This window comes from Lampetra planeri, chromosome 9 (assembly GCF_965212315.1).
Source record: "Lampetra planeri chromosome 9, kcLamPlan1.2.h2, whole genome shotgun sequence".
NCBI lineage: Eukaryota > Metazoa > Chordata > Hyperoartia > Petromyzontiformes > Petromyzontidae > Lampetra > Lampetra planeri.
In genome coordinates, this window is record NC_136115.1 from 9,321,985 (window position 1) to 9,466,163 (window position 144,179).

Consider the following 144,179-nt stretch of genomic DNA (forward strand, 5'->3'; position numbering starts at 1 on the left):
GCCACTATGTTTCTGCCTTCCTCACATATAATGTGGTAATTTGGATTTTCGTAGCTTTGGCAGAGCTGCTAGATTGTTGCCTCTGCCAGTCATTGTTTTTAAATAATTGCAATGAAATATGTTTTGTTATTTCGATATATTTAAGGCCTACCGAGGAAACCTATTACCTTTAAAATGTCACGTAAATAAATCTATTCACATGTATTTACAATATCCTTTGGGTCTTTCGGTAAAGCCACGTAGATAGAAAAAAATATAATACAATATCACAATGAAAATTATTGTGTATTGTTGCCGTATATATGTGTATATATTTTAAACCTACTCTGTGTAATGCTTGATAACATTTATAACTATTTTAATACCGTTCATTCTTGTAGGTCGAACATATGCATTGGTTTGCTATGCAAACACCTCAAACAAAATTACGATCCGTTGATTACCACAAACCACACTGTGCTGCATGTTAAATTGCACACACCTGCTAATGCTGTGGCGTGTGGAGCCTTAAGATGTGACCTCTCCCACACGCTGCTGCAATTATACCACCCAGCTACTCCAGTGCATCTTAAGCCACAAACCAGTTTCCAGTAATTGTCCTTCGGGTGATGGGAATACGTAAGTCCCCTCCAGCACATCTAAAATCCAATATTCTAGGGTTCAGGGGAGCGGGAATGGAGAGGAATCTTAACTCAAATGGTGTAGTGGCGCGTGGTTGCAGAAAGCCGACATTCACATGGTCACCAAAGATGTGTGGTAGCATGGAGGGAGGCATGGGGTAAGAATAGGAAGCAAGGACTTCGAAAGCAATTTCTACAGCTGTTCATTGGAGAGGACTTGGTAAGTCTTTCCATTACAGGTTTAGTAAAAGGTATATAGAAGTGGGGGGTTGAGGAGTGGTAGTGCAGTGGTGGTGCAGTGGCACAATGGTTTGTATAGTACGCTCTGAAGATGGAAACTGGAGTTCTATTTCTGCCCACGGCTAACATCAGCAGTGTTACCGTAAGTGATATCTAATTTCTGAACCAGTCTTGCCAAATGGCGTAAAATATAATAATTATTATTTATTTAAAGGGGATGCAATCAATAATTAGTCATATGGAACAAACGTATCACAATCATGGAAATCTGTCATTTCTACCACTCTGTCAAAACTGCCTTCAGAGATGTGATCTGCCTCATTGCTTGTGCAAAATGTTTGATCATAAAGTGACAACATTCCTATACGTTTTCCCATGAAACATTTCTATTCTCTCGTGTATTGCACGTACTTGTACCACAAGTGCCGATAGAGCAGATGTGTTAAATATATTAAATATATGCCTTTGATGATAAAAGCATGCAATTTGGCACACAGGGCAGTTCCTAAGAAAACATTTTTGGGTAAAGGGCCATTGCAGATTTGTTTGATAATGGACATGGTGGCCATTTTACAATGTAGCTGCTATCGGTTAGCAATATATGATGTTTGTATTGCAAACTTCCAATATTGGTTGTCTATCAACTTTTATTCATGTGTACATTCCAATAATAAATATTTTGTTAATAATCAACTTCAGCTGGCAGAGAACAAGAAAAGGCCCCAAGAAAAAAAGAACTCGTGCCATAAAATAAAGTACAGCTGTCCGAGTTCGGTACGCACTCCCCCTGTGACTGCAACATGTTTTTCCTGTGACACACCTGCAGCTGGAGAGTATCTGCATGCAACTTCAAAAGTTGAGCTTGATAACCGTGTCAGGCAATGTGTCCTCCAATTCTCGGACAAGCCTCTGCGAGCTCAAATGAGCGCAGTAGACCTGACAACAGAAGAGGCTACATTCCCTGTTTAGTCCTTAGTCTATGTTAAAGAGCAACGGGTGTCAGTACTATTAATCATGGCAGGACATTTGATGAATTGGCCTTTATTGAGGAAGGCCACATGGACAGCCAGGTTGTACCAGTTTTCAAACTCAGTGGCTTGGTAAATATATGCTGCACCAAACTGGAACTGCTTGGGATTTATTATGATTGGATTGTGTTCACTCCACCAAACATAAAAATGGAATCCTCAGTTACTTTCATAACTTGGTAGCTTAGAAGTTGGCTGTGATGTGCTACTTGATTTTAATTAAAATATTGGACAATTACTGATAAAAGCATGTGCATATAATTGTGATAACATTTTACTCAAAGAGACACATTTGACAGAAAAATGGCTTTTCTTGGTTAATGAGATACCTAGTACTAGGAAGAGTCCATATCAACTTCACTCTTGGCCTAAGTAGCTATGATTTGTAATGGACAGACATTAAAACATAGTCAAGCTACCCATCAGTATATGCAGCATCTCTTACTCTATCACAGCTCTTCATGTACACCAGTTATATATACCAGCATGAGGATACTTCAGGTACCACTAAGCACAATCTAGAACTAAAAACACCCCTGCCTGCTGAAATTCCACGTGAATTGGATTTTTGCTGTTTAGTAGTGGCACTGGACAAGGACATTGTTTGTTACAATAAATGTTGCTCAAGTGATTCCTCCACCCATGTTGAGGTCTCAGTCTACCAGACTGACAGTTTCATCTCGTCCATAGTGTGTTCAACAGCCACACTGCAGGTCAAACACATCACCGGTAAGTGTGCCATCCATGGACACCCTGGGGGAATCGCTGCAATCCATGCAGCATCTACTGCCGCTGTGGATTGCTTGAAGGACTTTAACATTCAACTATGACATCTATACAAACTGACCCTTACATGTCATACAAAAGAAGAAGACTACAGGTCAAACACTTCTATTTATGCTTTTTCACTCACACTGCTTGACTTTAGAATTCCCTCCCATCATCTCTTTTGCCAAGTTCTTAAAAGCTTGCTAAATTTAATAAACATTAACTCCTATCTATGATACCTTCAGGAGTGCTGTTTTATTGCTGGCTGCTTGGCATTTGGAGCATTTGGGCCTGTACTCGGCAAACATGATTCGAAACAAATGTAGGGCATAGAGGGTATTGTTAAAATTGGGTGTTAATGAAAAGGCACGCTACTTTGAAAAGGGCACGGTTCTATATACCACTACATTCCCTTGGCAAGAACTCTCCGCTAACCCTTAATATATTTGTGAACTCGAAACTGGTCAACCTAGCCATATTTCTAAAACAATACGTCTTGTTTGGCATCCTATTATATTTCATACTCAAGGGAATATTTTGTTTATAGAAGTAAATAAATAACAAAGTTTAAAGTGGGCCAACAAGATGTATTCTCTAACCTCCCACAATTGATTTGTCAGTTGCAATAGGCAATTAAAGTTGAACACATTTGAATTTCCGTGAGCCTAATATTTAGAACAGTAGCATGGAATTTTATTTTACTATTACCTCCTCAGCATTACAATTCAAAGACATGTAACCAGATTCACATCTTGACAATACACCCATAATTATTTGCCTTGGCAATTTCCCTTATTGTGATTGGGACATTTTCTAAATTTTGCCTAATGCAAGATGAAAAGATGCATTCATCGACACATGCATCTGGCAATTGATCTGGTGATGTAATTGTAAATTAATGTATTCATTTCCTAATTAAGTAATTTTTGAATATTTCATCTAGGCTTTTCAACAACAGCAGAGGACTAGAGTGCACAATCGATGGGTGACCGACACGCACACATTCCCCTGATGCAGGAGGCCGAGAGCAAAGCAAAGAAGTGTATGAAAGAAAAGTGACGCATTTTTACATCTATATTGAAACTCATTTTTTTAGAACTGCATTTTGTGCAAAAGATGTTCAACATACATAAGGGCAAAAATACGAGAAAATAAAAGAAGAATATAAGGAAACGAGAAAGGAGAGTGATAGGCTGAAATCACAATGGTGAAAAAGATTAAATTAACAGTGAATCAATGCAAATGTGACTGAACTATGAAGCTTTCTAAAATACTTTAGCAAAACCAGCCTCCTTGTCCGTTATATGGAAAGAAAGTAATGAAAATTACCCTAAATTATTTACTGAAAGAGCGCGGTCTGCAGTGGCATGAGCAAGCAATTGCAGTACTGAACTTTCCCTTTTCCTTTACATTCCTGGGTTCTGTTGCATAACCAGTTTTGCTTATACATTGCGATCTTCAAAAAACGCCTTTGCAAGGTACATTTTTTTTTTCAGTAGGTAAGTCTTGTCAACAACCCACCTGAATGCTCGACAACCTCCTAACTGGATGTGCTTGCAATTGAAGCCGCACTACCTGCAATCAGAACTGACTGTGAACCACATCTGCATTGACTCCTTACTTGGGATGACCTTTACACCTCCTCCCAGTTCTGGCAAACCAGATCTCTTGTGCTGTCATTCTCTGGGGTATAGTTGGAATTGCCAATATACTTGTCCTGGGTATTTCTGACAGCTCTTGTTTCGCTCTGGCCAAAAACTTAAACTGATGACACTCTAATAGAGTTGGAAGCTCAAGATCGCGCTTTGTTGGACGATCTTCTGCATATCAGGGAGATGATTCGCAGGCTACATAATCATAGGCTTGTAGGGGCGGAGCAGGTTTTAAAGTCAAAATACAGATGGAATTCACAGAGACAACTAGACATCAAATACCCCACCTCTCTGTGTAAACACTTATATCGTCTAGATTATCCGCAAAATATTAGAAATATATGAAAATTTGAGTCATCATCCCAGACAACTTCAATGATTTAAAACACACAATAGTATGCAACAAGTTACATTTGAGCCGAATTGTTCAGTTTGCCACTCATGCCAATAGCTCATTCAATGTAAACGCTATGGACGTGAATACATTTTACGAGGCTCTAACATCGTTGCATCCCATGGATAAGGATAAGGATAACCTGATGGTATGATGAGTACCATTGGAAGAGTTACCCACAATATGCTATGTTACTCGTAAGAATCTCAGATTCGGCCCTGCACATATCCTGGAGTGCGTTTTTGGAGACAGTCATTCACCAGCAGTAGAAAGCAATTCTACGCAACCTATTTTTGTTGAATGACAAAGTTACGTTTTTACAAGTAACCTTGTTAAATGCAAAGCGGCAATATTTTCCACCCACAGAAAGATATAAAAAGCCAAAGATACACACTGACCTTGGATTACAAAAACAACAAGCCATATCCATGAATGGCAGGTATCATGCAAATTGAATTCGTAGCATTCAAGAGATGATTCATGCTATAAGCCAGGTGTAAATGGAAATAAAATTGGTCCTACAATAATTGCACACAAATAAGGTAAATGCACTGCTCTTGGACAACTCCCATGATTGGTATCAAAGGAGAGGCATTCTTCGTGGTTTAGCTGGAAGGCCGCTATTTGACACACCTAACAATCAAACTCAGCTTGCAGCTTGCAATATTTCAGCACTTTTCAAATACAGTACATCATCAGATATCTGCCCGACCAATTAACTGCCCCAGACCCTGATCAGAATCTGTGAATGTTATAACTATCATCCATAGATGTTCACACATCTGACATTTTATACATACCTCAAACCTCAGGAAGTCGGATATTCGTCGTACTGTGATTGCAAATCCCTGCCCCCTTTAGATACCGCTGTTCTTCCGACCGACTTTCCAGCTTGTTATTCTCCATCAAATCCTACCAGGCATGAGGTAATGCGTAATACTTGCCAACTGCATGCCTTTATTAGTACTGGGCTGAGTGAGTTGCCCATTCATTTTATCAAGGGATTTACAGAGAAGATGGCCTAGCCTCGAGTTTATATTTTTTCATGCATTCTGGCAAAAGAAAAAAATTACTGGCATCCGAGACAATAGAATATTTGGAAGCAGTCTCTCTAGCACCTCTAAATAGAAAACTGCTTGAAGACTTTGTGACCCACAGGATCATAGAGGATGTAGAGGCCAAAGTTGATCTCCATAAATGTAGTCTTATGAAAGGCTTATCGACAGTTATTTATCTCTCCAGCCCACTAGACATGATCCTTAGATTAGACGAACTTGGCCACTATGCAATCATCACAACTTATAGATTTTTCAAAAGCCTTTGATTATATTGATCACTGCACACATATTAATAAGCCGTTATGAATGACTCATGCGTATGTAGTATCCTCTCAGAGTGGAAATCGTGTGATTGATTTACATACCAAACAGATCCATCAATCCACCGCTGTTCGGCAGAATTATGGCAATTGTCAGGGATAATGGGAACTACTCCTCTGCATGTTGTAATTCACGCGGGGCTCAATCTGCACAAAAAATGTTCATCAACAGGTCTCGATTGGTGCTCAAACTTCTGCCACAACATCTGCCAAATTGGAAAAGTAGGCCACATACCCTCTAGAGGTGCTCTCTCGAGCTCGTTCTAGTGGAGGCTCTTCTGACAGCAGTGGTGTGAGCAAGCAATTGCTAGGGCTGCACGTTTAGCTTCATATTGCCTTTATTATATTTGCCGTAACTTATTTCCGCTGTACCTTAGTTGCATTAGGTTGATGCAACTTTTTGTTATCTAAGTTTACAATTATTTTACCACTGCCAATTTACAGTCTATGTCCACGTATAATTGTGAAAATTAATCCTCAATTCACTCTGTAGTTCCATAGCCTGCATTCCATCACAGATAGATGGAAGACGGTCATGATAAAAGTAAGAAAAAAGTTTTGGTTTGATCGCAATCATCTGTGCAATGCATCATTACAAGCAAGGCATGCCGTGCATATAACCGATTTTACAGTCATGTGAACTATTCATTCTTAATTTAACTTTTATATAACCCAATAATGAGAGTATATGTGCCAAGTATAATGAAACAAAACTTACAATATACATTTTAATGGCTAAAGTACTCAATGTGGTTATATGCTATTCTATATAAATGTCAGGAGCAATTATTCAACAATATGCACGCAGTCCTTGACTTACGAACGGGCACGGTCCTGAAACACGGTCGTAAATCGAGGACAGTGTGTAATGTTATCGATACAAATGTATAGCTGTAATCCATTAGTCAATAATGTTGCACAAGTAAATAATGGTGAGTCTCTTGAACTTATTTCCCATTTACAATAATACAATTTCAGCTCTTTCGTTCTCAAATGCATTTGGTACTCATCCGTGAATGCATTAGGAAGCAATGGATCAGCTCTGAAAATAAAATATAAAAGTTGTTAAAATGCTATCACAGACTGTGGTTTCAATAACTATCTAACCTATATAATTCATTTTTTGTCTGTCTGTCTATCTGTCTATCTATCTGTCTGTCTATCTGTCTGTCCGTCCGTCTGCGTACGCTCCCTTGCGGGGGATGTAGCTCTCGGACCGTGGGGTTCGCCGAGATAAAATTTTGCAGGTGGGCACGCCCCCGGCCCGCGGTAAACTTAGGCATTTCCGATTTTTCGTCTCTAAACTTGAAATCGGCCCGATTATCGATTTAGTGCGATTTCTCTTTATTTAGTTATTGAAAGCTTTATTTATTTATTTAATATCGCCGACCGGCGCGGACCACGGCGGTTGCCCCTGGCAACGGGTAGCAACAACTTCGCTGCGGGGTGGACGCTATTTTTAATTCCCGTTAAAAATATGCGCACGCATTAACACGCGACTCTGAGGTAAATTCATCAAAGTTTCACGTCCTCTTCACTCCCCTTGTGTGCAATTACTATTATAGGGTCGGTAGATAATACAATTATAGCGATTAGACAGTATTATTGTAGCGCGGGGGAGGGGGGGGATTAACGGCCCCAGCACCCAGCCTCAGCCGGGTGGGCAATCTAGGCGAGGCCGGAGGCTCTGCACGGTACTAGGCCTCGACACGCAACTCTGTCAGGCGACGACTTTGTGATATAAACTCGATATACCCAGCGTTGCCCGGGGGAAAAATACATTTAAAATCTTCTGAAAACTTTAAAACATAACATACCAATGAAAATACAACTGTGTAATTAAAATTCTAAACCCGACCGCGCCAAGAATCGATTCTCTGAATCGCCAAAATAAATCGACGGTTGTAGATTCATTTAGAATCGCCTTATTTCCGTTTAATATAAGTTGGTTATAGAGTTGATATAAACTGCTACGAATGGGAAATATCCGGCGTTGACTGGGGCTAAAATATAATTAAAAACTCCTGAAAACTTTAAAACATAACATACGAATGAAAATAAAACTCTGTAATTAAAAATGGAATCCTCCTATGCGCCAGGAATCGATTCTTTGAATCGCGCAAAGGAATCATCGAAGGTTGCAGATTCCTTTAGGATCGCCCTTAACATGTGGTGAGGGGGAGAGTGGTGAGGGGGAGAGTGGTGAGGGGGAGAGTGGTGAGGGGGAGAGTGGTGAGGGGGAGAGTGGTGAGGGGGAGAGTGGTGAGGGGGAGAGTGGTGAGGGGGAGAGTGGTGGTGGTGTGGGTGAGTGGTGGTGGTGTGGTTGAGTGGTGAGGGTGAGGTTGAGTGCTGAGGGTGAGGTTGAGTGGTGAGGGTGAGTGGTGATTGGTGAGGGTGAGGGTGAGTGGGGAGGGTGAGTGGCGGTTGTTAGTGGTGATTAGTGAGGGGTGAGTGGTGAGGATTAGTGGTGAGGGTGAGTAGTGAGGGTGAGTGGTTGTTGTGAGGGTGAGTGGTTGTTGTGAGGGTGCGTGGTGAGGGTGAGTGGTAAGAGTGAGTGGTGAGGGTGAGTGACGGTTGTGAGAGGTGATTAGTGAGTGGTGAGGGTGAGTGGTGAGGGTTAGTGGTGAGGGTGAGTGGCGGTTGTGAGTGGTGATTAGTGAGGGGTGAGTGGTGAGGGTGAGCGTGAGTGGTGAGGGTGAGCGGTGAGGGTGAGCAGTGAGGGTGAGTGGTGATTGGTGAGGATGTGATTGGTGAGGATGAGTGGTGAGTGGTCAGGGTGAGTGGTGAGCGGTGAGGGTGAGTGTTGAGGGTGAGTGCTGAGCAATGAGGGTGAGTGTTGAGGGTGAGTGGTGAGTAGTGAGGGTGAGTGGTGAGCGTGACTGGTGAGTGGTGAGGGTGAGTGGTGAGGGAGAGTGGTGAGGGAGAGTGGTGAGGGAAAGTGGTGAGGGTGAATGGTGAGGGTGAGTGGTGAGGGTGAATGGTGAGGGTGAGTGGTGAGGATGAGTGGTGATTGGTGAGGGTGAGTGGTGAGGGTGAGTGGGGAGGGTGAGTGGCAGTTGTGAGTGGTGATTAGTGAGAGGTGAGTGGTGAGGGTGAGCGTGAGTGGTGAGGGTGAGGTTGAGTGGTGAGCGGTGAGGGTGAGCAGTGAGGGTGAGTGGTGATTGGTGAGGGTGTGATTGGTGAGGATGAGTAGTGAGGGTGAGTGGTTGTTGTGAGGGTGAGTGGTGAGGGTGTGTGATGAGGGTGAGTGGTAAGAGTGAGTGGTGAGGGTGAGTGACGGTTGTGAGAGGTGATTAGTGAGTGGTGAGGGTGAGTGGTGAGGGTTAGTGGTGAGCATGAGTGGTGAGGGTGAGTGTTGAGCGTGAGTGGTGAGGGTGAGTGGTGATTGTTGAGGGTGTGATTGGTGAGGATGAGTGGTGAGTGGTCAGGGTGAGTGGTGAGGGTGAGTGGTGAGGGTGAGAGGTGAGGGTGAGTGTTGAGGGTGAGTGGTGAGTAGTGAGGGTGAGTGGTGAGCGTGACTGGTGAGTGGTGAGGGAGAGTGGTGAGGGTGAATGGTGAGGGTGAGTGGTGAGTGGTGAGGGTGAGTGGCAAGTGGTCAGGGTGAGTGGTGATTGGTGAGGGTGTGATTGGTGAGGATTAGTGGTGAGTGGTGAGGGTGAGTAGTGAGGGTGAGTGCTGAGCGGTGAGGGTGAGTGGTTGTTGTGAGGGTGAGTGGTGACTGGTGAGAGTGAGTGGTGAGGGTGAGTGGTGAGGGTGAGTGGTGAGGGTGAGTGGTGATTGTTGAGGGTGTGATTGGTGAGGATGAGTGGTGAGTAGTGAGGGTGAGTGGTGACGGTGAGTGGTGAGGGTGAGTGTTGAGGGTGAGTGGTGAGTGGTGAGGGTGAGTGGCGGTTATGAGTGGTGATTAGTGAGGGGTGAGTGGTGAGGGTGAGCGTGAGTGGTGAGGGTGAGCAGTGCGGGTGAGTGGTGATTGGTGAGGGTGTGATTGGTGAGGGTGAGTGGTAAGAGTGAGTGGTGAGGGTGAGTGACGGTTGTGAGAGGTGATTAGTGAGTGGTGAGGGTGAGTGGTGAGGGTTAGTGGTGAGCATGAGTGGTGAGGGTGAGTGTTGAGCGTGAGTGGTGAGGGTGAGTGGTGATTGTTGAGGGTGTGATTGGTGAGGATGAGTGGTGAGTGGTCAGGGTGAGTGGTGAGGGTGAGTGGTGAGGGTGATTAGTGAGGGTGAGTGTTGGGGGTGAGTGGTGAGTAGTGAGGGTGAGTGGTGAGCGTGACTGGTGAGTGGTGAGGGAGAGTGGTGAGGGAGAGTGGTGAGGGTGAATGGTGAGGGTGAGTGGTGAGGGTGAGTGGCAAGTGGTTAGGGTGAGTGGTGATTGGTGAGGGTGTGATTGGTGAGGATTAGTGGTGAGTGGTGAGGGTGAGTAGTGAGGGTGAGTGCTGAGCGGTGAGGGTGAGTGGTTGTTGTGAGGGTGAGTGGTGACTGGTGAGGGTGAGTGGTGAGGGTGAGTGGTGATTGTTGAGGGTGTGATTGGTGAGGATGAGTGGTGAGTAGTGAGGGTGAGTGGTGACGGTGAGTGGTGAGGGTGAGTGTTGAGGGTGAGTGGTGAGTGGTGAGGGTGAGTGGCGGTTATGAGTGGTGATTAGTGAGGGGTGAGTGGTGAGGGTGAGCGTGAGTGGTGAGGGTGAGCAGTGCGGGTGAGTGGTGATTGGTGAGGGTGTGATTGGTAAGGATGAGTGGTGAGTGGTCAGGGTGAGTGGTGAGGGTGACTGGTTGTTGTGAGGGTGAGTGGTGAGGATGAGTGGTGAGGGTGAGTGGCGGTTGTGAGTGGTGATGGGTGAGTGGTGAGCGGTGAGGGGTGAGTGGTGAGGGTGAGTGGTGAGGGTGAGTGGTGAGGGTGAGTGGTTTGGGTGAGTGCTGAGTTGTGAGGGTGAGTGGTGAGAGAGTGGTTAGTTTTGAGGGTGAGTGGTGAGGTTGAGTGGTGAGGGTTAGTGGAGAGTGGTGAGTGGTGATTGGTCAGTGGTAATTGGTGAGGATGAATGGTGAGTAGTGAGGGTGAAGTTGAGTGGTGAGGGTGAGTGGTGGTTGTTACGGTGAGTGGTGAGGGTGAGTGGTGAGGGTGAGTGGTGAGGCTGAATGGTGAGGGTGAATGGTGAGAGTGAGTGGTGAGTGGTGAGGGAGAGTGGTGAGTGAGAGTGGTGAAGGTTAGTGGTGAGAGTGAGTGGTGAGGGTGAGTGGTGATCGGTGAGTGGTGAGGGTAAGTGGTGAGGGTGAGTGGTGAGGGAGATTGGTGAGGGAGGTTGGTGAGTGGTGAGTTGTGATGGTGAATGGTGAATAGTGAGTGGGAGTGGTGAGTGGTGAGGATGAGTGGTAAGGTTGAGTTGTGAGTGGTGAGGGTGAATGATGAGTACAGTCAATATGCACTGCTGTTATCATACCAGGTACCACCACCACAATATGTACTCCTCTCATCATAGCAGATACCACCACAGCAGTATGCACTGCTGTAATCATAGCAGGTACCAACACAGCAGTATGCACTGCTGTAATCATAGCAGGTACCAACACAGCAGTATGCACTGCTGTAGTGATAGCAGGTACAACCTCAGTCGGTATACACTGCTGTAGTGATAGTAGATACTGCTATCGAGTTGGTAGATACCGCTATAGTAAATACTAAAACAGTCAGTATATACCACTACAGTCAGTCAATACTGCTACAGTCAGTATATACTACTATACAGTCAGTACATACTACCACGGTGAGTAGCTACTAGAGTCAGTAGATACTATTATAGAGTGAGTAGATACTGCTATAGATTTTGTAGTTACTACTATAGTCAGTGGATACTACTATAGAGTCAGCAGATACTATACAGTTAGTCGTTACGAGTATATAGTCGGTAGATACTACTGTAGGCCCAGTAAATACTACTATGGTCAGTAGTTATTACAGTCACTAAATACTACTACACAGTCAGTAGCTACTACTGGCTCAGTAGATACTACGGTACAGTCAGTAGATACTACTACAGAGTCAATAGATACCACTTCCTCTGTTGTATGTAAGGTGTTGTTAGTATATATACCTACGAGGGGTAAAGATATTTTTTGAGGGGGGGGGGAGACCACAATTTTCGGAAACATTTTGACATCAACTATTTACCCTACACTTTCTACAACTTTTTGGACTTGTGAAAGCCTCTTATATATTTGTTGGTGGAGAAATGTACAAACAGCCCACCGGGCTTTGACAATACCTTAGTATCTGTGTATATATATGTAAGGTTTTTAAGAAATATATTTTTCACCCGGGCAAAGCCGGGTACTTCCGCTAGTATATTATAAATGGTTTGGCTTTACTTGCATAGTAATTTAAATGCTAAATCGGTCTAAAACATTTTTGGCCATAAGTGTACTCGTTGCCTCCATATCAGAGGAAATTAAATATGTTCATAAAAGTTTTTTTTTTATTAAAACAAGTTTAATTTAATTCTGCTTATTCACACATGTGCTTACGTTATAAAAGTCGTATACACTTTTCTATTCAGAAAAGGAAACCTCTGAAGGCATTCAAAACGCCTTTCTATGTGATTAAAAAAATTGTGTTGAAAAACATTTTCTTGGTTCTTTCGGTAAAGTCACGAAGAATGGAAATTTGTTAACAAAATGTATTCACATGTTATGTTAATACTGTAGAGATAGCATTGTTTGCGTTTAAGCACATAATGCACTTAAACTGGAAGTGAAAATGGTTGGTATTCTTTTTTATATAAAAATTTAGAAGCTAAACAAAATATTTAACAAGCATAACTTGTTTCATACTGTATACCAGAATGAAGAAACTTAAAAATAAAATCGCACGAATTGCATCAACAGAAAATATTTGGCAGCAATAAGTATAATTGTCCATATTCTTTGGGTCTTTCGGTAAAGCCACGTAGATACAAAAAAAATATCACGACGTTTCGATCGCAACACAAGCAATCGTCATCAGGTGAAACAAATATAGCGGGAGAGCTGCTGAAGCAGGATGTTACATAGGTTTGAGATGGGTTTAGCCCAAGGGTAAGTGGGCGGGGCTAGAGATGGAATTTGCATGTAAATGTAAGATTGGAGAGCTGAGCTACCTCCACGACGACGCAGCTGTGGAGGTGGCCATTGTATTGTGAGAGATGAGCATGTCAATGTAAGTGAACCACCGCAACGGTGGATGTGCTAGTGAGCCATCCAGCTCGTTAAAAAACGAGCATCACCGCCAACTCGAGGACAAGGAGCAACGGTGGCTGTGTTAGTGAGACATTTAGCGTGTATGTAACTCAGAGAGTCGGAAATAACTGCTAACATCGGCAGGTAGGATGGAAACATCACAGCCAGTTATGACTTAAACTGGTTAATAACGTCCTTCCAATGATTGCTCAGTTTGTCCACTTATTGAGAATATATTGTGGATATTACTCATTCGGGTTTTACATCAGTTGGATTGTTTATGTATTACTTAATGTTAAAATTACATTGAACCAATGGAGATGAGTGTCTGTAAATGTCTCACACATGTGTAAGGCATCCACTTTCAGGTGTAGCGAGATCTTTAAATGAGGAAGTAAGGAAAGGAGGTTGCTAGTCAATGTTGTAGCATTTTTTGTTTGATCCTTTCATACGTGTAGCTTTTCTCCAATAACTTATGTTTTCTCCCACAAAGCAACAAGACACTAGAATAAGGAATGAGTCAACATATCTCAAGAATGACTCTTGAAAAAGTCACTCAATACAGTCAGGCATTCACGGAATAGACAAATAAATTATGAATATATTATCCGTATGAAATAAAATATGAAAGCAACTGGTAAATTCTTACAAGCCAGCACTGCAAAGCCAGACCAAGCCCCACGTGTGTGTTTGTGGTCTCAGAGTCATTACCGAAGTACAGCTGGCTCTGTATCTTTCATGTCCAAAGTGTGGCTGCCTGGACTTGTCAAAAGATAATCCAAGGTGCACAGAGCCTTCCCGTTTTGGGCACATTACTCCCATAATTTGAATGTTTTTAAACAGGATATATTCATACTGCTACATAAGCATAAGAAGACCACTGTTTTGTCTCAAATGTTGCTTAGTTGAATTCGTCATGACACAAGCACATGGTGGCCATTTTCTGTAAGATTTTGTGTTGGAATGTTCCACTTTCACACGTGGACAAACAGAACGCCGAGTTTAACATTCCACAGTGAAGACTATACCTTAAAATTAATTGCCCTGAAGTAGCAGAAATGTATGCGCTCATGTTGAGGTAGCACAAAAGGTAGAAAAGGTAGCACAAAGTAATTTTTTTTCCTGTCGATTAAATAAATAAGTGACTCCATAAATGCAATAATGGTCCTGTTCTTCAGCCGGTGAATCATGAAGCAACATTGTATCATGATAACGGTGTGCCATACTTTAATTATTAATTGCCCACTAAATTCCCTACTGCCGGTTATAATGATGTTGTGGTGAAATTGTGAGATTGTGATTCCCAAATAAATAATATTTCCCATCTAAAACTCTCTATAATATGCTCACCAATGTGAACCTTTGCAACATAATTTTAATACACAATGTGTTTTACCTTAAGCTCAGCACGAAGCTGAAAAGTGTAAAAATATAAAGAATGGAGAATTCTCAAAGCCTTTTTATTATAAAAAACAAATGTAATACAAATTCCATGCCCAAAGTAACGAGAAAATGTACATAATAGGTGTAATGGAGTGCTTAGACTAACAGCCATTATTCATTACCCCATTACTGCCGGAAAAACTGTGTTCATCACTGGTTATGTCATTACAACATTTTTCGAGTACACAATTGTACCGAGAAGATGTTTTCTGCCTACATGCACAGTTAGAGCTAAAATAATGGTGGTTTTCAAATATAGATTTAAAAAAAATATTGCATTCATGGGCAGGCAATGCAACTGTTTCAGCTAAATATCTGTAACCATCATTGGTATGTTATTTTAGGCTAAAGCATTCAATAAGATATGCAATGGCATATTCAGTGTACTTTAGCTGGGGGTTGCGCATGCCAAACATTTCATGTTTAAAGCTGTTCAGATTGCAAAAGGGTGGTATTACCAGATTGATGTGGACTTCAACTGCTGAAAATAAATAAATACAAACATTATTTTAAGCCAACGTGAGTTATTGCAATATAAAAACACAGCTTTTGTGTGATTGCAGCATTTGTTTTTGCATGATGTGTTTTTTTCTCCACACGCTAAGGATATAAAGATCAATTCTGTGTTTTTGTTATGTTTGTCCTTTGGAAAAGCCACATTAGCAAAATATAGCATATGCATTTTCTGAGATCCTTTGAAAAGCTCGAATAATCCATATGATTAATTGGGAATTATATATATAGTGGTACTTTAAACAACATTAAATCTATATTATTATTATTATTATATATATAAAAGTAAAAAATTGTGGGTTTGTGTGTGGGTTTGTGTGTGGTCGCTCGCTTGGCTCTCCAACGGTGGGGTATACGAGGAAAAAAATTAGCCAGGTATCACGTCGTAAGCAACGCGGTCAGCAAGCGCTATTTCTTTTTCACATCCGTCAACTGTAATTTTTTTTATTAGCGATTTTGTGCGATTTGTGTGCGCTTCACAATTATTTATTTACTTATGACGCGTGCATGGCCATGCCAAGTCGCACGCCTTACTAATATATACAGTCGCTAGATGCTGGCACTATAGGCAGTAGACATTTTTCATTTGGGAGCTTTCGTGACTGCAGGAATTTTTCTTTGGTTCTTTCGGTTAAGTCACGTCTAAACAAAAAATAATAAATTCAATAGTAGCAAATTACGACGTTTCGATTGCAACACAAGCAATCATCATCGGGCATAAAAGAAATAGCAACAAAAATCTAACTAGAAAACTATAGATAGACATACAAGCAGACAGACATCACAAGGACACACAGATGTGTCCTCTCTCTGTGTGTCCTTGTGATGTCTGTCTGCTTGTATGTATATCTATAGTTTTCTAGTTAGATTTTTGTTGCTATTTCTTTAATGCCTGGTGATGATTGCTTGTGTTGCAATCGAAACGTCGTAATATGCTATTATTTATTTTATTATTTTATCTTTAGACGTGACTTAACCGAATGAAGCAAAAAATAAGTAGACATTTTATTTATTTTTTTGTCACGCACATCCGACCATACCAACCCATGCGCCTTTGGTGCAGGGGGGGGGGGACATTTTCTTTCGCGTTAAAATGCTATAAAAATCTTCAGTCTCATGTATCCCCTACTCCGATACGTGCAGTTATTACTACTATACAGTCGCTAGGTGTAGCAGGTACCACCACAGTCAGTATGCACTGCTGCAATCATAGCAGGTATCACCACAGTCGGTATGCACTGCTGGTATCATAGCAGGTACCACCACAGTCAGTATGCACTGCTTTAATCATAGCATGTTCCACCACAGTCGGTGTGCACTGCTGTAGTGAAAGCAGGTACCACCACAGTATGCACTGCTGTAGTGAAAGCAGGTACCACCACAGTATGCACTGCTGTAGTGAAAGCAGGTACCACCGCAGTATGCACTGCTGTTATCATAGCAGGTACCACCACAATCAGTATGCACTGCTGTAATCATAGCAGGTACCACCACAGTCAGTATGCACTGCTGTAATCATAGCAGGTACCACCACAGTCGGTGTGCACTGCTGTAATCATAGCAGGTAACACCACAGTCAGTACACACTGCTGTTGGCTTTTTAAGAGTAGTTTTGAATTATTTTTAAGACCCGGGCAACGCCGGGTACTTCCCGCTAGTATTTAATAAAGCAAGTCTGGATGCTCACGTATTTTTCCAATGCATGTCTTATTTTAATGACAGATACCTTTTACAAAACATAGGAAATTGCCATACTTTTTTCACCTAAGGTCTGGTGGTGATTGAATAGCTTTTTATATGTATAACAAGTGTAGCTTGATTTGTTCCACAAACTAGGCCTTTATTTGCAAAAAAAACTGCAATAGCAGTGTCTTTCTGCAGTGGAAAGGAAAATAAACTATGCTGCCTTGCCGCCATTGTGTTTAAGGGAAAGATCTGTTTAAATTGCTACGTACGGTGTGAAAGAAGTTTAACATGCATGCATATATATACCTGTGCATGTCAGTTATTAGATCAGTGAATTGTAATGTAGTAATATGCCTATTTGTTCATACACATTGGAACAATACATTGAAAATAATGGCTTGGATTGACCTTTGGGGATGAAATCTCTCTTACACTATTTATTTTTTAAAGGCAAATTTCTTGAAGGCTGTTTCACATGAGTACATACATTAAATGTAGAAAATGTGCCTGGTTAGTAAAGTATTAACGTATTAATTAATTATTTACCTTTTTTCTTACATTATTGCCAAGTTATATGAAATGCAAACCAATTGCAATCGTTTTTGTTGGCCGCCTTTAATTATCTCCGTGGCAGGTTCTACCCAATTCAGCTCGAACAGCGTGGCCATCAACTACCGGTTGTATGGCTGAGCCTGCAGGGCACACACTCGGCTGGTATTGCCACTAAGAGTGACTCACGAGCTCATAAAAACAACTATTAAATATTTATTTGAAATTCTAAAGTTATAAATGCATCGACGTCACCCCAAATTGATTTGCTGTTTTGCTGGGCACCTGATGTTCAAATGTGAACATAAACACAATGTTACATCGTGTGTTGAATGAAATATATTTTTGTTCGAGTGCAGACTTTTTGTTTATAAAAGCAAAGGCTTATGAACAATAGTGAGTGATAAATGGCAACTTTTTATTGAAGTCAATACGTATGTACAGTTTTTGTTCACGGAACAATTAGTATCGCAGTCTCATCAGTGAACTCTGTTTTTGAGTTTAAAATGTGCTATACTGTATCTGACGTATGTCTATGTATGTGTAGTGCTGATACGCGCTGGTAGTAAGGATCGTGGGGTAGCGCGTGGTGATTGGCTGTGTGTTGGTGACGCGCGCTGACGGTGAGGGATCATAGGTCAGCGCGGGGTCATGGGTTATGTGATGATGATTGGCTGTGTGTTGGTGACGCGCGCTGACAGTGATGGATCGTGTGGCAGCGCGTGCGGATTGGTTATGTGCGCTGGCACAAGAAGGGATCGTGTGGCAGCGCGTGATGATTGGTCGGTTAGGGTGGGTGCTCGCATCGCGGTCCGCATAGGCTCCGTCTCCTTGGAGCGGAGGGTTATATAAGGCGGTGCGCGCGGGCGCTCGGGGAGAAGTTGGTGACTAGTGAAGACGGAAGACGGAGGAGGAAGAGATAGGGCCCTGAGACACCTAGTCCCGCTGTCCTTGTAGGGACCGGGGCCCTGTGTGGCTCAGAGGCAGGACCTTGGGACCCGGGGGCCGGATGTCCGTGTGAGGACCGGGCCACGGGACCCAGTGGTCGTGATCCGTACCCAAGCTGGGGTGGGTCTAGAGGTTTCCCCGGATGCTACGGGGCTGGAATGCCCGTGTGTGTGTAGCCGGGTGGAACGTGTAGCGTGAGCAGTAGTTACCACCCGTGTCAGGTGGAACGTGTAGCGTGAGCTGTAGTGACAACACGTGTTATTGTGACAACCCAAGTGTGAATAAAGTGTGCTACCCGTCAAGTGGTTTCCCGCCGTAGTTTACTATACTTCAACTGGCGTCAGGAGTGAAAGTCTTCCAGGCATGGATACCAGGAAGACTCATCGGACTCACGAGATTGACCGCGAGGATAACCACGACGACGCGGGCCAGCAGGCATCGGGGGGAGAAGAGGAGGAGATGCCTGTGCCACAGGACCCCTCATGGCCACCAGACGAGCGGCTGGGGGCTGATGCCGGACTCCGCGAGGCGCACTCCCACCTGGCGGAGCTGCTACTCGCCGCGGCGTCCATCCTGGCGGAGATCACCACGTCGGGAGGAGCGGGGACGTCGGCGGACATTGAAAAGACTCGCCTCGCTGATTCCCGCCAAAATGACTTTGCAGTTCCCGCCATTTCTACCGAGCGGACATCTTTTGGCGGGAATGGCGAGCACCACGTGGCGGGGGTCCTCCAAGCGCGGCCGCTTACGTCATCGGCGCGCGCTGTAGGCCGCCATCTTCCACCTACCATAGGGGCCGCCATTTTGCAGACCGACGGTGCGGCGGGGGAGAGCCACGTGGCGGAGGACGACTTCATCTTCCAGCAGCGCCTTCCCACGTTGACAGCCTTCAAGGCGGACGGCGGGGACTGGGGCGCATTCCAACGGAGGTTCCTGGCGCATCAAGAGATGTCGGCCTGGTCCGACGCTACGGCGCTGCGGGCACTGCCGGCCATGTTGGACGACGACACGCTCGCGGCCTTCGGGTCCGCATCGAGATCGGCGCGCTCCACGCTCAAGGCTGCGCTGGGCCTCATGGCCAAAGTTTACGGACCACCTTCGGCCTGCCGCCACCTATTTTACGGCCGACGGAAGGCGGACACGGAGACCGCGCTCGCCTACCGCACGGCGTTGCTGGCCCTCGCCGATGCCGCGTTCCCTCGTATGGACAAGGAGGGGCAGGACGCTATGGTTTTGGAACAACTGCTCAAGTTGGCACAGGACCTGGGGGTCCCCATCAACACAGCCGACGAAGTGGATATATGTTCGTTGCGTGTTGCAACGAGTATTCAAGCGCACGAGGTCCTGCAGCGGAAACAAATGGTCGTCTGCACTGCTGCCGGGGTCTCAGCTCCGGGCCCGGTGGTCACCGAGCCCCAGGTCGTTCGCCCACGGGAGGAGGCGTTCACGGCTGCACGACTGGGGGATTGGAGGTCGGGGGGTCGCTCGCCTCTGCGATCGACCCGTAAGCTGGAGCAACCGAGACCTCCGACGTCCCTCATCACGTGCTACAACTGCGGCCTTCGGGGCCACGTGGCGTCCGGGTGCCGCGCTCCACGTCAGCGCGCCACGGGACCTCGGCTGGACGACGACCACGGCCCCAAGTCGTCCCACCTACCCCCGGCAAGTCGCGGCACTTCACATGCTCGGCCTACATACACGACACACATGGGCCGTCGCTTTGCGGCGGAGGATGGGCGATTGGGGGTCGGGGAATCGGTTCGGAGAGGGGGGTTCGTACGGGGCGACGGGGACATTAAATGGTCCGAGTTGGGCCACAGAATTGTGGCCGCGGCGGCGGGTTCGTCGGTCGTTACGGGTTTCATAGACGGGGTCGAGGTCAGGGTGTTGGTGGACACGGGAGCGTCGGCCACTATAATTTCAGACCTCATTTATAACATTCTCCCCGTCCAATGTCGCCCTCTGCTTCCGGTGGACGTGCCATTTTACGCGGCAAATGGGGGCTCATTGGGTATTATTGGTCAGATTCGGGCGTCCATTTCCATAGGTGATATTAAATTGGCGGGACCTATTTTCGTCTCCTCTTCCCTAGCGGTTCCTTGTCTGTTGGGCACAGATTTTTTGGCTAAGATGCCCATTAAAATTCTCGTGGATCAACGTATTGAGCTGCCATCGGGTTGCCGTATTTCTTTTTTGTCTAACCCTACTGAAATACGGACGGCGTGTGCGACGATCCAAGCGCTAGCGACACAGACGGTGCACGTGCCCCCGGGTTCGCAGATGTTGATACCCCTCCGGTTGCGGAAGCCATTGGGTGGGGAGACTGCGGGACAAGGCGTGCTTTTGGGTCCATCGAATAGAGCTGTCGGGGATCTGGATTTGGCGGTGGCTCAAACGTTGGTTCGGGCTGACGGGGACCCGTTCGTTATGGTGTTAAACGCGGGTTCTAGGCCGGCCATTATTCCGCAGGGCACCGTGCTTGCTCACGCGGCACGGGTCCCTGCGGAAGAGCGCCTTGTTGCACATGTTGATCCCATCCCGGCGCAGAAAATTGCATCGGGTGATGACCTTGAATGGGTCGATTCGCTGTGTGCAGACTCGAGTGATTTGTCAAGGGTGCAATTGGGTGCGCTGCGCGCTCTGCTGATCGAATTTTCCAATGTGTTCAGCACGCACAAATATGATATTGGGTGCACCGACCTGTTACGCCACCACATTGAAACAGGCGATGCAGCACCAGTCCGGCAGAATCCCTTCCGGCTGAGTCCTGCCGAGAAGGAACACGTTCAATCGGCCGTCAATGACATGCTGACGGCCGACATTATTTCGCCCTCATCCAGTCCGTGGGGAGCACCTATCGTTCTGGTTAAAAAGCAAGACGGCTCCTTGCGATTTTGTGTGGATTTCCGTCGCCTGAATAAAATCTCCGTGGCCGACGCGTATCCGCTCCCCAGGATGGACGAGTCCCTGGACGCATTGTCCGGGGCGCAGTATTTTTCTACGCTTGACTTACTGTCGGGATTCTGGCAGCTGCCACTCGACGATGAGTCTAAACCTAAGACAGCATTCCGGACCCCAGGGGGCCTGTTCCAGTTTAATCGGTTGCCCATGGGACTCCACTCCGCTCCCGCGACGTTTCAGCGCCTTATGGAATTGGTTTTGTCGGGTTTACAATGGGATACTTGCTTAATTTATCTTGACGATGTCATTGTTTTCAGTAAAACCTTTGAGGAACACCTCCAGCGATTAAGAGGGGTGTTCTTGCGGATGCGTTCGGCTAAGTTAAAGTTCAAACCGGCGAAATGCCACCTTCTGCGAAAATCCGTAAGGTACTTGGGCCACATTGTCGATTCTTCAGGGATCTCCACCGATCCCGCGAAGACAAACTGTGTCAGTTCATGGCCAACGCCCACGTCGGTTTCTGAGGTCCGCAGCTTCATTGGTTTTGCGTCATGCTACCGCCGATTCGTGGAGCATTTCGCCACCATTGCCAAACCCTTGCACGCTCTAACAGCCAAAGGAGTCAGGCTTCGATGGGGGCCAGAGGAGCAGGCCGCGTTCTGCTCCCTTCGGGACGCCTTGGTGGGTGCCCCGCCCTTACGTTACCCTGACTTTACGAGTCCCTTCTTGCTGGATACTGATGCTAGTAACACGGGCATTGGGGGGGTGCTCTCACAGGTCGTTGGGGGAGTTGAACGGGTGGTCGCCTATGGTAGCAGGGTTTTGTCGCCTGCGGAACAGCGCTACTGCGTCACCCATCGCGAGTTGCTGGCTATTGTTTTTTTTTGTGCAGCAATTTCGGCCTTATCTCTATGGCCGTCATTTTATGGTCCGGACGGACCACGCGGCGCTTCAGTATTCATTGAGGGTCGCCCAGCCCTCGGGCCAATTGTCACGGTGGTTGGAAGTCCTCCAGGACTATCAATTTACGACCACTTACCGTAAGGGGTTGCGCCACACCAACGCGGATGCCCTGTCGCGGTTGTCGCCTAGTCCTGAATGTGCGTGCTTGATGGGGTCGGCGCGCTGTAAACCGCCAGGTGCTGTGCCCGAGAGTGAGTTGGTCGCGGCCACAAATGCGCCGATGGTTGACGTTCCCGCTAACCCTACGGGCAGGGACTCGCTACTCTCACTGTCTCTCGTTGAGTGGGGCCGACTCCAGATGGCTGACAGCTCCCTGCTCGCGTTGCGTCGTAGGGCGGGGGGTCCCGAGGAGGGTCGAACACGGGCTGGCTCCTGGCTGCTCAAGCAGGGCCTGCTAATGAGGTGGGACAATATGTCCCGGCGGCACGCACTCGTCGTGCCTTACGCTATGCGGGGCAAAGTTGTTTTGGCTGCACACGAACGCCTCTTACATCTGGGGGTAAACAAAACGCTTGCCCTGATCCAGCGGGACTATTATTGGCCGGGGATGGGGAGCGATGTGGTCAATATACTGAAGGGGTGTGTGGATTGCGCCAAACGGAAACCACCGCCCGTTGCGCCGAATCCACCCCTGCAGTCTATTCAGGTCTCGCGCACCAACGAGCTCATTGCGCTGGATATTTTGGGGCCTTTTCCTGTCACGCCTAGGGGTAACAAGTACATGTTGGTTGGTGTGGAATACTTTACCCGATGGCCTATGGCGTGGCCACTCGCCAACCAGTCAGCGGCGGCCGTGGCGGATGCTTTTGTCCAAGGCTACGTCTTGGACAAGGGGGCTCCCGAACGCTTGCTGACTGACCAGGGAAAGAATTTTTCGAGTAAATTGCTGCAGGAGGTGTGCGACCTTTTGGGTACTAAAATGGTGCGTACCTCCCCGTACCACCCACAGACTGACGGGATGGTGGAGTGACTCCACAGGACTTTAACCTCCATGTTGTGCCAGCAGGTGTGCGAGGCACAGGTTGACTGGGACTTGCAGGTCCCGGGGGTCCTCGCCGCGTATAGAATGGCCCCCCACGCAGCTACGGGGTTTTCCCCATTTTATCTAATGTATGGTCGGGAGGCCGATCCGCCCATGGAGACTCAGCTGGAACTTTCCGCGCCACGGCCCAATTCCAAATTGGCCGACCATATTAAATTTAACATTGCAAAACTCGCCGAGGCACGGGAGGCCGCACGGCTTAATTCAAGATCTCGGCAAGTCGCCACCGAGCGCTTGCGTGCACGGAAGGTGTCCGTGCACGATTGGAAACCGGGCGATAAGGCCTGGCTGCACTGCCCTCATGCACCTTTGGCTACGTCACCTAAATTGTTGAGGCCATGGCGGGGACCCGTGGAGGTCGTGCGGGTTGCACGCCCCCTGTGTGTGCAGATAAAATGGGGAAAGCGCAGGTGGTACGTTCACCCCTCCCGGCTAAAACCGTTCTCGACACCATATGGCCTTCCTTTGTGTCGTGATGACCGAGCAGGTGATGTGACCGACGACCCGGGAAGGGGGATTTCTTCGCCTGATCCTCACATCTTTTCGCCTGATCCGCTCCCAGGTGTCCAGGAACTGACGGCTGCCGACCTCCGGCGACCGGATCCCCGGGGCACGGCCGGTTCTTCCAGGCCCGAACCGTGCCTTCCTGGGCTGCCGGTGCCACCGGACGGTCGACAGCGTCTCGTCCCGTACGACGGACCGGCCAGGCGGACTCGCGCTAGGTCGCACAACTTTTCCTGACCGAATAAATGGGGTGGGCATGCGGGCCGATGCGGCCGGAGCGTCTCGTCACTACGTTCCCCGTCCGCTCGACCACTTTATCACCCTTTCAAGGAGCGTGCGGAAGGGGGATCGGTAGTCAAGGAGACACTGGACACGTTTTTTTTCAGAATAACTTTATTGTGTTGCTCGTCGGTTTGTACATAGGTTGTTGTTGTGTTGTGTTGTTGTGTTGTCTTGTTGTGTTGTGTTGTTGTGTTGTCTTGTTGTGTTGTGTTGTTGTTTTGCGTTGTTGTTGTGTTACGGGGCACACTTCGGGAGTGGGGTGTTTTTTTTTGTTGGTTTGTTGTTGTTTGGCAGCCGAGCCGGCTGCGAGCTATGTGGGGGGGGGTGATGTAGTGGTGATACGCGCTGGTAGTAAGGATCGTGGGGTAGCGCGTGGTGATTGGCTGTGTGTTGGTGATGCGCGCTGACGGTGAGGGATCGTAGGTCAGCGCGGGGTCATGGGTTATGTGATGGTGATTGGCTGTGTGTTGGTGACGCGCGCTGACAGTGATGGATCGTGTGGCAGTGCGTGGGGATTGGTTATGTGCGCTGGCACAAGAAGGGATCGTGTGGCAGCGCGTGATGATTGGTCGGTTAGGGTGGGTGCTCGCATCGCCGTCCACATAGGCTCCGTCTCCTTGGAGTGGAGGGTTATATAAGGCGGTGCGCGCGGGCGCTCGGGGAGAAGTTGGTGACCAGTGAAGACGGAAGACGGAGGAGGAAGAGATAGGGCCCTGAGACACCTAGTCCCGCTGTCCTTGTAGGGACCGGGGCCCTGCGTGGCTCAGAGGCGGGACCTTGGGACCCGGGGGCCGGACGTCCGTGTGAGGACCGGGCCACGGGACCCAGTGGTCGTGATCCGTACCCAAGCTGGGGTGGGTCTAGAGGTTTCCCCGGATGCTACGGGGCTGGAATGCCCGTGTGTGTGTAGCCGGGTGGAACGTGTAGCGTGAGCAGTAGTTACCACCCGTGTCAGGTGGAACGTGTAGCGTGAGCTGTAGTGACAACACGTGTTATTGTGACAACCCAAGTGTGAATAAAGTGTGCTACCCGTCAAGTGGTTTCCCGCCGTAGTTTACTATACTTCATATGCATGTACTGTGCATATGGATGATTAACATGTGAAATGCTGACACATGCAATTGTAAATATAAAATTTACCTTTAAATATTTACATAACAATCTATGTGAATGGGTCGTTCAGCCCTCTGTGTTTAGTGCAACATGCACGTTATGCTGGACCCTAAACCAGTTCCATATTAGGGTCTCTTCCCAAGCCGCGAGCTCTGCTATTACACATCCACTTTTAAAGTCCCTGGGCACTTGGCTAACGGATTATAAACCCATCTGATCTACGTCTGGTCTTGTGCTCAGGAGGGCATGTAACTGTGCTCCTCTGAGTCCTCTATATAAATTGAACCTATGCCATCAATTGTCTGGAATAATGGATCGTTTTTGTTCAGTTATTTTACCAATCCTGCACTATCTAGCTAAGCATTGCAAATGCTTGCCATCACTTGTATATCCCAACTGCGTATGTTTACGTGCAAATATTCCAAAGTGCAGCACTTTGCTGATGAAAGGGAAATGGTAACAAAGAGTAGTTGCTGATATAAATGTAACATTTTTAAGATAGATAAGTCAAGCTGTGGGTAGCAAATTGTGTGTGTCTACGTATGGGGAAGCATACATAGAGAAGAGGCAGCCGTTTACCAGCAAGGGTGGACGAGTGACATTTGCGACTATGAGCGGAGCACCGGGCTAAAATGCAGCAAGTTGCCACAGTGTGAAGCACAGGTGGTGCACTAGTCAGCTGTCCCAGTCAGCAACTCATGGAACTTGGGTCTGTCCTGTCACCAGCCAGCAATCCTTCAATACTTCACGTGGCCTCAAGGTGCACTTAACCTGGCACAAGCGCCGTGTTGACATCACCGTTATTGAGTGACGAACGTAGGTTGTTATGGGGGGAAGCAGTACACGAAGCTACAAATCTGGAAACCTAAGTTCAATACTGGCACCAGTGGTCAGTCGTATCTGACCCGGTTTTGGGTCTCTAAGGGTTCATCTCAGGCATAAATGAGTACCTGGTGCAATAGATAAATATGGCACTGGGAAGGCAAAGGAGTCTGCTCCCTCATCCCCTTCCCATCATGCGATGTGCCGTCCTTAGGAATTCACTAACAGCACTTTACCCAACAGTCTATAAGGCTATATGGGATATGTTTGTATTTGTGTTAGTGGGTGACTATGCCAAGTTATAGTATTTCAAAGGATGTCAAGCCTAACTCCAGTGCTGTGGCGAAGTCACCGCTATTTAGCGGTGGATATCGCTGATGGCGGCGTCTACTCAATGTGCATATGTATGTTGGGGTGTATGTTACTCCTCGTGCTCAGCTAGTATGTTGTAAAGTCAACAAACAGAAAAAAATGTGGACGTAAAGCGAAATAAGTTAATCCATTGTGTTAACATTTATCACAGTGAACATTTTTCACATAAATAGCATATGCTCTACACTTTATGTATTCAACATATATTTTTCTTTTGCTCAGTAAATATACATGTGCGAAATGTCTACGATGTAATTGCTGCTTAACCTTTGACTTTCATACTATACATTATATGTGTTTTGCCAGCAGATTTATTTGTATTTTAAATACCTGCAATGGCACAGCCACAGTTCCTCTGATTACGATCCCCAAAGAATAAGCATTTTTTCATGTACATAAATTTATAAATGCTGCCGCATTTTGGCAGAGAAATTTTCCACCTGCTGGGATTTGAGTATAACGTCAGTAGAGTATAAGAACTCCACGCTTTGCTGCAGCAGGATTGTGAAACTATGCAAGCACTCGACATTGGTTGGCAGGAATTTTATTTACATTACGTTTTTTATCTTCTTTTCCAGTGAGCAACACAAGTAGGCAGCAAGATAAGAAATCAAGTCAAACGTGTGGTCAAACATTCATTCAACAGATGCACGTCAGAATCACACGGGCTCTGAATGCACAGATTACAGCCTTGCATTTTGTAAATGTTGTTCGCAAATGTAGCATACAAAGTAGGAAATACATTTTAGGAGCAATAATGGATCGACCATAACAAAGGCTGGAGTTAGACTGAAGACAGTAGCAGTGAGCTCCAGGTGGATGAAGGTGAAAGATTTGGTGGTTGTTATTCTGAGGTTATAAGGTATATGAGGTTCATTTTGGAACATACGTTGGTCGGTTTAAGCAGTGATTCTTAAAAAAGTAATCATTTAATAATTTTCGAACTAAAAGCCCTCTTGTAATCTGGAATTGGATTCAAACCCAATATATGCATTCATTCACTGTTTTTGTGTTCATCAGAATGTCACACTTTACTCCATCATTCATTGGACGCGCATGTTAATAAACCGCCGTATTATAGGCAACGAGTTATTTCCTGCATACGTTACGTTTATATATGTTGTCTTAGTGGCACACAAATACCACTGAGACAATAGTTCTTATCTCATAACCGAGTCTGTGCACCATCGAAAAACAACATCTATAAAATGATTTTGTTTAGCAAATTATTATGGTACATGATAACTCTAAACCATCTGCTAAAGAAATTCCCAGTAGCTTTGTCATAGCAGTGCAAACGAGAGCATCGTTTTGGTTTATCTCCAAAACAACGGGCAATGTTTTGAGGCTTTCTTTTTTAAGGTAATTGATAGGCTACTCATTGTTCTAAGGCTCGGGAAAAACATCGTGTCCATTCGTTTGTTTGTCCAACTGTCCATTCACCCGACGACCAATAATATAATCACTTAAAGGCCTCTCAAAGGAAAATTAAAAGACTTTCATCCAGTGTTCTCAGGTGCCCCATTACTCCGTTGAGTTAAATTGTCATCTTCCTCAAAACCCTCCATTAAGTTAGGGACCTCGTACAATTCCCTAAGAAGCTCCCACAACTTGGAGAGAGACGTTGCACATCATGCTGACCAACACGTGGCACAAGCACACTCCAGTCTTTGTATTCACGTTATATGAATGTCGCATCAATATTTTTCGTCTTCAATTATTCAAGCTTAAGCATTCCTCAATTGTTGCTTTGGAACAATGCACCAGTATGGTATAATAACCCGTATTTGACATTTGTTGTAAAAATATGTATACTAACCATACACAGTTATTTAAAAGGCTCATTATTTCATCATTCTCTTCATGTTGCATATTGCCGCAATGAGATGTGTCTCGTATAATTGGCTATTTTCATGTTTATGCCATTTGCCTGCCACTCTGCGTGTTAGGGTTAAAATAAAAAATGTAATAAAAATCCTTAAAACACGACGTTAAAAGAATGCATGCATGATAAAACATTGTTAATGATTACATCCTTTCTTTTATATATCCAAAGTTTATTTGTTGAAAAAAATACACAAATGCGGATCGTGTTTGGACGATAAAGTTAATGACCTGGAATTTTATATTTTAGGTGTCTAATAAATTACAGTACTACTGTTTTATGCAAACTGAAAATAAGTAATAAGATGTGAAACATTTATATGTGTCTGTTTTAAAAATGCTTTCTCCCCAAATATATATTTCCTTTTGTGCATTTGTATGTTTGGTGTAATTAAAGAATATCCAAGTGTCTCACTTCTCAATAATTTACATATCTTTTGCACTTACCACATTAACATCATACAATAATAGCATACCACTGGAATAGAACAAATGTGGTATATTTACAACCGCTGTGTTCAGCAAGTGCCTCTTTGAATGTACAAATAACAAAAACACACCAGCGCATTACCTGTGCTGCTGTTATTCTTAATGATCCCAGCACAGTGGGTGTGAAATAGTCTGAATAACGATGCCATCAGTACTCTGTAAGTGTTATGTGTGCCGGCATGATGGTGGATGTGAGCAGGCTGCATTCGCAACACATTCTAGTAAAATATCCACAGGGGATGGAGTGGGGACCGAAATTACCTCGAATTGCACTGCAGACCCCATTATTCCATCCCAGTTGTTATTTACATCGCCACACATTAAGCAGGGTGAAAACTGGTGATAAGTGTCCTTGATTCTGTGATGTATTCCTTAGAGTAGCTGTGTGCATTTGATTTAGAAGGTTAAGAAAAATCAAGTTTCACTCATTTGGACTCATGCTGCATGAAAACATTACTATCAATTTCACTTAGAGCAAACAAGCAAGGGACTCCACTTGATATGATACATGTGTATGTGATAATATAATGGTTTATCAAGAAAAGCCGTTGGGATATTGTATTCATTATTTCGCGAATTTTTTGCATGTAGGAGGAAACTAGTGAATGGTTACTATCCATCCTGTTTCAAGGAAAACCACAATGTCATCCCTGAGACAACCTCCAGTTTGGAGTAGCAACAATAAAATAACTAAAGAATAAAACCAATCGATAACCGCACAATGTATCAACCATGTTATTCACTAACTAAACGACTCAACCCAACTCTCACCAATCACAACAATTAGTATTCACGGTCTATGACATTTTGAATACTTGTGTCTAAGTGTTTTAGCAGTGATCGCGCGAAGACATTTTCAAGATGTATGTATGTTGACCATCTTTTGCACTGTACGTAGCCAACCGTGCTAATCAGAGGTGTGGGGGAAGGAAAACAAACTAAACACAAAAGAGTAGTTCTAAAGAAATTAGTTTTCAACCTAGATTTAAAAGCGCATAGCTACAATGGCTTTCTAATATCGGAAGGAAGAGTGTTCTAAACGGCCAGAGAAATGCATCTGAAAGCGCGTGATGCAGTGACCATCTTTGTTCAATGGCCAATCAAAAGCCGCTGCTGCGAGGATGACCAGAGTTTCCGTGATGGTTTATGCTCCTTGACAAGATCAGAAAGGTATTGTGGTTAAATTGTGGCAAGCACTTTGTGTGTAATGAGTTCGACCTTATAATGCAACCATTTGGCAACCGGAAGCCAATGCAGCTCGATGACCACTGAACAGATACGGTTGGATCTTGCAGTACATGTCACGACACGTGCCAGAAAATGTTCTACGCGTCGCAAATTGGTAATGATTTTGGCAGACATCCCTTAGAGCAGTGAGTTTCAATAATCTAGCATTTCCCATACTATGCTGCATGCCACCCATATTGGCTATGTCACTGCTCACTAGTGGTCGAATGTGTTGTAGTGCCCTCATATGAAAATTGCAGAACCTGATTATATTTTCCATGTGGTGATCAAACGACATTCCCGTCGAGTATGGTGCTGAGGCTCTTTAGATGAGTAGAAAACTGAATCCTGGAGTCCGCAACCGCCACACCTGATACTCTCACATTTTTTCCGCCTGAGTGCCAACCAGCAGAACCTTCGGTTTTTCTGGATTTAGCAGAATTTCATTTAGTGCAAACCACACGTGCACCACTCACGTGCAATCTTCGAGGTTACTGAGGCTTTATATATATATGTGATCGAACATTGATCGAGCCATGACGTTTTGAATACGTGTGTTTATGTGGCAGAGCAGTGATTGAGTTATGACATTTTGTGATTGAGCAATGATGGAGATATGACATTGTTAAAAAGTGTCTATGGAATTGAGCAGTGATTGAGCAATGACATCAAGCAATGATCAAGTAGAGGCGATTATTGTTTGTGGGTACAGTGATGCCAGTTACACGATTTGTGGATCTAAAAAGCCCATTAATTGCATTTTTGGCTGTTAGCCCACCCATTGATGACGATTGGCTTCCCTGAGCACTGACATAATTTATGATTAATTTTGTCGCGGATTAATTATATCCTGGTATAGCGCACCATCAGGCTAATGTATATATTACGTTACAAGTAAATATACTTTAATCAAATCAACCTTCGAAGGATATTTACAAAGTGCCAGCTGTATAGGAGTTAACGACGAAAATAAAGTCCGTGTCATTAAGAGCAGAACATAATTAAAGTTTACTTTTAGCCATAAGTTAATTATTTAGTCCAGGATAATATCACAATCTTTCAATTACGTTAAATGTGCAGCTTTAAGCGCACATTATTTCTAAATGGATGTTATCATTCGTCTTATGGGAATTTGAACAGTTGGACTCCTATCCTGCTGTGCTTAAAACTTGGTTTCATTCTGCCTGCGGCAGTGTTATTTCGAGAATCACGGGTGGTGATGCGGGTGTGCTGGAGTGAAAAGGGGGTCACTTCTTGGCCACAGTTACGCTTGCGAAACGTGCACTCTTCGAATGGCTCATCTTCGTCGGTTCGAAACATTCAGGCTGACCTGCCTGTTATCTATCCATTCTGGATTTAATTGGGCATTTTTCATGTCTGTCTCTGTGTGTGCGTGCCCTTTGTGGACTCAACCTCAAATGAGTACCTGAGACAAAGGTGGCCGGGCGTGGTGTTGGCCACCCCCCCCCCTCGTGTGCCGTGCCGGCCTTCATAGGTGCTCGCTAACAACAGCATTTTGTCCAACAGTCTGTCAAAGGCTATACGAGGTTCCTTTGTGCATATTTGGCGACAAATATTGTATCTCAAACGATCCTGGGCCGTCCTAAATTGACTAAATCTAAAACAGAGTATCCCGTGGTGTGTATACACATCAGCATATTATGCGCAAACCTTGCCCAACGCATGTTCTGCCTGGACTGGAGGCGGTTTAAGGAAGGAGTTTGACGCGCTTAGACGCTGCTAAGGATGTTACGAAGATAGTTGTTGAGATGAAAATGCCGCATCAGTCGGAAAGTATCAAGTGTGTGAACAATTTATTAAGCGAGCATTTTTTTGTTAACGTGATAATGTAACACACACACATTCCTGTCAACCCCTTATCAGTGCCCTACCTTATTACAGAGCAATTCAGACCTTATTGGTCACCCCGTGCCCGAATAAATCTCACCGTTCATCCGACAAAGTCCCATCACAAGGGAGAAACACAAACAAATAGACAACATAGTTTGTTGTGGCCCTATTGAAACGGCTGTACGCAGAATGTACTTGAAAACTCATTTTCCCTGTACGAGAATACAAAGTAAAGCGTATGGGTTGACAGGTATGCGACTCCGCATCCCTTATTACAATAATGAGGGGTTGATAATTTCGGACCCAGAACCCCAACCCATATTTTTCCCACGAGGGTCTATTATTTGTCGAGCACGGCATTTTCCAGGAATGTAACCCCCCCCCCCGCCCCCCTTGTTTGGCGATGTTTTTTTTCTGTAACGGAGAAACAAAGGCGACCGGGCATGAGGTTGGCCACCTACCCCCTCGTATGCTGTTGGTCTTCATGGGTTGCTGGCGAACAGGACTTGCCCCAACAGCCTGTTGAAGGCTAAGGGGGAGGGAGGGGATGTTAGTTTTTTTTGTCTTTTTTGCAAGTCTTTGTTGTCTTGAGTATTAACCCACAAAAGCATGGGTAATGGGGGGCGGTAGTGCAGTGGTTAGCGTGCTGTATTACGAACCCGGCGATCCGAGTTCAATTCCCGCTGACAGCCAACACCAGTGGATTATCTGAACCTGTCCTGGGCCTCCCCTAGGTCGACTCGGCCTCAAATGAGTACCCAGCTGCTGTATCGCCACTGGGGAGACAAAGGCGGTCAGGCGTGGTGCTGGCCACCCACCCCCTTGTGTGCCATGCCAGCCTTCGTAGGTGCTCGCTAACAGCACTTGCCCCAACAGTCCGTGAAGGCTATACGGATAGTCTTTGTTTTTGCATGGCTTTGTTGTCGGAGTATGAACCCACAAAAGCATGCGTTCAACCAATGAACGTAACCAATGGTGGAGGTTAATGGTCTTGGGTATGCTGTAAAATATGGAGGTATTCGCAGTGCATAAGCTCAGAAGAATAAAAAAAACGGATTCAAATAAAATCGGATAAGGGAGCAACCTCTCTTTCATTAAGGATGACATGGACAAGAGAGAGGGAGTCGTTATTAAAAAAACATTATCAAAAGGGGAGGGTATGTAGGTGCCAGATAGTGCCAATTTTGGTGGCCATAAAGGTCATCAGGGTTGAGGGCCTCGGAGGTTCGTCTGGCCAGAAGAGCAGACTTTCAGGTGGGTCGGGAGAATTCTGACTCCTTACATACAAACCACACCTACGTATCTGGTTGTCAAATAAGGGACTTACATTACAATATAATGTATGAGGTTTTTTTGTCTTTAGGCTATTTCCCAACATTATATTTTTCAAAGATTACTCTTTGATACAAGGAATAGTCATTTTTAAGATGTAAGCTTTAATATGTGTACTCAAATTCCACATTCAAGAAACAGAATGCTTTCAAATCTTTAAATATATTTTAAAACATAATTTAAGTACATCAACGCAACAGGTGTTTAATGGAAATATAATTTATTCCGTAAAAACGCTTTCATATTACAATTAGAGTGCCAGATTATACAGTAAAATTACACCTACTCAAACATATAATAGGCAAGAGTACATTTAATTGGAACCAATTAATGCAGTATTGACAGCGGTTGCATAGTTTACTAGATTACGCATTTGATCTCACATCAGCTAAGAAAATTAAGGCTTTACAGTGGACACACACTCAAAAGATGCACACTTGCTTTCCAAGCAGAGCAAAGACCTTATAAAATATGAAATACAAATTTTTTTTTTGGTAAAGATACAGTATACTATAGAAATAAATATCCAATACAATTTCTAAATATAAAAAAATCCAAGGAATGAGCAACACATACATGTAACAATTGTACATCAACTAAATAACAGTAAATACAAATACCAATAAGTAACCCCTAACCAAATATAGAGAATGCGTAATTTATTAAAGTCTTGCTTTGTACATTGTATTCAAAGTGTACCTACTTAAATTAAATACAGTGAGTGTTATGACAGGTGTGAGTTTGTGTCTCTTGCCAACATATGTAAACATGTACTCGTGTACTAAAGGAAAAGGCTAAAAAGCAGTAACAATACATATGTTGGAATCTTTTGTTTGTGTTATAAAATGGACAATGTAGCAATGGCGATGTTCGCTTTCGGTCCGTTGGATTTTCTTTGTTACACTTGGGCTTTAACCCGACATTTTTGTTTATATAGTACAATTGGAGACACTGTCATCTTGCACTGCTCACAGTCATCTTGAATTTCTTGGCAACTTCTTTCTCTCGGCTGCGCTGCATAGCGGCATGGAGCTTAAGAGCCATCCCACTGGGATTGGGTGTTGGTCTGTCCATTAGTGTCCTTATGGATGCTATCACGCCCATTCTTGAGCTCAGGCATGGGCCAGGGCAGGGTGTGGGGCCTCCTTGCGGCCCATCTCCTCCAGCACGCTGGCCAGTGAGTCCAGATCTCCATCCTCCTCGTGCTGGGCCTCCCACAGGTCCAGCACCACCCCCGTGGGGCTCCCTCTCGTCTCGAAATAGTCCATGCTAGCACTGCAAGGGGCACAGGTCAGATATGAGGGCATCTCAACATCCCACCGTTTGGAGTGACAGATAAAAAATGAAACAACAGGTTACCTGATAAGTCGGATTCAGTTACATCCATCGTAATTATCATAGAATATGGAATATTTTGAGAGGATCCAATATAGCTTAACACGTAGGCGTTCACGACCAACATCCATAAGAGTTTTTTTGGGTTAGATCGCGTAAATATAAAGGTGTCGTTAAACCTGACACCACCCGACAGCCAATTAGTTAGATCCAATATGCAATAAAATATACAACAGGCAATGTTTCCGGCAATGGCTCTTCACAGCAAAATGGCCATTGACCAAAATGTATCCTGTAATTTATTTCCTCTTTAGAGCAGTGCTATTGACACAAGTATTTGGTTTTGGTTATTGGTCCTTATACACAACTGGCAATGCAGTATCACACACATCTTGTTCAATATAGTAAAAGCAACAAAAGTATAATACCATTTTTTTTACCTTAGTGGTAGAAATTAGCCCTGGTTTTTTTACACAATGTGAATTAGTTTAATTCAACATTAAATGTTTGAAGATTAATTCCATGGCTTCCATTTAATATGTTGCTGAATTATGTTAAATGTGTTTGGGGCCTTAAACATAAATTAAAGAGACATGGAATTTTTGAGTTTTGTTTTCACTTCAGGTGTACGATGCACATCACCTGCATTTTTCAGAAATTAAATATTTAACAAAAAAATAAATAAATCAGTATGCCAACTTGAATTTCACAACATACTACGTTGCAAAGATTATTTTTACGTCAAGAAAATAACATGGCATTAAAGAAAAAAAGAAACTGTACAACTTATCATAGTTTTTGTGTTCACATTTCGTATTTACAGTATTTTAGTGACAATTCATGCAGGATTTAGTCTGAAACTTACATTTTATATGATTTTCTAACAATGTACGCATGCAGTACTGAGTTTTAATTACAGTAGTGTCTTCAATATATACCAAATATAATTGGTCAGTGTGTTCCTGTTAAGCAGTCGTATTGATAACGTGTGTGGATACATCCATAAAGTAAAATTAAAATGCGTTTGTCTACGCACATAGGGGAGTTAACAGACTGCGGTCCACTTACTCCTTTACAAATGTCTTTTTAAAAGCTCCGATTTAAAAACACGTCAGACGTATGCCATTAGCAGCACATATTGCTGGGACCTTAAACAAACACCATTAGGCACCACACAGAGTGAGCTCTGATTTCACAGTCCATATGGCCGATTGTAATAATTAAAGGACCTCTACAATCACCAGACAGATACAATCATGTGAGTTTGTGCGTTTCTTCATCAATGGACCGCAGAGCCTAATTGAATTGAAGTGCTGATGGCCCAGAAACATTTAAACATCGACATGGGGTCATTAACATTATGTATTGTAATGATTACTCAAAGCTCTATAAAATGTTCCCCATTAAACCTAAGCCCAGAAAAGCCCAGATATGCGACAGGAACAGTGACAAACACGGTGCATGCATTACTGCCAGTTGGATACGAGTTAAAAGACGCCATTTGCTTTACCATTGGTTTAGTCAAATGCATAGTATGTCAACAATCAGTTGCTAACACTATTAGGTTGCAGTCATGGCCTGATGTTTATTTTTCTAAATGCAAGAAATATTGGGGTTGGATGAAATGAAACAAAAAGCACATGTTTTATGATGAAGGGTTGTACATATAACATTGTATTATATACATTCTTGGATTGTTCTCAATGTTTAAACAAATATTCGTTTTAAATAACATAAATTGACATAATTTAAACAGCCTAAGTCAGCCAGTTGGTTGGATTATGGATATCCTAACAATACTTTTGTCAAGGAATGCAAAATAAACAGTAACATATCATTGTATTAATGTAGGCAAATGGTCTGTCTGTTTAAGCGGGGGCTACGAGCCAATTTGGTCATTAGTGGGTCACCCACAATTTACCCCACTGAAAGTGTTAGCAAGCACCACCTCCACCATGTGGAGGCGGTGGTGGTGCCAACACTGTGCCCAGTATCTCCCTAGTGCTGGCATTGCCACACTTTAGCAAGGCTGATTTCATGCTGAGTGAATCTGTAAGAGGTCCAGGCCAGAGTACAAATGCTAATTGGCACTTACGCTTGGCCAGGAATTGAACCTGGGTTACTAGGATCATAGGGCACGGTGCTAACACCACCACCACACGGACATACAAGCTGTGCATATATGTTATGCTTTCATACTCATTATTAAGCATTAGTCATTATCAGCATTTTGTTTCCCAGAAAGCTTTCTAAATAATTGTGTTGCATGCTAATGCTGGATGTCATATTAAGGCTAAGTGCCTCACCAGATAAGTATGTTTACCCAGGAAATTCATTCGGGTATTTGCATTTTAGCAAACCCGTCGAGGCTGACTAATGTAAGCCAAAATGAGCATTCACTGGTTTGACAGTGGCTGTTTCCACTGCAGGTGTTTAACCAAACATTTATCCAGATAAAGAAAAGAGTGACTTTTGTAGACTTAAAAATTAGCCTAACAGGTAATTTACTTACATACTTAATCGAAAACGAATGTCCCCACGATGGGATACAGTAAAAAGGGTTCTGCTTTTATTTATAATTCACAGAATTCCAGAATTCTCAAGACAACTAAAGTAACACCACGTCAACTGGTGCAGATAAAATGGCAACAGTGTTAATACGTACCACATCTATTTTTTGTTTACCTTTAAGTTAAAATGTTAAATTCGAGCAAGCCTGCCTCCAGTCAAAAGGAAAATGTTCACTTGCTTGCCAGTAGTTGTTTCCATTGCAAGTGGAAACAGCCACTGCAGATGTCACACCTGAAGAAATTCACAGGAGTAACTCCTGGACCGGATGGAATAACTGTAGACATCATGACAAAAGCAGGGCCACCTATTGGATCAAATTTAGAAAACCTATTTACGAAACAGATAAAGGAATAAATCACCTTCATTGTGGAATGGCGCAATCATTCTATTAAAACATTGAGACCTGAAGAATTACAGACCCGTTAGCCTTATATCACAGGTATGTAAATTGTTCTAAAATATCAAAGGGAACAGAAGAATGGACCATTTAGAGGCCTTCCAGACACGTGAGAAAATCTTTTGATAGGATGACATGTTCTTTGCACAAACAGTTGGCCATGGTTCGTAAAGTGTAACAATAATATCCTTCTAAACCAACATTATGTATATTTAACTTTTTTGTGCACATACGTAGCCAACCGTGCTATATAGCTCTCAATGTCCACTCATAGGAGTGTATGCCTAGTCTATTATTATTAACCCCACAGAGAAGTCTCTGTTCACCCCTACCTGTTGATGCCCAGTCTATTCTTAATAACCTCATATAAGATTCCCTGTCTGTCCACCCGTACCTGTTGATGCCCAACCTGTGTGCCAGGAGCCTCCAGTCGTTGCCACGGGGGTTGGGGGAGTCCAGGCTGCTGCACAGCTTCTGGCGGATGGAGTAGGGCAGCTTGAAAGCCTGGGGACCCACGAGGGCCGAGCCAGCAGAGGCAGCCTCCGTGGGGGAATCATCAGTGGCACTCGGAGCCTGCAAGACAAAATCAGCAACCACTGACTAAATGTACTGCGTGTGGTGGTACTTGTCAACAATCCAGCTCTCAGCAGACCTGGTTGATGGATTTTGCTGAAGTCAATGTGCCTAATCCTAACAATCTTCTCTTTAGTCCACTGCCAAACGGCAGTTATGTGACTCAAACTGCCTGCATTCTGTAAGATATTGACCTCTTTAATTTCACCGTATGGATCCATTCCTTCAAGTCATTAAATCGCGTTTAACATTTTCTGCCTCTTGGTTTCTTTCCCAACATCTCTACACAACTTCATCCATCAAACATTCACCTCTAAGAATGTGCCCTTCCATATATGTTGTTTTCCCTGGATTCTTCTGAGACTCCTCTCTCCTGAATTTGCTCGAGAACTTCCGCATTCTTCCTTTCCATCCAACAGATTTCCTCCAAATGACTCCACAACCAACCAATTCAGAGGGAAATGAGGTGGTGTCTAAAAGACAGTATAGAGTACAGGTCACCAACCGGTCTGTGAAAATTGTACGCGTTATCCTGTCGCATGCATGGGTGTTTTTATAGACTCTGTTTTCCTCACGCTTGTAAAAAATACTCACAAATAAAATGACCAAACATCCCGAGCATAACCTTTTTTAAATATAATTTTGCCACTATGGTGTGACTTTGCTGAAAATATGGAGATTATTTTAATTAACATAAAATTATCATGATGGAACAGTTTTTGCCTAAATCCTCAATGGCATTCTGATAATAGCTGCCAGTAGTAACTTGTATCATTTGGATTTATTGCACAGACATGCATCTCACAGTTTACTAGACAGAGCAGATTCCAAATCCTGGAGAAAAAAAACACCATTAGTGTGCGTTTTCCCACCACAGGCATTCAATATCTTGTTTCATCACTGGCAAAGATCAGCTTTTAACAGATACATACTAACCATTTGCCAAAATACAGCTTATCTAAGGTAAATATTCTCGCCTCCCTTCAACAGCAACAAGATATTATAACAACATGGTTTTGGCCGCTAGAGGTTGATGTGGTTACAACCCACTGTGTCTAATATTAAACCCCTCATATCAAATGTTGTGTTTCTAGGTGGAAGTCTTCTAAGACATGAGACACAAGAGAAGTGGAGAATACAATCCTGAGAAATGTACGGGTTTCTGGATAAGGTTAGACTGGGTAGCCTGGTAGTACGTACACTCATTCGAAACAATTTGGTTTAACAGAATATGTATTTAGACTGGAGGAATCCGATAAGATATGAAGCTATTTTTCACATATGTCCAGTACGGGCAGGTCCGCAAGTTACAACAGCAACCAATACAAAAATCATAGGAGTCTAAAAATTATAAAATAGTAAGCAAATCACGAAAAAACAAAACATTAATTATATAAGTCCGATTTATCAAGATTGGGCAAGGCAGCAAAAACAACAACATAGTCCCAGACTACACCAAGATAACAGTCCCTCAAAGAAATTGCACATTAACATTGATTTAAATCATACTCTTTGGTTCTTTCGGTAAAGTCACGTAGGTATAAAATAAAATAAATTAAATCACCACGTTTCCGGCGCAACACAAGCGTCCGTCATCAGGTGGGACAACCACAGTAAGAAAACAATTGCTGAAGTGGGCAAAAGGGCTGCTGTAACAAGAGGCTAAATAGGTAAGAGAAGGGGGGAGGATCCAGGGAGGAGAGATAGAGAGGGTGGGGGTGTGGGCTAGGGGGAGTGGAGTGCTGAAGCTAAGACACATAAACACATGGCAAAATGCCGGGGTGGGGAGGGGAAGTGAGCGGGTCTGGGAGTGGGAGGCTGAAGAAACTGGAGATGCGGATATGAAGGCAAACCGTAAAGCGGTTAAGGTTTTACCTGGTTAATAACATCCTTCCAATGATTGCCCAATTTGTATCCATCTTCTCGGTTGAAGTTATGTCTATGTTTATATATCTGGATGGCTTCATGAACACACCTTTGATAGTAGTCAGAAGGTTTGCAGAGCACCTTGGTCTCGGAAAAAATAATATCATGAGAGCCCACAGTGTTATAGCAATGGTCAGCCACGGCGGAGGTATTAGTCCTGCCGTGTTTCAGATCTGCCTTGTGCTCGCGAACACGGTCCGACACATGCCGTTTCGTTTCCCCAATGTAACAATCACCACAGGAGCAACTTAGTTTGTAGACTCCTGGATATTGCATGTCAGGAATGACATCCTTTACAGATGGGATTAGATCACAGATTTTGTGTACTGTACTGAATCGGACCTGGATCTTGTGTTTGTTTAAGATTTTGGCAATCTTTTTGGTAACGCCTGCTATGTTTGGTAACGTGATGGTTTTGATTGGTGTCTCAGGGGGTTGTTTCTCCATGGTTGGAGAAACAGTTTTGCGGATGATGCGGTCCGAATAGCCATTCATCTTAAGGGCCTGGTGTACGAGTTCTAGATTGATTTAAATCCTCCAATTGCCTGCATTTACCAAATAATTCTGACCACGTTAAAGCAGAATAGAGAATGTTGCTCTTCTTCCACAACTATTTGGAATTAGGTTGAGCCAATCCATTTGTTTTTTCCAAGATCAGCTGCATTACCTGGAAGCACATATATCAGAGACTCTGTGAGCCAGAAATAATCCCCATGACATGCATGGTGTTTAGAGGTTTTCAGCCTGCAGTGGGTTAATAAAAGGGCCGTAGATGTACATGTGTATATATTTTTTTACATATGTATTTACTCGAAATGACTCAAGTTATCAGTGGAAGTAAAACATTATAATGACAAACTGACACATCTTTTTAAGTTGGAGAAAAGAGTTGCACAAGAGGGCATGCCGCGGGGGACTCACGTTGAGCAGGGTAGTGCGCAGCTGCAGCACCTGGCCCTCGCCCTCCAGCTGCTGCACACAGAGCTTGCAGGAGAACTCGGTGCTGCTCAGGCCGGCCCTCTCCAGGGTGAAGGTGCAGTGCAGCAGCCGCTGGCAGCCCGGCCACACGTGCCAGAAGGGGATCTCCTGCACGGCGGCGGTGCAACAAACAAAGGGTCAAAGCGCCGTGAGCCAGCGTTCAAAATTCCCCTGTCTCATGACCGTGGCCAGTCTCTTCTAGATGGAGCATTCTCGACTTCTCAAGAAGCAAAATGTAAAAGTGCAGCCCTGCAATTCCTTGCTCATGTAATTAGGCGGAGTATGCTAAATGTTACATAAAGTGGGAAGTTTCACGTTTTTTTCACACAAAAAATCGACATACTAACCCACGTCGTTTTTGGAAAAAAACAATGATGGGTTAGTTAACATTGGCCACATTTTCATAAGATTTGTCTTTAAATAAAAAGTGCATTCCTCCAATGTGTTCAGGCTTAGAATGATAAATATTAAATAAAAAGTTGGAAATGTACTCATGCAGGTACAGAATGTTGTGCATCATTGAATACCCCCTTTGGATTTTGACTTAAAACTTTCGTGACTGCAGGAATTCATATTCTTTGGTTATTTCGGTAAAGTCACATATATAGCCTTCAAAGCCATATTCAAAAGAACAATGTGAGCTACTTCATTGAACCTGGAACGTGTTGAGCAGCTTGTTAGTCCAGAGGACGTCTGGGATGGTGTGGATCGAGAGTCGCAGGTTGCCTGAGTTGGCTTTGAAGTTCAGGGTCGTGGGTTCCTCCAGCAGACGGCCTCCCAGCTGCTTCTCCAGCTCCACGACCTCCTGCATGTCCCCCACCACACACAGCAAAAAGGACAAAGATAAAAGATTATTTTCAGCCTGGATAGGCTATACTATTGGGACAGGCTCTTCTAATAAGAGCACACTAAGGGCAACGTGACATATGGAGGGGGTGATGGGGTTAGCACCACACCCAGTCTCCTTTGTGTCTGGAGTGCTGACGAAGCACAACTGCAAGATATGCCAAATTTTACGCCAAGTCTACCCAAGTGCAAACGAGCACACATTGAGATAACCATTGTCATTTGTTATTTGCATGTCTAATTCAAGTCGGGTCAGTGGGATTATACAATAGCAGGCTTATTGCCATGCCATCTCTTCTGAAAACATGTCCACATATTTATGTTCATTTTACCAGGTAAGGCTTACTGAGCTATATAGCTCTTTTTCAGAAGTGATCTGGACACAAATGATAGTGAAACAAAGTGGCTTATCACGTGGAAATTTACAGCAGCCAAATACTCTTAACGCGTGGTGATGTTGATTCTAAATGTTGAGCAAAAAACCGGAGGACCCGGAGAAAAATCCACGCGACCATGGGGAGAGAGAAATGCAAACTCCAAATATACACACGTCAGGGTTGGGATTTAATCCACAACCTGTATACCAGGCGAGGTAGATACCATCTCGTCACCATACATATCCCATACACACTGTGGTTTTTTATTCCCTTTCGAATTTAGTAATGCTTGCATAACTGTTAGGAGCCAGCACAAATGTGTGCACACCCGCATGCATGTGAGCGCAAGGGCACACGTAAACATACACATTCACCCACTCACATACATAACATTGCCAAGCTTGGCACTGATAACTATTGCCTCCCTATTCATAATATTATCTCAGCCCCAGGGAATAGCTTTTGATTCACATAAAAGCAGGACAAGCTGTGCCGAGCCTGGGAAGCAAATTAAACACTGAATCTCAAGTAACTAGTGGGCTTGTCGGCAAATTTAATATGTGCAGAATTTGCGATCCAAGTCAAAGCTTTTACACAAAACTAGATATCAGGACATTGTAATAAAAGATATCCGTTACAATGTGTGCAGAACTTTGACATTTATTATGCACATTTATATTTGTGGCCAACGACAAATGATGTGACTGAAACAACTGGGCTTTAACATCATTAAAAATACATTAAATGACCAATTTGGAGTGGTATGAAATATAATCTGAACAGAAATAAGAAAATTAAATTATAAAGAAATGCACGCTTCGAAAGACTGCAATGTCCCCACATATAAATACTCGGCTTTCTCAACCATAGTTGAGCTGTAATTGTACCATAAAGCCAAACTGAATAATCTACTAATGCATGTATGAATTAAGTCACTCAGTAGAGATATCACCATGCAAAAAGAGAATTGAATCAGCCATGTCAAGGCATCTCAGTGTGTAAGTACCATGATGAAAAATAATGATGCTTTGCTAATGACCAGCTGGGCAGAATTACATTTTGATATTCCGATAAACTGTGACTATCGCAAAAACAGTTTCACGTGGGTGGCTGAGCGACATACATTCACAAGACACAAACTTTGCAGTTAACACTGCGAAGACAAATTGAGGTGTTAAAAATGTTCAGACATGAGCTGATCCATGATTGATAACTTCAATGAACATAACAATGACTGTCAATTATTTTGTATATTTTTATGAGTAATAAAAAATAATCAATGTATACGAAATTATTCAAATTTTACACAAACAAAATTTTAAAGCAGCTTTGCACTTTCAAATATATAGAAATCTTCCAATATAAGCAAAACAACTACACAAATGCCCTCAATATATTCATGGGCTTTCCTGTGCCTACTTTATGATCACATCTCACTTAACTATCCACCACTGCTCTATGCTCAGGAAAAACCAACTTCCACTCGTCTAAACCTCTCAACCTCTGTTCAATGGACAAGTACTATTCTTCTCAGCTCATTACATATACATAAAATGTATTATTTACAAATCATGAAAATTATATAGCCCCTCTGGAGGGTATTTGTTTCGCTAATGTAGCAAATAAAATTGTGTAAATGAGACGAAAAAAATAATACAAACTGGATGGTAAGCATGAGTGAAAGAAATAAGTGATTATTGAATAGAACGACAATTGTTCGAAATGGCAAATCATCAAATCACTGTAGAGGGTCAATAATTACATCCCTATAGAACACACACACAGACAGACAAGATGAGCAGTAGTGCTGGTGGCTGGCGTAATCCCCGGGAGGGAGCGGCTCTCACCGCGAGGGACTCGGTGTCGTCGTTGAGGCAGTAGAGGCGCAGGCTGTACTCCAGGGAGGGGCACACGCTGGGCGCGAACGCCGCCAGCCTCAGCCGCTTGACGGCCGCCGGGCCGAGCGCCTCCCCCAGCACGGCGTACGTGCCCGGTGTCTCTGTGAGCACGTGGCACACCCGCTCCTCCAGCTGCCAGTGGCAGCACGGCGGCCGTGCAGGCTCCTCGCCCAGCCTCAGCACCTCCTGCAATGCAGGGAGGGAGGGAAGAAGTTAGTCAGACGAGTAAATGAGCGAGTCAGTGAAGAGCCAGTGGAGTGAGCAAGTAGGCAGTCGAACTCCAGTGCACTACAAGGCTGTTCAACATTGAGGCTCAATAACACGGTGTTAATTAAACAATTAATTGACCTTCTTTAGCTAAGTGACAGTACCCTGAAATACAAAATCTATTTTGCAGTGAATCTGAGTTACTAGAACATAGATTTTGTTTTCTAAGTCAAACTGTCTATAGTCTAAAAAAATACCTGGCACAAAACCAAATCATAACATATATATAAAAATGCCTTTTGGCAAAACTAGCAAATAATATGTAATACATAATATTTTCTCAGTTCACTGCAATGTAATTTTTACAATGACAGTGATTATGATTTTTTTCAAATACATTATTACACTTGTTTATCCAGGTAAGCCTCACTGAGCCTTAAGGCTAGCTTTTTTTCTGTAGGAGGGATGTCGCTGTGTGTAATCCCAAATGAGCAATTTGCAGGTAAAATGTCAGCATTGGGATGTATGGCCGGCACAGCAACCTTTTATGCGAGTTTTGCAGCTATGGGAGGAGTATTTGGAGGAAATCCATGCGGAAATGGGGGAAGAGAGTACAAACTCAACACAGAATTGCGCCCAAGTCGGGAATGAAAACCCAGGCCTTCTTGCTGTGAGGCGCGAGTGCTACGACTGTGCTACCCTGCTGCCCAATGCATATACATGTTTGACGCTGTTGGGCTGTAAAGCACATGGAGCATTTGTTTCCAAGAAGCAGATTGCAAAGGTTTGGTGGATTGAAACCCACCTTGAACTGGTAATCGTGCAGGGAATTTTTAGAGCACACCATCTGCTATACAAATGATGCCAAAGGCCTTGTGCAATAATTTGCAAAGGTAGGCGGCTATGGCACGCCAGTGGCAAGGCACACATTTGAACATTTCCCCTCTGCAGGAGAGCCTCATTATAGTGAGGCCAGACAATGACAGGTTGTAAGGTGTGAACAGGTTAACAACAGTGCACTTTTTGAACAGTCATTTCTGCCGCTGCCTAATACTGTCAAAGGCACTAACGATGACTCCAGCATGGTTCACTTTGATTATTCGGCAGCAGTACAAGTCCTCACGGCACTACCCTCACTTTCTTTTCTCCGTGATGTCTCTTATTTTGCAAGCGGAGTTTGGAAGCAATGTACAGTACACCACAGCAGCAGCACACTATCAACCATCTGTTCTCTATCCTATTTCCCATAGTTGCTCTCATGTTATCTGGTGTCTGTGTGTGCATGCTCTTTATCAGCTCTTCCTTTATCTGCACTCACTTGGCTTTTGTTTTATCTGCACTCTCTCTAAAGTGCCATTAAGTGCCCTTGTTTGAAGGGCTTTATCATTATAACTGGCGATGTAGTTTCAGATACAATACACTGCCATTTGGATAAAGCCACAATCTGATCCACTATTAAGGACTTTATAATGATACATATCAGGCTTTGATACAGAACCCCACTTACATTTGGAATGACGGAATGTCAATCAGCTTAACATCTCGGGTCAATAAAGTAAGTACCATTCTGTGCTAAGTCACCAGTGAGTATCCTATGGGTAAACTCACACATATCAGAGACATGTGGAACTTCCACCACTAGCTCAGGACAGCTAATTCAGATGAGAATTACTCAACACTCAATCAAGCAGGCAGGATAAACTTTGACTTAATGCTAAAATACTCAAGAGGCTCACCTCCCAGTGCCCGGAGTCGAGCTGCCGTTTGAGGCCGAGGGCCCAGTCTTCAGAGTTTAGTTCGGCGCAGTGGCGGAGGGAGAGGATGACGGGGGAGAGGAGCGGGACGCTGGGGGGCCCGCATGACACCACAGGGCTCAGCAGGGTCTGGCTGCCCTCAAGCACTGGCCTGTGAACACAAAAACACAAAGCCAAATCATATAACCTACACAGTCTGTTGATGCAAGTGCTATTCGCGAGCACCTATGAAGAGTGGCACGGCACACGTAGGGGTGAGTGTGGCCAGCACCACACATGGGTCACCTTTGTCTCCCCAATGCTGATGTTTACACACCACAGCAGGTATTAATTTTAATGGTGCAAGTCTGTTAAATCCCTCCACTTATGTCAACCCAGCAGTATAAATTGGTACACTAGTAAGGTGTCTGGCATTTCACGTTGTGGTGGGATAAAGTCTTCCCACCACAGCCTATCCTTTAATGTGCCCTCTAGTGGAGGCCCTTCTGCCAACCAGTGGCGTGAGCAAGCAATTTCAGGGATGTACCTTTAAACTGCAATGTAAAATGGTTATGGAATACATACATGGCCTTAAAATACGGCAATAATAAATGAAGCAATAAACATGCCTTGTTAATCCATACAATATGTAACTATAATGTTCATTGATATATGAGTAACACTTGGGGAACAAGGATAAGTTAAACTGCCGAAACAGAACATTCTGTAACACCAATTGCTGAACTGTCACATTTAAAGATTTTACAGTTGAAAACAATAAGCACAAACAAGCAGTGCTTGCTAAATTTAAGATACGGTTTATCAGTACAACTGGGTATAATAAAACGTGACGTAAGATAAGCACCAACATTATCTATTGTTTGCTTCATACCTTTTATCTTCGTCCCTGTGAACAGTGAGATACATCTGGTAGAACTGGCCAGAAGGGATTGCACCAGGCGGCACAAGCAAGCTCAGCCCTTTTAAAAGAGATGAGACAGAGGAGATTACAGCAAGAGATTTTAGAAACAGCAGATGTTGCAGGCAAAGGCACGCACGTGAAGACTCACGGCGCCAACCTACACACCGCAATCCATTCTTGCGTCTCCTGAACGCGTACTTAATATTTTAACACAGTACATTGTTTATGGGTCGCGTTATTTTGCAGCTCAACAATAAAACAAACAAGCTATTACTATTTGGCTTGAAACTTTTGTGACTGCAGGAATTCATATTCTTGGTTCTTTCGGTAAAGTCACGTAGATAGAAAAATAATAATAAAAAGTGAAAACAAATAATAAAAATTAAATAATTTTTTTTAAAAATACTAATGTAGATTGTAGCTTGGTTCTTATCGGAGTGAGTTTACTGGCAGTCGATAATGTAGACTGTAGCAATGGTTAATAAAAATAAAAACAAAAACCACGACGTTTCAATCGCAACACAAGCGGTCGTCATCAGTAAAAGGGGGGTTTGCCTCTAAAGGAAAAATGCTTATAAAGGTTTGAAGATGGGCGTAGCCCAAGTGTCAGCAGCATGGGCGGGGCAGCTAATGCTAATGTAGGAGGAAGCAACAGCTCCGGTGGCGGGTCTTCACCAATCAAAGGGCTGCCAGGCAATCATTGTGCCTTGCTCCATACACCCACACAGCTGATGGTAGAGGTTGACAAGAAAACACAAATCAAGTCATGACCAAAAGTGGTTGATGACATCTTTCCAATGATTGCTGAGTTTATAACCATCCTCTCGGTTTAAATTGTGTCTGTGTCTGTATATATGGATGGCTTCATGAACAAATCTTTGTTGATAGCCAGTAGGCTTGCAAAGTACCATCGTCTTAGAGAAAACCGTGTTTCAAATCTGCCGTATGCTCACGAACACGGTCCGAGCCATGTCGCTTAGTTTCCCCAATGTAACTGCTGCCGCAGATACAGCTTAGTTTGTAGACACCAGGATATTGCATGTCAGGAATCTTGTCCTTCACAGATGGGATCAGATCATAAATTTTATGTACTGTGTTAAATTGGATCTGGATCTTATGTTTGTTCTTGATTTTAGAAATCTCTTTGGTTACCCTGCTATGTATGGCAAGGTAATAGTTTTGATTGGATCCTCAGATGGCTCCTTCCTCACGGTTGGGGTCATGACTTTGCGGATTGTGTAGTCATAATATCCATTTGCCTTGAGAGCTTGAAACAAGTTATTGTTGTGGATTAAAAATTCGGTCAATAGCTTGGGGAAGAGCCTTGTGCAAGCAGTGAATAATTAAATTACCGGATGATGTGGGCTTACGTATGTATTTAGATAACCAGAAATGGCTTATTCACATCTTATTACATTTTAAATAAAGCTTGAAATGAAACACAAGCATCTTACAGCAATTGCTTTTTTGGGGGGGGGGGGGGGGTCCTGATCAACGTTTTAGTAGGGCGAGGGCAAGATTGGCTAAATGCAATCTTCAGTGGACAGTGTGGCTTCTCCAAACTCATCATAATCCAGCACCAGATTTATCAAGCCAAGTGCTATGATGTCGACCCATAAGCACCTATCACCCCACCCCATGGAGAATATGCTCGTGATTTGTATGTTTGTTCAACTATGTGTGACCCTATTCTTATCATGCATTCAAAAACAAGCCCACATTATGCAACTGGACAGTACATTTCATTACTATATGATGTTCACTTATCCCTACATTACTAAGTTAATTAACTGAAGGTTATTTTTGCACACATTGAGTCATCGTTATGTAGTCAGTTTTAATGCTCATTCAAGATTTCTCCACATAGTCTCTCTCTTGCCAGTAAAAATACGACGGTTATGTGATTGGCTTATCACTCGTGATGGGTTAAAAAGTAGGTGCTGAAAAGTAATAAAAATCTTGATCGACCTCATGCTGAAATAAGCATCAAATGTCATGTTCCACTGTTAGCCTTGAGGTAGTAGTGAAAATTACACATTCTTAAGGTGTGGGCTAGTCCCACCAAAGAAAAACTATCTTCGTAGAGGTGAAAACATTACGAGGACATATGCTGTAATTCTATATTCCATAAAAACACTCTCCATCACAGATGCATGCACTGTGAAACAACTGAATTCAGTTCGTGAAGACGCTCCCAGCACGTGGAGCGGAAAATCGGCCAGTGTGTCAGACAACATGGGGTAGGACCCTGCAACACATTAGAGGGTCTCCACAGCAGAACCGCGAAAACCTCACATCGTAAAATGTCTCAATTACCGGAGTTTGGTATCACAAGACGGCCCCCCATGCAGCCAAATGTCCCATAGACACTGGCACCACCAGCATCCCCAGATGCTGCGCCGCCGCCACCGTGCTGCAGCGTCCCCACGCCCTGCTCGCTCCTCAGGCTGGCCTGGTCGGCATCCAGCCGGGGCCTCTGCGGGCCACGTCTCGGAGAGGGCCCCGGCGCTCCGTAGCCGACGTTGCCGTCCGGGGCGGGGCGCCTGGGTGACGCGGCGACAGAGCGGCCGCTGCCCCCCTGCGCGTCGGCAGGCGGCAGGCCGGAGGAGCCACACACGTTGATTTTGAAGCTCGGCAGCGCATCAAGCAGCGGCGACTGGGTCATGGGGATCTTCTGTGCCGTGTCGTGTGCGGGGAAGGCGGGCTGCTGGAACGAGCCGGCGGTGACCGTGAGGTCGGGCTGGATGGCCGTGCGCAGAAGATACGAGTTGTCGGCTGCCGGGAGAAGCGTAAAAGAAGAGCGCGTGAGTGAGCACAGCGCAGAAGGTGGCGGCGGCGACGTTATTTCACGCACGTCATGTTGTTAAATTTGTTTAGATTGGGGCAGAGGAACGAGCCTTACTTGTTTTCAAACCTAACACAATTGTAAGTAATATGTGCCATGTTGTTTTTACTGGTGGCTCATTGCTTTAACGTTGTGCAATTAAACATTCTGCATCTAGCTTGTTGTGCTGGTATGCAGACCACATTTATGCCGGTATGCTGCTGTGTCAGGGCAGTGTTTATTTCCTTTGCTCGTGCTTTCATATGATCTTTTTAATGTCATATTTGACTGTTAATCTTTCTCTGTATACATGGGCTGTAGTCAGAAATATTCAAACTATCCATTCTGAACATTTAACATTTCATTTTAAATGAAATAATTAATTACAACCGTATGTCAGTCCACTGCTGAATGAAGGATTCCCCATGATGTGTTGGTCTTGGGGGTTATTGATCACACTTTACGACATTGGTCAGTGTAGGCTGTGAAGTGGTGGGCAAAGACCGGTTCAGATACCACTCTCCACTCATGTAAGCCATGACCGGGAATCAAAATCAAGTCACCAGGTTTATTGCAGTCCCCTAACCACTGTGCCGCTGCTCCCATACTTTTCAATACTACACTACAATCTGGTCCATCATTGGACTGGCAGCTTTTAAACAAAAGTGCATACAAATTAGATTTTTTTTTAAACGTTAGAAACCTATAGATCTCACAAATTTAACAGAATGGAAAATATGTGAACGTGATGTGTTAATGGCCTACCCACTTTGATACGCATGTATTACTTGCATTTATACAATGTGAGGGTGCATGTAAACATAATTGTCAAACAGTGTAATATGAATCACAAAGGCCATATGTAGTATTTGTATGTAGTAACATTTCCATATCAATTATTCACTCAAATGGTCGCTAGAGTCGGTGGCTTCATAAATTTTAACTGGTGGCTGCATGGTACATACACACATACATATGAACTTTACTGCATTTATGATTTCCCCACCACCGCCACCACCTTTGAATTCCCTGTGTGGGGATTTATCCTCTGTGGATTGAGGAATCTGGTATTTGAGGCTTACAGGGTCAGGATTAGGAAGCGTGGAGAGTGACAGTTATAATGCAGGTGAGGCACATGGGTGGTTTTAGGGTCAGTGCACCACACATGCACTCAGCCATAAGGTTTCCCAAGCACAAAATGTAGTCCAATGGAATAATACCACAGCATGTTCTGTGTTCTAAATTAATAATTTCTGTATCTTGGACAGTTATTGGTTGTATGTATATATACGCAATCACTGGCCGAGTTGGAAGCTAGTCCTGGAAAATATTAAAAGCTATAATAGTAAACCGTTCACTCCGTTTGTATGAAAATCACACAAACTATGATGCTCTAACGGTTCAGCCACAAAAATAACCTTAACTGCATCCATACATTTCTCAATTTCAATGAAACTAAAGTCCCCTGCACTATTGATGGCATGCTTCAGTGATGTCTCACAATATTACAAGGTAGGGGCATAATTGGAATTGTTGACTGTGGGTAATCAGCAAGCATTGTCAAGCTTAAAAAAAGGGATGCTAATCATTTAATTTATGGCTAAACAGATTTTCCAATTTCCACATGTAATGAACCAGACTAGCGATTATGGATGGGTGGACAAAACTGGTTTATGACAAAGGATTGCGCGAGGGGTTTCTCTGCTCTCCCCGTTCTCGGGTAGCGAATTTAAATAAATAATTGATCGTGGTCAATGGCCAATGGCAGAGCCATTGGCCATGAATAATTATAGGAGTTGTTAGTAAGTAAGGACTGGTCCCTTGCCTTTCATTCGATGCGTGTGCGGCGATGGCGCAGCCATCGATCGAGGGACGAATTCGAACCGTTTGTGATCGGCATCGCGCTCGTTGAAGGTATGCCTTCAAGGAAGTCGTGTACTGTATACGCAACTGTGCACCATTCTGTGAGTCACTTATAACTGCTTTGCCGTTACTTACTGCCAATTATGGACTCAGACTATTGTCCTATCATCTCATAGAGTCTCTGGCATGTAATAATATGCTACACAGTGGCAGTGGGGGTCGCAAAATGCCGATTTATTACTAATAAACCCGAATGATCCGATTGAAATTAGGGATTTCGATCGGATCATTGGGGGGGCACGTGACACCCCCCCCCCCACTGGCTCCGCTAGTGATAGTGGGGGGTGACCCCCTCATGTAGAATGTTTATGTGGTAACCGTGCACATTTCTTCTTGTCATTTGCTGATCCCATCAAGGAGCATTAACTATCATGCAAAGTCCAGTCATCCTCGCAGCGGCTTTTGGCTAGCCATTGAAAAAAGATGGTCACTACATCGCGGCGCTTTTAGATGCGCTTCTGCTGCCGTCTGGAATGCTCTTCCTTCCGATATTAGGAAGCCACTGAAGCTTTGCACTCTTTTATATAGATGGAAAATGCATTTCTTTAGAACTGCTTTTTGTGTTTAGTTTGTTATCCTTCCCCCCACATCTCCGATTAGCATGGTTGTCTATGTACGGTGCAAGAGAAGTTCAACATACATATATACATTTGCACTGTTCTGATCACTGTAATTTTGGGGAATTTATTGCAGGCTATTTATTTTGAATAACCACCTCACAATAACAAGTGTAAGCATAAATGTATATAAGGAGGAAATGGACACTAACCGTGCCTACCAGCCTTCTGGTTGACAGGACGAAATCCACCAGTCAGGGCTGAGGCTGATTCAATGATGTCAGAGCCGTACTCTTGCTGGCGTCGTTTGTACAAGAGAATGGCCGCGGCCAAGACGATGCCGACTGTGATAACGACCACAGCTGCCACGCCAGCGTACAATGCCACCTCATCCCCTCTAGCCTCCGACGCTGTGGCAGAAGGGAAAGGAACACCATTGCTCTGGGCTGCGACATCTCACAAACTTCCATTATGGCGACAATTGCATTTGTTACATTTACGAAAGTGTCTCTTCGCTGCTCAAACAGGCCTTGGGTGTAGCTAATCTGCCAAGGCAGCCTGGATCCGTTCTTGGGAATTACACATCCTGTGATGGGGCATGGTCTCCCCGGAGGGCAACTTCTGTTGAATTGTCACAGTGGTACTCATTTTATTGACCCCTATTTGGGTAAAGAGCCGAGTCAAACCCTGAGAAGGATTTGAGATTGCGCCTTTCAAACTGTCAGTCAGGTTTTCTGCCACAGTGCTACCGAGTTGGCCATTTACTAAACTGGCACAGTTAAATTTTACTATAGGGCTTATAATAACAGGCCCATGGCATTACCAAATTAAAATGTAATCAAGAAAGGGAACTGATTACAAATATAATGTGATTCTGTTTTAAGAAGTCATACCATCAAAAATGGATGCCAATTAATCAAGGTAAACAGCTATATTATTACTTCACAAGGTTTGTAAAAAATGTCTTCCTTTTCATATATTAAAATTATTGGCTTTGCCAGGTACGTGTAATTTAATGTAGGTAAAAAGTGGAAGTTTACATTCAGTATTCATTAACCTCAATTATTTATGCAAGGTTAAAATAGAATTAATGTTTATTGGCACTGCTTTATAGCATGAACTAAGAGGGTCTGATCAAACCCCACACTATATATCACATTGCATGCACGTTTTGTGACGAATGGTATAAGTGGGATCTGATTGCACAGCATAGCATTTCAATGTCCATTCTTCCTTCACATGTAATATGATTTATAACGGTGGACCCTTCACAAAATAGATGAATATTATATTACTACAATTGGTAACACAACATAAACAGCATTTATATAAATAATTATACGTGTTCACACAACGTTTCGTAGAGACATTATGTTATATGCATCCCATTATGCTTAATTTATACTTATTAGTTATGTTTTTAATTTACATTTTTTGTGATCAGGACCTGGGAAACAAGGTTTCAAAAAATAAAAATCACAATAAAATAAAGCAAAATGTAACAAAATGAAAGAAAACTTACAATAAAACAACTCATCACGGTATTTTGCATCTGCAGGAGACAGACAATCAAACGTTTCAAGAAAAATAAACAAAAAAGTAAACTCATTTTGCACACAAATCACAATCATTCAATGCATATACTTTTTTTACAATTCGATATACACACACACATGCATTTACAATGCATCCTGATTCAAATTATTGCTCATTAGAATAATAATGTTAGAAATCAACTACATTATTTAAAACATGTAATGTCAACAGCAATGGCATTTACGAGTGAAATACTCCTTTTAAACACGATCTTCGCTGTAAAAATTGGATTGCAATCAAATGCAGCACTCATCCCTGACAGATCCAGAACGTTCGGCAAACACACATTAGCCTATGAATGAAGTTCAGCCTCATTCCACAACACTGATCTATCTATGGCAATAAATTGGGACCAGTTGCCAACTGCCATGGACCACTCCGCGATAAAGTGGCATAGCTGCATTAGCGTGAAGCAGCTCATTAATCTTAACAACGCAGCCTTTAGCGGGTAACATGCACACCGTGCAAAAATCAGAATAATTATGTCTGCGGGGACTAGGCTTGCTTCATGCACTGTGCAAGGCAGTGTTAATTAATGTCATAGTGGGACTTGACTCGAAAGCGAATCAAATGTACCAATAGAATAAAAAAGAAATCACATATACAGTGGACTGCACGCTCACACAACCGTGTGGCTGTAAAACGCTGGCGATAGTACCAAACGGACATGCGCTCGAGTCGATGGATGCTTTATTACTGGGTTTGCACAGAATCGTGGGTGGCAAAGCTGTACTCACTCTGTAGGCAGAGAGCGTCGGAGCAGTTCTGGGACTGCAGTGGAGAGCCGTGGCAATCCTTGCCTCCGTTGACCGGGGCCGGGTTGGAGCACTCCCGGCTCCTCCAGTGGGTGCAGTCGGGACCACAGGTCGACCACTTGCTCCACTCCACCCAGCCGCCATCCACTGCCATGGCACGCAGCACAGCATATAGGACGATGTCACGGCATGCGGAAAAATTCAGCTGCTGCACATAAATAGGCAGGCAGGAGAGTCAAAATGCCACCATGCTCAAGCGAGTGTGGGGGGCAGTGCACATCTCTATTTACAGCACAGAACCAATCGTAAAAATTCAATATTCCTTTACTACAAATCCAGCAGAGGGTAATCCAGCACATGGCTGGTCCATCATTGTACTGAAATGCACAAAGTAGAATGAATAGGGAAAAGCCCACCATAGGCATAACTCGGGATATGTGCACAAATAGCAGTGCCATAGCTCAGGATCACTGCATCAACATCCAGAACAAGAAATGGAGCACATTTATTTACTTTTCCAGTAATGCATCAGGTTACATAAATTAACATCCTGTTTGCATTTGCTGTACTGGGAAACGAACCAACAATGTCACAATCAAGAATGTAAAACTAAGCAGTTCAAGCAAACTCAATAAACGATGGTACAAAGATAATTTTAAGTTCACTTATTATTAGTGCTGTCACACTCACGTGTATATGCGCTCAAGCAACTTTACACCCATTTTATTTCAACATGTGAAATTACGACCACACCACTGTGATCTGACCAAAGAAATGAAGAGGCATTGCACCTGGGCACAGGGAGCTGCATGGCATCTTCTCCACACCCTGACCATCGCACACAGCCCCTCCGTTGAGAGGCGTCGGGTTACTGCAGCTCCTGGTTCTCTTCTGGGTGCCACGGCCACACTTGCTGTTACAGGGCGACCACTCCGTCCACTGGGACCACCCCCCATTCACTGCCAGGAGGGCATTTCAGCCACAGAAATACAATCACACACAACGACCACCGTTATGAACATTATTTAACGAACCGATGTAATGAAATCTATTTAAGCCAGCGGGGGAAACGAAGAGGTTGGTATGGCCAGTACCACGCATGCCAGATGCATACCTAGCCAATCAGCCTAGCGCAGGTGGCTTGGACACCACACACATTTTAATCTGTAAGCGGATGTTTACTGATGCATGCATAAACAATTACAATAAATGAATGTTAATCAGTTTGTGTAGGTCAGACCAACTTAAGTGTTTATAATATGCTAAAGCACAGTCCATTAATTGTTCTCTCGGGTCGTCATTTGCGGTTTTGTGAAGATAACAATAAAAGCAATCGGATACACTCCCAGATGGAAATCTGCAGTGATCATTACTGTAAAATTCCAATGTTTTTATTTAGAAAATTTTACTTTAAGCAATGATTAAGCTCATTAAATAGCTAATTGCATGCATTATTAAGTCATAGAAAGTGCAAAGATTATCTTTCCCTCTTCAGAGGACAGCAGAGATTCTCTTGGTCCCGTTCAACAAAAAACAAATGACTCCATTATTGGGCAAAATGTAATTCCTTAATATTAACATAAATTAGGGCAATCAAAACACACCACTGACACAACACGGGGGCATCTGACACCCGTATCTGAAATTCACAGGAACATTAAAATGCAATATAAAGCAATGCACCAAATAGGCTCAATTACCACAATTTGCCTCACAAGAGCCAACCAACATCAGCCATTAAATTACCAGTTACCAGAGACAGAAAGAGACCTTATGATCAGCTATTAGAAGTTTGTGTGCTGATGGGTTTTAATCGCCTGGTAAGAGTGGTTTTGAGCATCATAAAACATCAAATGGAAATATAAAAGAGAAACTACAAAATGTAAGCGGCATTTATGGGCTAGGCCACTGCACTATGAACCTGGCAAGTGAAAGCTGATGTTGCCCTGTCCACCCCTTCACCAGCGCACACTAACCATCGTGTTAAAGTACAGGTATCGTCAATCTGCTCAATGATGTAAATGGCATGGGGAGGCCTTCATCGAGTGGCAGGGGTGGAAATGGGCCGCAACGACCCAGAACGCCGAGGTGGGAGTGAAAATGTTAACCGGACTACGTGCGTCGAACTGATCCAAATCAGCAGGGATAAGTGTAGTAGCAGCGGGGGGGGGGGGTCTCAATGTATCTAAATGTGTAATCCGCAAGTGTCCATCCATCACGCTCTGGATCTCCCAAACGGTACGTTTGGAGAAACACGCGCATAAAATTGCGTAAAAGGTCTGCCAATATACATGACACATGTATATAAGATCGATTTGTGCTGCTGAAACGGGCAAACAACGTGAATGCATTCGTCGGTGCTCACGTGCGCCGCCCCCCCCCCTAGCACTCAGGCTCAGTTGGCACAGGCCAGATTTGTATGGGGTGGGGGTGCAATTATTGAGTTCCCCCTGTAATGTGTTTCTATTTCCAGCCCTGTCCAGCAGTAAATTGACAAAGGACTGTAAATATTGCTATTAATTGGTATTTCAGCAGATCTTACTCTGATTGCAGACCCCAAGGGGCCCATTGAATGGCTGCAAATCTAATAGGACTACAACTCTTGAAATATGTAAACTCATGGTGTTATAGGCTTCAGAAATAAAGGTGATATGGGAATAACTACTGCTCAGTTCAATATTGCCTTTTTCTGATAATCATTAAATCAAAATGTGTTGCATCTCTCAATGTGGTAGATTTATAGGATGTAATGCTCCAAATGTTGTTTTATTTGTTGTATACAGATGGATCCATTTATAGCGACCCCATTAATTTTTTATGAGCCACTTTTGATTGAATATTGCACAATGGCTCCATATCTAACAGAGGAACAAATCATTGTATCAGGAGATTGTTGAACGATTTTATAAGTCAAGTATTATGATTAACTATAAAACAATTTACTTTGAATTAAATTTCAGCTTTTCCTAAAGTAAATTATTCATACAAATCTGACAGTGGAATGTTTACACTTTCCCATATACATTTAAACGGTTTGCATATAAATGCATTCACTGATGTAAACCAAAACAGGTGACGTAACATTGAGAGTGAAACTGACGGTGCTGTAAGTTTATGGACAACAAAGCAGGGATTATGACCCTTTTCAAGTCACCAACACCAGTTCCAGTCAGTAAATACACTCAGCAATCAGTTCTATTCAAAAAATGCATTTGCTACCTTACTATCACAGTTGTTAACCAGATTCTACGTGTGTATAACATGTATAACAAAAGGCTGCATTTACATTTGATCTGTTAATCTGTGCTGTCTATAGATTCTGATGAGATTTGATACAGCATACTTTGGATTAAATTAAAACAAAGGACACATACTGTAATAACTGACTATTTTATAGCGTTCCTTGCTGCATGTGTGCGTTTTAATACACATCTCATGTAATTTTGTGAACCAACAATCAGCAGAAATTACATGCAGTCCGTGCATTAATTAAAAAACTTTAGATACTTTGTACGGGACGCATGTGGTTGTTTACAGCACAGAGTGGTGTATGCTGTTTATTCTTGCTACATCATAAACGGGTTAAAGCAGATGTTTTACAACTTGGGAGCGTCTGCTCCCCTAGGGAGGTTTGAGGCAGTAGTGAAGCCTGCAATCAGATTGCAATGTCAAATGGTCCATCAGAGGCCTACATCTATAGCAGCACAGACCGGTGGAAAAATGGGCACAGGATTTAGTTAATAATTCATTATCATTCATAGCCCTTTTGTGAAACCACTGCTGAACGAATTAAGGCTGCCACACACTGTCTCAGTCATGGGAGTTATTTGACCGTACTTCACCACCCCGCTGGTCAGTGTTGAGGCTGTGGGTTCGCATTGAGGCTGTGCGTTAGTGTCGAGGCTGTTGGGTAGCTTGGAGGCCATGGGTTAGCATTACGTTTTGGGTTAGTGTCGAGGCTGCGAATTAGTCTTGAGGGTGTGGGTTAGGGTTGAGGCTGTGTATTAGTGCTGAGGCTGTGGGTAAGCGTTGAGGCTATGAGTTAGTATCGAGGCTTGGGTTAGCATTGAGGCTGTCGATTAGGGCTGTGGTTGTGTTGGAATCAGCTTGTGTTGCAAGCTATGAGCTAGTGACGAGGCTTGGGTTAGCATTGAGGTTGTGGGTTTGCGTTGAGGCTGTGGGTTTGGGCTGTAGTTGTGACGGAATCAGCTTGTGTTGCAGGCATAAGCAGCACATACCATACACGGTGATCGTGGCAGTAGAGCTCCGCCGCTTGGCCACCAGATTCTTGGCAACGCACGTGTAGTTAGCGCTGTCTGACAGCCGAGTCTGCTTAATGATCAGGTTGTGATCTACCGTGATGTAGAAGTTTTGATCTATGACTGGGTCAATAATTTCTTCATTTTTCAGCCACTCCACCTAAAATGGGAAATGCATTGTCAGTTGATGAACATAGAATAGGCAAAATTTAAAGTTTCAAGGAAGACACCACGTCTAAAATTATGAAATTGAAATCAAACCTTTCTCTTCTGATTGTTCATTCTCTTAAAATAATATCTAGTAAACATCTTCCCCCCGTGATGAACGTCCAAATATTTCGTACAACTTGAGATTCGTTCGTAAATAGATGCTCTGCAAATCCAAAACTGTTGTGATTGGATCTTCTGCATGAACCTTCTTAGCATGTATTTTATATGTTGCTATTCATATTATGTTGCATTGTGTACTATTTGGGTAAAAATCATGCAGTTGCAAGTAGCTGGATTTTACTGACCAAATCAAAGCATCGGTACCACATTTCAAACAACATTTAAAGTACTGCACTGGCAGTAGTAGAGATGCACTGGCTAAAATTAAAACTACATTTATCAATGTATACCTTCCAATCATATTGGTAAGCATGGAAAATAAATGTCTATCGATAGAGGTAGACCATGTATTTGCAGTGGTGTTAGTAGCATTTCAAGGGGACACCATTAAATATTTAACATCAGCGTCAAATATGATAATTGGTTCTTTACCCTTCTATCTGGCAACAAAACTGACACCTTTTTACAAGGAGTCATGTTTGCATAGACCGCAATACCTGCAGTCATAATACAAACAAAAGAACATAACTCTGATAATGTGCACTGTCCTTGAAGTTGATTGGTCCACACCCGAGACAGCTTTCCTTAGAGCCTAGTCTCATATGGGTTGGACCAGATGACGCCAAAAGGCGCACAACTCAAGGACAATGCACCATCAGAGTATGAGAGCTCGGGGCAAGCATCTACACTATGGGAACCTCATTTGCCAGTAAAAATATGATAATTGGTTCTTTACCCTTCTATCTGGCAACAAAACTGACACCTTTTTACAAGGAGTCATGTTTGCATAGACCGCAATACCTGCAGTCATAATACAAACAAAAGAACATAACTCTGATAATGTGCACTGTCCTTGAAGTTGATTGGTCCACACCCGAGACAGCTTTCCTTAGAGCCTAGTCTCATATGGGTTGGACCAGATGATGCCAAAAGGCGCACAACTCAAGGACAATGCACCATCAGAGTATGAGAGCTCGGGGCAAGCATCTACACTATGGGAACCTCATTTGCCAGTAAAAATATGATAATTGGTTCTTTACCCTTCTATCTGGCAACAAAACTGACACCTTTTTACAAGGAGTCATGTTTGCATAGACCGCAATACCTGCAGTCATAATACAAACAAAAGAACATAACTCTGATAATGTGCACTGTCCTTGAAGTTGATTGGTCCACACCCAAGACAGCTTTCCTTAGAGCCTAGTCTCATATGGGTTGGACCAGATGACGCCAAAAGGCGCACAACTCAAGGACAATGCACCATCAGAGTATGAGAGCTCGGGGCAAGCTGATGGTGCATTGTCCTTGAGTTGTGCGCCTTTTGGCGTCATCTGGTCCAACCCATATGAGACTAGGCTCTAAGGAAAGCTGTCTCGGGTGTGGACCAATCAACTTCAAGGACAGTGCACATTATCAGACTTATGTTCTTTTGTTTGTATTATGACTGCAGGTATTGCGGTCTATGCAAACATGACTCCTTGTAAAAAGGTGTCAGTTTTGTTGCCAGATAGAAGGGTAAAGAACCAATTATCATATTTTTACTGGCAAATGAGGTTCCCATAGTGTAGATGCTTGCCCCGAGCTCTCATACTCTGATGGTGCATTGTCCTTGAGTTGTGCGCCTTTTGGCGTCATCTGGTCCAACCCATATGAGACTAGGCTCTAAGGAAAGCTGTCTCGGGTGTGGACCAATCAACTTCAAGGACAGTGCGCATTATCAGAGTTATGTTCTTTTGTTTGTATTATGACTGCAGGTATTGCGGTCTATGCAAACATGACTCCTTGTAAAAAGGTGTCAGTTTTATTGCCAGATAGAAGGGTAAAGAACCAATTATCATATTTTTACTGGCAAACGAGGTTCCCATAGTACAGCGTCAAATAGTTTAATTGCGATACATTGCCACTCTCTAAAAACAATGGTTGTGATCAATTGTGAACTTATCTGGGTCAAGCATGAGTGTAGTTTCCTAACTTTTCCTCGCGAAAGATAAACAATTATTAAAAAAATGGCACAGCCCTGAACATACTTCTGGAAGGGATCTCAAATGTGGACCACAATGAATTAGAATGGTAGGTAAAACCAATTTCAGCAGCAGATTTGAACATTAATTTTGAATGCCCATTTATACAATTCCTGTGTTTAGTTTATCTTCTGCAAATGGAATCGAGTTTCTGACTGTACAGGAGCCAAATAAATCACTGCGTTCCAGCAGCCCAAGCCCTTATGGAACTTCAGGATTATCATTATGAGGGTTGGTTATCTTCAAAAATCGCTCATGGTGGTATGCAGTCATATGCAATTGAAGATAGCATACACAGTGCATATTTAGATGAAGTACAAAACACCCCATCAACAATATTGTAACACATTAGGGACAAATGACTTATTTTCACCACTAAAGTAACACACGTTTATCCATTAATTATTTAGCGTCACTCATTTTCCATTATAATAACCTCCTGAGCAAAGCACATGTTTATTTTGGTTTGTGATGCAGTGCTGGCTTGGTCTTTCACAACACTGTTTGGCTAAGGCTTATCAAGAAGATAGAGTTTATCTGGCAATGTGGGATCTCCAACCTGCCTCCAGCCAGCCTGCCAGACTTGATCTTATCTTGGTCTATGACGTTCCTGAAACCTTTCAGACAGTTATACATTTTTCAAACACCAAGCCTGTGGCATCTATACGAGACCTATGATTCCAATTAGCAAATCCATTTTCTTGCAGACAGATGCTGCAATTCCTGCTAATTGCAGTCATTCTGTTCACCCAGGGTTATTTAAGCTAATGATGCTGATTTCTCCTTAGGGCAGATGCAGTGCCTGGTTAGGGAGTGTGTTTGGTACGGAGCCAGTTTACACTGGGTTTGAGTCCCATCACAGACCTGTATTCACGTGGAAAATTACCAAAGTATAATAACATTTTCTGTTATTAAAGAAACATATAAGAACACCGAATCTATTACCGGATGCCAGTATCATAGCCCAATGAAAACATTCACACAAAATTAAAAGAAAATGCCTCAGAAACTACATTGCTGTATTCCATTTATAGACCAATACAAATTTCAACTGCCTCTCATTCCACTCATCTGTACAGTAGCCTACCGGAATGGGTAAACATTGCTGTTGTATTAACATTACACAAGTGGTGAACCCAAGAAGGCATGAACATAAACAATACAGCCCTCTTCATTATATTTTTATGGACAATATATAGTTCTGTAATTTGCAGTTCATCCAAAATGTCAAAAAAGCAATCAACTAAATGCTTTCGAAACATGTTTAATGCAGGCTTTGACATACTTGGGTGATTACACCTCATGGCCAGATCATAACTCAGCTGGGCCATCACGTACTTCCGTTTTGCACTCTTCCTATCTGGTCTCTTTTCTCTCCGCTCGTATTATGAAAGTTCCTCATGACGATACATTCCCAGCTTTTGAGCTCATTTGGTTATCAATCATGCTCCTAAAACGTGTTATCCATATACAAATAAATGCAAGTATATATTACATTAAAGGTACATGGGACTATGAAGAAAAGACACGAAATGGTTCAATGTAAAAAATATGTACGATGTGCAAGGGAACAAGACGTTATTTTTAATCGTGAGTGAAACTAAAGATGGTAAAACTCAAAAGGGACACTGTATTCACCTCGGCTTGGGGAATGGCATCAGGAGGGCGACAATGCAGCAGAACTTCATGGTCAAGAAGAACATCTTTGCCCAGTGGCTCTTGCTCAAAATTCTTCCGCAAATCTAACACAAAGCAATCCACCGTCAAAACTGGTCATTTCAAATTATCCATTTTTGAAAGCCTAATGGAATGCTTTTACATATTTTATACATTTCATTGTTACATTCCAATTTAAATTTCTCAAATGCAACTGCTGCCACGATGTTGAAAGCAGCATGCACATGAAATATTTGAAAGTATTATCACGTATAGTAAAGTCTTTGATGAATGATGAGCTTGCACAAAAGAATCCCAGTTTTGTACTGTATGTAAAACCAAAAGGCAACTATTTAGCGTTTTCCAATGTAAGCTGAGGCAGGAGGCTCAATTGAGTGAATGAAACTGCAACCGTCGATATATTTCTCATGATACCCATCTACGGTATCTGTCGAGTGTAGGTAGGTTTTTGGGTCGGTATTAATGTTAAGGCTATGTATAAAGTTACTATTTTAATATTGGAGTTGAGGCACATGTTATTATGAAAGTGGCATGGTTATTTTTAAGGCTAGGTTTCAAAGCCAGCGTCTCCTAGCTCAAACGAGAATGTCAATCATAGTTGGTGTCCACGTTGTCAGCGGTTGAAGTTCCTCATTCCCATGGAAGAATGAAATGTCCCCAAAGGATAAACGCCTGCTTCCTTCATGAAAAATAGTACTCGAGTGTCTCAACTCCTGAGCGACAGCAAGCTGCTCTAATACCCAACTAGGTTGAACTCATAACCTTCCAACTAAGAGTAATTCACAATAACGAAACTGCCAAATTAGGGGAAGAGTTAAGGTTACAGTACTGGTATGGCTATGAATATGACTCGGGTTATTTAAAGAGTAATTCACAATAACGAAACTGCCAAATTAGGGGAAGAGTTAAGGTTACAGTACTGGTATGGCTATGAATATGACTCGGGTTATTTAAAGAGTAGCATTCACCAGTCACAACTGCGCTGCATTTGTGAATTGAAGTGCTTTTCACATCCACCAAAAAAGTGTGTGCGTTACTTCCACTACCAAAAACACGCGTTCAGCCCTCCGCCCACAGGGGATACGAACATGCTATGCGGACGTAAGCCTTGCGGCTCTTGCTGGTGCCGGCTGCGCTCCAGGCGACGCACTGACACCAGTAGTCCTCCAGCCCAAACAGCTCCTCCACCTGCTGCCGGGACACGTCTGTCTGAACCTCACGTACTGACCGCCCTGCGAGAGCAGAATGAACAACATCGCAATCAGCTGTTGTACCGGCCCAGGCCAGTCTGTTATCTGGCACCAAACCGATCTGGAGGCAGACTTGAGGGTGTTTGCATATTCCCCACTCCAGACACACAACAGTTCTAATCCTGAAGATACACACAATCCTGAAGATACACACTTATGTGTTCACAGACTGTAAGCACACAAAGAGATGTTTAAACTATTTTGATTAGACTATTTTTTTATAGTTTAGTATAGTTTTAGTTTAGACTGTACCCACACAAAGATATTTTTGTTTATCCAGGTCACATATTTAAGTAAATTGTCACTGAGTTTCAACACGGTTTTTTTTTTTCATGAGAGCTCTCATTCAGATTTTTACCTAATTCTTTATTTTCATGTTTAAGCAATGTTAAATGTGAGGAGAAGTTAGTGCAAAGAGAAACTCTGTACATGTGAGAGGATAGCAATCAAACTTAGACATATCACAAAACCCCGTGCTGCTCTGCTGCCTACAGGCACCATATTGCCCTTTAGATAGTTATCTCACACGCAATGGTTATATATCTCTGTACGATCCACCAACCCAGCCTTTACGTTTCTAGATTATGGGCATGTCCACCTACACGTCTTTACTATTTGCGACTGGCATAGCAGCTGAAGCTCAAAAACTGAGAACAACCAGTCAGCATTACTCAGAAAACAGAGCCTTTGGTGAGGATAATAATCCCACCATCTTCATCTGGTTTGGGATGTCAAATACCTAGCAGTGCTTTTCCAAATGCTTATTTCATTGTGACTGGTCTCCAGGCAAATTATCCACTCTCAATAGGTAACTTATCATTCCCTGATAAAGAGATGCTTTTCTAATTAGTTCTTTACAGCATTGAAGCACATCCCTGCAACAGCCTAGCACACGTGAATTAATTAGACTCATGAAAATGACAAAGGTGCCACTGTTCATATAATAACGTAACAAAGCCAGGACAAGCCATTCCATTTAGTCTCTTAATGCTTAAACTTCTATTATGGCCATGAACCAATGCTGCTAAAGTGGTTAGCAGATGCAAACACTCACTAAAGAGTTCAAATAAAGCAGGTCAGTAAATGCCACATTCTTATTTCTGGTGTTTATTTGTGCAAATAGTTTTTAACAATTAAACACATTACTATGCTAGAGGTCCGATTAATATGTTGGAAAATACTGTACTGCATTTTGATACATTTTACAAATATCATTCACACCAATTTCATTAATTGGATATTCAATGTCATTTATGATACTTTCATTTATATTTGAGACTCATTTCACTGAAGGAAATGTTATCATGAGTATTCATGATTTAGTTTAAGCCATTTATTTTACATTGGAATTATAGCTTTTGTCTGCACACACACACATCCCTTTGATTTATATCGCAATGTGTTCAAGATTAACTCTACAACAGGTGAGGCACAAATAAATGCCAAACAACGTAAGCAGATGGCATTGAGATTGAAATTGCACAGCCTATTAAATATTGCATATTGATGGTTAGAAAAACTAACAGCTCTTAAATAATACATATCACTGAAACGTAATACATTTAAACAGAAGCTTAAAATGGGAAACATGATATTTTGCTTTTCCCTATTAAGGGCAATTATTTCACATTATTACCAAGAAGTTTCTCTGTTAATTTTGCAATTGTAGCCACTTCAAGAATAAACATGCATACCCTTCCAAAATTCTCTCAGTCAGCGGTGCGTCGTCATATTACAGCGAGAAGATGGCCCTGGAAGATGATACCGCAGAACTGCTTCTCGAGTCACTTCGAGAGCCCTCTCTTACCAAGCACTCGACAGTGCTCCTTCGAGCTCCATCAAGGGTGCTTTCTGCAGGTCAATCATCCCATAAATTATAAATTTTATGTCTCGTAGCTGCCCTAGGCTATATTATCGGAAGTGAAAAGCCAATACTGTATTATTTCATGTCAGTTTCATGCAGTAATTAGTGACTAGGATGGTATTGTAGACTCGATAGATTTCAGAACCTGACTGAATTTCAGGATTTAAAAACCCTGCCTCTCAATTATGCTCGTTCAGTGTTCTGACACAAGCAACATTTCAGTCACTCAGCCACCTCTACATCTTTAAATACATTTGCAATGGTATAAAGGTAAAGGCGTAGCTCTACAATTATTTGCTCACATTACGGGCAGAAGGATTTAAACTAGAGGGAGATCTAGGAATCACATGTAGAGTTATATTGTATGTTTCAATTAGAATGAAATTTGAACGAATCCATTTAAAATGGTTAACATATAATTTAAATCTGATTGGTTGTTCCTGATAATTCATGACACCTATTGGACAAGCTGGCTGAGGTGATATATGCATTCTGACTTACTGGGTTTTAGTCCGACTACTTGGATGATCCTGAAGATCCTTGATGTTAATCATCCAACTTACCAGTGCTCTCAAACATTAACAATTGGTGCATTAAATGCTTGTACAAGTGACGATAATTGTGTTTCATTATTTTGTATGGTGGAGGATCTTACGACTGAACTATGGCCAAATCATGAAGTGGCCCAACCCAAAAATCTATTATGAATCAGGGTATATACCTGTTGTCTCATCCACCCTCTCCTCAATGTGATGGGCCTTCTGGTGGAGCCACTCCCCGTTGCACTTGAAGTAGATCTGGGTGGCAGGCGAGGCGGCACAGCTCATGGTGACCGGCTTGTTGCGCACGATGTAGGCGTCCTCCGGCTCCTGGAGGAAGTGGGGCAGGGGCTCTGCGAGAGCCGAGGGCCGAGAGAAAGCAGCTGCCGCACCGCTGCCTGCACTCTCTGGAGACCACAGTGGGGTGTGTGCATGTGCGTGAGTTTGTGTGTTTATGTGTGTGCACGTTCATGTGTGCATGCGTATACGTGTGTGTATGTGAGGGAGAGAGGAATGGTATCAAAGCGGTTAGAAAACTTTGCGACAAACCCGGCGACCTGAGTCCTGATTCCCACTCACTGTCAACATCAGTGGTGACTATATTAACCGGTCCTGGGCTTCCCCTGGGTTGACTCAGCCCTTGAATTAGTACTTGGTGCGGTGTGTAAACATTGGCACTTTGGAGACAAAAGTGGAAAGGCATGCTGTTTGCCGCATCACCCCTCATGTACAGTGCCGTCTTGGCTCTCGCTATGACACTTTACCCCAACAGCCCTTTCGGCTATATGGGTAATCTTTGTCTTGTGTGGGAGCACGTATAAAAGCGCTAGACAAAAAACTCATGCTTTTATATTTTTTTCACATTGTCATAGTTCACCACGCCACAATGAAAATTTAATGGTGGAAATTGTGTGTACAGAAATGGTACTTTTTCCATCCAAGTCCAATATGCATCATTAATAAATGTCTTTCAATTTTAGGAAACATATCTGAAGCCGACTCGTAATGGGACTTTAATGAATCTTAGATTTCTGTATTCTTTTTCTCTTTTGAAAGTTTGCAAATAAATAAATTACATTGTCTCTATTTGTTAAATACTGCTTTGTATGTAAAAATAAATACATGAAATACATGTGCACAAAGTAAGACCATTATAATTATATGTGCAACAGAGTTTAAAAAGCTAAATCTAAAGTGAAGAAAAAATATCTGCACTTGATGCTGGCTAGTTAAACTTATATTTCATGTATGCAATGCAACACAATTAACAGCTAGCAGAGAGGCAACTATACTAGCACAAAGAGACACTTCTTTTAATGACAAGAGTTACATTTGCCGGAAATAGAAATAAAATACCCTTGCCATAAATGAGCAAATCTCATGCCTATTACCGTGCCTCTGCTAACAAAACCCAGCACAAAGCACAGACAATTTCACTCCAGCGAAAATAGATTGCAGAGGTCTGACCTTTGAGCCCTGGGTTTTAGGTTTGGGAAAATGAGTGGGGTAGGGGAGGGTTAGGGGGTGAGGCAACGTTTAGCCACTGCAATGTGTCACTTAGCAGGGGTCAGTGCCAGTATGCGAAATCATAACAACTTCTGTACACACTGGTCCAACAGCTATCCTTCCCATGTCAAAGGGTGAGTGAACTCTCCATTTACCAAACGAGACAGAGAGTGTGAAAATGAACAGGCCTCAATGGAAGTATGTGAAGCAATATAATTAACTATATACTCCGGGGTATAAAGAAATATGTTCAAAAGTAGCATTGCAAAGTTAACATTTGTCAAGAGCGAGTGTCTTAAAACTGTCGCAAGCAATCATATGTCAGTTTTGTCCTCAATCCATATGCACTCAGACACATTTTACTCCACATTGCAAAGTTCATTTTATGCCACATTGCAAACATGGTCCCTGAAAAAATAAACACAAAAAGAGAGGGCATAACGTTTACTTAGGTCAATTCTACTCAGCAGAGCAGCTATTTCTTAAACAAGCATTGTAAAGTGTGCATCGTAAATCAAAATCACTTTGAGTCAGACAATGGGACATTTAAAGCAAAAGAAGTAGACGAAAAAATAATAATAAAACGGCTTGTAATTGACTGGGAGCAGAACCAGATTCCTGGAGAGATAAGATCTGACAAAGGCCACAGACAGCCGTGCACTGGGCACTGGTAATTAGGTGGGTGGGCGGCTGGGTGCCGCATTTGGCCAGGACTGCCTTGCCTTCTCAATCAATATGGGCGTTTGTAGAACAGAAGTGCTGGAGAGGGTCACCAGGCCAGAGAATTTAACACTCAGGGTATTTGTTACCATGCCCTCCTACACACGTCCATAAAAAAACACGAGAGAGCACAAAGCTCTTATTGTCTTTATCCAAAAAGCGTTTTTTTTGTTGTTCTTCCATGACAACACTACAGTGTGTTGCCCGGTTATTTTATGCATATATACGTACAATTGTTTGAACATACTGAAGAATATATCTATAAAGTTAATATTAAATGTTTACATCTTACAAAACAACAACAAATTCAATATATTGTATGTGGTATATTTGTAATGAAAAGTTTAATTCAAAGGGATACAAAAAAAAACCACATTGCAAAGCATATTGTACTTTTGTAAAAAGGTAATGTGCTGATATTTAATATTATGAGCTGAATGTATATGCAAAAAGCCCTAAATGGGAATTAAAAGGATATCATTGTTTAATTAAACCCATGTCCCACTCTCATTCGGCCCGTACAAATAAGCCAAGAACAATAATTCACACATGAACTGCCAGAGCTGTCATACTATTTACTTCTACACCATTATTCAGTAGTACACTTCCTGTGTGCACAGAGTCTGTACCATTACTCTTGAACGAACAGCTAAATGGCTTTCATTCTTTTCGAACCCCAACTCGTATTTAATCTCATCTACGCAGCGACCAATGCCGAGTGGCTTGTTTTCTACGACGCTTCGTTACCATTCAGCGGGGCTCAATTGCCCTCCCCTTGGATGACTTGGACAAAAAAACAAGGCGACCGACATCGTGGCGCTTACGCACGAACAGCATCATTTCGCATGGGACCTAATTTACGTCCATATGGAACCCAACTTTTCTTTTATATATTTTATGATACGGCAAGGCTTGACCCTGACCACCACAAGTATTTCTTCATTACCAAAGCGGCATGCTTTACGGCAAGAGTTTATTGCCACTGCAAGCGATACAATAAGTTGATGCATTTTCATTTGCTGCCTGGTACTATAAAATAGAGTGCACAAAATAAAGTTCATGAGTGTTTTTTTGTTGGTGCAAGGCTGTCCCAAAACACTTAACAGTCAAGCTCTTTTTCCCCATTGACCTTCAGGACTTATCCATTAAACCTGCAGTGGAGCACAAGTGCTCGCCAAACCCACATAGCCACGGTGAAAGTCTAAACCTTTCAAAGTGCATTCACGTTTTACCATCAAGACATCCATAAAACAGGAAATGTATTATAAAAAATGAACTTCTATGTTTTTATTTTGGCAATATAATATTAGATGGCTTCAGAATTAGGCATTTCAATTGTTCTTACGAGTCCTTGTATATCACTGTTGGAGGGTTGCAGCTTGCTCTGCACGTGTACGTACATGCTTTGCACATGACTGCAAACCATCACCATTACAGCATTAAACTGTGGCTTAATTCCAAAACACAAACATGAAATTCGAAATTTGTGGAACGTTTTCATGTGCATCCAATTTTTTATTTTTATCTTTCAAATAAATCACATGTCAACATTTTAAAAGGTATATTTCATTCATAATGTTCAACTGTATTCTACACAAGCGTTTCCAAACTTGGGAACATTTTATCATGACCTGAAACATGTGTTACTGTACTCCAGGGTGTAACTTCTATATTTGTATTGTTGGCATATAAAAACAACTATTACCTTTTCAAATAACCAAAATAAAACTTTTAAAAACAAAGTTATTTTTTCCACTCTCAAATTTTGACGTGCAAATGAAACAAAAAAAGGCATAGAGCTTGGAGAAAGTCTATCCACCACTAGCAGCATCCTAAACTATTTGTTCCAAACCTCCAGCTACAGATTGAATCTGGCTGCTGTACAGCATATTTCAGCTTTATAAATCAAATCGTGTTAAACATAATATTTAGTGAATACTGCAGATCATTTTACACGTACACACAAGTGACCCATGGCCTGTGAATACACCCAGGCCACAAGTCACATTGCTGCCTCTAAAGGTGAACAAATAAACCATTACAAAACACGTGCTAATAGCAAGTTAGTCAATTAAGACATACTGCCTGCCCAAAGGCATTGATTTGTGTGACGAGCACTGCCATTGCGTGATATCACTAATCCGGTATGTGTTCAAAAAGGTTTCTCACGCCTGAGTCAGGCAAGGCATGGATGGATGTAAAATCCAGCCAAGCGAGGCACCCCTGACGTCTGCCAGCACTTTGTTTTATTGCCGTGTATCCTCTGGTAAATAAATACTCCACGGTGCGCTGCTGCTGCACCAGTTTAAGAAGCACCTCTTTAAGTAGCGGGTGACATATGACTTATAAGGGCTGTTCATTTGCCCATGACACCACAGTCTAATGTCACTGGCACACTTTTAAAACATGCCAATGGATCGTTATCTGTAGCCGTCTAAACTGCAGGGGTTTTGCCCATAAGCTGAAGGCCTTTGGTCCTCTTTGTTAAATTCCGGATGTTTTATACAGTGCAGTACCACAGGCACTTTTGTTTTTACGAACAAAAATGTACAGCCTGCATGTCTTTCCCAATGTGCTTTATTAAAGACAAGTTATTGTACAAGAGAACTCTTAACTGCGGCAATTTGGGAGCCCAATTTAGTGCATCCTATTATTTGCAAAAATGCTCCACTTATCAGAGGAAAAAATGAGGGGACAGCTGCAGATAGTTGAGAGGAATTTGTCACACGACTCCTCTTAACCGTACTATGAATTTTGGTAAATTTGGACACTGTTCGTTAAACGACTCATAGGAAGAGTCGCAGATAACGGTGGATAATTCGAATAGAGCCACGGGTAATAATGAGTTTTCACGGACCCCAAAGCTCCAGTGGATGAGTTGAGGATAAACGGGTGAATACATAAGAAATCTGTATTGAAATTGGCTGATAAATTATAATTAATGTTAATATATACTGATATTATATATGATAGTCCATCAACTCTAGTTAGTTTAACACCACAAATTGAGGTTGCATGGATAAATGCGTGTTTAACATTTGTAACGATTACACAACGCAAACACATGCACAAAAACACATTTTAGATTTGTGCTTCCGAATTCGTGCTTCAAGTTATATGTCAAGCTATGGTGGCTAACCAAGCTTCTACTTGCACAGTATGCAAATATACCTGGAAAAATAGGACAGTAAATAAATAACGCAGAATATCTACTAGCAGTGCGAATTGAAGACAACACACTTTTTATATTCAACAGCTTGTGCTTGTACATAAAAAAATAACGTAGAAAATAACACTGCACATGAAGCATTGACTTGTATTACTGTAATACGGTAACATATAACTTCACATAACCCAGACAAATAAGAAGAACCAATTTCCAACACGTTTTTGACAAATTAGGTCAATAAAGTGTAACTGGTTTAAATTAAACAAACATTATATTTACATACATTTAGTTAAAATTGTGTATTAGCCTGTTTAATTAAATATTTTCTATAAGGCCTAGACAATATGGAATTATGTTTAAAGTTTTTTTTAGCCATTTATCTATGCATGACTAAGATAATACACTTAAGTGGAAGATTAATACAGTTATTTACCTTGACATTATTTTGGGAATTAGATTTCAGAATCTGAATAGTTATTTCTACTGGAGGAATCCGATGAGTTGTAAAGCTCTTTTTCACAGATGTCCATATTGCTGATAAGACACCAATGCCAATACTCAACTCAATTCAAAATAGGCAGAAATATAAACTTGCTTGTAGTTATGAATTTTTTTTTAATTCGTATGAAAATCACTGCCATTGACAGCATAATTTATTCGTTCAGAATTTGTAAACGGACCATAACTGGTGTGGCCAAAAATGACAGCTGCTCACGCCTGCTTACATCAGATCACAGCAGCAATATAAAACATCTTCAGTTGCCCAAAAAAGGTGTTTCCTAATTAATGTTGACACTCACATATCATAAGTCAGGATAACAACGTACCAGTAAAATTCCTCTGAAAGAGAAATGCAAGGGAGTCTTCTTTGGAAAACTTGAACGCAACATCTGGGTGCCCCGTGGAAGGAAAGTAGCAGTAACACCTGATTAAGTTACATTACCAACATTCTCCGTGTTTTGAGGATGATGGTAAATGTGACAACCTGGTAAGGCCGTGACAGGGAGGAAAGTACCAGTTCCATTTCGATCCCGCCATTACTTGGCACCCACGAGTGCATAAGTGAGAATCTCTACACCAAAACTGGACTGTCGGAGGTGAGAATGGCTCATAGGGTGGAGATGGATAAGACCGACCTGCCTAAGGATGTATTTGCGGAGGCCACGGTGTCCAGTTGATCATTTCCGATATCCATAGTCACCTTGCAAATGTTCACCACAGGAATGTGGCATACACTAGCCCAAAATGTGCCCATCACTCTTGCCAGATGGCCCTTAATGATTTAGGGAGGCAGCCTCACAACCACAGATTAACAATGACAAAGTGCTTGAGCCGGATGGCTATTTATGTCTTCTAGCCCAAGCGACCCTGAACTGGCTCAAATTATTCAGCTACTAACACCTCCCAGGGGTCATCTACTACATGCAGATCAGGATGGTCCTTGCCATATCTAAAGCCCGCAGCTGCTGCTGCCACTCTACCAGTGACTCTCTAGGATTAGGAGATATGGCCGGAGAGTCTGTGACTCTGGACCAACACAGAGGTTCCTTCGAGTGGCGGGAAACCATCAAAATTGTCTCCTAGAGCTGCTGTAGTTTGCAGAGCTAAAGACATGTCTGCGTTGGCATCTGTGCTGTGGGTCTCGCATCACCTCTTTTTAGGGCCAAGGCAAGCACCATTGTCGCAGGTCTCGGTGTCGTGGTTGATGCCCGGCAGAGCACTTTTAGTCCTTGTCTGAGTGTGTAAACATGGGTCCACAAGCACAGATTATCTCAGTCTGGCCCTTCGCCGCATGGTAATTGATGTCAACGAAGAATGGCAGAGGCACGGCAGTAACTAGCAAGCAAACCTTTAAAACAATATTAACTGAAAGTAATATTGATTTGATACTTTAGCATTGTATGTTTTGGGTTCCCTGAAAATAACAGGCTGGCACTGCTGCATCAGCATTTCCTGGAACATGATCAATAGCGTGACTTGTCCATAAACACAAGGCATAAAACGGAGTATGAGAAAAAATATAAGAACTACCTCAGCTTCCACCACCATTATAGGTCAGTCGTAAAAACGTATTTCATATTTTAATCCGGACTCCGAATTAATTCATACATTGCCAGGATCTAAACTAACTTGTTTTCCTGCAAAGGGCAAATTAATTACTTTACCATCGACAGCAGCCGTCTATGAAGTTAATATTATTTGAATGTCATATTTGCCGCCGTGTCTGATGCTGGTGGCGTGTAAAACTGGTTCGGCCAGAAGGTTCTTTGAGGTGAAGCACTTAGCCAAACCCGTGACGTTGCTGAGAAGCAGTGGCGCCACGTTTGTGGAAGTAAATCAGAAGTTTGGCCAAATGCGGTCATATTAGCACAACTGCTAGTTTTGTACCCAGAGGTAATGCTAGTAACGTAAACATATTAAACACCCCTGTATTTTGACCTCCGTCTACTTTTAAACAAAAACACCTTGTCAAAGATATGTTTTTCCTCTGTTGCAAATATTGCAGGTTTGCAAAAGTATAAAGCTTTAGGTGCAGTAACTAATGCACTGTAGAGGGTGGTCCAGACAACTGACCCCAATATTTTTTTCTCCTTCGCATGTTCATGTCTGTTTTAAATAAACCTTACTTTAAAAATATAACGGGAACGAGATTTAAATGTGGGTCACACAACTCATAAAACAATCCATACTGCACATGTGCATCAAGTTGGCAACAAGATCCGTAACTTTTGAGGTGGCCGGCTGGCTCATCAATGGGGCTGTAAGCACGGTTTTCCACGAACAAGTGCAGCAACTAAACGTATGCTCGAATCGAAATTGACCCGTTTTAATTGAAACATGTTTAGTGACTTTAAAAATCCCAAAAATGTATACATTTCTCTCAAACACTGCTGGAGAATTTCAATGACTCGTTGGGTTTCGCTTACAGAGGATGCTGCCGTGGTAGAATGTAAGTGCAGGCAGTCCTCGATTTACGAATTCGCGACTAATGAACACCCATACTTACAAACCAGCTTCCACGTAATACAAAAAAACCCCTGAAAACGAGAACTTGCAATTGCAAACTGAAACGCGGAACTATTTTGTTCAGAGGTGTGATCCTCCACGTGCTGGGAATGATTTGTGTGTGTGCGCGCACAGACGTGTGTGTTAAAGTGTTTGGGGAGCGGCTAAACGGGCTAAGTACGGGCAAGAGAAGAGATGGAGTGATGTGGTACAGGAGGACGTGGAGCTGAGTGGACTTGCCGATGACTGTTACCAGCGGTGTCAAGATCGGCCTTTGTGGAGGAGGCTCGTGAAGGACGCTGCTACTGGGCAGTTGGAGGCAGTCGCCCTCCAGCAACAACGGAGGGCGGAGGAGCGACGCTCACAACAACGAGCGGAGCGCCGGGTGGCTAAAGCACAGCAAGTTGGCACAGTAGGGGGCACAGGTGGTGCATCAGCCACTCATCTCGATCATCTCAGTCAGTCGACCCGTGGCACCTGGGTCTGCCCCGTGACCTCCTGCCAGCGGGCGTTCGACACTTCACGTGGCCTCAAGGTGAACCTAGCCTGGCACAAGCGTCGTGGTGACGTCACCGCCACTTAGTTGCGAATGGCGGCAGTGTAGAGGTTAGCACGCTGCGCTACGAACCCGGCTGACCCGAGTTCGATTCCTGCTCATGGCCAACACCAGTGACGATTATCTGAACCGGTCCTGGGCCTCCCCTAGGTCAACTCAGCCTCAATCGAGTACCTGGTGCGTTGTGTAGTAAACATCGCCACTGGGGTTGCTGGCCCACCCACCCCCTCGCGTGTCGTGCTTCCATTTTTGTTGAACCGTAACATATTTTGTTACACTATTCTATCGGCATTTAAATGCAGTGCATTGTTGTGTTCCAACTTATGAACCGTTCTACTTACGAACCATTCGACTTTCGAACGGGTCTCAAAAACGGAATTAGGTTCGTAACCCGAAGACTTCCCGTAACACTGACAATCCAGAGTTTTGTTTGCTCAATCTCCTGGTGAGGCAATTGAAAATGTGTGTGGGATGTGTGGGGTTTCATTTTACGGAGTTATTTCATATATATAGTACAGCATACAGTTTGTCTGGATGATTATGGGATAAGGGGAGGTGGTAATAAGACGTGCTGTACATTGTGGTAATACGATGTACTGTACATTGTGGTAAAAACCCTTCTTTAAAGTTTCAATTTAATTTTCCTTTGAAGCATCACAGTACCTTATGATTTCACATCGAGAAATACTGTACATCTTAAATCTGTACCCTGTAGAGTTTGTATGCCCACAGATAAATGTGTCCAATGTGTTGCCATGATGCTTCCCTCCCACAAATAAAAAGATGATGGAAGCATTACCTCACCGGTTTTCTGTATAGTTTGAACACTGAGCAAACAACAAAAGATCAATGCTATTGTGAGTGCATTAGCTGTACAGTAATGGATGCTGTAAAGGCAGTGTAAGCGGCCTCAGAACATCTATAAATGTACACTACATCCAGGAACACTATAAATCACAATTATTTCCAGGCAACTTTTGCATTTATTTCTTGTAAATAAATTATTACCATGAAAGCCCTCCTCCCTGACTGATTATATATTTATCCTCTGGCGTTAAGTGCATACTTCAACACTGTTGTTCGAAGCGAAATGTATCCCAGAATAATATATAATTATTCACTTTAACACCTGTGTGATGTAAGCAGTCCAATCCTTTGCAGATTTACATGTGTTTCTTAAGCACTTTACGTTGGCACACACAGCTAATTATGGTTCGAATGCAAAGCAATAATCGGGCACATTTGCAGTATCATCCCACCACAAGGTGTCATCGTAATCATCATCATCAGCCAAAATCAATCCGGCGCAGGATGACGGAATCCCCAACCCACAAGGCACGTATAAATGATATGCACATCCAGTTATTAAGAGGATTGAGACTTGAATATTATCTAGCCAATCGTCATTTTAACAGGCCAGATATTTTATTGAGCTTGCAGGGGGATTTGAGTCCAGGGCATTAGTGCTGACCCCCCCATACGGTTATTGAACAGTCACAAGATCTTTACAGTCCCGAGGGGAGGTAAGGTGGCCAGGATCTGTATTTGATGTCTCATCTGGAAGAAAGCACCTCCCCTACAGCACATTATCTCCTCCTACAATAGCAGGACACTGGTTTGGATGTGGCCCTCAAGGGAGGATGCCCATCTACTAAGCATCCAACACCACTTTAGTATTGACAAATACCATAGCATGGGGGGGGGGTCTTTAAGAAACTGGAGCCGTTCAATGCTTCCTTTCCTTGTGGCCAAATCATTTTTAAACGTGTAACTTAAAAGGCCTTAATGAGTCTACAAGACTACTTTTGTAAGATCTTCCCTTGCATGTTGGGCCAATTCCTTTTTTTACATTTAATTATGCATTTACAGTGAAATAGTGACAACCATCTGTTCCAAGTATGTTTAGCATAGTTAAACAGTTCTGCAAAAAAAACAAGACATTACAAGTGGAGTAGGTACACATATATGCAAGTATAACTTTTTTCAATAACTCTGTGGAACACCATTATAATAATTTGTTTCATTAACAATAATGATGTTTTAAATGTTATACAAGCAAAACATCACTGTATTTCAACAGAACTTGTACTATACTGCACATCATTTTTTAAATGTGTTGACCTTTCACATATACACTTTAAACATATTTTCCTGACATTAATTTCAATGTGCAATATAAAATGGCATGGGAGTATCAACGGTGCAGCGACTGATTTTTTTTTACAAAAAAGTAAAATACAAACTGGTTGGACAAAGACAGCAGGACCAAAGTGGTCTGGCGGACCCATAACGAGACTGACCGAGGGACCCAGGACCCTGCGCTTTTCGACACTGCACACACAAGTTGGAAGGAAACGGGTGTAGGGGATGACAGAAAACCATGTGGCAGGGGGTACGAAATCTCGGGAGTGTTGACAGGGAGCGAAGCCGTAATACCGCCTAAGAAAGACAACCACGGCAGGAAATTTCCTCAGCCCCTGGCTCAGCCCCATCGAGCTGATGTAAGAGGCAGGTGATGGAGATCATAAAGTGACATATTCATTATCTATTAAAAGCATGGTGTGACAGCATTGTTGCCCGTTAAGCATTTGGTACATCTAGTACATATACTTAAAGACTAACCATTGGAAACAATACAGATGGGGTGTGGTGCTGAAGTATGGGGTTTAAAGATGCACAGATACTACTGCACAATCCTGATGACAACATTGTCAAGCGTTCAACCAATGATTGTTGTCTCGATTATTCAAGCTGACACTGACAAGAATTGATGCTGTGCGGTAAGGCGTGAAAGGGAAGCGGGATTTGCAGCGTAGGCTTTTGTGCCACGACACTGCTTTAAGCAGTTGGAGAGGTTTGTGAAATTCTAGCTCGTAAAAACACAACGACAGCAGTCGTAGTATTCAGCATGGCAAGAAGCGCACAACATACTTACAAGCAATCATCAATTGACTTCTTGAACTCGGGTTACTTGTTGCATACACACCTGTTTATTTTCAAAGAATGGGTATGAAAATAGTTATTTAAAAAATGTGTTACAACCAACAAAGGTGATAATTGACATGACCCCGATCAGCTCTGGAAATTGGTTTTAAAAAAAATGGTTTCCATATGCGTGAGCAGTGTAGTCCCAAACATTGTTTGCCCTGCTTTTAAAGAAAAAACTCACTCCAAATAATAGAGATAACTTTCCAATTCCCATTACCTCCACTGGAGAAAGTGGTATTATTCTAACTGCACTTTACCAACAATCAAATTATTCCAAGTCATATTGAAAATGTCCAAAAATTGTGACAAAATTGGCTAAATGTATTTGCAATTCTCAAATATTTGCAATTTCATACGTATTAAAAACAACGTACCTCTTCTTTGTGGACAAGGTTTCCTGACAAAAATGTGGCTCTGTGTGCCATGCACGATATACTTTTTAGTGGATACAATGAAAGCAGCAAAATTTTGTCCATTGTTTCAACTCTCAGTGTAGCAGTTGAAACAATGGGAGTGTCATAAATCTGCTCACCTCTGTCCACCCAGCAGCATAAATAAATACTGCCACAGTTAGTCGATCAGCAGCTGCCGTGTGGTGGAATAAAGTTTTGTAACTCGCGCCTCTTCCAAGATGTCGAGCCAGCATAGAAGGATAGGCCAAATACCCTCTAAGAACGGCTCTCGAGCACTCCGTTTGGTGGAGGTCCTTCCATTATAAGTGTTGCGAACAAGTAATTGCAGGGCTGCACCTTTACCCTTTACATTAATAATGCAAGTGTGCTGGCACATGATGGATATGTACTTAGTGGCCAAAAGGGAAATATCCTCACACATATGGTTGAGATTGAGGTATTATGACATGCACATTGAAATTTGGGCATACATACCCTGGATAAGGAGATGTCCAATCATGCACAAGGAGAGGGGACAGTAACAGAAAAAGTATAACAAATAAAACATATACAAACTTAAGTAATTACTGTATATAATGTGATGAGTCAATCAAATTCAAATGCTATTCATGTCTAACCACTAAAATATCTGATGGAAGTGGAAAACAAAATGTAAAAATTACATAGTTCCGTGTGGGAGAATTGTGCATAATTTCACCACATCACGCTCTACTCTTGTTGAGAATTTGCAAGCAGAGTGGACACCAGACTTAAACATCCCTCCCTCGCGTCTTCCTGCGATAAAATGCCACGAGCACAGCATTAAGGCACGGGCAACAAAAATATTGCTTTCATCTCCAAGGCAAAGATGCCAATTACACACCAACTTTAATCCACAAAATGGAGATTTATGTCCTAACATCTGCCAGACAGCTGTTTTTCAATTACAATCAGTGGCTCATGTAAATTCCACAGTCCTGTAATTTAAGGTTCACTTTCCAGATCATTCCATAGTTTCACTGCTAGACAATATACGTATTTTCCATGAGTGTATTTAATCTATTAAGCTTGTCAAACAAATATCTATTGGCCAGTAAAGGGAAAAAGTGTGCTTTTTAGTACTCTCAAAATAAAAACGTAATGTGCAAATTTAGAAGGATGCACTTGACACATGGGTCAAGATCCATTTCAGCACTGTCAGGACTAATGTGGGAGGTAAGGATGTAAGTAATGACTTTAATACCTAACGCAGCGGTGGCCGGAAAAATAAATGGAATTCCGACAGACATGAAGAGCAGGCGGCCGCTAAAAGTGCGGAGTGATGGATACAGCATTAAAGTTACAACAGAAGTGGTTGGAACTCAAACAATACCCTCCCAACCTCGCCTTGCTTAATCAACACCACCGTGCTGTGCTATTATGTCTCTGCACATGCAGCTCGCTCATGGACCATGAAAAGGTCATCCAACGTGATTTTATCACACAGCAACATAATCCTTCAAGCCCAGTCACCACTTTCCAAAAAAACTGGACCAACAGAAACAAACATAAAAAAAACACTCCGGTACATGTATACTTAAAAGCCTCAAGCCTCAGATTACAATTTCATGTTGACCACAGCACATTGATTTTTCATTATCATTGTATTTTTCTTAACAGCCATTAGATTGCAATTAGTGAAAGGTGTTTAGAGTACTAGTTGTGGTAATCAAATAAATTACCAGCCAAATACAATATGATATAGCATTGCTACAAATGTCAAGCAAAATATATTTTTAAGAATTAAAGTTTTTTTTATAAACTTACTCCGAATATTACTCCGAATGCACTAAACGGAGATGCAACCTACATATTTTGAAGGTGTTACCGACAATCAAACATAGCACTGCCTTCAAAGCATGGTGTTTCTTAGCTCAAGGGTAGAGAACTTGGCGAAGAATGTGATGTTCCCCAGGACATGCTCGCATACCCAGTGCTGTATGTTTAATTAAAGATAACACGTTTGTTAGATTGCGTATCCCTCTGTTAGATTGCAGATATAAATATAAAATGACTGTTAGAAAAGTCGTGTCTATACAAGATATACACCATGCACTCATCCGTATATCCACATACAACACTACTAGTAGTTGTCGTCTAGCAGTACGTGTATATATGTACAAGTACATAATAGAGTATTGTATGGGATACGCCACAAAAATAATATATAGCAGAGTGAAACAGTTCATATATAAAACTGTGTGTTTAGTAAAATAGTACCTATAATAAAAAAGGCAATTTGGCAAAGTAAACACTGTAATCACCAATAAAAGTCATATTACCTAGAAACACTGTTATAAAAGATGTTGCTTCATTTCTACAGATTAGATAGGCCCAATACGTTTATATGCAATGTTTGTTGAGCAAAGGTTGTTAAAAGGTGTCAATGACTTAGATTGTATGCCGTTGCATAGCTTTGAAAACGAAACAGAAGTTGGTCACTATACATGAGAAATTTGTAATTAGCATTATTTTTTTAAATTAAGTAATCAACCTTAACATACTCTGTTTAAGTAATGCCATGTAATTTGCCAAAGTCTTGCTGAGGCAAGTACAAGGTCTCTTTCCTGAATAAGGCACCGTTCCCCGGCTCCTGCCAATTAAATGTTGTGGTCACATGGCGAGCGGTGTGATAATTATCACACCGCTCGCCATCTGCTTGCTAGGATTCGTTAAACAACCCACACTCTTTGTAACAGTAGGCCATTGTGTAGCTGGTCACACAAGCAATTAAATACATCCATTAACTTGGTAATGTCTGTTCAGCATAAAAAAAAAACCTGACTGACTTGTGAAGCTGTAACGCTAATACGGTCATCACATTTTTACAGAATCATGTCACACTTTATGAGAAAACTCTATATATGCGCAGCCATATTATCTCCAACTCCTATTATTTGTGGCAGCAGTAGGGTTCACGAAAGCTATTATGCGCAGCCCTATTCTGCAATTTATGCACAAGTCTTTGTGAAATTACATCCTATCTGTGATTTTTCTGGATAAGAGGAGTCACACAGCAAATACTGTACATCTTATTTTGCGAGTTAACCACAATTATTTCAATTTAGAAAAATCGCCAGAGCAAGTCATTGTGTACTGGCATCAAGAGACAAATTTGTCAGATTATAAAATTAAACGCAAATTACTCAGTTGGAATTATACATAGCAATCATCACCCCCTACTGGCAGACTAATTCCCCGGGTATTTTTTTACAAATTAAACGATCCTGGCCTCTTAAATTCTCACCTGGTTAAGCAAAATATACTTGAACAATACAAAGCCGAATATTAAATAGAATTGCTCCTTGCATTATGAACTCACGATTCCATGCAGTCGCACCTAACGAGCAGAATGATAACTGTATTAAACGGAGACATGTGGATGTCTACACCTAGATGTCAAAACCAATGCGTCAGTGCAGCATGTATGTGTCAATGTATGTATGTTGAACTTCTTGCCACCGTACGTAGCCAACCATGCGAAACGGAAGTCAACAGTTGGCAGATTAATTGGCATTACTGTACAGGGATTAACACTTTGTTTTACCAACATATACTTAATCAGAACAAGTCATACTCAAGCATGAAAGTGTCCAAACTCTTGCCCTTTATTGAGTAATGTGATAATTACTCAGACATTTTGGCTATACCGGTGCATGTAACATTTCAAACTCGGTCTGCGCAGAGAGTAATGGGATACGTATGCATACATTATAGTTCGCATTGCCATCTTCACCTTTCCAGCAGGGGACCATTTTCTGACTTACACCACAAGAGAATCAAATAATTATAATACATGAGTAATGTATGAGCCGTATACTTTATGGTACATTTCCAGCTAAATGTGCATACAAGCGTATACTATTTAAAGAAACCCGTGAAAAATGTGAACATCTGCTTCACTTTCCTGACTCCACACAACGCAGTGTATACCCCCCCCCGCCACCTTCACACCACCTACTCCAATTCCCCATAGCTTCTCACCCACCTTGCTTGCCTCTCCATAAACTATTCCCATCCCATACATGACAGCACAAAGATGTTAACTAAAATGATCCGGACAAATCACATTAACTACTGTTGAGCAAAATTTTGGGAATTAAACTAAATTATAGTACATCATCCTCTGTCCTGAATTTCCACTTAAGTCCGTTTTTATTGTATCCATAAAGCCATTGGCCTTCTAAATTTGTTAACCAAGAAAACCCTGGACCTGTAAAGCTAGACTGCTGATATAATTCAATAAAATATCTATTTGGATTTACAGTACTGTAATAATTATCCCAAGACGCTGTGCAGATACGTTATATAGAGAGATATAGTCATAGGCAGGATCTGGGCTTGAACAGGAGCAGGGAGTCAACAGCACAGACGGATGGAAAGGAAAGGAGTTCCAGACCGTGAGGAAAGCAGAGCAACCTCCCACTGAATGACTTGACCGTTTTAGTGACAGAATCCTTGGTTGCTTAAGTGGAAAGTGCATAGAAGGCAGGAGAGTGAGATTAAAATAGGTAGTAAGGGGTGAGTACATGAAGGATCTTGAAGATGGCGAGTGCAATCTTTAAACTCATCTGGATTTATTGGGAGCCAGTGGATGGATTGGAGTATGAGAGTTATCAAGTTTCATTCACTGGTGTGGATGAGGAGGCTGGCAGGAGCATTTTGACACATCTGGAGTTTGGAGATGAGGTATTTTTAGAGACCATGAAGAGATGCAGTAGTCAAGTTGGGATACGATAAAGGTGTGGATAAGGATATCAGCAGCAGCTAGATATGTGGATGTGGGAGGTGTTGCACATTTCGAGGTATAAGGTCCTTTATAATTGGGATATGCTGCAAAATAATAAGAGCTTGAAATCAATGACAACTATGAGATTCCACACACTCGTTGCCAGTGTGACATCACAGATTAGGTGTACGATTAAACTGGAGTCTTTACTGAGAGTGGCCTTTTGCCAATAAGGAGCATCTTGGTGTTAGCACAATGTGCCTGGAGCAAGTTAAGACCAATCCAAGATATTGGCGCACCAAGGCAGGATCTTGAATGGCAACTGATCAAAACCAAGACCTTCCCTTGCTGAGGCACAAGTGTTACCACATGCCACCCTGCCGCCTAAATACAGCATTGTATATCATCGCAATGTACATACACCCATGTTTTTACACTGTAATACATTACAGTATGGTTACAGGTGAGTGTGGGAAGAAGGAGCAATATATAGAGAAATACTGAACCTCCAAGGTGAGCTATATGAACTATGTAGAGGCACTACCCAAATTAAGGCAAGATGCCACGCTCACAAACCTCATCTGGCAAGGAAAAGCCCAAGAATGGATTCGAGCAGGTTGAAGATTAAGTCGAGTGGCAGTATATTATTTATTGTGTTTGCTACCGGCCAGCTTGCAGTCAAGAGTTTTTAATCCCCAGCTGACTGGTAATTTATGTGGAGCGGACCAAAGTGTCATCTTCTTCCACATTATTCACAAAAGTAAGCCTTTTGTGTGCAAGTGGCAAAGCATAAATACCAAGGTCACTCGATATGTTTCACATGACAGGCGCTGTGGTGTAGTAATCTTTCAGTGATGGTAGGGGTGAGTATAGTACAATACTGTATTTTGAAAAGTTACGTCACCATAATACAGTACAGTGCATAATTGCAATAGCCTAAACTCCATTCGCATGCAGTATTTCGCATAACTCGATGGAGACGGAGGTACAAGTGGATGTAACAACGTCGGATATGTGAACATCTACAGAAGATGACAGGTAAACAGAGCACCAATCCTTCACAGAGTGTAGGCGGTTAACTGGGTAGGGCAGCACATGTGACGGTAGGCTATGTATGTACAACTTCTTTCGCACCGTACGTAGCCAACTGTGCTAATCGGAGGTGCGGGGGAAGGACAACAAACTGAACACAAAAAGCACTTCTAAAAAAATGAGTTTTCAATCCGGATTTAAAAGTGCATATCTCGAGTGGCTTCGTAATATCGGTAGTGCATTCCAAACAGCCACAGAAGCGCATCTGAAAGCGCGCGATGCAGTGGACCGCCTTTTGTTCGATGGCTAGCCAAAGCTGCTGCGAGGATGACTGGAATTTTCGTGATGGTTTACGCTGCTTACAGAGATCAGCAAGGTATTGTTATGAATGCAACTAGTATTACAGTACCTGCACTGAGGACACTGTCCAATATAATAAGACGGTATATATTTTTTTCTGGTAACGACATCCACATATTTTTTCGGACAAAATCTGAAAATTCCGCAGGGAAATTCACGTGCGCGGCTCATTCCGCCGCTGCCATTCCGCTACTGCCCTTGCCCACTGGCCACAGGGGGTAGGGTAGGGGGTGGAGCTCATCACGTCAATCAAGCTGGTTGGGGCGTGGCTCGTGTGGGTGCCCATTGACCATTTCACACAAGTCCGTGTGCAATGTTTGGTCACCTCAATTGTGCAAAATAAAATGTTGGCGTGTTCTCATGACAGCTTTAGAAGAGTTTTTTTTGCGTGCTCTAAACGTTTTTGAAAGTGGTGCCCGCATACATGCGCACAAAGAGAACAAGTTTATGAATGATGAGAGCTCTCATGATACTAAACGGATGCTGATGATACCATTGTTTCTGCTTTTGATGTTAATTTTGCTCGTGCTGTTGATGAAGAAAGTCTTGCCGACTTCATTATCAAGTTATCCTAATATTATACATCACCCTCAATATAGTCTTTGTCATCATTGTTTTAAGCATCGCAACGCTGTCATTGGCTTAGCGCAGGGGTCTGCAACCAAAATAACAGGAAGAGACATTTTTGTCCAGTTAGGTAAAACATTTTTTTTTGAGATACGGTCCTTAATAAATAACATCACGAAACAGTCTTCAAAGGGCGGCATGCAGCTCCGGAGCCGCGGGTTGCCAACTTCAGGCTTAGCGATACGTTTCGCAGAATTTCCCAACTCGTACCATAATTCTGCAAAAGTGTGAACGCAAACTACAGCACCTGAATGGGGCCCATACACTTTCAATAAAGACAGGAATAATGCAATTGTATGGATGCTTAATGTCTACGTGGTTTTTATTTTTTTTTAAAAAAAAAAGGGCTGACTAAATTAACATACATTTTGCTAATTCATGTAATATTATGATTCCATATACAGTACTTTCTGTACTATTTGAAGTGCAAAGAAATAAACACATTCAATTCCCCAGAACACCTGAAAAAGAGGTAATTAATTTTAATAAACAAATATAAATAATAAACTAAGTTCTGGTTTTAATACGCAAGTACTGCACTGCACCATCAATGTAATTTTAATGCGTAGCTTCCTCGCAAACATTTAGTTACCTTTGGTTTGATAAATCGCACATTGCACACATCAATTATTGTGCGCATTTTAAAAGCTTTTCCTTAACATGTAAAAAAAAAGCAACTTTTTCATTAAAAAAACGTCTTGAATTTTTGTTTATTGTCTCCAGGCTATAACACGAGAAGTCATACCACAGCAGTGAGAATTGTGAACTGTTGTTTCAGTCTACAGTAACTGCGGTAATTGCATTTACAACCCAGCAATGGTGTAGACGCCCCAGACTTTTGCCACTTTGCTATTATTTACTTGACTTGTTAGAGTTGGCAGCTGCCTTTTCTGGTCAGATTTTGGCATAAGCTGCACAATTCCCCTCACCTTGTTTTGCTACTTATCACTTAACATTTTTTTACACGTATGTTTTCCATGAACAGCATTTCTTACAAATATTTATTTCGCGCACGCATATATAACAATTACAAATGATTATTACATTTTACCGAAGGTCAACACATGCTCAGCCATGTGATGTTTCACATACAAGGTTATGAGTCAGTCAGATACTTCCCCCTTTTGGGTGGATATTTATTTAGACCATATTTATTTGGACCATTGCGAAATTATATTTATTGCTAATGCATTAATTGCTCATATTGTACAGCATACATAGCTATCACAATTCACCTTCCCTCTATACAACGTGCATGCTCCATTTAATGGAAATACCGGACAGTGGTTAAAATAATTTTCATTAGTCCATCAGTTAATGGTCACTTAGCATAGTAAATTTATTTCTATAGTGCAATTATATATCAGCTTTAGAAGTGTCTATTCAGCTCTAGGCATTCTATTATGCAACAAATTGCCCATTTATATAAATATGTTTTCACATTACACTCACACCATGATAATTTGTCAAATACGGTAATATCTAGGGTATGATGTCTAAAAGTAACAAAAACCATTTACATCCCACCATAGCCAGGATCAATTAAAGAAAAAAACGCTTTTCCTGGCTCCGATAAATGTACTAGGCAATGCAACTGCATTGCTTTAGGCAAGTGTAGAGGCCAATTTTCCATGACTTCAAATATAATTTAAAAAGGGAAATATGTTACAAAAGTGGGTGCCCTAAGCCTGATAGTGTAATGCTATTGCACTACAGTATTGAATGTTTAAATGTGTCATTCTTTCCCCTTGCAAGTCAGCTCTAACTATCGTTGATAGACTTACACTATTATGCAAGGATAGGCCTAATCCTTTGATTGTACACAAAGGATAACTATTTTTTTCACACCGTGGAAAGTGGTTCCTTGTGTCGGGTCATGCTTAGTCCTAGTCTTTTAGATCTCATGCTTAAGTGTTTTTTGCTGAAAAATACATAGGATTAACCAGAGTAAATAACCATGACGTAATGGTTAGCAATTGCATTCCAGAGGTCAACAGTTGCAACGCCCAGCGTGGCAGTTAAAACAAGTTTTTTTATATCCCCCCGACTGCCTCTGGCCACCCAGCAGTATGAATAGGTAGACCACCGTTCGTCGTGTGGGGAAGTTCCACCTCTTCCAAAATGTCTGGCCAATTGCCCTCGGGAGGAACTCACGAGAGCTCATTTTAGTGGATGAGATTCCACCAAATTTTTGGCGAAAACGTTGGGTATTTACACAAACTATGTGTACAGGAAGCAGTTATACGAAATAAGTTTAAATATACACGTAAAAAAATGCAGACAGATGTCAACGGCATTGCCCAGGTCACCATGATCCAGAAAACAAAGCAGTTACAGGTCTTCTGGTAAATACAATTGTGCAAACAAACAGTAAATAGGCTTAGATTTGCTTTTCATAACCAGAGTAGTTGTGGGAGATGAACAATAGTAGAGGCCTAAGGGAGAGAGATGTATTATGGAGATGAGCAAAATAGGGGTTGTACGTAACACATACATGCGATTGGATAAGACTTGATATACAATTAGAATCAAACCAAGTCTGCACATGGCCTTGATGTTCATAACTATTGTAACGATCAGGGGCCTAAGATGTGGTTATCAAAAGTGGTGGAACAGTGGTTCATGCACTGCTCTGACCCAGACGACCTACGTTGGAAATCATTGGTACATGATACTTGAACCGGTCCTGGGCAGCAACCTTCACCAAACCGCACTGCCCAGTATGGCGAAGTGTTGTACAAATAAAACTCATGACCAACACAGCATGGGAGGGAGGCCTTCATCCACCAGTAGTAAGCTGCATATTATATTTATTAATAATGGTAAAACACGTGGTTAAATTATGTGTGTGCAGTTTGCAGTAACAAACAGGGTCACCCCGACATTTTGTAACTTCAAAATTATCTTAACAAAATCACTTCATACTGTGCGGTAGTGAAATAAAATTCTGGTCCGAAATGCAAAGTTTGTAATGTGTTCTAAAGCATTAAATGCAGCATCTTCGTTACATTTTCTTTAACCGTGTAATTGCAATCTACACACACCTTTACTGCTGTGTCCAAACATAATCACAACCATATCAGTCCTTCCAATACAACTTTAAGTTTACTGTATATCATCTAAGTTAATTATGTTCATTTGTACATCTATTCTAAAATACCATAAAAACTAGGCATTTCAATTTCCACAGTCATAATACATTAAATGATCATTCTTAATGAAAAGTTGACAGTTAAACACCTTCAATCCTATTTAAACCTGTCACTAAGTGAATGCATATTAAACAAGGAATAAAAAAGAGATGTGTGCGTGGATTCCAACATGCGTTTGCCCTCAGAAATATTTAATGAGCAATAATAATGGTAGCACTCACGCCAGGCGCGCAAGAAGCAGTACGTCCGTGGGCCATGGTGCCACAATGGGGCTCGGAAAGCAGCTCTATCGGGCAGGGCTTGCCTCAGCTGGCGGGAGGTGGCATTGAGTGCAGTAGCCACTCATAATTTACCTCGTTGCAAGGTAGCATTTAGTTCATACACAGGAATGGGAGTAATTCGTGGCAGAGCATGACTGAGGGATGGCGAAGACATCTAGAGGCATTCAAGCCAGCAGGAAATGGATCAAGGCAGCATTAATGGCAAAGGTGGCGGGTTTTTGTTTTGTGGCAATACAAACGAGATGGCATCGCAATGGCGTATGATGTCGTGAAATGTCATCACACAAATTACATCATCGGGAGGTGAGGCGCACACGACATTGGTCGTCCACCAACTCCCGAGGAGAATCCTTTTAGTTACGAGTTTTTGTCTCGGAAGTTGTAGGGCAACCCGTTTGATCAATTCGGGATTCTTCGACAGGGTTAGTCCCGATATTACCACAACTCTCTACTGACGTTTCTTTCATGTTCGATCATCTTTACGAGAGTTATTGAGCCCCCACATTCCAGAAAGAGAGATGGCCAGAACAAATGCTTTAACACGTTCAACCGTTGTTGGAAAGCATAACATTTTATGTTGGAATATCGTTAAATAGAATTGAGTACACGTTAGGCAAGATTTGTATTACTGCAGTTCTCTTTACATGAATGTCACAAGGAAAGCATTGTGAAAAATCCCTCTATAAGAAAACTAGCACTGAGAAAATTCTAATTTGGCACAAATGTACAACTGCAAAAGATGAATCACCCATTTGAAGGGGGGGGGGGGGGATATTTGCACACAGGTCTCACTGTGTGGTAAGAACTGTATTTAGAATATTACACAGACATGTTTGCCTTTACTGAGAAGCATGGCTTTTGCACTCGAGCCCATGCCAGTTCTCAGCCAGGATTCAGTTACAGTCCATTACAACACCTTACAGCCTTCACATTTAGCAGCACACAAAGATTCTCGCTGCATGGCCGATCTCAAGTCACACTCATGTTACTGAGCGCCATGTATATATTCGCGTAGGACAGCAAACACACAGGCGGCTTTATTGCAGTAATTACATTAACTGCTTTATTTCTGAGTCTGAATTTCGCAATTGTTGACATGTGACAAGCTGTTCATTCCATTCAATTTAACACACTTTTGCGTGGAAAATTCATGGCTTGAAATTATAACTGTACTTGAATACATTGCAGAGTTATTGCATATATCGTGTAACACATGGCATACGTTAAGAGTATAAAAACGGTTAAAACTTTTTTAAAGCAGCAATCTCGAGCACATTCTTTTACAATCATAATTAAAATAGTGAAGCTTATAAATTAATATTATCCATTATTCTTGATAACAAATAAAGCATTTCAGATTTAAAAACAAGTAAAGTGTGTTGCCAAAATTTTAAGTTCAAATGTGATATTTCGATATATATTTTTTACACGGACATGATATCGGGTTGGATTTCATGTAACTCAATCTTTAATGTGAACGTTCAAACACACCCTGTTGATGGATAGTAGTGATGGTTAAGGTGTCAGTGGCTGATAGAGTAGGACTATTTCTTATTTTATTTCTGTTACCGTGTCCTTACTTACATTGCATCACCATAGGAAGTGGACATTTCAGGAGCCTAATGGCTCAAGACCATTGAAAATAACTGGTACATTGATCTTTTTAACTGGAATTATTTATCATACCCCAATGGGATAGATTAGATGATATCTTGTAGGCTACATTTAACATTAAAACATTAAACTTGCAAACACATTTTATATTCCCAATGCTATTACTGTACACTACTTGGGGAAAAAATATGACCTTCAAAACACTAATAGTGACTCCACTAATGTAGACTGTTAATTTCATGTGAATGTGTAAATAGCTTGCATTGATTTAAGAAACCACAGCAATGGACTTGTGGTCACAGGCGTGCCTCTAGTCCACATAAAACCAGGTGTACTTTGGCAGCGGTCAACAATGGGCCCATATCCATCACATGCCAAAAAAAAGTTGCTTTTTATTAACACTAAGTCTCCCACAATCTAATATACCAGATATGCATTTGTTCTTTTATTATTTTATCATTAAGATCCAGTATTGTTGTCCATTGGCATATGCTTCTCATTTTAAAAAACATATGTTAGAAATTAAGGCATATATTTTATTCACTTTTAACACAAATCCACTGATAAATTAGTTTTGCTGAAAGCTTTTCTACCCACTTCATGAATTTAATGATTCCCTCCCACTCAAAAGCCAATGTTAAAAAAGACAAATGGCATAAAGCCAATGCAAACAGCCTCACATATCAAAATACAAATTCAGGGACTAGCATGACAAGCCCAACACATACCAGACAGGGCCTTAACATCTAATAAAACTTCCTGAGACTCACCTCTATGCAGTGTAATTGGATTTGTTGTATCAACATACAATGAAGCCTGTAAACATTCAATTAGTGTAATGAAAATTTGCTATTGAATGCACATGGAGTCAGAGCACACACTTTAGTTGAAGGCTGTGTATAAAATACACACCCTGTTTTTCAAACTTGAGGATTTTACGGTCTCCTATGTACAATATTTACTATTTCCCATTAAATAAAACTTGTACTTTACAGCCCTATGTCAATCCACTGCTTGATGAAGCCTCTGAATGCGAAGTTCAGTCACGTGGACTGTTTGATCATATTTCATCACGCTGGCCAGTGCAGGTTTGTGAAGGGGAGGTGCAGGACCTTTTCGGATATCGCTCACCACTGATGTTAGCCGTGGCTGGGACTCGAACACAAGCTGGGCAGGATCATAGTGCACTAAGCAAACCACTGTGACATGACTCTCCATTTATCCTTCTTAAAACCGTTGATATTTAAAATGGGCTTATCAAGCAAATGTTTATATTGTTGTTTAAAAAAGCCCCCCCCCCTCCCGATCAATTAACCAAACTCAAAAATGTTCACTTCGACAGGGGAGACAAGGGAAAGCGCCCCCAAGACTCCGGAAAGCTGATAAAGTCAAACAGCGTTCCACACACAAGACTTTCATTACACAGCTTCGAATGAGCGTGCAACTGAAAAGCCACAACCTCATTTAACTTATGAGAAACAGCTGCATGTGCCACATAGCCGCACATTAGTGCCGTTTGCCAGGTCACCCCACCTCCACTCTCTTTACTTCATACCCCCAACTTCCTCAGCATTAACCTGCAGGCTAAACAGACAGACTCTAAATCGGCGTTCTATATCATTAAACCGATGCCATTTAGCTTAAAATACTTCCACTCATCTGCACAATCATAAGAGGCTTCAAATAACAATATGCTCTATTGTGGTTCTGGAAGCTGTCATTAATGTTGCTGGGTCCCACCTAAGCCTTGCTCCATAAAACAAACAAGAGGCCATTTGGGCTAAGGCTACATCACAATAAAGGCTTGTGCCATATACATAATATTGTATACCATTTTGCCACACACTTCTTAAGTTCTAGAAGTATTGTGACCACGCCGTGCAATGCGTAATCACCAAACAAATAATGGATTTACTGTAGGTATAGCACCTGGCAGTGCAGAACCTTTCATGCAAACTGTATACCATAGTTGCAACCATATGAAAACGGTTAGCTATGACTCACAACGTTATATACGTAGAACTATAGATCAACTGTTGACATTTTAAATCAACACAAATAACCCAATAAAGTAAAGCCACTATGTTTGCAACGCACGTTTTTTTTACGTCCTTCAAAAAAAACTGGGATTTTTGTTGTTGCTGTTCCTTGTGTAAATGTAAGGCGGCAGTGAAGCACCTTTGTACTGAAAGTCAAACGAGCCCCATCTCTCAAGCTGCCGCGTTGTAATTTTTGTAAACAGCCAGGATGAGGGCGAGGCACTGCAGAGGAGGAAGAAAAGAGGGCTTATTCCGGACAGGGTAATTACGGCCTGGGGCGCCCATATAAGCGCATTCCGGGAAATGCTGGAGACAGCGGGATAGCCACTTCTTGCAATCTTTAACAGGGCGAAATTACAAAGCAGGGACGGACACGCGGCTTGCTGATGCCTGGGTCCTTGCCAGTGATCGTGAACAAAGCATAGCAATTATGTAATTGGGGGGAGGGGGGGCTTCAGTAATGCAACTAAGAGCCCAAGAATCATGGGAATCAAAATGCACATTTTCAGAAAATGTTTACTCGTTTCAGTTCAGGTGTGCTTTGTGTGTGAATTGTGCGTGTGGCTACTGCAGTACATCCCAATTCGGCAGATTTGCGTGAGTTTAGTGATTATTATAACGCATCTGTAAATGGGGTCAATGTTACTAAGTTGTAACATTTACATAAAAAACTAACAAATGTGCTGTGTGCATCGGTCATGTTTAAGATCTACATTCTAATGCTACGTTTCGGTTCAGAAAAAGAGAGGCACATTGTTTTCCTTGGAAAAAAAATCTAACCTTTTGGGTGAAACATCAAAGTAGTAAACATTGTCACCAGTGCCGTGCAGCATAAGACACACGCCGGTGTTATGCTCTTGGCATACATAAACAAACGTGAACAACAAAAAACCTCACACTCGTCAACAACACTGCCTGAATTTTTTTTTATCGGCAATGTTTTGCGCAATTGCCCTTCTTTATAGCCCATCAGGTGCTGTGGAGAAGGGTATAATTGCCAACGCAGCATCACCAAACACATTTTTGTAAGCAGTCATCCTTTGGATAGAATATTCCACTTTTTTACTTTCGTGTAACGTTTAACACTAAAGACTCAATTATGTCGCTGCGACTTAGGGAAAATGCATTCACGTGGCTATATTTTTAAGAAGTGTTAATAGAATATGTACAAGTGACATTTTCACTTATGAAGAACTATATCCTGGGGAAATGTTTCCGTTTTGCAATGCACTTCTGTATCAGGTCCGTATGTAAAAGTTTCTTGACACAAATAATTACATGCTGCAACATATGCTGCTTTCGACTTATAGTCTACAATTGCGACATTTATGGAAAATAATACCTAATAAGGATTGCAGAAATCTTAGCATTTTATGTATAATTTCAAGTACGGAATAAGTGTATCGCATCCAGCATAGGCATGCACATCTGGTGTGCGAATAATAACACTGTGCAGGGTGGTCCAGATTTCTTGTGGTCTCAATTTAATTATCTCAAACTTTATATGTTTTAAAAGTAAGGTTTATTTAAATCAGAAATGAATATGCAAAGGAAAAAATTGGTAAATCTGAATGAATCGAGGGTCACAAGACATCTGGACCACTCAAGGTTGAGTCAATCCTCAACAGAACTAATACTAATGCTACGTTTAACGACATTGTGAAGCCCTGCGTCTAAGTGTGAATGAATTTATAAATTAAGCATACTGCCTGCATATAGAGTTGAAAGCAATGTCACGTGTGTGAATTTAAATTTGCTGTCACTAATTTGATTGTTAGGAACAACATCTACAATGCACAGTTTATGCAAATGCATGCTTAATTGCATTATTCGTTATGTAATTTAAGAGACAACTTAACAAGCAGACAGAGTATTAATGTGCCGTGGCAAAACTGTAATACATCCTGGCATGTCTGAGTTTCTATATTCATCCCCATCAGCCATTATCATTTTTCACTGCTGGATAAAGAACTCCCGAACAAATGTGTATAGTATCACGCTGTACTACAGCTACACACTGCCACTTTTACGCATTCATATAGTGAGAATACACAACGCTGTCACTTAGTTTATTTAGGACGCCTAACGGGCTCGCCTCCTCGTTAATTCACTCTATCAGTTTCCCGGGGCTGATTTCCCTGCAGAATAAACACACGCAGGCTTCCTTTCCTGTAGGAAAGAGGCACACAATAAATACCCAAGGCAGTGTACACACACACACACTCCCCATAGGAGATGCATACATTTTCAGTAAGACATAAACACACGTTGCCCACCCCCCCATAGGACAGATGCAAACAATGGCAAATACGATTACAACATGCTGTTGGGAAATACGTCACATTTACGTATAGTTCACACACTGACATCTACGTGGAGTATACGGGCACACACGATATTCTTCATGAACTACAATAAGACACAGCAGGCGACGTTGCAGTTCATGTATCAACAAAATAAGGTATAGTATGTTCAAAAGCACGGACCCTTAACTTCTCTATAAGTGAGCGTCTACTAAATATAGATCGCGGCAGGTCTTGCTTATGAGTATTGAAACTAACTCTCACACCAGCAGCAGCACCACCACCACAAGCATCAACAAATTGCAACCTTCAGTTGGCACCATTCGAACCTCCAGCACCGTCCGCTTCAACAATTTACAGCAACTTGATTCCCGGGGACCTTAAACCAAACTCGAGCAACGCCTCAACGAATGCCATCGACAGTACCTCAACCACATCAAGAGGGATCCAGCATCCCCAACATCATCACAAGCAGCAGCAGCACTATATCTGAGATTCCAACCGCAGAACCACCACAAAAATTACCCATGCCAAAAGCATGTGCAGAAGAACTTTCAGCGTCAGAATATTTAGGGACCACAAAAATATGTATCGAGTACCATGACCAGACAGGGTTTCTTCATAGCTGAGGGACGCACACAGAAAAACAAACATTGAAAGGGTGAGAAAACGTGTAGCCAAGAAACGGGACTTTTAACGAGAACCAATATTTCCCAGGGCAGAGAACGATCCTGGGAAAAGCATGACAGGTGGCAACCCCATCGGTAGTAGCACATAATGGCTTGGCTTCGCGAACGAAGATCTAGGAAGAACATCCACGTCTTCTGCACATACCGCCAGCTATATCTGCAGCGCACCAAAAAAAATCTCCAGTTATCAGAAACTCGTACAGCAGCAGCAGCAATGCCACCACCAGCAACAACGGACCATCATCACCTAATTACTCCAGCACTGCCACCACCGCGAGTGTTGTTGTTATTACCTTGAGCAGCAGCGCAGTCCCTTGCGAGCAGGAAGATGAGCAGAGCCAGCAGCTTGGAGCGCTGCTGCCGGTGGGGACCCATGCCGTCTCCACCACCCCTGCTCATCATCACTTGCTCCGGCTTAGATGGCTTCGTGGTTTGTGCTGATGGTGGTGAAGATGATGTTGTGACAATGCAGGTGCCGGCTGCTAGCCGGCGAAGACAAGGTGGATGTTTACACCTTTGTGGGCGACCAAAATCTCCTGTTTGCCACCCGTAAAGAAGTCCTCTTCGCTTACCAAAAGCCAATCGCCAGTTAATAATGGTGAAACAACACGAGGCTCTTCAGTTCAGTGCGTCTTCTCTGGCTGCAGCCACCACTGCCGCCGCCGCTGCTGCTGCTGCTGCGAGACTCAAAAGAGTCAGCAGCAGTGAGCGCCGGGGTTGGCTTCACGTCGCTCCCGCGGGCTCATTCATCAAAGCGCCGTGCGTGGGGCGGGACGGACAATGTGTGGAAGCGGCGGCGTGGGGTTTACAGGGGGGGTGGGTGGGTGTAGTGGGATGATGGGTGGGTGGATGTGTGGTTGGGTGTTTGGATGTGTGTGTGGGTGGATGTGTGGGTGGGTATAGTGGGATGATGGGTGGGTGATGCCGGGTGTGGGTGGATGTGTGGGTGGGTGGATGTGTGGGTGGGTGTAGTGGGATGATGGGTGGGTGATGCCGGGTGTGGGTAGATGTGTGGGTGGGTGATGCCGGGTGTGGGTGGATGTGTGGGTGGGTGATGCCGGGTGTGGGTGGATGTGTGGAAGGGGGTGTGTGGGTGGGGGATGGTTGGGGGTGGATTTCGCCGGGGTGGGGAACTTGCTGCTGGGCAGATTGTGAGAATAAATATTTTGCGCGTGTAGTGCAGTGGGAAGAAAAAAACACGACGAGTGTTGTTGCGGTGGGGAGTCTTTCGGACGGCCACTAGCAATCTGTGTGTGTGTAACTGCACGGTGTGTCTGTGTTGTTTTAAGGTTAATGTTAAACCTGGGGAGGTATCTAAAGTGCAACGAGCTGGTTACATACACACCTGTGAACGGTATCGTGCTGTTACGTGAGTGACGAGGGTTGTAAAGAGGTCGTTGGTAGGCGTGCGAACGAGTGAATCGTTTAATGTGCCAAGATAATCTCATGCGGCGAAGTGTGTGTGTTTGTGTACAAGTGATGAGTGGGTGGCGTTTAGAGCCAAACTCCGGACGTGCTTTATACGGCTTCTCGTATTCGTAATGGTGCACAGCGATGAGTGGGCGGCGTTAATAACCGAAGAAAATCCACCCGTGCGTTCCGTGTGTGTGTTCCAATGCTCAAGTGATGAGTGGGTGTTGCCGAGGGCCAAATCAAGCTCGCGTTGAACCTGTGTCGCTCATACGCGCGCGTGTGTGCAATGCATGTGCGATGAGTGAGGTGTTAAGACATCTGCAGAACGCTTACAGCACCACTGCTCCTTGCACTAATCTGTGCACCACACCCAGCGAAACACACACGTGCAGCAGCAGCACAGCACTCAAACGTGGGACTCAAGTGCAGCAACAGCACAGCTGCTCACTCACTGCACCCACTGTGCAGCAGCAGAGCTCTTACTGCAACCACAATGCAGCCCACAGGTGCAGCAGCACCACAGCTTCTACAAGCTGCACGCAAACAGTACACATGTGCAGCAGTACAGCTACTACTCTCGGACATTACAGAGCATCCTATTGCAGCAGCACAGCTTCTACGACTCACTGCACACACAGTACACATATATAGCAGCACAGCTCCTATTCACTGCACCCCAGTGAAGCAGCACAACTTCTACGACTCACTGCACAGATCACACACAAAACCCTAGTGCAGCACAACTGCCACGACTCACTGCACGCACAGCTAAAAAAAGTGCAATAGCGCAGCTCCTACTCACTGCACGCACAGCACCCAAGAGCAGCTGCTACGACTCACTGCACGGCAAACACAGCACCAAAGTGCAGCAGCACAGCTTCTCAGACTCACTGCAATAATACACAGCACCCAAGTGCAGCTCCAACGACTCACAGCACACAGCACGCACAGATTCTACGACTCACTGCACTGAGCACACACAAGAGCCTAGTGCAGCAGCACTGATTCTACTACTCGCCGCAAGGAGCTCTCCGCGTGTTACTCCGCCGCACGTGGGCGGCGTGCCCCCCCCCCCCCTGACACTCGAACCAATCAGAATTCACAGCGAGTTCGGTTCATTCCCGTGGGCGGGGGCTCTTGTACGACTTTGACCAATCACGGGAAGGTATCTCGCGGGCATGACTCCGCCCCCCATCGGCGGGGCCGCGCCCACCCCCCCACGTGGCTCGGGCTATAGCGTGGCTCTGCTGCCCGCAGTGTTTGGGGTTTGTTGAGGGTTTTTTTTTATTCCCGTTTAATGTCCTGCGTTATAAATTGGATTGCGAGTCTTTATAGCAGCTCCCGAGAACCATAATGTGCGAAGGGTAACGCTTTGCTACCTCGACATTATCGCGTGAGAGTGTGGCGTCAGCGTTTTGCATTGAGATCAAATTGGATGTTGTGTTGGTGACCAAACATCCATTCTCAATCTGCTACTGCCACCTTTTGGTCACTTTGTTTAATTTTGTTTACAGTTTTTTTCCATTCGTTTTCTGTGTTCGAAAAAACTAATTCAGTCTTATTAATGCAAAATAATAATCGTTAGTATACAATCGTTTTATGGCCTGCAGTAAAACTAATTGTGCGGTCTACGTAAACATACATTAAGCGGGTTCCTCTTCTTCAGTATAATTTTTATGCAATGGAAAACGATCAAAGGTGTATTAAAATCAAGTATGAAAATTACAGAGATTGTTCTGTCACTAACAATATGAAAAACTGTAAAATATAAAACCACGTTATCTGACACCAATTGTATAATTTCACGTGGTGTTGTTTTTTTATATGTAAAAATCACATCTACAGTTCAAACACTGATTATATTATTGATTGCCGAGCTATATTACAATAACTTAATAACTGGCCTCTCATGATCACGTTAACTATTAATGTGTGCTGAAACTTGTCAGTACAGACATATGTAGGCCACGTGGAACAATACAATATTTTATCCCACATTTTTGGTGTTGATTTATATACGGTAATGACAATGAATTTGCAGTACATACAGGTATGATTTTTATTATCACAGCTGTTAATATGTTCAGGAGGAAAGTCTTTAAAAAAACATACAGGGTATCGTTTATGTGAACAAAATGGGGTTTGGAATACTATACAGTTAGGATATTGACATCTTTGGCTTCTAAAACACAAAAAAGTATGCATATTGAATTATGCAAAGAAAAAAACACATAGGTCTGTATTATTACAGCTATAAATGCCACTATCATTTAATAGTGTGAAACATACCAAGTCATTTTTGCATAAATAACCTTAGTTATTACTCCTGTTGTGATTTTTGAAGATTGAAATGTAACTTTTATTAGGAGCGTTAGTTTAAAATATCAGTTCATGAACGTGAAATTTATTTTCAGAATTTTTGTATTTCTGGTTTGTGTGGACCAGTGAAAGCATTATAGCAAAAATACAATTATGAATACATTAGGGTTTTCACCAAATGATTTCTAAATGAAACATCATCTCGTGGTCAGGGGCTCAATGTGTGGTTTCAAACAGGTTTGCCTATTGTGCTGAACAATATCTTAACTTGAAGGTCATATTTGAGGATTTACAAATTGTGTGTGCTGTCGAAGGACAGACACTGTTGTGCAATTGTCTCCTATAACGTTTACGTTTACATTTTGTTAGTAACTGCATGATGTTCTTTGTGCAGCATTTGAGTCAAGGAAAAGTGGCATGAATATAACTGGAAGTAGGCAATTGCCAGCGGCTGTCAACAGTAGCCATGGAGAAGGAATGGGGCAAAGCAAATGTGGGGAGCAAACATCAATACTTGTTTATGTTCATACACAATTCTTTAACCGATGTTTAAGTTGCAGAAGCAACAATATACAGTATTGGCAGCAAGTGGAAATCCCAACAGTGGTCCCCATTGGGTGCTAAAAAAATTATTAACACTTATATTGATTTAATAACGTTCAATATTTGCATTGCATGCCAGAAGCATACATACAGCACACCTGTAGTACTTTTCCTGGTGCAAATCAAATATCATGAAAGATGCACACTGCTTGTATTCTATAACATTGGTTGGTTATGGGTTGCCCAACTGTCAAATCCACACAAACTGGAAATTCGCCAACCAAGATAAGCACCACGGTATCCAGCCAGGATACCTTTGTTGCGGTGACATTTCTCAACATCTATTGCTCATGTTTGTCTTAAGACTTTACACGTAATCACTTGATCGTGATATTTCAGTAATGGGGGAACACCCTCCTGTATAAATGCCCCAGGCCTGGGCTGAAACACTGATGAAATATGTCCTCTAGTAGCTGTCAGCTATTTTATTTACCCAAATACTTATATTAAAACAAGATTCAAGTTGTTGTAAACTGGCTTCCACTGATGTCTAATCAAGTTTGACTCACTGGAGCTCAATCTTGGAAACAGGTTCACCATCAAAACTTCTGCTACCCAACTTCCTATTGATCAAATGCCTTTTTGTGGAACAGTCGATAAATGGCCGAGAAGCCTCTACCTACTCTGGCATGCCAGCCTTCCCAATCACAGCAGCCAATTGCTTGCAACTCCCAGCTGTCTGTTACTTTGAACTTTTTAAAGACTGTAACACGGTGGCAGGAAGCAAATTGCCTACAAAATGTTACCATATTACTCTAACCCCTCATGAGCAGTAAATAAAAACAATGAATTGGATCCTTTCTCCAGGCAACCGTGTCTCCTAGGAACTGGTGCATGTGTACAGGGTCCCACGTAATGAATGTCAAACTGTACATCTAGAACATTTCATGATGGGAAATGTTACAAACTAGCCTCAAGACTGTGCAAACAAAACAATGTTTCCCTGCAAACCTTGTAGCATACAATTTTCTCCAACCTGCGTTTGATGTGCTGAGTTAAAAAATAAATTAAACGAGCCTGAAGCAGCATTTTCTCTTTAGAAACCCTCTCTTGCACCGCACACCCCATCATGAAGGTACACATCACCAGATTGTGATTTAAATAGTATTACAAATAAATGCATAAGTAGCATTTACAGTCAAAACTCCGTTTATACAGGGTAAATTGTGGGGGGGGGGGGGCAGGCGGGTTCCTCGATTCCAACTGGGGAGTCACTCGTTTATGCGGTGGACGTGGTCACGGCTAATTCCGAACAATTGGAAAGATTTTCGGAATAAAACTCCGTTAATCCGCGATCCCCTACCCCCGCATATTTCGAAGAGCCCCGCCCACCCACGGGACGTGGCGAAAACGTCACAGAACGGGGCGTGGCCAGTGGTCAAAAAAATCGTGGGGACACCTCGTGGGCGTCATGTGAAGAAGAACGAGGCACCAACCATCAGGCACCAGTCCCACAGGGTCTCTCTTAACGTGAGATGGATGTGGGAATGGAGCTGGCCTGCAACCACATTAGGAGAGACCCTGAAGGACGAGCACCTCAACAATGCAGTGGTCAAAAGCGCTGCATCGGCATTTGCACCCGTACTTGATTTGGGGGCAGGAGGCGGTCCTAGGGTCTGTTCACCCACTTTTACCCTGGATAACTCTGGATATCTGTGGTCCCGGTCCTGCATAATTTAAATTGTTTGCCGAATAACTCCATTTAGCCCACATATGTGGATGGCCACGCTCCCCGGATACTTAGAAGGAAAAAAACTGTTTTTTGCTAACTCCAGATAAATGAATTCATGGAAAATCTGGTCACGGATAAATTCAGTTTGACTGTCTCTACTGAGGGGAGGCGACTGTAATGTAATGGTTATCACACTCAACTTGTAATCCAGGTCTCCATTTTGATTTGTTCTCCTGGTGCAACAGTTTAAGCAAAGGGGTAAAGTTCTTAAATCCCCTCACCCCTTTCCACCCAGCAGTAAGGTTCATCCCAGTTAAATCGGCAGGTCGAGTAGAGTGTGGATACTCTCATATTTGGCCAGGGTGGAAGAGTAGGCCAAATTCCCTATTGAGCGGTGATCTCGAGCTCCCAGTTGTGGAGACCGTTCTGTCAGCAGTGATGTGAGCAATAAATTGCAGGGTTGCACCTTAATTTCAATAGGAATATTTGGCCAATTACACATGTGAGGAAATAAAAATGTCCATAGGCAATCCACACAAATCAGAAGATAACACTCCAAGGTTCAGACAGGTGGATTAATAAGCCCACTTGCTTTAATTTCACACAATCTGCATGATCCACGAAACTGCATCTAAAATACTGTCATGAATTACACACACCCGGATATCTCGGCTTGCTCAATTTGGACATTTCCTACTGACTCAAGGACCATGTTGCTGTTGTTCTAAAGGCAGAGACACACTCATCGTTTTATATAGCATATTTTTTATGTAAAAAAATACATTTATAAAAAAAGATAATCTTCAATGATCTTACTTTTTAAGTATCATTAGTGACGAAAACATATGATGAATTCATTTTGAAAGCACGCTAATAAAGCAGACAGCATCTGGAAAAAATATAATTGCAGGTTTCAATCAATGATTCATTTATAATTACTGGCCTCCAATATGAACAAGCCTTGTGAAAAAAAAACAACTTGCAAGTACAAACACGTTACTGCACGTATAGATTCATGCATATAGTACTGGAGCTTAAAAACAAATTATTAGAGCCCAAAACATTTGTACAAATCTGGTAGCTTGACACATCTCTATGCTGCATTTTGGTCTCCCAAGACTAGAAAACATGAAATGCATTTTTGCTGCTGTCAGCAAAAAGTGCAGATGTGAGTCCTTGAGGTGTACTTTCAACAATGCAATGCAGAAAACGTCATTATTTAACATGGGACTATAGATGATAAACCACTGTGAACCCATGAATGACAGCATCACACTTAATAAAGCCAGCGACAACATTCCCCTCGTGGGCATTTATGTCCACATCATTAATTAAATAGAGTAAAGGGTTCGCATTTGTCCTTCAGTTGTTCGGTGTTCCTAGGCTCTTGTATCCAGGGTCTGTGTTCCTGCCATGTTTCTTCTTAGTAGCTTTATACTTGTCACCAAGAGCATAGGTGAATGCAAATCATTGTCCCTGGCTGTTTTGTGAATTGACCAGCAGGTGATATGGTTGGATCACCACAGTAAAAAAAACATACCAAGTCTTATTGCCGAGCATTTCCAGGTCATGATATAAATACAGCATTCATCCAGGGGAATTTAACCTGTGGGTGCTCCTCTGGCCATGTCAGAGTGGGGAATTTATTTTGGCTGTTTACCATTGTATATTGACACCGAGTAATGTTTGTGCACCTTTTTGTACCAGCTGCTGGTTTAACCTTACCTCCCTGAAGAATGATCAGCAAACAATGTTTACATTGGCCCCACAAAAACTGCAGATTTTGAAGACTATTGGAAATTCCTGACTTGGCAAACACATAACACGATCTATGTGTTTACTGAAAAATCGTTACGTCAGTTGAAAATCTCCCAGTATTTATATTATGAACATTCATTACATGAACGTTAATTGTAATCGTATAACATTTTAACTGTAACCTGGAGGGACATCCCTGTATTATTTTTTCGGGAGGAAAAAGCAACTGAAATATGGGACACCATGATACTGTGCACTATCAATAACATTGTAGTCAACATACTTTAAACCTACATATTTAAATAAATAACGAATATACTTTTTAATTTAGCATTTTGTAGCCATAAATATCAATGCATCTTATTATTGGTTCTTTCGGTAAAGTCACGTAGAAGGGAAATAATAAAAATAATAATTTTATAGTTTTATTTATTATTATTTTTATTATTTTCCTTCTACGTGACTTTACCGAAAGAACAAATAATATGAATCCCTGTAGTCACGAAAGCTTTAAATCACAATCAATGCATTTGTTATGTTGTTTGACTATTAAATCAAGATGGAGCTTTGCCATTGGCTTCACTTTGGGTTTATAGTAAAAAAATTAACCCGTAAAAACCAAGTTTTTCACTATAAATCCTTTATATGCGTGGCGGCTAGAGTCCTCTCGTCCTCTGGCTTGAGATGGCTGCCACATATGGGTCAAATGATTGCCTGCTACCATTAAGCAATTGGTAATTAAATATAATTAATTTTTCCCTAAAAAGTGTAAAGTTATGGAAAAAAAATTTCACGAAAATAAATTGTTACGCACAACGAGTCTGTGTGCAAAATGTCAGCTCGATTGGATCACGGGAAGTGGGTTAAAAAACGACCGAAAGATTTGCACGGTCGTAAGCGCGCAAGCAAGTGAACATAATATAAAGGATTTAAATAAGTATAATCCGTAAAAACAAAGTTTTTCACTATAAATCCTTTATATGCGTGGCAGCGAACTTAATATAAAGGATTTAAAAATATATTCGCCTGTGGAGGACGCGGGGATCGATCCCGCGACCTTTGGCATGGGAAGCGAGGGCGCTACCAACTGCGCTACTCCGCCACGGCATGTGGAGGGGTTACGCTCTGGGCTCTTATACTGTGAATGAGTTCTATTTGAATATATGTAAAATAAAAAAAATTTTGCCTAGAAAGTGTAAAATTTTGGGAATTTTTTTTCACGAACATTAATTGTCTCGCACAACGAGTCTGTGTGGAAAATGTCAGCTCGATTGGATCACGGGAAGTGGGTTAAAAAACGACCGAAAGATTTGCACGGTCGTAAGCAAGCACGCAAGCAAGCAAGCACGCAAGCAAGCAAGCGAACTTAATATAAAGGATTTAAAACGGCTAGTAATGACCTTAAGAGCAAGTTAATGCAAATGTAAAAAACATTGATACTCTTATATATCTCAACCGTTTATAACAATTACTCCAAATATATGTTAAACAGGTATAGCAAATACCATTTTAATCATTACAATAAATATTTATAATAATGTATAGTTATTTTATATTCATAGAAAATCAAATCAAAGTGTTTTCCTGCACAAATGTAACAATTTCCAAAGACTAAGAGCACAGTTTACATATTTGGGGATTTCTAGAATATCTCAAACAGACAATCCAATCAATCAGCTAATTTCATGCCGAGGCTACTCCATCCATCCTATTGACATCTGGAATCTTCAAGCTGACCGAGCAGATCTGCCAAAAATTCACCAAAATGACTCACTTTATGCACGTCTGTCTCTCCTCCACTTTATATATTTGTGTCTGTCAAAGTCTATGCCTATTGTTTCTGCCACGAACCCTGTCTGTTGTTGTGTTTGTGTAATCCCTCTCCTATGTTATATTTGTATAAAAATTCAGTGTCAAATTCTGCCCCTCACCTAGTAAATAGCCAGTTACCACTACATATGTTTATGCTGTGGTGCTATTGAACTTTCAGATGTGTTTTTGGGTTGTACCGTATGTTGTTTAACATTATGTCTGCCGATTCAGTCTTAAGTACTGGGAGCTTCTCCAGGAACACAGTATTTCACCACGTACTGGGAGCTTCTTCAGGAACTGATTTCTTTCAGGGGAGGCCATATAATTCCTTCAGTTTCCGAAGAACCTGCCAGCATGTGGAACGAACAGTTGGATATCATGCCAAACAACACATGGTACAACCTGAAAACACATCGGAGTGCAAGTTAGCTCTTACCATTTTAGCCCGAATTTATGTCTACATGCCTGGCTGGTGGATTCCTCAGATGTGAATTGTACCTAAATTGAAGTTGCTCCTCTCCAAACAAGGAACACTCCTTTTGGCATGAGGATGCTTTGAATAAAAGAACATATCAGCCAGCTCCAACATGGGACATATGATGTGTGCATAACAAATGCATGCCCATTGCCATGCCTACTATGTATAGTGGATCAAAAACAATGCTTTATCAGAATTCACTGGTAGATATGTCCAAAATGTGAATCGCCTCTAGATTTGCCTGCTGATTATAAGTGAAAAGCCAGGTGGATGTCAATTCCACCTAGCCTAATATCCACCGCTTATGGACGGATGTCTTCCACCAAAATGTGAATCACATCCACGTGTTTCTTTACTGAAAGGAGTATGGGATGGTGCTCTTCCCAACAGTGCCACTAGGCATAAGCAAATTAACCTCATGGCGGTACCCCGGGGTACCATAGTACCCCGGCTCTCGCATAATGTCCGTGATGCAGTCGTTTTTAGTCTGTTGATAGTCGGCGATGCGGCAATCGACTCATCTCAACGAGCTGTACACGATGCACTATGGTGCATATGTAGGGGTGTTACGGAGGAGCTGTATGTGTAGGGGTGTTAGAGAGAGAGCCGTTATGCATGGCAGCTTATGGGAAACAAACACAGTGGGCGGGGCTACGTGAGTGCACGGGGGGGGTGCTCTCAACGACGTCCGCACCAGGCAGCCCGGGGCCCCACCCCTCAGCGGGGGTGGAGTATAAAGGGGGATGTGTCAGAGGGCTCGGGGCAGAATGTTTAAGTAAACTCTTGAAGACCGAAGACTGCCTAGCTAGAGCCCTGGACTCCCCTGGGACGCCGCCCTTGTCAGGGCCGCGCAGGACCGAGCCAGCGGCGTGGTCCCGTGAACCAGAGCCAGGACTCTGGGACTCCGGGTACCGTAGCCCAACTGACCAGTGTCGGGCCAGACAGCCTCCCCTAGCCCAGTATTTGGAGGATTAGGAGGCAGGCTAGGGGTAGCTAGCCGTGTGTTCCCAGCTATCCGGGTGAGGGGGCCGATACCCCCTCCAGTACTGTATGTCCCCAGTGACTGTTGTGAAATAAATATGTGTGCCTCTACTCGGGTGTCCACGCGTCCTCAACGGTACTACACATACGAGCGTTCAGGGTTTCAGCGAAATTGTCCTCGCTGCGTTTCGACATCGCGGAGTAGCACTGATTTCGGATTGATTGGTACCCCAGTCGCCCAGTTAAGTACACCCCTGGAAAAAATAGTGTCCGAGAAATAAAATATTTAATTGCCTCAGCCATTTTGTATTATTTGGTATCCCGGGCTACCGCGATAAGGATCAAATGCTTAGGGCCCCAAATTGATCATTCGGGCCTGGATTCATGAAATAAGTGAGTGCACTAAATACGGTATCAGCTCTAAATAAGATCGTAACTCAAATAAAAAGCTCATCAATCGAATTACACTACACTACTCATGATATCACAACTGTGATTATATCACAACTGTGATATAATTAATCTTGTCCTACATATTTTTTGCAGTAAAGTGATGCACCAACTCTGGCCTTTCCCTATATATGCCACTCAGCTAGTGGTGTAGATTCCATATCGCTATCGCAAAAATACATTGTTGTGCTATGTTTCCAAATGTTTGCCCCCTGCCTTCATCAATCTGCACTATGGTCAAATAACTGGGGAATTGCCCTCATCCAGCAGTGGAGTGACAAAAATGGCTGTTAATGGACATATGGGATGGTTGCCCAGTCTATATATCTTATACTACAAAAAAACAAAGCTGTATGCATGTCACTTGCGATATGTTTTACACTGGCGTATACCACATGTAGCTCACGTGTAACCCACCCTTACAAGTTGTAAAATATTAGATGCAAACCATATGTGACCTTATAGCCACACATGTGACATTGATTATGAGCAACGATTCATTTTACTCAGGATTGTAGAACAATCTTAATTTTACATATTACACTTGACATGAGACGTCACAGTTCCATTTACTTTCATTAAAATATATGGTACATCACTTTAGTGCCCAATGAATAAACTTGAAGATGTTTGTCATTTATTATTATGGGTATGTGAATCGTGTATTTATATCACCGTGTTTCCATTTGCAGTGTTATATTATGGTAATTTACAGCACTCATAGGTGCACATTATACAGGAGAGTACTTGTTTTAAAAATAGAGCTACTGCATTTAAAAGTGGACAACTGTGTAAAAAAACGTTCGTAAGGACGAATCATCACGTTCTTATACAGTTCACCTTTGCAGTCTACATCTCAATTCAAATTTACATTTCCTCAAATATCTTAAGTGGTAAGCATGAAAATACATAACTGCATGTGTGAAGTATTTTGGAGGACAGGCAAAGCATCTTATACTACTACAGCAGTGATAGCCTGATCGGTATAGTATATCTGCCAATAAGGCTCTATTTCATTCTTTACGTAGCTTAGGTTTTGCACAGCGTCAGCACATATTGACGTCCGTTCATGTATTATTAATTATACAGTATTCATTTTCAAGTGCATTCAATTAGTGTGCGTTGTTTACCCGTGTGATATGTGAACGATTAAAAGTGCACCTGTGCATAGCTGCTTGCATTAGTAATGGCGAACAACAACGTCTGGATTTGATAACCGTCTTGGATGGAATCCATATGGACTGATGTGAAAAATGTGGCTCTTGGAGAATATCATGCTACGCCACTAGCTTATTGAAGGTAGCGGCACAGTAAAGGTGCAGCTCTGCAATTGTTTGCTCACGTCACTGCTGGAGGAAGGGCCTCCACTAGGCAGAGCTCTAAGTAGCCCCTTCGAGGGTATTTTGGGCTATGCTTCCATACTGGCCAGATGTCTTGGAAGAAGTAGCAGTACCCCCACTTTACCTCATCACACATAACCCGTCAATTGGCTCACTGTAGTGAACCCACGTTATACTCGTGGGTGGACAGGTGTGGGGGTGGGGATTTAATAAACCTGCCGATTGTTTCAACTCCCGCACTGAGAGATCAAACCAATGCTCACTGAACTGCAAGTCCAGTGTGCTAACCGTAGCAGCACCGCCTGATTGAAGGTGACATATACAGAGTACTAAGTATGTTAGAAAATAGATAAGCAGACAATGGCATTTTCTTCACATATGTCACTTCACGTAAAAAGAAAACAACCATCAGTCCCACGACCTTCCTGGAGTGCATACTTTCACCAGCGTTAATTCAATAGAAGCAAACTCTGGACCGGTTTCGACACAATGTGTCTCTTCAAGAGTCAGGCTTGTTTCAATTCATGCTCAAAAATTGCCAGATGTTGTAGACAAGGTCTATAAGAATTGTTAAAGGCAAGGTCAGATGAGACACTTTATATCAGAGCCGGTCCAGAGTAAGCTTGTAGGTGTAGTGGCATCGGTGGAGGCCACTGCATGAGGCATAAGCCGGCCTGTGTGAGGCACGATGCTCGCTGCTTACACCAGCCACATACAGTGCCAGCCTCTGGCGGTTAGGGGGCGAGAGCGCCAGGGACGGCGCAGGGGTTCACCGGGGGACATGGCACTCCAGTGAACCCGGAGGCCTGGTGACCAGAGGTACCGGCCAAGGGGCCCCAAGGAGGGGGCTGGGGGGACCACAGGACCAGGACCAGGTCCCTCTCGAAGGCTCGAGAAGGGAGGCATGGCCAGGGGCGGAGGAAGCCCCAGGACTGGGAATATAAGCCGGACCCCTGAACGGGTCCGGCAGCTGTTGCAAGACTGAAGACAGAAGCCGTCACCCGGAGAAGACCTGCCTGACTACAGGACCCGGAACCGAGCCAGGGTCCGGTCCGAGATAGCCACCCCGTGTGAGCTAGGGTTAGCTAGCCCAGAGGAGATACCTCCCTAGGGAAGCTGTTGAAGGGGCAGATATATCCCTTCGTGTTTTAGGGCTTATTGTAATAAATGTGTTGCCTCCAAGAAGTCTCTGCCTCCCTCGTGTGAACCACTACAACTGGCGTCAGAAGGGCTACACAGTTAATAATTAACTGGCTGAATGGAGATGAGGAGCTGAGCACGTACCTGGTCTCCGGAGGTAGAGGACGACGAAGCAACAGCCCCGGGGTTGGTGGCCCCCGAGGGGGGTGGAGAAGCCCTACCGGGTGAGCAGCACGCCGTCCGGCTGCTCGGCGGCTCGCCGCCTCGCCACCATCGGGGACGGTCCTCCGGGTGGCTCACTCCCGCCTCGCCGAGCTCCTTCATGCAGCGGCATCAATTTTAGATGAGATCCATCACTGGGAGCCGGCGGCGGACGAGGGGGGGGAGTTCCCGCCCAATATGCGGAAGTTCCCACCAAAACTCTCCGCGAACCAAAGGTCTCCGCGGCTGCCGCCCAATTGTCCCGCCAACCGGGGACCTCCGTGTCACGCTTGGCGCGACCGGTGCAGGGGGCCGCCATCATAACGGCAGAGAGTGGCAGAGTTCCCGCCAAAAGTGACGGGGAGTAGCTGTTGGCGGCACGCGTCCCATCTTTCCAGCAGCGCCTGCCCGTTCTGAGGGAGTTCTCGGCCGCTGGGGGCGACTGGGCCACCTTCCAGTGGCGCTTCCTCATGAACTGTGAGATTTTTGGGTGGACGGAGGCTGAGGAGCTATGGGCGCGTCCTGCTGCCCTCGACGACAACGCCTTGGCAGCCCTGGTCACCATCCCGCCAGCTGATTGGGCCACGTTGCACCAGGCGATGCAACAGATGGCGGTGATCTGCGGGCCGTTGTCCAACACTCATCATCGCTTCGCCGCATGGAGGTGCGGGGACACGGAAACGCCCCTCGCCTTCTGCAGTGTGCTGCTGGCATTGGTAAAGGTCGCCTACCCCCGGATGCACAAGGAGGGCATCGACGCCCTGGTGATGGAAAAGCTCCTGTCATTAGCATTGGAGCTGCGGGTGATTGTCCACCCATCGACGACACCGACTTGTGCTCCCTGCAAGTTGCACGGAGCATCCAAGTGCACGTGCTTCTCCAAAGGGAGACGGGATTGGCGGCGTGTGCTGCACCCATAGAGGCGTGTAGTGCATCACAAGAGCCAGCTCCTGCCGAGGCCTTCGCGTCAACCCCGGACAGTGGATGGCGGAGGGACGACCGGCTGTGTCGAGACGGCGCTCACCATCGGGGGAGGACGTCGCCGCGACCGGAGCTGGGCCTCATCTCCTGCTTCAACTGTGGCCTGCAAGGCCACGTTGCATCAGGTTTCCAGGCACCTCGACGACGCTTCCCCAGGCTCCAGCCATCGTCTGCCTGACCATCCTCTCCACGGCAACCTGAGGCGAGTCGCGATACCACACACATTCGGCCCTTAGTTCCCCTTCACGCATCTCATTGCGCCGGGTTGCGGTCTCATCATGCGTCGGTACGGGGGAGTGCATTCGGGCTGACTGGCTACTCCAACTGGGTCAGTGGTCAGAGTTGATGCGCGACCGCAGGTTTGTCGGTTGTTGTGGGCACCATTGAGGGGGTCGATTTTCTTATGCTCGTCCATACTGGGGCTTCGGCGACCATTATTTCCGAGCTCATTTATAACATCTTGCCGGATAAGTGCCGTTCCTTGTGCCTTGTCGAAGTGCCATGCTTTGCCACCAACGAGGGTTCATTTGGGATCATCGGCCAAATCACTGCTCAAATTTGTATGGCGACGTCAAATTGTCAGGGCTGATGCTCGTTTCGTCATCCCTCGCTGTCCCATGCTTGTATCGCGTTGCCCTCCAGCTGTCTGCTCACAGGGACCCGTTCATTCAGGTCCTGAATGCCGGGTTACAAACGTTTGTCATTCTGCAAGGCACGGTACTTGCCCATGCGTCGCCCGTACTTCGGGGCGATTGTGTGGTGGGTAGCGTTGGGGCCGGGTCATGTCCATCGCTGCGTTCGGGTTCAGATGTCTGCTGGGTGGACTCCCTCTGCTCGAAGGCTGCGAACTTGTCCGCAGCCCAGCGGAGCAAATTGAGGTCACTCTTAATGGAGGTCGCTGATATTTTCAGCACCGATAAATTTGATATTGTCCGCACCACATTGATAAGCCACCACATTGACGCAGGTGATGCTGCTCCCATCTGCCAAAACCCTTACAGGCTCAGTCCTGCTGAAAAAGCGCATGTTCGGCTGGCAGTTGATCAAATGTTGGCCGCCGACATTTTTATGACATTTACCAGTCCGTGGGGAGCCCCTATTGTGCTCGTTAAGAAGCACGATGGTAGCTTGCGCTTTTGCGTCGATTTTCGGAGACTCAACAAAATTTCAGTAGCTGATGCTTATCCTCTCCCCCGGATGGACGATTTCCTGGACCACCTAGTGGACGCCCAGTATTTTTCCACGGGTTTTGGCAGTTGCCATTGGATGAAGCTTCCAGGCCCAAGACGGCTTTCCGCACGCCACAGGGCCTTTTCGAATTTAACCGGCTCCCGATGGGACTCCACTCCACGCCGGCGACATTCCAATGTTTAATGGAGCTAGTTCTAGCTGGACTCCAGTGGGACTCCTGTCTCATCTATCTCGATAATGTCATCATCTTTAGCCGCATGTTTGATGAACACCTCGTTCGGTTGCGCGCTTTTTTTGCCAAAATGCGGGCAGCAAACCTCAAATTTAAGCCCCAAAAATGCCACCTGCTGCAAACATCTGTGCCGAGAAAACGGCGTGCGTTCAGACATGGCCTACCGCCACGTCGGTGGGGGAGGTGCGGAGTTTCATCGGCTTCGCATCTTACTACCGCCACTTTGTTGCCGGGCTCGCTACCATTGCGAAGCCCCTCCACGCACTGACAGCCAAGGGTCAAAAGTTTCATTGGGAGGAAGAAGAGGAGGCCTCGTTTTCGGCACTTTGCAAGGTCCTGGTCAACGCCCCTCCCCTCCGTTACCCCGATTTCACTATTCCATTCATCTTCAATACGGACGCGAGTGACACTGGCATTGGGGCAGTTTTATCTCAGGTTGTCAACGGGGTGGAGTGTGTCATCGCATATGATAGCAGAGTATTTTCCTGGGTTGAAGAGCGCTAGTGCCTCACGCACTGTGAATTCCTGGCAATTGTTTTTTTTGTGCTGCTGTACCGTCCAAATATGGCCGGCACTTCATGGTGCGCTCTGACAATGCAGCGCTGCAATATGCGCTGCGGGTCGCCCAGCCATCCGGCCAACTCTCACATTGGCTCAAGATCCTCCAGGATTTTCCCTTCACCATGGCATACTGGAAGGGCACTCAGCACTCCAACGCTGATGCCCTGCCACGGTTGCCGTTGCGCGCCGAATGCGCATGCTTTTCGGGCTCTGGCCGCTGTAAGCCAGTTGACGATTTGGCCCCGCCCCTTGCTGCATCGGCTGAGGTGGCTTCCACGGAGGTGATGGATGGTCCTGGGGCATGCGACGCCATACTTGAGCTTGACCTCACTGAATGGGGACGTCTCCAGATGGAGGACACGTCCCTAGTCAAGTTGCGTCGTCGTACTGAGCGTTCCGCGGGTGATGAAATCTGTAGGGGCCTGGCTCTGGTTGTCCTGAGGGATGGCCTTCTGATGTGCTGGGACAAGGGGGCACGCCATTATGCCGTTGTCATGCCCACAGCCCTGCGGGGGAGGGTTGTGTGGGCCGTGCATGCCAAACTTCTACACTTGGGCGTGCACAAGATCCTCGCCATGATCCAATGTGATTTTTTCTGGCCAGGCATGGCCAAGGACGTGGCTGACCTATTGAAGGGTTGTGTACAGTGCGCACGGTGGAAACAGCTGGCCAGGCCCTGTTGTCCGCCCTTGTAGTCGATTAGAGTCTCACGCATCAACGAACTGGTCGCATTGGACATTCTGGGTCCCTTTCCCGCTACCCCCCGGGGGAATAAATATCGACTGGTGAGGGTGGAATACTTTTCATGCTGGCCTATGGCTTGGCCGCTCCCCAACCAGTCGGCGGCTGCCATCACTGACGCTTTCTTGGAGGACTATGTTATGGATAATGGTGCTCCTATTAACTGACCAGGGTAAGAACTTCCTCCAAATTACTGCGGGAGGTGTGTGAACTAATGGGCATGAAGAAAATGTGCACGTCACCATACCATTCCCAAACGGATGGTATGGTCGAGCGCCTGCACAAAATGCTCACCTCAATGCTGAGTCACCAGGTCAGTGAGTCCCAGCTTGATTGGGACTTGCGGGTCCCGGGTGTGCTGGCCGCGTATCGCATGGCTCCTCATACTTCCACTGGCTATTTGCCATTCTATCCAATGTACGGGAGGGATCATGACCCCCCAATTGACGTTCAACTACGCATAGCACCCACGCTCTCTAAATAAAAAATGTCCAAGGCAGCACGCTTCAATATTCAGAGGCTGTCTGAAGCACGCGAAGCTTCTAGGGTGCATTCTCATGCGCGCCAGTTGGCTAACGAGCGCCTACGGAATTGGCATGTTTCGCGCCATGAGTGGGTTGTGGGCAACAGGGATGGCTCCATTGCCCTCAGGTTCTGGTGGGTACTTCGCCAAAATTATTCAAACCTTTGAGAGGGCCGGTCGAGATCGTTCGCGTCGTCCGCCCACAATGTATACAAATTCGGTGGGGCCGCCGGTGCTGGTTTGTCCACCCGTCGCACCTCAAGCCCTTCGTCACTCTGCACGATTCCATCTCACCTCCAAAATGAGGGGTGTGCCCGCCGAGGGGGATCCTCAGCAGGGGCCTGTCGATTCATCCCCAGATGCTGCACGATTGACGCCCCTCCAGATGCAACCACCTACTGCTCCCTTGGCTCCGGGCGCCGGAAGCTCTGCCGCCCAGCGGGTGGCTCCCCGGTGCAGAATCAGCCGCTCCGGAACTCTTGCAGGTTACCCCCAGGCCCTCCCCGGGGAACCGGCTACACGGACTCGCTCCAAAACTTTACGGTTCACATGATCCCCGGTCACACGCGCCACCCTCCCCCCCCACACCATTATTGAGGTCTCACTCATCGGGCCATTGTTGTCGTTGCCTTCATTGAATTTTCACAAGGTGATACACGGTGTGGGTGGCAGTATAGTTGTATATAGTGTACATTTGTATTGGTGGGCTGAGGTATTTATTGCCGGGGTTGTTATTGTTCTTGTTATTGTTCTCGTTGAGGCACACGTCGTTTGGTTGCTATTAGGGGTCAGCTCATTTTGGGGGGTTGTCAGCCGGGACGGCTGAGTGCTATGAGGGGGCATGGGGGTGATGTAGTTGCATCGGTGGAGGCCACTGCATGAGGCATAAGCTGGCCTGTGTGAGGCACGATGCACGCCGCTCACACCAGCCACATGCAGTGCCAGCCTCTGGCGGTTAGGGGGCGAGAGCGCCAGGGATGGCGCAGGGGTTCACTGGGGGCCATGGCACTCCAAGTGAACCCGGAGGCCTCATGACCAGAGGTACCGGCCAAGGGGCCCCAAGGAGGGGGCTCGGGGAACCATGGGACCAGGACCAGGTCCCTCTCGAAGGCTCAAAAAGGGAGGTGTGGCCAGGGACGGAGGAAGCCCCGGGACTGGGAATATAGGCCAGACCCCTGAACGCATTCAGCAGCTGTTGCAAAACTGAAGACAGAAGCCATCACCCGGAGAAGACCTGCCCGACTACGGGACCTGTACCCGAGCCAGGGTCCGGTCCGAGATAGCCACCCTGTGTGAGCTAGGGTGAGCTAGCCCGGAGGAGATACCTCCCTAGGGAAGCTGGTGAAGGGGCAGATATACCCCTTCGTGTTTTATGGCTTATTGTAATGAACGTGTTGCCTCCAAGAAGTCTCTGCCTCCCTCGTGTGAACCACTACATATTGAATCAACGATGGTGAAATTACTATCTCTCTAAGGGTAGCTACATGCTCTTCTTGTCAGGATATTTTTACTCAGAGATTATGAACATTTTGCATGAATTACATTGCATATATTTCAAGGCTTAATTGAGAACAGCCTATACCAATGCAAGGCAGATACTAAATAGTCCTCGAATTAAATGCAAAACAGAAGGACCGACACTCTAATAATAACGACCGTCCACAACTAGAAGGTGAAACCCGGTCTGGAACCACACAGCTTTAGCACTGCTGCTGGAAGAGAATGGGTCGTGGCAATATTTTAGTTATCGCTGCATTAAAGTGTATCCTATATATGTAAATACGTGTTGTTGAATTAATGTGATGTGAGTGAAACAATTCCATACCATCTCTACAATAGATATCACGTAAACATATTGAACATTTACAATACATGCTAGTCTCCTTGTTCTTAATGAATGGAAATGTTATTTTCATTAAAATAAATCAATGAATGCTGTAAATACACTTCCCATTATTGAGATAGATAAATTAAATATACACAGAATGCTTGCTGTGCATTTAATGCATTTTTTTCAGCTTGAAGATACGTATCAATAAAAGTTAAATGACAAATAGTCAGATGACCTTTCAATGTCCTTGTATTGTGAAATCACCCATGTCATGCACATACCGGGGTGACTATCGTGTAATTATATTCTCTTTAAATATTCTGTATTTCGGTAGACCATGATTGCTTGTCATGTACATATCTTTGGAAACACGTTGCTACTGCAGCTGCTCTGTTGTTTGTGGAGATTTAATCACATCCCACTCTGTACCGGTTTTCAATTCCACTGCAATTAATTTCAGCGGTCACAGTTTTGTTTTCAAATTGCTGTTGATTTCATTGTAACATTATACAATCGAAATTTATAATAATGTTTTAAGTGTTGTAACTTTTAACTTAAACGTTAGATAATGAGGGAAATCAAGCAAACATGTATTGGACACGTCAATGACGATTGCTTGTGTTGCGATCGAAACGTCGTAGTTTTTGGTTATTTTTGGCTATTTTCTTTGAACCTATCAACGTGACTTTACCGAAAGACCAAATAATATGAATTCCTGCAGTCACGAAAGCTTTAAGTCAAGATTTACATCAATGAGGGTTTTAAATGAACAATGGCGATTGTGTAAAACAACAAAGAGCAGCAATGTAGGGCAAGGGAGAACAATATACCTTGTTCCATAACTATTTCAATCCGGGAATACCAACCGAAGCACTGCACCCCGATAAAATGTTGGTAGGACGTGCTCATGCCATTAGCAGACACCTTTGTACATATGATGATTTATCAATATCAGCTGAGGAATGTGTGTGTGCTCATCAAGAGTAATCAAGAATTTATGAGTACAATATGCAGCTTTCTGCGTTGCATATTTTCGGATTTGATCAATTCAAGACATTTCTTCAGCTGCCTATTTTAGATTTCTAAAAAATATTCAATAAATTGTGATAATTGGTAAAAATAATTAAATGGTTTGAATCTGACAAAAGTATACTTTTAAAGGGATATACTACGCATAAATGTAAAAATTATCTAATGAACCATATCATATGATGAAGAGCAGCATGAAACGTATGTGTAGAACTATTTAAACTGTAATTACTGTAAATAATTATTTTTTTTATAAAACACCGCATTTGGGAAACCTATTCAAATTTGGATAAAAAAAGTAATTAGTTTCAATTTTCGATGCAGTCATATTTCAGTTTCAATTCAGTTTCATTTATTAGGTATAACCCTGTGAGCGATGCGGCTCTTGACTCGGGTGCAAACGCAACAAACAAAAACATGAACAATAAACATCTTAAAGTGACTACACGCAACAGAAAAATCCAGGAAAAAAACAGCAAAAATCTTCTAGAAAAAACACCGTATTTCAATGCGGTGTGCAAAAATCCCTGTGGGATGCAAGTCAAACAATAACAACCATAAGACATTCTAAATTTGAAGTTTTCGTGACTGCAGGGATCCATACTCTTCGATTATTTCGGTAAAGTCACGTAGGTATAAAATAAATTAAATTAAATCACGACGTTTCGGGTGCAACACAAGCGTCCGTCATGAGGTGGGACAACCACAGCAAGAAACAATTGCTGAAGTAGGAAAAAGAGCTGCTTGTGACAAGAGGTTATATAGATGAGAGAGGGGGGAGGAGCCAGGGATAGAAAGGGTGGGGGTGGGGTCAGAGGGGTGCGGAGCACGGCAGGCTCGACGAGGTCAAGGCACGGTAAATTTACTCGCGATAGGAATGAGCGGGGCTGGGCGTAAGAGGCTGAAGAAACTGGAGATGCGGATATGAAAGGAAAACTATAAAGCAGCTAAGGTTGTACCTGGTTGATAACATCCTTCCAATGATTGCTCAATTTGTATCCATCTTCTCGGTTGAAGTTATGTTTATATATCTGGACTAGCATAAGTACCCGGCGTTGCCCGGGTGAAAAATATATTTTTTAATAACCTTACATATATACACACCCTCACCACTCACCACTCACCCTCACCACTCTCCCTCACCACTCTCCCTCACCACTCTCCCTCACCACTCTCCCTCACCACTCTCCCTCACCACTCTCCCTCACCACTCTCCCTCACCACTCTCCCTCACCACTCTCCCTCACCACTCATCCTCACCAATCACACCCTCACCAATCACCACTCACCACTCACCCTCAACACTCACCCTCACCACTCACCACTCACCCTCACCATTCACCCTCACCACTCTCTCTCACCACTCATCCTCACCAATCACACCCTCACCACTCTCCCTCGCCACTCTCCCTCACCACTCACCCTCACCAGTCACCCTCACCACTCAACCTCCCCTCACCACTCACTAATCACCACTCACAATCGCCACTCACAACCGCCCTCACCATTATATTTTTGCCCCAGTCAACGCCGGATATTTCCCATTCGTAGCAGTTTATATCAACTCTATAAGCAACTTATATTAAACAGGAAGCGCAATCCTAAAGTAATTTACAACCTTCGATTAGTCCTTTGTGCGATTCAAAGAATCGATTCCTGGCATGTTGGGGGTTTACATTTTGAATGATAGAGTTTCATTTTCATTGTTATTTTATGTTTTTATTTTTTCAGGAGTTTTTAATTACATTTTTGCCCCGGTCAACGCCGGATATTTCCCGTTCGTAGCAGTTTATATCGACTTTAAGCAACTTATAGTAAACGGGAATCGTCCGAATCTAAAGGAATCTACAAGCTTCGAATCCTTTGCGCGATTCAGAGAATCGATTCTTGGCGCGTCGGGTTTAAAAGTAATTACACAGTTGTTTTTCATTGGTATGTAATGTTTGAAAGTTTTCCTAAGATTTTAAATGTATTTTCCCCCCGGGCAACGCTGGGTATATCGAGTTTATACCACAATTGCGTGCGCATATTTTTAACGGGAATTAAAAATGGCGTCCACCCGGCAGCGAATGCGTCGCTACCCGTTGCCAGGGGCAACCGCCGTCCAATGAAACGGCGTATGGTCCGGCGACACACAGACACACACACAGACAGACAAACAGATTTGCGATTTTATATATATAGATGGCTTCATGAACAAACCTTTGATAGTTGCCAGAAGGTTTTCAGAGCACCTTGCTCTCAGAAAAAATAATATCATGAGAGCCCACAGCGTTATAGCAATGGTCAGCAACGGCGGAGGATTAAACAAACACAAGATCCAGGTCCGATTCAGTACGGTACACAAAATCCGTGATCTAATCCCATCTGTGAAGGATGTCATTCCTGACTTGCAATACCCTGAAGTCTATACAACTAAGTTGCATCTGTGGTGATTGCTACATTGGGGAAACGAAACGTCATGTCTCTGACCGTGTCCGCGAACACAAGTCAGATCTGAAACACGGCAGACAATTTAGATTAAAGTTATCAGGCTAACTCTGTACTACAAAAAACAAACATGGCTAAACCAAAACGTTTTCAAAATCACCAAAATAAAGCTATAAAAACAATGTAACAGTGATCATAGGAACTGTGATTCAAATTTAACAATAAAGATATACATAACATGTACGACCAAGCTTTGCAGCCACAACTGGCTGCATGAGTCACTCTGTAACAGCAGGAGTATCAGTAGCAGTATACAAAATTTCGATTCACTTTTAAAGATCAGCACACTATAATACAAACTCAAGATCATACTTTGTAGCGGTCATCCGGAACGATACATTTGATTTCAGGCCATTCTGAATAGCAGTGGCAGCTAGGGGTGTACAACTCCTCTAGAGCAGTTTTGAGTGAAGATCTCGCAGCTAAAATAACATGTGATGTTGATGTTCTATTTGGGAAAGGTAGAGAAAAGTCCTCAAGTTTCCATCTTACTGACATTTCAATCCCATGTTTAGTACAAAATGTATTACTGAAAACATAGCAGTGCTCTGGGTCAGAGAGAGCTGAGGTCATCCACTCTGCACATTTTCCTTACCACTTGTGGTGAATGCTGTTTTATGCAAGAACACACCAGATTCCATTTAACCTTCAATAACATTCATGTTGCAAGTTTGTGAGGCTGCAATGCTCAGATGAGAAAAGTTAATCCCATAACCCAGCATGATTTTTCTCAAAGTAAAGCTGATCTTGTTTTCGTCTACAGGATGAAGTAGTACACTTGATGCAATATTGTATTTCACTAATTTGGAAATTTGCCTTTTGTATATATAGTTCTCTTGTTGACCAGAGACTAAAACACCCACTCAGTCACTCGACCATAATTGCTGGCTGTGAGGGAATAAAATTGGGTGGTCGGGTTCGTAACGCAGTTCGCTCAGAACCATGATCAGAACTTATTGGCAATAAAATCACCACAATTTGTAATTTCCCCATTGCTATGCTTTCCAAGCTTACATAATCGACTGAAATCGACTGATACACTATTTTACACTGCTTCTATTACACAAGCCCTATTACAATTATCTTCGAATATCTGCGACTTTTTCCATAGTTCATTGCAAAAAGGCGTCTAATTAGCCATATTTTGTTTTATATATAAGAAGAATTGAGTGGAAAATTATTATATTATCCTGTAGATAAATGGAGTAGTCATGAACAACCCCGCTAATTATTGTGAATAAGAGTCTTACGCTCAAATGGAATTTAGTGTGTGTTTTATTTGCATTGTAAAAATATATAAAAAGTGATTGTAAGTTGCAATAGGGGCTGAAGTTGTGTAACCTTTGCTCTATCCCACATGCTCATGTTGTCTCAAGCATGCAGCTAATGTACCCAGGGCATCGAATACAAGGGCAATGTCCATTACTGCGGTTGAGCTAAGGCAAGTGGGAACATGGTGAATTATGTTCTCCCATGACATGATTCTGATAATAGTAATCAGAAAAAAGGGGCAATGTTGACTTATCTAATCTTAGAATGCCCTTTTGCCATGCTAGAGGCATGTGTATTTTATATAAATATGTACTGTATCTGGAATTTTAGATGAAGACAAACAATAGTGTGACGTTGACTTCAATGCAGAACGCAGGAGTTCCGTTTCATGTCTAGATGAGCAGTGTTACGAGACAATTATACTGAAATAATGCACCGGATGAAAATGTCTGATTATAATTCAACCACGGTGTACTTATTTAACTGTAATAATTCAAGAGACTTGCTGATTCTTTCAGCTGCCACGCCCGGAGACAGATTCAAACCAGCGACCCCCGGATTGCAAGACCAGTGTGCAAGCTATTATGTACAGCATTATCCCATATTTACGAGTGGACGCATTTAATAACTGGATGTGAAAGGGCAGTGTATTTATGAGCAAGTTTTCTCACGAGGTGGGCACACTCAGTCCTTTAAGATCTCCATAATAAATATTTGATATGTTTCCAGAACTAGTAAGCTATGTTGCCCATGCATTATATTTATTTATGAAACCACTTGCATGTGTTACCTGAGACTAGAACATCTGATATTAACGTTGTTGTTTTCTCATACTGAAGCCACAAGCCGCCAGTGCCTATACATTATTGCACTGTCAAGCTGAGGAGCCATTGGCAATAATGTAGAGTGACTGGTGATTACATAACGGCACTGTCATGCACCTGATCCTTCATCCCTCATTTACATCAGCTTAATTACTCAATCACGACTATTGGCCTCGCTTTGCATGTGTGTGTGCACAGAAACCAAAGACTTGGCTACCATGCAGACAAGATGACCCAAATGAGAATGAGAGATCAAATGTCATCAATAGAGTTACAGGTCCATCACTCACTAATCAATACTTTCACCTGTACGTGCCACAGGGATCCTTAGTAAGCCAGGCACGTGCTATAATTAGCTTTGGAGGGAACCATGGCTTGTAGAGGGGGTTGACTGAAATCTCTGTCTGCTAACATTTGGTTCCATCACTGGTAACATTGGATTTTTTTAGCTTGGAGTGAAGCCAATATGTCGATAGGCAATGTCCGTTTTAATTGTTTCTCTGTTGAAAAGGAACAAAAACTTAGCTTTAACACACTACAGTGCAATTCTAGGTGGAATTTCAATGTCATAATACACCGTTACTTGAAAAGTTAACTTCAAGAGCACAGTATGTATGTGCATTATGTGACAAGATAGGATTGATGACTTTATACACACTAATCCATTACTTCTCAGCCATTAAATATTTAACATTGGAAATCACGTTTCTGTATACAATGAAATTGACGCGATATTAATTATAACCACTTTGGTGCGAGTCACAAATGAAGAAAATTCCATATGCCATTTGGTTTGTATTGAGAACACAAACAAGGCATCTTTTCAGAGAAAAATCCTTGAACATGAATATAATGCAACAGTCTGTTTTTATTTGTTCATCATATACCATTTTACACATCCATTTCTAGAGAACATTATTTTAACTATAAAAGTATTTTTTTGTTTGTCTGTCTGTCTGTGTGTCTGTCTGTGTGTGGACGAAACTTGTGGGGAGCGGTAGTGTAGTGGTTAGTGCGCTGCGCTATGAACCTGGCGACCAAGGTTTGATTCCCGCTCACGGCCAACACCAGTGACGATTATCTGAAGCGGTCCCGGGCCTCCCCTAGATCGATTCAGCCTCAAATCAGTACCTGGTGCGCTGTGTAAACATCGTCACTAGGGAGACAAAGGCGGTGTGCCATGCCGGCCTTTATAGGTGCTCGCTAACAGCACTTGCCCCTACAGTCTGTTAAGGCTAAATGGGGAATCTTTGTCTTTGTATCTTTGGACGAAACTTGCAAAGGATTTGACTTGTGCACCGTGGGGTTTACATTTAAAAAAGAGTACCCAGGTACCATGCGATAAGCCCCGTAGTGAGCTCGCGCTATTCAAATTTCGCATCTGTCAACGTTAAAGTAGTTAAATTAACAATTTATACAGGTAGGAACTAGGCCTCGGCAAGGTAAGGTAATTTACCCTTTTTACCGGGTAAAAGGATAAAGGTGTCGACATGCCAAGGGGTAAGGTAAAGGGTAGGGTAAAGGTAGCTCGGAAGAATTACCCGGTAGGGTAAAGGTAGCGCGAAGTATTACCCGGTAAATACGGTACCTTGTTTACCGCTAAAAGCTCCGTGGCGCAGTCCGTGGCCTCCATTTAATAAGTAATATTTAAAAAGACAAAAAAAAACACGCTTTTATTAAATGTACGAGTAATGGCAGAACTCCACGACTCCAGGAAGTGGCCCCGAAGCTTGCCATAATCTAAGGGACCATGGCCAATTACAGCCAACGTCAATTGAGCGTGGACAATTAGACCCAAGCCGAAACATCACATATAAAAAATAATGTTAAAAAATATATATTTTTTATGATAGAATACATTGTCATCAATATGCCATAAGTATACCAAGTTTGCAGTCGATACCACATTAGGAAGTGGGTTAAAATTGAGTTACAAGATTTGAGGATACAACGACGACAACGACGACGACAACAACAATGACAACGACAACAACAAGCGTGTAAAATTGGAATAATCGAGAGTATTCTATATGAATAAAGTGCTCTACCTAGCATTTACCGTTATAAACCGTTTTTTAAGTGTAGTAGTTCCCTAGTAATTACCCTGTAATCGGGTAATTTGTATGAGGTAAGGGTAAAAGGTAGGGTAAAAGGTAGGCTCGTTGCTTTTTACCTTTTACCTTACCTGCTAAAGGGTAAAAGGTAGGGTAGAGTGATTGTATTGTGGTAAGGTAAAAGGTAGGGTAAAGGTAGGCTCGTTGTTTTTACCTTTTAACTTTTACCTTACCTTGCTGAGGCCTAGTACGAACAACAGTTCCACACTGCCCACCAGGGATTGTTTGTCTGTCGTGCACGGCCCCGCCCCACCAGAGCCCTCCCATTGGCTTGGGGGCGCCGACCAATGGGAGCGGTGGGTTGGGGTTGGTATGGGGGGGGGTTAGTGGTGGGGGGGGGGGCACCGCCGCGACTAGGGCCAATGAGGAGACGGGCGATGTTTCATTCACAAAATGGAACTGGGGGAGGGTGGCTCCATTCATAAAATGGAAGCCTTGAAAAGAAAAAAGCGGATCTTTTTGCCTCGTGTTTCTTTCAACATTCCCAGCCTTAAGGTGATTCAGTTTGTCCCCGACTCTTGCGGAGGAGGGTGGAGTGGTGATCTTACTTCACCACACTGGTCAGTGCAGGTCCGTGAAAGAGGGGGGCGGCAGCACAAATGAAATCACGACTGATGTTAGTCATGGCCAGTAAATCGATCTCGGATATCACCAGGAAGTGCATTCAGCGCCGCACCACTGCGTTTAAACTTTGTACAGTGCGGTCCACATGTCTTGTGATTCCTCCCCCCCTCCCCCAATTTAACTCTTTAAAACTTATTTTTTTAAGTGAGGTTTATTTAAAACATGAACGAATATGCAAAAAAAAGTTATGGGTCAATTAATAAACGTTTCATGACATATACACAGTATGAGAGCTTCCAAATGCAATCAAATTCTAAATGTGTAATTGCCAATGATATTTGCATGAATTATCGTCGTGGTAAAAACAAATGCGCTTTCAATTGCGTAGCAGGTGACATTGTTGCAATGATTTGTGATGTTAAAATGTACTCGTCTTATTTTCCTAAAACTGAACATTGCAGTTTCAAATGCTGCGCAAGTCACCGCAGTGTAAAGCAAACTCCTATTGAGCTGTTTATTTCTGTAATTAAACATCCACGCAAATTATTAAGTTACCCCATGGCATATGGGCACACTTTGTTCATCAATCAAGTCTTTCAGGTAACCTTTTTACCTTGCCATGTGAGGCATACGTGAGTCACATAAAGATTGTTGAATTCATGCACAAACCAGAAGTTATTGACTTGTGCTGTTCCGCATGGAATATGCTTAACGTGTATGGAATATGATCCACTTGAATACCGAATTCACCGATGGAGCTTAAGTTACTATCATGGGAAATAACAAATGCCAAAGTGATCTCTTGCTTGACTTAAAGCTTTCGTGACTGCAGGAATTCATATTCTTTGGGTCTTTCGGTAAAGTCACGTAGATAGGTTCAAAGAAAATAAAAATACGACGTTTCGATCGCAACACAAGCATCCTGATGACGAACGTTTGTGTTGCGATTGAAACGTCGCAGTTTTTTATGATTATTTTTTGTTCTTTTCTTTGAACCTATCTACGTGACTTTGCCGAAAGACCCAAATAATATGATCTCTTGCTGCTTAAATGAGCATGGAGGCAGTGCCCAACTCCTTGTTTACAGCCCTGAGCCAGCGGAGGAAATTTGACATTCTAAGGCAGGGTCAAGTCTATCTACAAGACTACTCTTGACTTTCCCAAAATGTAGTACTAATGTTGTCAACCCCGAAGGGTTGATGGGCTCAGTCAACCCCCAACGGCTCTCTCTACCACTGAACCACCAGACCAGATTATCATGAAGAATTAGGAAATAATACACTCTCCTAATCGTGTCCAGATGTTTAATCCACACGGTTCAGGTAGTATACAACCTTTCCCATACTGCTTTTTGTGTTTAGTTTGTTGTACTTCCCTCGCACTTCCGATTAACACGGTTGCCGATGTACAGTGTGAAAGAAGTTCAACATACATATGTAATGACTCTCGACAACACAAACTGTAGAGGTTTATTTATTTCTTATTCAGGGCGCTTCACGCAGATAACTTGGGCCAGGGATGATGCACAGATAACTTGGGCCAGGGATGACGCACAGATAACTTTGGCCAGAGATGGCACGCAAGTGGCGACGACATGGAGACAGCGACGACGCGAAGACAGCGACCGCACAAAGACAGTCGACCCCTACCATGGCAGACCCGAACCTTGCCTGTCGCCTCCTTTTATTCCCGGCAAGGCCCTCGCTCCACCCCCGGCCATGCGCTCTTTCTCGAACTCTCTAGCCCGTTTCCGAACTTCCCAGCTGGTTCCCCCCTTCTCACAACTCGCTCTATGTTGATGTCCACCCCTGTAATTACCCCCTCGTGACCACTAGGCCACGTACTCTTCCTGCACCCGCACTGCCTCCACACCCACGCACTGCCTCCACACCCACGCACTGTCTCTCCACATACATACAAACCATGTTTCCAAGGCATCGGTAAAAAAATCTCAGCTTTTCATTATACAATAAACCCTGACTTATAGGCAGTGCATAAAAAGCTGCAATGTTTGTTAATGCATTCCTCAGCAATTAAAAACTTTACAACACAGACCCGCGTATTAAAGAGAATGTACTTGTAAATGCAAGTACATGGATGGCATTTGCACACTCATGATAAGTTAGGTGGCAAATGCAATGTATGTGCATTGAAGCAAATGGTTCACCTATGTTTAAAATCATTGCCGGGGCACATCTGGACTGTGAAATCCCACACGTAGTGGTCTGAGTTAGCTTCCAAGCCAGTCCTGACTGACAGGAAGAAGACAAAGATGAAGCTGCGGCTCGTTGCTCTGCTGAGGATCGTGGCGGTGGTCGCTGCAGCCGTGGCCTCTCCGTTTCTCAACCTGGAGCTGTCGTCCGAGTGGGAATCCTGGAAGGAGTTCCATGGCAAGGTCTACGACCAGAAGGAGGAGGGCTGGAGGTGGATTATTTGGGGAAAGAACCTCAAAAAGATAGCAGTGCACAACCTGGAGCACTCCATGGGCAAGCACATCTAGCGCTTGGGCATGAACACTTTCGGTGACATGACAAGAGAGGAGTTCCAGCATACCATGCTGGGCCTCAGGGGCTTGAACGACACCAGCAAGGCCTCCCACGGTGCCACGTTCATGGCGCCCACCTTCAAGGCTCCCGAGTCAGTCGACTGGAGGAAGCAGGACTTCAACATTGCTAAAGGAGGTTCAGCTGTGGCTATGACACTGCCAACGCAGTCCCTGAAATGTCGTGACAATACATTTTTACAGACTTAAACAAGTTGTAATTCCTGATATATCAGGAATATGGTCACAAACCGTGGGAATAAGCACACGTAGTGTATAAAATGTGTTTTTTATTGGCACAAAAAACGCTATGGAGTATGTAACACATATCACCTGGTGATACTGCTGCGTTCGTAATGGTGCATGAGCACAATTAACACAAAAAAACTAACATTCATCAATCAACACTGCCCTATGTTTCCTTTTAAGGAAGTATTATTGGCAAATGTTTTAAGTTTTTACGTGGGATGTAATGTTTATAGTGGAAGAGGTGCCATATGAATGATAAGACAATGTATGTATTCCCATGCTTTAAAGGAACAGAAAAGCACTGGAAGCGATTGGTGCCACGACGAAAACATGTAAGTGCTGCACATTTTAATGTACAGAGATTTAGATTTAAATATATATATATTCCAGACAATCTTCTAATTGGCCAGCTGGTAAAAATGTGTTTATGACGGTCATAAGTAATGTTATCATACGAACTTTACACTGCTGGATTCAGGCATTGATCAATGCTAAGAGCTTTTGGAGTGAGCCAGAAAATGGGGTTTTTATCTTCTTGTAAAACTCCCATTAAGTCTGCTGACTGAGCCTATAGCAAAAAGTAAGTATCTTTAATGGCTAACTGTTACTTTAGTAGGTCATAAAGCCACTGAAGATAAAATACATGCTGACCAGTGCAGATACAAAGTTGTACTGCAAGTTAAAAATGTGTGGTAGTTTAGCAATGATTATAATCATTGCTCGTGAAAATATAAAAGTATTGTTGCACTACAAAGTGAACGATGCAGACATTTCATAGACTATTGACAAAGGGATTGTAAATTATAAATATAATTCAGTAGATTACCGTTACATACACCTGTATGACATTTGACCCACACCTCAAAAGTGACATTTTCTTCACGAAGAAAATGTTGCTGGCAGTTATGTCACCTCGAGAGTTTGTATGTGCCCTTAATAGTCTCCCGTGTTCTACATGAAATGAATGACATCACGTACTTCACTCACAGCCGCATGCATGGATAGCATTTAAATACGGACAGTATGAATTTATCACACTGAATTGCTTATCACCATTGACTTTTTTGAATAAAGTCCAAATGTAAATTGTATCCATTACTCATTGTGGTTATGATATTTTAATAGATTAACTGAAATTGTTTTTTTTCTAAAGTTATCATAGGCAGAAAATGGTGTGATTGATATACAGACAGGCATGTAAAATAAAACACCATCTTATCCACATATCTGACATTGTGATAAAATTTATATGAATACACACACGTGACATACTACCATAATTTCTAACAAATAGACGTATTCCCTTAGCTTGTCAGACACAGAAAACCCACATAAATTCAACTGCAGTCAATTTACAAGTAGAATAGCGAAGCAAAGACAACCCACACACACCGCTAAAGAGGGCAGCCGTGATCCATCATGCTCAAGTTCAATCATTTCTGCAGCCACAATCACCGCCTTGACCTCTGTAATTCCCCATAGACACCAAAACCCTGGTTCCATTGAGGACACACACACATATTAGTTCATTATGTGTTTAGATTGTGCCAGTTACCTTTGTTTTTATTAAGTCAAGTTTACAGACGGACTGTGCTAACTTGCCTCCACGCTTGAGAAAGAACGAGTGCTCTTATGCCCAGGTTTGTTTGAACAATTTGGGGAAAGGTGAAGGGATCCCCTCATACGGATCTCTAAGGGACGTTTTGTTCTTTGTAACAGTTGTGATCTCAATGTAAGTGCTTTAGTCTCCTGGGCGTTGCAATGATTGCTGTAGGCAGCACACACCCTGCTTGTGCGGTCATGCCCTGGAAGATTTTTTTACAGCAATAAAACCTGGGTGAGGGCCACACCAATACATAGGAATACAGGATTATGCTCTATCCAATAAACTGAAGTTTCATAAATGTATAATGAGTTCCTGTGTAAGTGTGAAATGGATTGTGGATATCACATGACCATGAGGGATAGTGGCAATGAGAGGAGGCCTTAATTCAGGAGAGGATAAAAAAAAATCACTGCTGATGATATCATATATACTGTATGCTACTTTCATGTTTGACAAAATTATTATCATCGATGCTGAATATAAAAATGCATGAAAGTAGTACCACGATTGTTGAATTCAATGCTCAATATTGGAACCCGTGTCCATCTTGCGCCCAATGTGCTACAAGAACTATGGTTGTGATGGTGCAAACAACTATTTTACATAACAGCATTCACCGTTTAGAGGCACCAGCATGTGGACGGAGGTGGACGGAGCGGTGAGGTACAGCACAGAATATAATTTGGTTAAACCACAAAAAGACACTCCATTGCTCAAACAATGTGAGTTCATTCATCTCAAAGTTATTGCTGTCATGCTAAGACAGCATCAGAAATTGATCTACAATAGCCACCATCCAGGAGTCGTGTTTTCATCAGAAATGTTTTGTTACAAAGACGCAAATTCATTTAATATAAATTCCAGTATGTTATCTTGTGATAAAAAAAAGGTCTTCCTGTTTTAAAGAAAGATCACAGACCATTTATTAACTTTCACTGCTAAACTTTTTTTGTTTCTGAAGAACATGTTTCATTGACCCTTTTCTTGCACGAGGGCCACAAATAATATTTTGTAATAATTGAATCATGATAGAAACCCTGTTCTGATTGAACAACCTTGAGGGGTAAGCCCCACATATATGTTGCAAGTCGCCACGCCAGATTATTCAGTGAACGTGTATGGCTACAACTGCTGAATGAAATAAAGCAAATTTCTTAAATTATATAAAAAATAAAATATAGCGCTTTAACATTGAACATTTCTAGAATATGTACATAACATATAAGGGTCATTATACTGAATTCCCACGATTATATTCATTATAGTAACATTCATTTTAAGGTCCAAATTTAATAATTGATATCGTTACCGATTTAAATGTAATCTGGGAGGTGTATTTATAGATGGATTCGAATTTTAACCAAACTTAAGCATATTCTAATCATTATCTACATACCAAACAATGGTTTAAGTTCCAGATTATCTCCTAAATTCAATGCTGTGACCTCATTCTTAACATCCTTATATGCGCTAGTGTTGCTGTGGGCTGGGATACTCAAGTTAATCTAGTCTAGGCATGCAAAGTGAACACATCAGGTGTTGGCATGCCAGGTAAATGAAGAATGCCTGCTGCATAATTGAATACCTCTGTGCATTTTCATTAGTTGTTTTTGCCATGTAAAGTTTGAGTGTTTTTCTCCCCAATCATTTCAGTGCAATCATTTGGAGCAAAGTTTAAACTTTATGGGCACCACGATGTCGAGATGTTAACTACCTCGTCTGGTATATAGGAGGTTGTGGGCTCGATCCTGGCCCTGACGCCTGCTGTATATTTGGAGTTTGCATGTTCTCCCCGACGTCGCATAGATTATTCTCTGGGTCCTCTGGTTTTCAACTCCACATTTAGAAACAAGAATCTGGAGTATTGGTTGCTATACATTTCCACATGATAAGCCACTTCATTGAGCTATCATTTGTGGTCGCTTCTGAAAAATAACTATATAGCTCAGTGGGCCTCACCTGTTAAAATCAAAAGTTTAATAGTTTGAAACCCATTGACTTATCCATACGTTGCATATTATTGAGTCAAGATCTGTATCTTTTGATGCAAAATTTCTGACGTGAATTCATAGCTCAAATTGTGACCACAATAGTGCACTTTCAGCAGCACATATTTGTATTTCAAGTCACATATGAGTATTCTTGGGTCTTTCGGTTAAGTCACGTAGATAGGTTCAAATAAAATAACAAAAAATAGTATTTTCTTTGAACCTATCTACGTGACTTTACCGAAATACCCAAGAATATGAATTCCTGCAGCCACGAAAGCTTTAAGTCAAGTCACATATGCGCTTAATGCCACTACAAATCAAAAATTATTTGCAGTTGCATTATAGCCACCCTTGAGTTTTTGAACATAAATTACTTTATGTTGCCAAGTGCTCAAATTGGCAGCTGTTACACATTAATAAACACTGCCTCATTAGCTTACACTAAATCAACAGACTGGCCTGCATCTGTGCTGGTATTATAACTATCTATTGGAAAGTTAATTCAGCTACATTGGATATGTGGATACCAATTCAATTTCATGACAAACAAATTGGATAGCCCAGAATATATCGTGCAGCACAAATAAAAACTTGGAATATAATCCACCTCCTTTTCAAGTGTCTATTGAGGAAAATGACTTTTCTAAAACTGTTCATACGTTTGATTTCCTCTGTCATGTGACCATATTGCCAGTGGTGGCGCTCGGCAGAAGCAAACGAAGAAAATCCTTTGCTCCCGCAGTGGCACATGAAAAGTTTATGGATTAATCAAATATCAGCTCCAATTCAAATCATATCTTGTCGATTTTGTCTGCATCGATCTTATCTTACCTCACTTCATCTCTATTTATGTCCGTGCAGCAAGTGTGATCATAGCGAATATTAATTCCACTATAAATGACTGTGGTCTAAGGGCGGGCTATTGGTCAAGGATAGATATGGGTTAAAACTGACATCGTGGGTGTATGTTCTCTTTGTCAACATAATGGAGGTTAGGCAACATGTTTTATTGACTCTTTGCCTTATCACGTGATTTGGCTGAATGTAGCCCCCTCTTGATTTTTTGCATCGTTGCTGTAAGAGAGAGGAAAGACAGATTGGTGATGTGTTGCAGGTGAAAACTTCTGGTCTGTTGCAGACATCTAGGGAGCACAGAGTAGTCAACTAACACAACACAGACCCGACCTCTTATGCTCCAGTAGTCACACAATTGATACATCATGAGCCTTAACAGAAAGTTGTCAAGAAATAAATCGAGTCTTTGTGAGCTGAATGTGGGATTGGGAACAGCGATATCTATTTGTTTCAACTCAGTTCATATATATTTTTTGTCTACATAGTTTCTGTCATCTTACTAGGATTATATATATCGAGTCATTTGAGGGTATTTTTTTACATTTTATTTGGCCCATGACGCTGGCACACATGGCCGATTCATTTTCGAATAACATCCCAGGATCTTCAACGTCCATTGTGAAGCGGACGGTGCGTACTTCTAACGGTTAATACGCCCTCAGTGTTAACCAGGGCAGCTGTGTGAGGCTCAAACCACGAACATTTGCAACGAGTGGCTAATAATGCACGCCCATCTGGCCACACCACCACCTGATTAAATCTGCTGTGATGCAAAAAAATTCAACCTAAAATCCCACACGTAAGAAGATCTCTGCAAAGGCTATATTAAGTTATCGTGATTTTGAGCAAAACAACGTGCTGGATAATTAATTGGTTCACAGAATATGGATGTGAAGTTACTGTGGCAAACAGCGAAGACATGTTATAAAATCTTGCAAACATTAAAAAATGTTGGAAATAATGCTTCTTCTTGTGTTAGCCACTTTATAAACTAACATAACAAAAAAATATTACGTTATCTGATGATCATCCTGCATCATTTAAGTCAGAGTAATAATCCTGCTCGTAGCTAGGGAATTTAAATGTTAATATTCAATTGTCAGTGTTTTTTTGCTGTGAATATTGTTATGCTGTTAATATGAAGTGTTTTCCAAGTATCATCTTTCCAGTTGAGTTTCAGCTGAATCAGAATATCAATGAGTGATATTTTTATCATTTATACGTAACTTGACCAAGAAAATAATATTATTTGAGTCTTTCGTTAAAGCCACGTAGATAAAAAAAAATATAAAAAAATATCACGTTTCGAACGCACCACAAGCAATCGTCATCAGGTGAAAAAATATAGCGGGAGAGCTGCTGATGCAGGATATATAAAGATTTGAGATGGGTGTAACCCAAGGGTCATAAGCGAAGTGGGTGGGGCTAGAGATTAAATTTGCATGTGAATGTAAGAATGGAGAGCTGAGCTACCTCCACGACGACGAAGCTGTGGAGGTGGCCATTGTATTGTGAGAGATTAGCATATCAATGTAAGAAAAACGAAAACCACCGCCACACCGAGGAAAACGAGCAACGTGCGATCGAAACGTGATATTTTTATTATTTTTCTATCTGCGTGGCTTTTCCGAAAGACCCAAAGAGTATGAATTCCTGCAGTCCCGAAAGCTTTAAGTCAAGAAGAAAAGTATACCTACTATAATCACCCAGGAATGTCCTTAACGCTCGTGACGTCACTCCACATCGACCATCCCCCCTCATTAACAATCATGAGCAGGTCACATCCTCCAAATGGACACCCCACCCCCCCCATTATTATTACCTACTATAATTAGCCAAGAATGTCTGTGTGCATCACTCGTGACGTCACTCCACATCGACCAGCCCCCCTCATTAATTATCATGAACAGGTTCCGTCCTCCACTTCAGCAATTGTTTCTTGCTGTGGTTGTCCCACCTGATGACAGACGCTTGTGTTGCGCCCGAAACGTCGTGGTTTAATTTATTTTATTGTATACCTATGTGACTACAGTGACATGACGTGAGGTGTTTTATGATGTAACTTTGTGCAAGAATCACTGCCATTAATACAGTGCTACAGTCAAATGCAGTTAAGTGTTTGATGACATACTTTCGTGCAAGATTCACAGCCATTAAATTTACACAAGATACAATTATCCTCTGCTCAATTTTTGCGTAAATATTACAGCTTCTGTCCTAGGATGGGCAAATATGCTAGTTGGCAAATATTATACTTAGGTATGATTCGAATTTTTTTTGCATATTAACATGAAAAAAGATAGCTCTGTTTTAGTACAATGTAATTGTGAATAATAATAACAAATTAAAAATATCAATTACTTTCGTTGAACTGTACCAGTAATTGCATTTCACTTTTATATTTACCGTTGGCTACATTAATTATGTTATCCACTATATGTGCAAGCTTCACGTTTGCAAAATCCTGTTTTGACACCACCATGATTTGCAAATGGGCTGCTGCCCACATTACAGTGCATGAAATTACTTTTAACCATGATCACTTTAATCAAATCAGTGGCATTTGTCTCCCAGTGCCATGCAGTTACACTCATGCAATACTGTACATGCAAACTATCGCGTAATCAAGCTACAGCAGCTAATGTTGGAATGTTGCTTGTAACAATAGGTGATGCATGAAAATTGCACATGAAATGCTAATCTGCTGGAGTCTGTGCGTTTTAATTGCACCACCATACATATACCTACTCAGTGTTTAAGTGTAACTGCACAATGTAATTGTTACTGTAATCAGTAGCCTCATCTAGTTCATGACTAGTTTGTGTTGATGTCATATAGTTAAGCTGATTTGGCCAGTCGTAGGGTGGTACAATAAAAACCCTGTTGATTGAACTATCGGGTGCCACAGTGGCTAGATGTGAACGACCTCGCCTGGTATGCAGAAGGTCGTGGGTTTGAATCCCGACCCTGATTCCTGTATATTTGGAGTTTGAATGTTCTCCCCGTGGTGTTGTGGATTTTTCTCAGGGTCCTCCGGTTTTTCCCTCCACATTCAGAAACATGTGTTCAGAGTATTTGGCTGCTATACATTTCCAAATATTGAACTATCATATTTGTGGCCAGGTCACTTCTGAAAAAGAGCTATATTGCTCAGTGGGTTTTACCTGGTGAAATAAAAAAAAATATTTTATCGTTTATATAGGCAGCCTGCGGTATGAATGGACTAGTGGCCACGGGTGCTAATGACAGGGGAGTCAGCCTGCAGTACGAATGGACTGGTGGCTACGGGAATGGTCAAGAATAGGAGCGTGGCCAGGTGACGAAAGAGGACAGTAGAGTCTGCTGGTAGAGTGAGCGGTCTCAAACCAGCGAGAACGGGAATGGGGGCGTGGCTTCGGACCGTATATAAGGGAGATACGCAGGAGACTCGGGGTTGTTGCAGTGGGGCATCCACCTGTTTGAGTGTGGGCAGGTGGCTCCTTAAATAAAGAAACCATCTCAAGACAAGTGCGTCGAAGTCGTCTTTACACGTGGATTCTCTTTTATACTAGCATCTTTGCCCGTTCTAGGACGGAAGCTGTAATATTTACGAACATATTGAGCAGAGTATAATTGCATCTTGTGTAAATTTAATGGCAGTGAATCTTGCACGAAACAAAGTCATAAACCACTTCACTGCAGTTCACTGTAGCACTGTATATAACCGACCTTCAATTTGATCAAATTGGCTGCTCTGATAATTTATTCTCTTCTGCTTTCGGTCGCTGTGTTTGCAATAAATTGGAAATCGAGACAATATCTGCAAGATAACCGAAAAATGTCTCCATAATGAAGGGGCAATTTGCACCTAGACAAATTCAATTACTTTAGGTGCAGTGCTCTGAGACTTACTTATGGTGTGCTGTAGCTCGCCGGAGTAGCAAACAATCTGAATAGGAGGCAATGGTGGAAAAACAGCAGAGAAATGTTTATTTTAGCATAATATGCAACCGTAAAGTTGACCTTGCTTTAGATTGACGTGGCGAAGAAATAAATTAAGGCAGAAAATGCAGTGGGATGTGGCGTGGAATTGACTGGTTAGCTCTAGATAAAGAGGGGAAATAGACGTAAAACAATTTAATTTGTGCCGAAACAAATTTTCATTTCCACTCCACGTTTCTCCTTGCGGAGTGATGTCAGTCGTTAACGATTATAAATTAGCTGAATATAATGGCGGCAAATATTGGCAAAGAAAAGTGATAAAACACCGTACTGCCTGTAACTGTAGCACTGTATTAATGTGAGTTAATGTCGCACAAAAGGAAGCCATAAAACACCTCACAACATTAGACTGCAGCACTGCAATGATTGTTGCATGTAAGAATGTGATAAAACAGCTGACGCAATGGCGCTGTGCCACTGTATTCAACGGACACTTAGAGACTTTAGGTGCAGTGCTCTGAGATGTAGTTATGTTCCGCTTTAGCTCGCTGGAGTTGCAAACAATTGTAACTGGAGTCAATGGCCGCAAAGCAGCTGAAAAATGTAGATTTTAGCATACATTCTCATTTCAGCATAATTTGGAAGCATAAAGTTGACCTCCCTTTTGTTAGACGTGGCGAAGAAGGAAATGAAGCCAGGAAATGCGGTGCGATGTGACGTTGCATTAATGTTATGGTTAATTCTCTATAAAGATGGGTGTCTAAACAAATATAAGTTTCCGCTCCACCTTTCTGCTTGTGGAGTGACGTCATCTGTTAACGAGTATTAATGAGGGAGAGGGGGTACCCAATATGGAGTGACGTCAGCCGTTCATGATTATTAATGAGAAGGGGTGGAGGCGTGTCCATTTTCAGGACGGCACCTGCTAATGAATATTAATGAGGGGGGCTGGTCGACGTGGAGTGACGTCACGAGCATTAAGGACATTCCTGGGTGATTATAGTAGGTATTCCCCCTGTTGTACGCGCACTTGCATTGTGACCCTTAGATTGCCAGTTCAATCTTCCAGGACGGCACTCCCACCACTTCCCAGACATCTGGCCAGCATGGAAGAGTAGACCTTCTAGAGGGGCTCTCTAAAGCTCCCTCCAGTGGTACAGCTAGACATACAGCTTAGGATTAAAGCAATATTCGAATAGTGAAGTGCAAATGTTATTGTCAAAGACAAAGATGGTTTATCAGTAGTAGAATTGGGTTTAAGAGAAAACTGTTATTGAATAACCACACTTGTACACCAGTCACATGGTTAATGGCGACTCGGTTCAAGAATTGCTGTGTGTAACACACGTGCTGCCCACGTCCTTCATTTCAAGTGTGCAACACCCTTCAGTGAGGCAGATGTGATAGCTGCCTCCCCTGGTGCTTTTTCATTGCAGTTTCATTACGAGACCAGTGAGCCTAGATATATTTATACACAAACGTGAAATAAGTTACCTGGAGTATGGAAGGCAAGGACATGAAATGAAGGGGTCTATAAACATTACATTGGTGACATACTGAGATAGTAACAGGCACGCGCTTATTGCCCCTGCTCCATCCAGTTACTGAGGGGTTGCACAATCAGAGGGGAGGCTGAGCACGTCGCTGCCTCACCTCTCGTCTCTTCCTGTATTTGCAGCGGAGCTCCGTAAATTTGGCGATTTTGACTATAAAAATGATTGGAATCGTACAGAAATGACATTTATAACGCAGATCGGTGGAAAAATCTTAATATTTATTTTACTTGATTATTCTTTTTTTTTCGTAACAGCTGTTTTCATTGGAGTATGACAGGTGAGGCTCTGCCTCCCCTGCCTCCCCTGACCGCACGTCCCTGGTGTGCACACTATTTCAACTGCAGCCAATCGTCTATTTTAGCAAAGAGCTGTTTTAGATAGCTCCTATAATTGGAGGAATATACCACCACTTACCATTAATATTGCTGTGTGTAAAGCATTGCTGCACGTTAAGCCCTAATTGCCATAACTGTTTACTCCCTGATTGAGCAGAGCATATTTTTTCAAAAGTAAAACATGTTCATACAAGACAATACATTTGCATATTTTTTTATAATAAAGGGTGATAATTTATAGATATTCCACTAAAATAACAGGGACAATTGCAGGGGTGATATAATTCATAACAATTACAGGAAAATGTACATTTTATTTAAATGCCTCGACATGTCTACCATCCAATCTCCATTTACTTATTCAAACTCTTGACCCTCTACTTTGTAAGATATGGACCCATCACTTTGACGTTATTCAGTCACCTGTTGAGAATAAAATATGAGGGTCACTAGAAATCAGTTATCTATTAATGGATAAACCTCTATTCTGAGTATTAAGAAACATACATACTTACAAATGAATCCAGGATGGTATGCATTCATATCAATACAAACAGATTCCACTTCAAGATTCAGATAAGTATGTTTGTGGGTGTCCATTAAGGTCAGCACAGTACACAAGGGGTCTGTGTGGTCACATGCATCGCCATCAGTTCCTAATGAGTGTGTGTCATCTTAATGTTACCACACCGCGATAGGGACCCATGTTAGACTAGCTATCAGCCTATGTATGAATCTTCGAAAGTATGCATGTCCAGAAATCTGTTTTTATTGTATTTATTCCTTAAAAGATTTAATTTAGAAAATCTCTCATTTGCAAGGGTGCCCAGTGTCAATTGACCCAGGTTGCGAGGATCAGAGCGCAGTGTGATAAACAGTGCAACATTCACCCACAGTGTTCGCACACATATCTCACACGTGCACCCATAGACAACTTATAATTTCTACCACTCAACATAAGAATGTTAAACTATAATCTGAAGATTTTTATTATTATTTATCGTTCCTAGACCACACCTAAAAACAAACCCATTAGACTAATACTGGTAGGAACCTCCTGGTTACACCAGCCCACCGGGGATTATTGTGTCCGTCCGTCGTGCATCCAAAAATGGGAGGGGTGGGGCTCCGTGGAGAGGGGAGTGTGGGGAGGGGCTGGGTGGGGAGGGTGGGAGGGGCTGGGTGGGGAGGGGAGGGTGGGGAGGGGCTGGGTGGGGAGGGAGGGTGGGGCTGGGTGGGGGGTGGGAGGGGTGGGGCTGGGTGGGGAGGGGCTGGTCACCCCTTGGTGCCCTTATAAAACTCAACGTTTAACCTACTCACGATGGCTTGTGCCCGCCCTCACAGTCGGCCATATTTGCGGAATACACCATGCCGCCGTTGACCCTGGCCATTGACTGAGCAACCCAACATTCCTACCAGCTCCCTCCGCAGGAATGTGTTTGAGACAAACCATTAACAAATGTAATGTAAACGCAGACACTACGCTTATTAAGTACCAGCATAATCCAAATAACTTTTTCTGGTTCAGTGTATATGTTTCGATTTAAAGCTTTCGTGACTGCAGGGATTCATCTTCTTGGTTCTTTCGGTAAAGTCACGTAGAAGGGAAGTTATAAAATAATAAAAATAAAACATAGTAAAATAATTCTCACGACGTTTCGGCCACAACGCAAGCAGCCGTCCTCAGGTGAAGAATGAAACACCACCAAGCTTGGAGCGTATATTTAAGCTGGGTTGGAGGGGGGGAGGTGGGAAGAAGAGCGCCTTGACAAAATAATTTGCATATGCTAAATTCCTCTTGATATGCAAATTATTTTGTCAAGGCGCTCTTCTTTCCACATCCCCCCCTCCAACCCAGCTTAAATATACGCTCCAAGCTTGGTGGTGTTTCATTCTTCACCTGAGGACGGCTGCTTGCGTTGTGGCCGAAACGTCGTGAGAATTATTTTATTATGTTTTATTTTTATTATTGTATTACTTCCCTTCTACGTGACTTTACCGAAAGAACCAAGAAGACAGTGTATATGTGTTGCGGAGTATAATTGAATTTGCATAGCATTGCAGTGACATGCTAAGTTACCTTAGTTCATTGCCAAGATGCAGTGCCACAGCTAACATTGCCAGCCATCATCAGATGCATAGTAAATGGAGGAGGCAGGATGACTACAGAGGTAAAAGTCCAGAGCGTGGACAGCTTCTGATGGTGGCTAGTGTCTAGGGCAGGGGTGGGGAATGTCCGGCCCGCGGGCCATATAAGGCCCGCAAAATCATTTGGTCTGGCCCTGACAAGGCAACCGCAGGCGGAACTCGAAATTCAATAAATCTAGGAGCAAACCTGGAAAAGCAGTTGCGAGTAGCAACATCATCAATACCAGCTAACATCACACGCTTCACCAAAGAGAAGCAGTTCCAGCCATCACATTAGGGGTGAGTTAATTAAATGTTTGACCAAATATAACAGCATAATTTTAAAGTTGATAATTTTGTATGGCCCGCGAATGATGTGATAAATATCCAAATACTATGGGAACCTCATTTGCCAGTAAAAATATGATAATTGGTTCTTTACCCTTCTATCTGGCAACAAAACTGACACCTTTTTACAAGGAGTCATGTTTGCATAGACCGCAATACCTGCAGTCATAATACAAACAAAAGAACATAACTCTGATAATGTGCACTGTCCTTGAAGTTGATTGGTCCACACCCGAGACAGCTTTCCTTAGAGCCTAGTCTCATATGGGTTGGACCAGATGACGCCAAAAGGCGCACAACTCAAGGACAATGCACCATCAGAGTATGAGAGCTCGGGGCAAGCATCTACACTATGGGAACCTCATTTGCCAGTAAAAATATGATAATTGGTTCTTTACCCTTCTATCTGGCAACAAAACTGACACCTTTTTACAAGGAGTCATGTTTGCATAGACCGCAATACCTGCAGTCATAATACAAACAAAAGAACATAACTCTGATAATGTGCACTGTCCTTGAAGTTGATTGGTCCACACCCGAGACAGCTTTCCTTAGAGCCTAGTCTCATATGGGTTGGACCAGATGACGCCAAAAGGCGCACAACTCAAGGACAATGCACCATCAGAGTATGAGAGCTCGGGGCAAGCATCTACACTATGGGAACCTCATTTGCCAGTAAAAATATGATAATTGGTTCTTTACCCTTCTATCTGGCAACAAAACTGACACCTTTTTACAAGGAGTCATGTTTGCATAGACCGCAATACCTGCAGTCATAATACAAACAAAAGAACATAACTCTGATAATGTGCACTGTCCTTGAAGTTGATTGGTCCACACCCGAGACAGCTTTCCTTAGAGCCTAGTCTCATATGGGTTGGACCAGATGACGCCAAAAGGCGCACAACTCAAGGACAATGCACCATCAGAGTATGAGAGCTCGGGGCAAGCATCTACACTATGGGAACCTCATTTGCCAGTAAAAATATGATAATTGGTTCTTTACCCTTCTATCTGGCGTCATCTGGTCCAACCCATATGAGACTAGGCTCTAAGGAAAGCTGTCTCGGGTGTGGACCAATCAACTTCAAGGACAGTGCACATTATCAGAGTTATGTTCTTTTGTTTGTATTATGACTGCAGGTATTGCGGTCTATGCAAACATGACTCCTTGTAAAAAGGTGTCAGTTTTGTTGCCAGATAGAAGGGTAAAGAACCAATTATCATATTTTTACTGGCAAATGAGGTTCCCATAGTGTAGATGCTTGCCCCGAGCTCTCATACTCTGATGGTGCATTGTCCTTGAGTTGTGCGCCTTTTGGCGTCATCTGGTCCAACCCATATGAGACTAGGCTCTAAGGAAAGCTGTCTCGGGTGTGGACCAATCAACTTCAAGGACAGTGCACATTATCAGAGTTATGTTCTTTTGTTTGTATTATGACTGCAGGTATTGCGGTCTATGCAAACATGACTCCTTGTAAAAAGGTGTCAGTTTTGTTGCCAGATAGAAGGGTAAAGAACCAATTATCATATTTTTACTGGCAAATGAGGTTCCCATAGTGTAGATGCTTGCCCCGAGCTCTCATACTCTGATGGTGCATTGTCCTTGAGTTGTGCGCCTTTTGGCGTCATCTGGTCCAACCCATATGAGACTAGGCTCTAAGGAAAGCTGTCTCGGGTGTGGACCAATCAACTTCAAGGACAGTGCACATTATCAGAGTTATGTTCTTTTGTTTGTATTATGACTGCAGGTATTGCGGTCTATGCAAACATGACTCCTTGTAAAAAGGTGTCAGTTTTGTTGCCAGATAGAAGGGTAAAGAACCAATTATCAAATATCCAAATAGTTCTTGGCAGATGTAAGGTTCCCCTCCCCTGGTCTAGGGGATAGTGTGCACATAACAAGTGCAATTCCATACTCCACAGCTGGCTGGCATTTTCAAGCACAATGCCTCATAGGAGTGAGCAACGGGAGAACGGCAGCCACATTATTTTGCATTGTCGTACTTTTGCACTCCTCCCAGTTGTAATGCCTTTAGCTCGCACTGCCATGCATGGCAATCACTTGATGAATGCAAATTGTATAACCTGCAGTGCAACTGTGACTGCAGCGACTATAAAAGCCCTAGACCCCTGAAATGGCAACAGCTGAACAGTAACTCATGGGCAGCATGGTTCACCTGCTACAGAGAATTGAACTTCGTGGGTTTAATCATGAATATAATATTTAGAATGTGACTTTGAACAAAGAGCAAAGAGCTCTCCCATATATACAATTCAACCCCTTTCAAATGTAAAAGGTTGATTTCCTAATTGACTATTTCATAATTCAGTGTACTTAAATATTTAAATAGGTCACTTTATTATTGTCGCAATGCAGAAAACATATTCTATTCATTTACTGTATTTCCTTTTGCTCGAAAGGTTTATCCAAGTTATTAAGGAATTCCAAGAGTATGTTGGAAAGTTTAAATATTCATGTGATAATTTAGAAAATGCTGGAAATGTTACTTGTTAAAATAACTAATGGATAATGGAAATGACAATCCTGTATACTGTGACCTCTGGAAAATATTTAAATGAAAATAATTAACACAAGAAGCTCTATAATTCAATTCCACATTTTTTATTACAATAATTATATAAATGCAATGAATTAAATAAAATTATAGCTAATAGTATTACTTTATTCGTAAAAGAAAATCTAAACATTCGAATGTTATAATAGATTGTTAATTTCCTACCATTATTAAAATACTATATGTTGCACACTCGAAATGAAGGACGTGGGCAGGTGCTCCAAATCGAGGGCAAACCCATTTATTGTGGTTAATCTGTAAAATGCAACAGCACGTGTGTCACACACAGCAATCTTCAACCGAGTCGCCATTAACCATGTGACTGGTGGACAAGTGCGGTTAATCAATTAACAGTTTCTCTTAAACCCAATTCTACTACTGATAAACCATCTTTGTCTTTGACAATAACCCTTGCACTTCACTATTCGAATATTACTTTAATCCTAAGCTGTATGTCTATTTATATCGATATCTTACACCCATTGCCTGTACTGTATGTGTACAATATACCAAGGCCGTAATTGGGGGGGACACATCCCCCCCAATATATTTATATAAAAAAATATTTTAAAATAATGATTGCTATGCTACGACAGGCAACCACGCACCGCCGTCCGAAATAATAATTAACAAATGTAATCGTAACTAAACTTAACAAATCGCCATTATTATTACTACTGGTTCTAGTTTTATGGTGTACTGCAGTTTTGTGTGTGGTTTGTCCAAGTTGTATTACTGTACCCCAGCAGAAGCCGTTGCTTGACTGCTGTGGGTAGGTACATCAATGTCAAACACTGTCCTGTCTCTCCATTTCATTGCTTTCAAATTTCTTAAAAAGTGGAAAACGGGAATGTAATATGAGTGTTACGCAGGATATATCACTGTCGAGTGAAAACAAACTCTTTGGTGAAAACGGGCCGCTTTGCGATTGCTAATCAATCAACCTACACTAACGTCAGCTATCATAGCTAAGTAAGTTACTTGTAAAGTGAATTAGCCACACATTCAGCCAGCGACCAACAATGGCGCTCACAGGCGTATTCAACTAACGTTAATGTCTTTATTACCTTATATTTGTCAGAAAGCCCACGTAAAGTCTGAGTAAAGTGGCAATCATTTATGTTGCGCTGCATGTGTAATATTTGTAGATAGTAGTAGATTTCATTTATTGCATATTCGTATAGTATATCTTCTTGGTTCTTTCGGTAAAGTCACGTAGAAGGGAAGTAATAAAATAATAAAAATAAAACATAATAAAACAATTCTCACGACGTGTTTTATTATGTTTTTTCCCCTTCTATGTGACTTTACCGAAAGAACCAAGAAGATGAATCCCTGCAGTCACGAAAGCTTTAAATCGAAATCGTATAGTATAGTTTATAGCTGTACTTGCTTATGATAAATAGCATTATTAGTGTTTCTTTGATTAAAGTGCAAGCAGTTTTATTACAGTCAGCTTTCATTCACAGTGAGTATCATCATGAGCAAGATGAAAGGTGGCAGTGACAATCGTTATGTTTTTCGGGCAGCCTCAGAAAAGAAGAAAAGTAAGTTGAGAGCAGTGAGAAAATGTGTACCAGTCAGATGATAGAAGTATACAGCAGTAGAAGACATGAGTCAATGTTTCTCGATATAATAATTATTGCCATTTAGATGAGAAATTGTTATTAATCCATCCCTGAACATCATGGCAAGAAACACCACTTGTTTACTGATAATATTTCGTTCATGTTCACTCTGGTGCATTCAGAGTAAAGAGAGATAGAGGGAGAGAGAGGGCATGAGGA

General features: G+C 42.8%; 1 protein-coding gene across 2 annotated transcripts; it reads right to left on the reverse strand.

Moving 5' to 3' along the window:
• Positions 1-33,406: 33,406 nt before the first annotated feature.
• On the reverse strand, positions 33,407-96,586 carry LOC144720659 (netrin receptor UNC5C-like). Of its 2 annotated transcripts, none has more exons than XM_078597582.1 (17): positions 96,057-96,586; positions 66,744-66,968; positions 63,997-64,140; positions 62,870-62,973; positions 58,860-59,040; positions 55,413-55,580; positions 54,604-54,768; positions 53,793-53,822; positions 52,492-52,680; positions 49,283-49,741; positions 46,937-47,024; positions 46,048-46,216; positions 44,054-44,290; positions 41,639-41,788; positions 40,927-41,091; positions 37,901-38,079; positions 33,407-34,478 (listed from the first exon to the last, which is right to left on the reverse strand). In XM_078597582.1, exons 1-17 carry the CDS (start codon positions 96,163-96,165, stop codon positions 34,316-34,318), a joined length of 2,925 nt encoding a protein of 974 aa, XP_078453708.1. In that variant the 5' UTR covers positions 96,166-96,586; the 3' UTR covers positions 33,407-34,315. The 2 variants fall into 2 exon arrangements, with proteins under 2 accessions (XP_078453708.1, XP_078453707.1); XM_078597581.1 differs by having other exon boundaries at positions 52,483-52,680; positions 96,057-96,584.
• Positions 96,587-144,179: the final 47,593 nt, after the last annotated feature.

Bases quoted from the DNA above. Each gene is read 5' to 3' on its own strand.
- LOC144720659 (XM_078597581.1), bottom strand. From the start codon at position 96,165: ATGATGAGCAGGGGTGGTGGAGACGGCATGGGTCCCCACCGGCAGCAG. The intron at 41,789-44,053 runs GTGAGAGCCGCT...GGGGACATGCAG, and splicing joins ACGACACCGAGTCCCTCGCG to GAGGTCGTGGAGCTGGAGAA. The intron at 34,479-37,900 runs GTACGGGTGGAC...TGCCCCTTGCAG, and splicing joins CACAGGTTGGGCATCAACAG to TGCTAGCATGGACTATTTCG.